Source organism: Manacus vitellinus, unplaced genomic scaffold (assembly GCF_001715985.3).
Source record: "Manacus vitellinus isolate BGI_N305 unplaced genomic scaffold, ASM171598v3 scaffold_3_pilon, whole genome shotgun sequence".
Taxonomy (NCBI): domain Eukaryota; kingdom Metazoa; phylum Chordata; class Aves; order Passeriformes; family Pipridae; genus Manacus; species Manacus vitellinus.
In genome coordinates, this window is record NW_021940535.1 from 40,767,072 (window position 1) to 40,911,250 (window position 144,179).

General features: G+C 40.2%; 1 protein-coding gene across 7 annotated transcripts; it reads left to right on the forward strand.

Moving 5' to 3' along the window:
• The first annotated feature begins 2,709 nt into the window (after positions 1-2,709).
• On the forward strand, positions 2,710-110,809 carry SVIL (supervillin). 7 transcript variants are annotated; one of them, XM_018075312.3, is made up of 41 exons: positions 2,710-2,794; positions 44,107-44,173; positions 49,314-49,405; positions 53,479-53,536; positions 53,655-53,806; positions 54,238-54,907; positions 59,244-59,327; positions 61,331-62,218; positions 62,551-62,715; positions 63,363-63,397; positions 64,466-64,527; positions 64,893-65,032; positions 65,774-65,869; positions 67,120-67,372; positions 68,891-68,914; positions 69,960-70,530; positions 71,993-72,212; positions 77,513-77,642; positions 81,696-81,773; positions 82,346-82,414; positions 88,100-88,250; positions 90,864-90,941; positions 91,024-91,110; positions 92,173-92,350; positions 92,585-92,757; positions 93,992-94,147; positions 94,903-95,039; positions 95,527-95,674; positions 95,791-95,936; positions 96,775-96,950; positions 97,051-97,195; positions 97,586-97,862; positions 99,520-99,671; positions 100,828-100,933; positions 101,731-101,938; positions 102,728-102,861; positions 103,533-103,688; positions 104,090-104,233; positions 108,314-108,435; positions 109,253-109,408; positions 109,534-110,809. In XM_018075312.3, the coding sequence occupies exons 4-41, from the start codon at positions 53,529-53,531 to the stop codon at positions 109,618-109,620; spliced, it is 6,762 nt and encodes a 2,253-aa protein (XP_017930801.2). In that variant the 5' UTR covers positions 2,710-2,794; positions 44,107-44,173; positions 49,314-49,405; positions 53,479-53,528; the 3' UTR covers positions 109,621-110,809. The 7 variants fall into 7 exon arrangements, with proteins under 7 accessions (XP_017930801.2, XP_017930800.2, XP_017930799.2 ...); XM_018075311.3 differs by lacking the exon at positions 2,710-2,794 and adding an exon at positions 10,063-10,663; XM_018075309.3 differs by lacking the exon at positions 2,710-2,794 and adding an exon at positions 41,151-41,290 and having other exon boundaries at positions 69,960-70,446.
• The last annotated feature ends 33,370 nt before the right edge of the window (positions 110,810-144,179 follow it).

Here is a 144,179-nt window from a genome sequence, read left to right on the forward strand (position 1 = left end):
TATTGATGTTTTCTGCATACAGAAGAATTTTTTATAGAAGAAATGTAAGTTTGATTATTCTCCTGGATCAAAAATGATAGACCTTTGTGGCTAAGCAGAGATGATTACCCATCTAGTTCCTCTTTCTAGTTCATAATATCAAGTATCCAAATGATATTTTGATGTCTGTCTTTCCTTCATGATGTACTGACTAATTCCAGGATCCATCTGTTGTGTAATAAAGCCGAGTCCATCAAAAAGGCAAAAATTAATATTTGGAGTGTCTTCTCCTGCTTTTGTTCTAAACTCTCAAAATGCAGGGGTTATCAGATATGCAGTTCAAGTGGCTTGCCAGGCCCTTCCCAGAGGAACTGCAGAGAGAGGGCAAAAAGTTGCAGCCAAGGTCAGTCTTTAAAAGGTTAGAATTCAATTGCCAGCTCTCACATTTTCATTTCAATCTCAAATGTTTCCTGGTAGGAGCTCTGTATTTCTTAGGTCTTATGTTTGTCTCATCATGAAGTTTCTTGCCAAAACTTCCGGTAAGACTCCTGACACTAACAGGGATGTGTAGAATATAGTGACATAGGCAAACATATCTAAAAAAACCCCAACAAACCAACTCTGTCAAGATAGTTCAACTCACACCAGATTTTAAGGTTCTTTTAAAAGGACAGACTTTGATGGGCTTCAAAGCTGCAGGCCTTCAAAACTACAGCACCATGGTCTTCTCTCTCTTGTTGTAATACATAAATGTAACATTTGCAAAAAAAAAATAATTAATGAAATGTACTGGTGGGACAGTGGCAGTGTGCACCAGGTTTAATGTGTGTTGTGCAGTAAAATGTCCCCTCTTCCCACAGCACAGTGTCTTCCAGGAAATCTGTGAAGTAGCTGACCTAAACTACAGCTGGATTTCAAATCCTTCCTTTTCTGTTTTCGTTTTTTTGCCTTTTTTTTTTTTTTAATATTGGTACATAAAGAGGAAGACAGTAGGAACAGCAGAAGTAATCAGGCAACCCTACAAGTCAAGTAGCAAGAAGGAATTTGGAAACTGAGCATTAGCTGATAGTGGAAAAACTATTTTATCTTTCTTCCAACTAACCCTTGACCATCTTTTTTTCTTCACCTTTCCTACCAGACTGAAGTGAGTGCCCACTCATTTACTCTTCCAAAGTGCAGGAATGCTTATTTGAGGTGAATGGAAATTGGGAATGTGAAAACAATAGCATGTCATTTACCATATTCTTGGAACTTTCCATTTCCTGCCTGAAATACAGAGATAAATATGGGTAGATCTTAAAAACTGGCTTAGTTCAAATGTGTGCACAGCTGTGTAATAGTAGGGAGAAGACTGAACTGCTGCCTTACCTGTTCTTGTGCACTCTAAGGTAGTCTATGTTTGCGGGTTTGCTTGTCTTCTAAAATAAGAATTTTTTCCAATTCAGGCAAAATTCCTGTCTTATCTGTCTATTCAATGAATTATTTTTGTTTTGACCTCTTCTCTAGATGCTGTTATTAGTGTCTGACATGTCCAGCAGCTGCAGTGGAAGCAGAGCAGTGACCTGACTGCTCTCAACAGTTGTTGCTCCAGTCACATAGGATATCATGACTTCATTTTGTACCTCCTAATAGATTAAAATAAGGAGTTGAATAAAGCAGTTATGAAAGTGAAAGCAGTGTATTTGGCACCCTAGACATATATGCAGGTGAGCTGAGCCTGAGGTGACCAGGAGTAAAAATGTTATTTTAGTTACCAGCTATAACAGAAGGGAGACAATAATCTGTGCAATAGCACAGGCTGCTTCACGTAGTTCAGGTCTGCATTGGAGAACTCCTCACTGCTCTTTGGGAAAAAACAACTACATGTGGTACAGAATAGAGTAACAAACCTGGAGTAGCTGATTACTGTAGGTTTTTATGAGTCCAGGAGATTGGCATCTCTAAGGACATTGTGGTGCTAGGATAATTCAGCCAGTTTGAAACAACCTAACTTGGATACTTCATCAACATGAGTATCCATGTGGGCTAAATCACCCTGCAATTAACGTTACAGGCACAACCAGAGATATTTTGTATTTGTCAAAAAGAAAATAAAACCAGCTGTGGTTCAAGGTGTGGGATCAGAAGTCAAGCCATGTGGCAGGTGTTGTCTGCAGAACTGGACTTGCTTTATAGGTCAACTCCACTAGGACAGGTCTGTCTCCTGATTGCTATGGTTCTAGGAAGAGAACTTTTTCAGTTGCATCCACTGATGCTTAAAATTAAAGATTTTGAAGGTATTTTAGTAGATGCTGCTAGTTTTGTTATTTTCTTTAGTGCTGCTTGACCTTACTGAAAGATGTAATACAGACTACTTCCTGTGAGATGGTTAAGGGAAAGTTCAGAATTTCCAAAGAAATTGGTAGTTCAAGAATGTCTTATGTTGAAGGGTCAGACTCTGGTAGCCGTGAGGGATCAAGTGCCTCATAGTTCCTAGGAAACCACAAGACTTCTCTTTCTCTGTGAGTATGGCTACAGTGCATCAATAGCTGGGCTTTGAAGAGTTCTGTTGCTTGTGGTGATGATCTTATCCATATGAGTGGGCAAGGTAGCAATATGGTCTAACCTGCTTCATTCCTGGCAGTCAATCACTTCATCCCCTTTGTGCCTGGTAGTTCTGTAGTTGTTGTCATATCCTGGGATGTGCATTTATGGTTCTTACCCATACTTTATTGTGTTTGTTTCTTGTAGGAAGACTGCCTTTGGATTGTGAGCCCCTTGGACATGGTGATGCAGATGTACCTACAGGGTCAGGCCTGGATGGCTGAGATTTAAGGTAAGCCTTTGCTGAAAAATAGATGCAAATGTGAACCAAGAACTAAAGGTTGTTGTTTTTCTTATTTTTCCTTTTTCTTTTCCTGGAGTTGTTTCTATCAAACATTTAAAGAAGAATCTGTGTGTGCCTCCTAGTGTGTATTTAGCTTTAATAAAATGCAGTGACATAATAGTTAAGATCCCAGAGTAGACTTTAGGACCTTCAGAAAAGCTGACTGGTATTTAAATACCTAGGAGATGCTCGTGCAGCTTTAGGAAGAAATGTTATGCAGTAAGAAAGTGACAATCCGAGTTCCTGAAACTTCATCTCAGTATTCATTGAGAGGTAGCAAGCAGCTGAGATGGACCCCCTGTTCCAGCCTTTCTATCATTCATTCTTCCAACTGTTGTATAACAAAATAGCTTCAACCATTCTAGACTATGTACAATTTCTTCAAATGTAACATTTTAATTAGTTACAGATCTGTACTCTCTTTCATGTTACCCACTCTTAAAGATTGATTAGATATTTGCAGTTTAGATTTGATTCAGTTTTTCTCAGTTCTTGGATAAGGGAGAGCATTTCCCTGTGTGAACACAAACCAAAAGCAAAAGGTACCTTTTTGTGTGTGTGTTTGTGTAGCAGATTCTGTCTGTTCCACAAAGGCAGAGCTCCCATAACTTGTGGGATTAATCTTGCTCTTGGAGAACTGTGTAATTTTTGTTACTGGAGAGATGTGATTTCTTGGACATGATCAGCAAGGTCTCGCTGGTTTGTATCAGCATGATAGTATACAGGTGATCTATCTTTTAACTTTCCTAAAAGAAAATTGATGTCTAATTCTGATCATACTGCCCAGCAAGAGCTGTCATCCTGTTAGTTCTCTTGCTACATGTAGCCTATGTTTTTTCACAGAGGTATGGTAGACACCTTTTCAGTTGTTGCTACAGAATTATGTGAGAGCTGTGTTCTTTGCAACTTGTCACAGGTCCTGAAAGCTGTGAGAACGTGGTGGAAAGAGTGGAAGTTTGAATAAAAACTTCTTTTGCTGGTTTTAACACATTAGAAGAAAAGTGGGGGACTGGGACAGTTCTCGTTCTTACATTCACTAGAGAGCTTTGAAAAGTTGGAAGGGATTGCAGTAGAAAAGCAAAACATAACCTTGATAACTTGGATTATGGCAAAAAGGGAATTGAATCTTGACAATTCAGAATTAAAGCATTTGTATAAAGTCTCCTCCAAAAATGTTAGAGCAAGCACATTCACATCACATTTACTGGCTGCATGGTTTCTATGCAGTGAATAATTTAATGAAGGTGAGCAGAAGTAGCCTGTTCTTGCAATACTAATGCAGATATGTGAACAGTCATGGGAATTTAATTTTTTAAGGGTAATATGTACTTAACTTCTTTCAACAAAGACTCAAGTAAGTCAAGCCTCCAGAGAATTTCTTGCTGAACTTGTTTCTTTGTATATACCATCATAAAATGGTTGTAACCTTCAGAAGATGATGCTATTAGACCATGTGAATGAATATTCTGGCTGTATTTAAAAAAGAATCAACAACTAAAATGAAGTTTATTTTAGCAGACAGTTTATACAACTAGAGTTTGCTAACTGTACACAATTTACACACTTAAAGTGACGTAACTGGACGAGGTGTGATAACTAAGCCATGTGCTCTTTGGATATATAGTCTTCAGATGAACATATTCAAGTTTTTCCACAGCATCTTGCAATACTGTGCAGTATTTACTGTATCTGTAACTAGCTTATAATGTATGTTCATTAAGCAATTACATGGACTTCAGATTATCAGACTGTAAAATGATGGAAGAAAATTGATGATCTCTGGAGGTCATGACCCAGCTTTCTACTTCGTTGCTGGAGTTGCATCTGAGTAAGACTGAACAGTTGACTTTGCAGGCTGGAAAATGTGCAGGGTGCAATCAGATGAGTCACTTATACTCTCTTTTCATGTCATTCCAGTAGACACAGTTTATGACCAGGTATTTTGTTTTTTTAATTTACAGTGTTGGCTTTGCTAGCAGCATATCATTTATCATGTACTACTTGTACTGTGTAACTTCCACAAAGACAGCAAAGGCAAGGCTTCATGTGCAAGTTCATGTGCTATCTTGCTGGACACTTAAGCAGCCCTGCTTATATATAAAGAAACATGAAGTGTTCCTTCTAATACTGGTGTATTTTTAATTGCATAAATAACTCTTGCTGGCTAGTGTAGCTTGCAAAAACAGTGAACTGTTTAATTTATGCCATCTGGGATGGAAATGGAACGCTGGGGATGCCCAGTTTTATAAATCCCCTGTCAGTGCAGCAGTCTCCTTCAGGTTAATGTTCTTGCTAACCCCCCTGGAAACTTCATCCTCTCCCTTCTCAGGCTATAGGCAAAAGGATTTACTTCCTATTTATTTTTTCCATAAGATTGTTTCCCCCTACTGTGGTTTCAATTCAGCTGTTTTTTTTAAATACTTTGTAAACTGAATTATTAATGCTTGCACCATTTTAAAAAATAATGCCATGCAGTACCTGACAATCTCTTGCTGACCCAGCAGGTAAGGCTTTTTTTTTCTGTTTTGAGAACAGTTTACTTGAACTTTTGCACTTTACTGATACAGAACAGTAGTACTAGACTTCTTGCAAAAGCCAAGCTTACAGGGAATGTCATCCTGTCGAAAGTGGTTTGCTCTTACACAATATGCTTTTGTTAAAGTGTGTGTGTTTGGTATGGTTCCTGTTGTGCCTGTTATTCTCTGGCAATGTTACTTGTGTTCAGTTTACCTGAGAGTGGAAGTGTTAGTGTTGGAATAGCCTGGTGTTTTGTGCGGAGGGTCCAGGTCTTCAGTTCTGTTTAAAAGTCTATCAACTCTCTACCTTCTACCTTGTTGATAAGGACTGATCTTATGCTATTTTCTCCATACTATTCCTCTCAGACTTTAGGACTGCATTACTTTAAGGCATCCTCAAAACTTTGATTTTGACCCATCCAGGTCTGACACTTCTTTCTGTAATAAAGCTTTTGAGGAGGAGCTTGTCCACCTGGGTAATTTCTTCCTAATTTCCATTCAGTGAAAGCTTTTGGATTTGTTTCTAGGATTTGAATTACTTATGCCTCTTCCCAAAGCTTTTATTGCGGTGCCCTACTGAAAACATCAGAAATTTTCAACTTTAGGAATATGTTTCCCCCAAAACTGTAATAACTCAAGAGTGTTGTTGTAAAGCCATGCAAAGCAAGAGAGGGTCAAAAAATCTGAGAAGCAATGAAGTTGTAATGCTTTTGCTCATTTCTTTGAATTGTGGATTCTAACCTCATTAGTGGCTTCTAAAAACCTTGGTGTTCATGACTTGCAACTGATACCTTTTCTAAAAACAGAGGGAGGGAGGAGAGGGAGTACTCTGTTTATTTCAACAACCACAAGCAACACTTCCAAAATACACTTGTGGTTGTATCGCAGAGTTATGAATCTTAGGTTATCTAGTGGTGACTAACATGGTGAGACAGTAGCCTAATATGTCCAGGCTTTATTTAGAAAAGGTAATTCCTGTCGAAGACAACACCAGTGTTTCATTCACTGTTTGCTGAGTCCATAAGTACAGGTATCAAGTCTGTTGACAGTTCACGATGCCAAGATACAGCAGCTCTCCTTTCAGGGTCTGACTACAAGTTTTAAAGGATTTTGCAATACAGAAAGAAACAAATTCCTCTCCCCCTCCAGCTTCTCTCCTTCCAAATGCACTTTTTAGGTTGTTCTATGGTTTGATCAAAGTTAACAAGGGGTCATGATATCTCTGGATCAGGTAGGTTTTTCTCTTACCTTGTGGTGATTTTTTTAAACACTATTATCTCATCAGAGAGGTGGTTCACAAATAGATTGTAACAGCTTTCTAAATTCTTCAGCCCAAGCCTGGATTATACCAGTTGCTACATTTAGAGAATCCTACAGGTTAAGAAAAAAATTACTTTTTTTTCCTCACTGCAAGTTAAACCTGTAGAGTCTGTGTGTGCATCTTCAGTAAGGCAGGAATCTTCTACTGTTCTGCCTGTTTAAAAATAAAATGGAAGAGCAAATCCTCTCTGGCAAACTGGGAGTTCCTCGGTTTTTGGGTTATATACAGTTTGCATTGAAGATAAGCTGGTTTGGGGGGCATAGGCTTTGACAAAGAACATGTGGCTTTATTCCCATGAACAGACAATGCAGCTGAACTGGGGATTACTGAATACTGGGGAGTCCTCCCTGACTTGCCACCTTCTCATTGATTCAGAGTGCAGGGAATTGTTTGCCCCTGTGGCAATAACATCATTTTAATATTTGTCTGGTAGTGAAAGAATGAATGATATCTTCTCCCAGAAAGACAGAAAGTGTTTGTGTTGGTTTGGGGTTTTCTTTTAAAGTGTTGTTGGTTTTGGTGTTGGTTTTTTTTTTAAGATAAATAAAAAAATCTTCTGTGGGTCATTTTAGACTCTCAGAAACTTGAATGTGCTAAATGAGTATGTTTCCCTAGCTGAGCCAATAGGGATAGCCAGGCACAGGCAACACTTTTATCCCACGAAAGGGAGGAGGGGTGAATGAGCCAGAAGATATAAGCTGAAACAAAGCCATGCTGTCCTTCTGAGTCATTCGCATACAGTGGATGGGTAAGGCTTCCTGCTTCCTGGGACACAGAAGTGGGGTCATGATTCTAACAATGGACGTTGGTAAGTCACCTTTTATTAAATTTGTCTGTGGTTTTTTTTCTGGGAAGTCTCTCCTTCCCCTTCCCTCCCTAGCTGAAAAGAAGATATCTGTAAACTGGGAGGCTGAATGGTTAAATAAAAGAATGCTTAATCCAGACTTCGCATGCTGTGTGCACTTCACTGTGTGTTACACTGGTGTTATTTCTTGACTGTTACTCATCGAAGCATATATCCTCTCTTGCAAAGCAAGACCTTGGTATCAAAAGTGTGTCTGTTAATTTGTACTTCTATCTTCATTGGGACAGAACCTGTGGCTTGAGAAGTACATGATGTCTCACTCTCTTTGATAATAGATGTGGATAGTGTCTGGAAGATACCTGCTAGATCTTAGGCTTGTTGAAAAGAGTTAGTGGTGAACTAATGTATTGGCTGTGGCTTCCTCTACTCTGTGTTTACAGAAATTTTGTACTGGGGAGGAAGAGGGAAAAATTACTGCATTTCTGTGGTAGGCAGCTCTGCTTTATGTGCTTATAGCCAAGAAGTGTACGTGAAAAAGCACACACAGGATTTGGGTTTTTTTAAATTAGATACGAAAGTGAAATCTTTAACAGAGTTCCCTGTGTGATAGGGAGAATGAACGTAGAGTGGTTTCTATAAAAGAAACAAGCAATCCCAGTCCTGCTTCTTGAGAGGGGGTGTGTTTCCATGTCATAACTTGCATCCTTCAAATTCCACTGTAATAAAAGACCTTGGATTTTAAATGGTTATGGATAGGACATAAAGCACCAGTGGTTGTGCTCTGGCAGCATGCTCTCGGCTGCTCCTTCCCTTTACCAGCTGCAAGCATGCCTGCTGCATTTTTAAGAGGTCTGTTGAACTTTTGTCAGCAGTTGGTTCGGCTACTTTTTTTTCACCACAGTGCAGAAGCATAATGTGACATGTTCTGCAAGCTCTGTTCAAAGTGATAAACTTAGTCGGGTAGATCTTGCCAGTCTGTTTTATCTACTTGTCACATGCTGGGTTTACTCCATGCTAATGAAAAGCTCACTGTTCAGTTGGGCATATGCTGGGCCCTAAAGGGAAAAACTCTCTGTGCCTTCTTATGGCTCTTTAACTTTACCGAGACTTCCAGAAGGTGACCCAGCTGGGTTCTTCATGCACAATTTAGAGGAGATAGCAAACCACTTCATTTAACCCACTCACACCTAATTAAAGTTGTTTTGTTATCATCTGTGTAGCCAGTGACTCTTTTTGTGTTCCAGGTATGTTACAAGCTTTGCAAATCACTTAAAACCCAGGCCTTTAACTGAGATGATGAAATTTAACACAAGCTCTAAGAGGAGTAAGATGGTGCATGGCTGACAATTTTCCATTAAATGGAAGATGATTTTTTTATTAAGTGATTTTTTGGCCCTTCCTTTAGAGTCGCTTCTAGAGGAGCCAAATTTCAGGCCCTTGAAGCAGTTTGAATACCAGGAATTGGTGATCCTCTTCTACCCTTGCTTGAATAAGGATTGATGCCTAGATTGTAGATGTCATGCCATGTATTTTAGGAGGATGCCCTGGCACTGTTCAGAATTTACATACTTGTGGGAGATAGAGATAACAGGTTTTGCTCACAAGACATTTCTTCCCCTTTGAAGTACCAGAGTTCCTGTACTGCCCTGGAGTAATTGAACTCTTTGTTTTGGAGAGACTGGGAGGATGTTAATAATATATGGTTGAAAAAATACCTTTTATTTGCCTATAATTACATACTTGCATTGTGTGCTGTTTCTTTGCACTGTGAGGTGAACCATAAAGATAATGCTGCTCACCTGTGTTTCATTGGATCCAAGCCTGATTTTTTTCCCAGAACCATGTCACTGTACTGGTTTCTCCGGAACTACTGTGCTCTTGTAGTCCTAGTGGTAATTTTCAGTTATAACAACTTGTATGGTTAGTAAACATATATTTTGGAAGATCTTAATTCTGTAAGAATTCTTAAATTATAGTTCTTAGCTTCTTTGTGGGAAAATGGTTCTAACTACCTGAAAGGAAACATTGTAATTCAAGGATTTATAACAGGGAATTCTAGTACTTCACAAGTGTATTTAGGTTACAGAAAAAAATATGCAAGCAATGCCTTATGCCTCAGTCTGGGACGTGGATGGTGCCCTATGAAGTTTATCTGCTTAGTTTCACCCACCTTTTAAAGCTGTCCTTGCTGTTCTTGGAACAGTTTGCTTATTTCAATTTGTATGTTTGCATTACAAGTCAGGGCTGATAACTTCTTTTATATGGGCATAAAATACTTAAGCTGGTTTTTACAGAATAAAACTTCTTTTCCTTAAGATAATTGTAAGAATAGTTGTGCATTTGTTTCAAATATGTATTTAATGCATTTAATGCTGCTGCATTTGTCTTAGCACCTTCTAATTTCTGTCAGGAGGAGGACTAAAAATGTTTTGGATGGGGGGAGTAAAAAGGAGGGCTGCAAGACAGAGTTGACAGTATAATTGGATTTGAAGCAGCTACAGGCTGGGCTGTTGCAACAGCTGATTTGATCCTTCTGAGTTTCAAGAGCTATTTATGGTAGATTAGCTGTATCAAAGCTCTACTGTTCCAACCATAAAAGGTTGGTCCTCTGTGAAGTTGCCACACTGCATTTGGCTTAGTCCTCTGAGGTCGGAGAGCCTATAGCTTTTTATGTGGATAAATCCAGTGATGGATGGAAATACTAAAGGCAGATCAAGGAATAACACTGTTGAGGACTTCAGATGGCAGCGAACTCTTAAAAGGAGATTTTCACTAATAAATTTTTTGCTCTGATGTTTGGAATCAGCACTTGGATATAGCTCCTGCATATTTACTGCATTTGGTGAACGCATGCTTTTAGGAAAGCGCTGTTCTAAATTTATCTGACTTATCTGAATCATCTTGACTGCACATGTACTTGCCAGCCATGCATGTTGATATTTGGTAACTTTTGTGAAGTCACTTTTCTGTTTTCTAAGCGGGTGAGTGTTAGGTCCTTTGGAAAGAAATCTTAGCTAAAGTGAGTAACTTCTTTAAAACAAGAATTATTAAATACTTGGCTAAAGAGAGCTTCAGGCGATATCTGTAACTATTTTGAGAAGACTTTGATTCCTTTTGCTACATCCTTCTGTCCTCTGTGTAAAGGCAGACAAGTGGATTTTTTACAGGACTCTGAAGTAAGTAGCACCTTGTCCGGAGAGCTTGCACGCAGTCGCTCGAGTCACTCGTTTGAGAATATTCACAGCATTGTCAGGTCGAAATGCAAGTGGGTTTATTCCAGCCTGTGCATGCCAGCCCTTCAGCCTTCCTTAAGGCATTTTGTGTTTTTATTTTCGAGTTTTGCTTAGACGATGAGTTCATTCTGCTATGAATGGAAAGTCCTGTCACTGGTTGGTTTGTGTGATGTGTCTATTCTTTTTCAGTTTTAATATGTGAACCTTAGCCACAGTACTTCAAACGGCTATAAGAGCACTTATATAGCAACAAAAGTTTTCAGTAGTAATTTTCTCTTGTGTTTAAGAAGTTCTATAAACACCTGTGAATACTGTTGCATTGGATAACTCTGTTGTATTTTGAGACTTGGAGTGTTCCGAAGAAAGCTTCCTCCAACTTTCCATTCTCTTATTTTTAAACATTATCAGAACACCACAGGTGGCAGTTACTGGCACTATTTTACCTTCCTCTCCTGCAGCAGTATCCTTGCAGGCAGTTACTCGAGCCAGTTGTTTGAGAATATTCACAGTGTTGTCAGGTTGAAATGCAAGTGGGTTTATTCCAGCCTGTTAAAGGGGGGGAGTATAAGGGACAGGGGGATGGGAAGAAAAGTTTCCTTGCTTCAAGGATATCCCAGGTGCTATATTTTAATCTCCAGAAACAAGAACGGTGTCCTTGCCAAAAAAAATCTCAATTTCCCTTTCAGGAACTAGCAATTTAAGGCCATCTTCCATTTTCTATCGATTACAAATCTATATTTCTCTGTCAAATGTATCCAGAATTTTTATTCTGAATTCTATAAGCCTTTGTTTTAGCCCAGGGAATACCAGAAGACAGAACATATCTGGAGCATTACTGTTTAAAAACAACTGTATCAGTTTAGGGATGGGAATATTTTATTGGAATAACCAATAAAATATATATATTAAATTTTTCTCACACAGACTTTGTTAGATATACATTTAAATACTCACTTCTATCTGTGTATTTTATAGGAGATAGAATCAGTCTACCTGCAGAAGCAGTGAGGATGTGGAAGAAACTGCCTGATCAATATACTCCTTCAGACAGCTTCTTAATTTTTGTGTTGGATTAACAGATGTGTGCTTCAGTTTGATACCTGACTTTAAAATGTTTTTACATCATTTCCAGTAAAATTAGTATTTTTAAGAAGCATCCTTTTTTATGTGATCTGATTTTGTTTTCCTTTGCTAATTACATTTTAAAAAGCATGTTGCTATAAATTACTCCACCATTTTAACATGCCTGTTTTGTACCTGTTAACCTGTTTGAAGGTGTCAATGCCTTAAAAGCCTTAAAACCACAGAACCATCAGATATGGAAGTTAAATACCCCAGAGTGTGCAGAAGAGCAGGAATACACTGGTAGAGATCTTAACTTGCACTAACAGTATAATACAGGAAATATTTTGATTGATGAAAAGTAACAATATCTGCTCCTCTTCATGCAGCAAAGGCTTAAATGTAATGGAATAGGTAAATTTTCTTCCCCAGCTCAATTTAAGTGTTAATTCTACCTCATCCTGTGCTGTTTTGTCTTGATTGAATTGCTGAATTACATTTTTGGCAAAAATTTCCAGTAAGAAGAATTTCAGATTTTTCTGGGTATTATTCTGCAGGACTTTAGCTTGGTAGTTGACATTTCTTTGCTAAATTCTTTGATAATTTATATGGGATAAAGGTAGTGGGGATATGCAAGCAGTATTAATCTGTCTTTGGATTATGCCATTTTTATGCAGAGAAGAGACATTATAACTGTACACAGAGCTCCCCAAAACCATCTAGTTGAGGAACAGTAAAATGATAGTGCAGATTCCTTCTTCACAGTGAGTCAAGGTAGACTCGAAGAGGGTAGAGTTGAGCCATTTGTGGCCAAGACATTTCCAGACAGGTCAGAGGAGTCTTTTGCCAGTTTTCTGTGTGGAAAGTATATGTGTCTTATACATACTAACACATTATGAGCTGAGGTTTCTCTTTTGTGTAGGTTTATGTTGATGAAGTGGTTTGAAAGCTTTATATAGTCTTACTACATTTGTTTATGTGAAAGGATATTGAGAGTGTGTAGAATTTGTGGTTTGTGGTTTTGGGTTTTTTTTAAGTGCAACATTGTCATTTTACTTGCTTAGAACATGTTCAGAAGATCAGCTCTTGTCTATGAAACCTTTAATATGATGAACAGGGGAGAAATTGCACAAGCTTATTTAGTTTAAATTGTCATTGTTTGAGTTCATGTTTGTTCCCCAATGTGTTGGCTGTTGTGCATGGCAATTTCACTGCAGTTTTCAGGAGGCAAAAGTTTGCAGTAATAGGATGGCTGAGATTATTCCCTTAGTAGAGGCATTGTGATTCACAGTGTGTTTTCTTGCTGGATGCAAAGGCTTCTGTTTGTCCATGGAAAAGCCTCCGTTTGGCATAATGGAGGAGAATAGTGATCTTGCAAAGGAATTAGTGTGCACAATGGTCTCACCTTATTAGTTCCCTGGTTTTGCTGCTTTCCCAATTAGACACTTTAGGGTTAACAGACACATTGGAAGGTCGTGATTTTTAATAAGCAAAACATGTCCTACTTGGAGTCTGCCTTAAGCAGATAAGAATGCATTGGGTAACTGGTGATAAAAATGCTTCTGATGTCACTTATTCACGTGGTGGTGTGTTGAAGGGAGTCTTTCATTAGAGCGGGTACAACAACTATGCACAACAAATCTTTGCTGATTTATTTGGATTCAGTTGATGGAATGGTCTCTCTTTGCTCTAATGATGCCAGTTTTCAAAGTTTTAAAAAAAAAAAAATCTTTCAAAGATTAAAATAGTTTGAATTTCCAGACACATCTCTCTTCAGGTATACAAAAAAGCATAATGAAAAACTCAGACATTAACTATCATGTGTTGTAATAACTAAGGCTAGCTACATTTCTAAAGCAACTTGAGGCTCCATCATACCATTACAGAGGAAGTGTGCAATTTCCCAAAAGAACTCAGCTGTCTGACACTAAAAGATGCCATGCTGTTACTAGTGGTCTGTTACAAAGGAACTGCATTTAGGTGTTACTGCCAAAGTACTGTAAGAAGTTAATAATACTTCCGTGGAGTTAATGACTGCCAAATGTGCTCCTCGTGGCTTATACCTGTAAGACTCTTGGCAGTCAGCAAAGACCCACAGGATTTCATTCTTGCTTTGTTATATCAGCCTCAGATTTAAACAAAAATAATGTCTATTCCCCAAAATAAAACAAAGGTAGCACTGTCTCCTATTAGCTCGCTGCAGAAGGATGAAGGAGTGTGGATTAATGTTTCAGAACAGTTGCACCAAGTGTTCTAGAGAATATGCAAGTCATATGTGCTTTACATGTGACTTTTTCAATCTTACCCTTTCTGACAAGAAGCCCAGTTAAGGCTCAGAGACAGCTACAATAACTCTTTAACTCTTAGAAAATAATTGCCCCAACTGTTTATATTACCATGAAAAACAGACAGTATTTCAATGTATTTTCCATTAAGAGCCAACTGGCCCTGAAAGCAAGGTGAGATCCTACTGAAAGCAGCATTTCGGGCAGCTGTTGGCATTCCAGCGGTGACTAGGGTTGGTCAGGCTAACCATGTAGCCACAAGTTAGGTCTGGGAGTTAAGACCTGGGTTCGCTTGGCTTCAGTGTCAGTCATCGTAACACCTGCCTGGCTTCAGTTACAATAAAAAAAACTTGCCAGATTTTTTAACACAGGCAACTGGAGCGGAACAACTGACACAGCTGTTGCTCCAGCAGCACTAGATTTCACTTTTTATTCCCTTTCATTGTGAAGACAAGTAGCTGTTTTTTGCAGTGAGTAAAGCTAACCTTGAATTACATATTTTTTATTGTAGTCAAACATCCAGAGCATATAATTCGTTTGAAAAACAGACTTAAGGCTTCAGTGTTGATAACTAAGCAACTTGAAGCTGAGGCAAATAAAAGCTTATTGCATGCCTTAAAAACTCCAGAGTTAGTTTTTACTAACCCATTTCAAACAAAAAAACATATGCTAACTCCCTGAGTTGAACTCAGCAAAACCTGTGTGAATTGTACAAGTTGACTTTGAAAACATAGCTCAACCCCTGCCTCTTAATTCTGATCAGGTAGTAGGGTGTGGCTTTGCAAGTAAGGAAACTTTGCGTTTAGAGGTTGTGGTTCAGAATAAGAAACTTCATTTTATACCAGTAAGATTAACTCTGGTCTTTAAAGGCTGCATTACAGATGCAATACTAAATTCTTGGGTTGAAGTTTCCCATCTTTCCTACTTCCATTCCTTAAGTTATACTTTATAAAATAGCACAGAATATGTTTTGATTATAGAGCTCTACATGCTAAAATATTCTCTTTATCAGCACACAGATATGTAAAAGTGTGTTACAAATGTAACTGTGGCAGATGCAGTTTCGATATTGTCAGAATGAAGTATCAGTTTATATGTGGAATTCTTGGAAATTATTACTGTAGCTCTGCAAAAAATAAAAGACATTGCATTCTCAGTCAACCAGCTGTCCTGAGAATGAACAAAACCATTAGAAGGTTTTTTGTGGTCAGTTCTGCTTATCAGAATCCTCTAGAATTGTGTTTCAAGTTGCTACAGTTGTTTTGTACCTGAAACATAGTGAATTAGAACACCTCTGGAAGAAATATCTTCTGTTTGCAAAAATTGTATTTGGTGTGTGGACAACTTTGATTTTTTTTTTCCTTGTTGAAATTTCTAGAAAGGATAAGGGTCTTTTGGCTTATTCAGAGCAAGAAAGACTAACTGAACTAACCACTTATGCTGACAAAGGTAAGGTCAGTAATTTTATGAAATGACATGCAAATCTACCCTTGACATCTCCCGAGGATTTCGGAGGAGTATGGATCAGGCAGGTAGATGTGTATGTGTACATGTGTCTGTAAAGGCCAAATAGACTTACACAAACATATTGCCACTTTCAGCAGCTGTGAGTCATGCAGTGAAGAGCCAGGCAGGCCAACAGTGCTGGTGCCAGGAGGATTGGCATGTAGGAATCTGTGCCAAGTCTTCATCAGGCTCCTGATTGCCATGTGTATTTGAAGAGTGACCTGTCCAGATGGAGGTCTTGCAGAGGTGGGAATAGCATGTTTAAGCTGTAGAAAACCTGGCTGGGTTAAGTGCTTTGAGAAAATAGCAAGGACTTGTTTGTCTTGAAGTACATCAGAGCTCAAAAGGACAGATTTGATGATCTTGTGCTCACTTATAGCACGGTATGACAGATAAGAGATAAGTGTTGAGATCAGAGGAACTCTGGTAACTGAAAGAGTTTTGAAGTTAAAAAAGCTCCTGTATATGCAAATAGTTGGCATTTCTCTTCTGACTAGAGGCTGGAAGCCTTTGCTGATCAGTCATTAGGTGAAGTCACAACCCTTTATGTGTAAGAGCTATGTTTACGTGGGCACAGGAAAAGTTACCCATCCTGGCACTTACTCAGAGTGAGCCATAGAGGCTTAGATTTTCTAGTATTAATTGTGTTTCTGGCTATTTGGACTATGTATGTTTTCAGAGTACAAGGATTCATAAGGGTTAAGTCAAAGGAGAAAATACAGTGTCAACACACTTCTGTCCCACATTTTATTCTCTGAGCAAGTAATGTGTTCCAGGCATATAAACTAGGATTTATAGCAATTCCTAATTGCAGAAAAAAACATGAAATCATTGATAAGACTTTGTGTTCTTCATAGCTGCCCTACTTTAAGCAAGGGAGGTCAAGAGCAGCCTTGCTATTCACTTGCTTGTAGACTGGTGCTTAGGGTTGTCTTGGAGTGGGTAAGTTTCAAAATGAGGTCTCCTCATTTCTTTTGGAAATACATAAGCAATTGGATGCCATTTGGTGAGGCCAGTCCCATTCTTTCCTACTATTGTCAGGAATGATGGTTGCTATCCACCTATGTTAGACATTGCAGCACACCTACTGTATTGTGTTCCTGCAAATAATCAAGGCCAGGGCTACCAAGCTTGTTCTTCTGACTGCTTTAGGCAGCTAATCATTTGGATTGGCAGGTAGGAATAGTGGAAGTTGCTAGCTTGCTTTAAAATACCAGTTTAGGAATCCTTCCCACTCCCCTCTCCATTCTCAGTTTGCTCCAGAACCACTCTCTCCAGTAGTGTCAGTTGGCTACATGGTCACACAAATCAGGGAGCTGCTCTGTAGGAACTTTTTTCCAGTGTGGGTGCTGATTTAGTGGCGGTGGGAGAGTCAAGTTTTGAAAAGACCTGAGAGTGTGGGAATAAGAATGAAGGATAGGTGAGTAGGGAACACTGTGTTGGCTCTGGTTAGATGGCAGGAGAAGAGACAAAAGCTGGGAGCCCTGTGAGCTCTATGAGGTACCTCAGTGCTTTGCTTTCACCACATCAAGTGGGATGTCAACATTTAAATGTTTGTGACATGAGTTCTATCATACTGTGTTCATGATAGCCTCAGTTTGCTTGACTTAGAGGCTTAAGCAAACCATGGTAAGGCAGGTAGGACAATGTGTTATGCAACTGTTGTGCTAATATTCTTATGCAAAAGAGAATTACTCTTTTATTTTAAGACACTACATTGAATTTTGGACCAAGTCTATTGCTGTGTCTTCTAACCCAGGGTTAAAATTTCCCAGTGGTTTACTTTCCTCTGTGTCATGCTTCTGAAAGAGTGCCACAGGGACTTAAATCTGAACAGTCTTCTACTTGAAATTAGTTAGTTCTGCACTTTTCATTTGAGATATAAGTAAGTGTTTGTCTTGAATTACAAAAGCTAATAGACTGCCTATGCTGGGTTGTTTGGACTTCAGTAAAAACAGGTATAAGTAAAACTTATAATATAAACCATATATAAATATATAATATAAACCATAATTTTGATGGGCAGCTATGAAAAACTTCTGTTTGATATCACAGGAACTTTACAGCTTGATTGAAGGCAGCACAAAAGTAGCACGTTTCTGCTGAAACACTAAATATTTCTGATTTAAACCTAGGGCTAGTAGTTGAGTAAACTTTTATGAGTGACTTCCAATGCCTGTGATGATGTGAGACTGAATGCAGACAATGAAATGTCATGACAGCACAACTCCACAGAAGTTAATTGTCAGGAAAAAACTGACTTCACACACATTCTTCTCAGCAAACACTTCAGATAAATCACGGACTATTAGGCTTAGTTGCCCTGGCTTGTTCTTCCTGGTATTGCAAGTAGCCTTCCACAGCAAGCCTCTTGTTCTTTATGCTAGACTTTGGAGAGACAGAGAGAAGGCAAGAGTTAAGAGAGATCAAGGTTTAGGGACCAGGCTTTGAGACAAAAAGGTAGAGGTATTTTAAAGGGAAGCACTTAAAGAAGAGGAGCTCTCCCATGCTTTTGTTTCTACTGTCTTGATTGGATAAATGAGCTAGTTTAAACAGGATCTTCGGTCACCTCTCTGCTGGGAACAGACAGGGTTGATATGCTGGGATAATAGTCTAAGATTTAATCTGAGTATTGCATCATGGGATTACACCCTAGGAGGTGTAAATGTCTAGTTCTCAACATGACTTCACTTACATGACCTATACCCTTACAATGCCTCATTTGGTACCTTGGGGTATTTTACTCCTTATTTATATTTTTTGCTCTGTCTATGAAGCACAACCTACTGCTCAACCTCAGAGTCTAATGAATGCATTGAGTTGAAATGAGCTTCAGACTGATTAACATTTCTGAATTGCTTCTTTCTTGTGACATGCAACAATTAGTTGAATTAGCATATAATTTTTTGGTGTCTGTTGCTTCCACAAACACGGATTTTTGTGTTAAACACTTTCACTGTTGGCAGGGGAGCAAACTTAAGTGTGGCCCTTGCATATTCCTAGACTGGTGGGCTGAAACCTAACCGTGAAAGCCAGTGGAGCAGGGATGTGCCCTTCTGCCTGTAAAGGGATGCTCTACTGCAGCTCCTGCTGGGCAGACGTGTGTGAATCTTCCTGATACAGAGGAGTAATTTTGTCAGTTCACTGGGCGTTAAGTGTATTCAGTAGAGTACAGTAAAAAACAATGCAGTTGGTGGTACTGTTCCCATGGCCATCAAGCTGTACTCCCTGTGGGTGGTCCAGCAAAGCAGACAAGCTCAAAACGTTTGGAAATATTTACATAATTCAGGACCCTGAAGCTGGCCAACATGGCTGTATATCCTACAAGAGTAGCAGGTGCCAGAAAAAATTGGGCATTCAGCTTTATCCAGCCTATCATGTTTTTCTTTGTAGCTAAAAGTCCTTCCTTCAACCACCTGCCAAGTGTTGTAGCTGTTTAGCTTTAAGGGTTGACAGCTACCCAAACCTGGTTTTGTTGCAGGCCAGAGATTTAACTTACAAACCACTAAAAATAAATATATAAGGGGGGGGGGGTGATGGTGGTAGTAGAGTTTTGCAGGGCAGACTTAGTTCAGATTTTTTTCACCTCCTTTTGGAGCGCTTAGCAAAGCAGAAATCAAGCTTTTGGCTCAGGGGTTCTTGAAATAAATTATTTTAACCTGTTGTTTTTTAAAATAATCATAATAATTAAAAGAACCATTCAGCTTCTAAAGGAGATCCCATAATAGTGAAAGGTCCCCCTTCCCCCTCCACCACAAAGAATCTCTCCTAGTTAGGGCAAACAGGCATCTTGTGACTTTTACAATAGGTCTATGTGTTCTGAAGACCTAGCATAAATAATTCCTCCTCAAAGAAGGCTGAGAAAGGAAAAAACAAGGCCAAATAGGCTGGTTTCTCCACAAAAACAAGGCAGAAATAGTGTAATTCCACCACAGTGATGTGTACTTGCTGTACCCTGACCAGTGAGTGTCCAGGACTGCCTGTAGTGCAAGGCTTTTCCCCAGGTTTTGATAAGAATTTACAATAGTCTTCCCAAACACCAGTCTCTGACCAAAGCTGTGACCTAAGAGCTAGAGGAAGCATCAAGTGAAAAATTGCAAGTGATGATGTTGTATAAAGCCATTTTATTTATGGTACTTCAGACTTGATGGACTGGCCAATAGGCCATTGTATCAGTCACAATTTTAGCCTTTCCTTTTTTAAAACAGGATCATGATTACAACCTTCAGGACTTCTGACCTTTCTTCTTCACTGTCTGAGTTGCTGGTCTCTAATTTCTCTTCCCTTTCCCTGCAAGGATTATACCCTTTTTATTACTTAAGTTATTCTTTATTTGCATTTCTCTCCTCCTTTATTCCTGCTGAGTAATCTACAGGTTCTCTTTGGAGACACCTCTTTAAATATTATGTGTGTCTAATGGTACTCTTGGTAATTACTTTTCCAAATATTTCCAAATATCAAGTTTTTCATTGCTTGGTAAATATTTAGAGCAGAAACAGAAACCAGAACCTTGGAATGCTCATTTATGACAGATAACTCTTATCTTGTTTGTTCTGAAGCAGTGGTGATGAGGGGAAAATCACACAATTGCATCAATTATTCTAAGGTAAGGTTTGACAATAACTTCAGAAAGTTCTATTTAAATTCATTTTGTTAGGAAATGACAAAAGTATTTCTGAGCTTTGTTGAGCTGCCTCTCTGCTGACAAAGGAGAAACATAGCTAAGGAATAGATAGGAGAAATGACACATACTATTTGACTTTCTAGTTTTGCTTTCCAGTTTGCATGAATATTAGGAGGAAGCTCGTTGCATAATACACACCTGTCTTAATACATTTAATGTAGCCTTAAATTTAATATTCCTTACAAACCGTGCTCTAAATATTTGTTGCCCAATTCAAGTTCGTAAGAGCTTTTGATCTACCTGCACTATGGACTTTACTGAGCTCTCCTTTGAGAACTGGAGATGCTTTATATCTGAAAAAGGTTGGGTCACATGTCTGTGACATACAGTAATGTCCAAACCAGTGGTCTAAAACTGCAGCATTGTCACAGTTCAAAAAAAAAAAAATAAACTGTCAAAGAAATTATACATTTTGGTACCGAAGAACTGTTTATGCCTCTTGGTAATGGAATAACATGTCACAAACTTTATTTAGGTGTTGCAGTGTGGCAGTTCAGTCTGACTTGTAGTACTTGATGGAGCAAGCTGACTGTGAGGAATAATTGTCTGTACCACTCTTTGTGGTTTGGGCAACTCTTCTCTTGCACAGGAGCAGTCTTTGAAGGGCTGGTTGTCGCGTGCTTGGCTTGTAATTGCAGTGGCATGTAGGAGGAGAGAAACAGGAGGAGATAAGGGAGAAACAAGTTTAGTAGCCTGGAACCAATGAGGCCTGTGAAGAAGCATCATGTCCAGCAGAGGGATTAATAGACATCCTTAGCACTTGGATGTCTGCTGTGTTAGGTAATCTCTATGAAATTACCTAGATGGTTGGATCAGCTGCAGGCTTGGTTCACTTCCTGACTTGTAATAAATATGCTAAGGAAGAAGCAGAAATAATGGAACCTGTTTGGGCACTGACATGCCACTGAGTTTTCATAAATCCCTGGAAGTATAATGCTGGCAAATGAATATTCATAAACCAGGCTATTAAAATTTTTAAGAAACCTTGAGGGGATGATGATGTTAGATTCCAGAGTTAATTACAGAGATGGTAAAATTCTTGGCTAACTAGGCCGAACATACCTCACAATAGTTTTTACACAACAGAACAATCAGAGGGAGCCACAGTGTTGGATATAGGTTCCGAATCTCTTAATATATTCCCTGAACTGAAAGTCTAGCAGTATAGAGAAGAGGAAGTATTTACATCCAGCTACTGTGGAAATAAATCACCTTCTAGTAGTTGAGTTGCCAGTCATTTCTTTTGAGCTTATTTTTGTCACTGAATTGGTTACAGTTTCTGGCTTACTTGTGGTAAAGTGCCCTGCTTGGCTGGGAAGCATGTGGTGGCTCTCTCAAAAATTGCCAGTTGTTAAATGCAATCTGTAGTGTTCACTAGACTTATTACAGGGAATACTAATACTTCTGTAACTTTACTTACTCAAGGTAGCAATCAGTTTTAAGGATTGTTGGTTTGTTTTAACAGTCTCTTTTCCTCTCAAAAGAGTTATGAAAAATGTCTGATTTCAGTTCTGTAGGATAGTGGTATTTTGTAATGTTTTCGGAACTGATGAGGGTTTGGAGAGAGCTACTGAGGTCACAGTTCTAATCCCACTTGGAAGAAACAAATTGAAAATTTTTAACTTTTGTTGATGGTCAGCATATTCTTATTTCTGCTATGCCATTTTTTCCACAGTATTGATTAAAACTTTGAGAGAAATGCCGAAGCCAACCTGTCATACATGTCCTTGTAGTGGCACAATGCGCAAAACTGCTGAACAGGATTATAGCTACCCTGGACTCAGGGGTAGTTAAAGTTCTAAATTATAGGATCTTAGTGAAATTAATGTTTCTGTTCCACCTCTAATAATATTTCCTTTCTTAAATATAAAGGGTTAAAAGGAAGAACACATTACTGTGTTTCTTGAATCGAAATCTGTACGACAGGACCCTTTTAATGGCACAATCCATAGGAGGAAGAGGAACAAAATAATATTTGTCATTTTTTTTAGATGTGATATGAAGTTAAAATCTAAACCAAACTAGTTATTTGTTTTGGTCATGGAACAGGAACAGCTGCTCACTCCCTTTATTATGCCAGAGCAAGGAACACAAATAGTATAAACACAGATGAAGCAGTTCTTGAATCCCAGCAAAAAGCCTGAAAACAACCACGAATGTCAAAACATGCTAAATAGGATTCTGAAGGTTTGGGAAGATTTAGAAAATCATTCCAACTTGCCTTGAAATTGAAATCTTTCTTCTTAAGAGGCAGCTCTTCAGCAGTCAGTAAGTCTAACAGAGATGCTATGTGACCATGAAAATGCAAAGTCTTAAATTTTGAAATATACTTTATCAGAAATAATACTTCCAAGAGCTCTCATCAGTTTGAGGAGTGCAACAGGAACTCACTACTGGTCAAGTGAGTTGTGCTGCAATTTTGAGAGAAGGAAAATCACTTATTAACCTCAGCTTTCAGCAGCCCTTGTTGTAGGGTGACTAAAGACGCAGTGTCTGCTTTTGGGGGTAAAACATAGGCTGCTCCTTTGACAGAGGTCTTCAGAGTCCTCTGAGAGGAAAGTATATTTATCACTTGCCTAGTCCTGAAGTTTGCATGATTAAGTAAGAATTCCACACTTACTGCTCAGTCTTGAGCCCTTTTACTACAAGAGGGACGTGTACCACAGAAACTCTCCTGCTCACCTTCTTCCTGCTGACCATGCTTTAACAGTGTGGCCTCTCTACATAAGATCAGGCAGGAAGAATAAAAATATACATCTGCAAGATATATTTTATGATGGAAAACAAAGTTTAAGACTGTTCTGGATGAGAGGCTTTTGAATGTTACTTGCAGGCAGCCAAAGTTGCATTGGTTGCATTTGTGCAGGAGACAGCAAAGTAATTTGCCACAGAGGAAGAACTGAACAGATGCCAAACCTTCATCACAAATCTGTCCACTGGAAAGAAGAACCTTGTTTGTTGGAAGCCCAGGCTTTTCCTTAGCAAACTAGTTTTTTTAGTAGGTATTTCCCTTTCTTTCTCAAATCAACCATCCATCAGAGGATGGATGCAAATGGTTTCTGTCACTGAAGCCAGGTGTCTCTGTGAACACTGTGTTCTAGAAAGGTTGGAAGTGAGAGACTGGCTTAGTGGTGACGTTCCACCCAGCACCAGTGCTAGGCATCGGCAATGAAGTGGACATTTTTTTCAACAGGACTGAGCCAATGCTCCAGAAGCATAGGGGATACTGCAAGCTAAAGATTATGTAGAATGTGAACTTTAACTTGTGGAATAAAAAGTTTTTTCTGAGGATGATGAAAGTACCTTTAAATAGATACCTCTTCTTTCTGTTTCGCTTTAATGCCTTTTTGAAGGATCCTATATTTGACCTTTACAATACCAGCGAGGAGGAAGATAGGGGAAAAAAACCTGAATGGAACTTGATGGAGTCTCTTTTTCCAAAAGAAAAAAGGAAAAATTGCTGAAGGTACATCAGCATTTCTATCTGGGAGTGTTTCTTGTTATGAGAGAAAGCAGGGTGGAGAAAGAAAATGCAAGTAGATCCTGATCTTTTGCTTGAGGTCAGGTTATTACTTCAAATTCTTGAAGTTTCCTCTTCTCACTTGGTCTCCTCTGCCGCTGATGTTCCTGAGACTCCCAGGAGATATCAGTAATATCAGGCCTCAAGTTTTAGTTCCACTTGTTTTTGTCAAAGTGGTCAGCAGCTGTGTAAAAATAGTCTCTTCTCCCTGTCTGTGGGAAGAAGGAGGATGTGATCACAAGGAGCCATCTTGCAGGTATTGCAGTGAACGGCCTGTGAGCTGCCTCCTGTTCCTGTGTTCTGGTACATTGATGGTGCCCAGTTTGAAGTTTTATATCAAGTCATTTGTCAGCACTTCAGTGAGCTCCCTGTCCCCCTCCCATTCATAGCCAGTGCTGCCTGTGCCTTGAATGTGACTATGCCCTCTTATCAGGAGCCTCTCCTTGCTCTCAAGAGCAGATACGCTGCAGTCCTCAAGATAGCACTGTGATACAGGCAGTAAGTGTCCGAAAGAGTGTAGTTGTGTGAGCTTCAAGCCTTGTGAGATTTCTATGGAGCTCTCATCTTCTCCTCTTTCCTTTAATGATTAATAAGCAATTACAAAGGGTTTTATTGTTTGTTTGCTTTTTCAAACAGTAAACTCCTCACTTGTTCTTTTTTTTTTGGTTCGAGGAGCATATGGCTGTATTGATTGTGCAGAGCTGCCACTCATTTTGCCAAGTTGTTGTTAGTTTGCATGTGGCCACGCAACATTTATGAAAAAGCCCTGCCCTGCCCCTGCCTGCTCCCTCATTGTTTCCAAATAAAGGCATGTCTGAAAGGGGAGCTAAGCCTCCAACTGCCAGACCTTAAAGAAAGGAACTTTTACCCATGGATTGAAAAGAGGTAATTTATCTGCAACAAACCATTCCTTTCCCACCCCCTTCCCTTTCTCAAATTAAGTGAAAAAGTTGCTTTAAAATTTAAATCACGCAAACTGCTTGTTTTACACTCATACTCTCTAGCAGACAGTTTAGGAACCTAACCATCAGGCCTGGAGTCACCTCAGACTTAATGAAACGTCCAATTGATATATTTCATTTTACCTTTAGAGCAGTTTAAACAGAAAATGCTCATGTTCCTGGAAGATACTTAATAAGTGACCCTTTGCTTGCATATAAACCCTCATCCATGTGATGAGTGGGGAAGGTGAATGGCTCCCTTTAATGCAAGGTAGTAGTTTGGGTGACCTTGTTTTTTTAAGACAGAAGTACTCTTTATCATGGTTTAATACAAGTTTGATGTGGCATAATGGTGGTTAGCTGTGTATGATCTAAGGACATAGCTAACATGAGGTTGTTAGGAAGCAGTAATTTATTAGACCAGCTGGTATAGGGGGAAAAAATGAGCCAAGCTTTCGGGCACACCAGCACTTCATCGAGTCTGAAATAGAAGCAGCAGATTTCAAGGTTAAACAGAAGTTATGAAAAACACTCTGTTTAATCACACATACATTGAACTGCCAAAAAGGAGCTTGCTGGTATGATATTCCTTCAGTGGAGGGGGGAGTGTGAGAAGATAATTGTTATACTGGAGAAAGAAATAAGGAGTTTAAAACCATTTAAACAGTGGAAGGCTATAAAAACAGTACCTGATGAGCTCATGGCTGTTCTCAGTATCTATAGGACAACTGGGAAATTTTAGTAGTGTGTCTTCTCTTTGGAGGTTTTATTTTTGTAGTATTTTTGAGAATCAAGATTGCCACATCAGTCATTTATGGACAAATTGTTGGGTTTAACAAAAGGAACTTTATCAGGCAAATCTAGTTTCAGGCATTTTTTGTCAGTTGGTTGTCATCCTTAGCCTACACTAACTTAAGAAGTTACCTAGTACTCAGCTAATATTTCTAAAGGTAATGGCAGAAAGAAAAAAAAAAACAAAAAACCAAAAAAACCCACAACCCTTTATTGTTTATTTGTTTTTAAAAACATAAAGTATTTACTTCTAAAGTATGATCAAATCTATTCTAACAAGAAGCCCTGAATGCTTTTTTTATCTATCTTTTTTCTAATACATTTTTTTATCTATTCTTTTCCTCAAGCAGAAGCCAAATTTGGAGTTGAAATATTTAAAAAAAAAGTTTCAGGGCTTTGTAGAATGATTGATGCTTTACTTGTGCTGCTAACAGAGTTGGCAATGTGCTGTTTCTAAGCTTTGAATTAGGCTGTGCTATCAATGTGGATTTGATGACACTCACTGACAACGTGTATTGGACTGTACACTGTGGACAGCAGAGGAGAACTGTTTGATGCTCTTTAGAAAATGTTTTTCATTATTTTTCTGTACTGCTGTATCCTAAATTGATTAATATGATAGTTAAAGCAATGTCAGATTAAACATGTTAAAGTAGAAATAATTATCTTCTAACTTGCTCATCTGGCTTCTTAGTTATGTTTGATGGGCTGTCTGTACAAATGCCCTCTAAATTAACCCCTTTGTATATTAGCAGTTGCTTTTACAGTTGTGGTATCTGCCTTTATCATGGAAAACTGACTTTCAGTATCAATTATAATGCTCAAAACGATTGATGCTGTTGCAGTGGTGTCAGGAGTCCGGGGAACCAGCCTGCTCGTTTTTCTGAGTCCCAACTGCTCTGTGTTAACAGGGCAGAGTTGTTTACTCAGCTGTGTCCTGTTAGTACTGAGGGGCTGGATAGGTAAGTCTTGCATTTAACCCGAGCTCTGGGTAGGTGGAGGAGGTCAGAAAAGCTTAATCTAATTCAGATAAATTACTTGCCAGGAAGGGGGGTAGCTGTGCTAGCATTTGTCTTCCTCTGCCAGAAGTCAGCTTCCTCCAACCTGCTGAACCAATAATTTGAAAAAAGTTATCATGTATTGGGAGGAATTACATAGCAAGTGGGATGGATTGAGAGACTGCAGCATCTTCTATGATCCTTGATGTTGTAGGATATGGCATATCTGTGTCTTGGCTTCCTTCAGGGTAGTTTTATGGAAACTTCCAAAGATTAATGTTAAAATATCTCTTTCACATGGTACTTGAGTCACATAAGTCTTCAGTCACATGGGTAGTATTGGAGCTAAGGTTTTTGTGTTTTGCTCTCAAATTCTTTGAGAATTTACCTGTAATTAATTGTGAATGCCCTTCATGACATTTCCCGAAAACCTAAGCTGGACACCAGGTCACCTTAAGACTGGTCTTGAGGCACTGGCTGTATTGAGTATGGCCTCTGTGTAGCAAGCTCATAGGGAAGGTAATATTAGAAGATAAAAATAATATATTGGTTTAGTATTTGACCAAAAAGTAGAAGCATTAGGCTGACATTTGGTGTGGAACAAGTTATAGAAAAACTTTAATCTAACTGGAGCTTAATGGAGTGAGATGTCTCAGTTCTAACAGATATGGGCTTTGTATATTGGCTGCCTGTTGTGTAAGTAGCTTTTATTTATGGCGGAGGTAGCCAGCATGTTCTAAAAAGTTGAAATAAGAGTATTTATAGGACTCCAACTGATTCATTTATACTACCAGTGCTTGGAAAGAGAAAGAATTAAATGGCATAACACTTGATGGGATTAAAAATAGGAAGGGGAAAAAACTTATTTGTAGCAAATTCAGAAGATGGAAATGGATTAACTATATATTATTCTGACAAAACTGGACCCCAAATCTGTTCTGAGTTCTTTTTCAACCCCTATCTCTTAGTTGGGGTAACTGAAAGGATGCAAAAGGCCTGCTGCATTCTCCAAACTTAAAAACTGATTATTATTGATTTTTCTCACAATATGAGATATTAAAGGGGAAAAAAGTGTATGAACTGAAACAATTAAGCCCTTTACATAAGGAAATAAAAGTAAAATGTTACTTTTATTTTTCTGTAGTGAGGGATAGATTTATTACAGTGTTTAACAATGTTCGTTATTGGATCTTCCTGTTAAGATATTTTCCACAAAGTAGTGGCTGTGGAACACCCTTGGTGTTCATCCATTCGAAAAAAAAAGCACTACAACTAACAATTTATGACTTATACAGAGAAACAATTGCTTGACTTTTGAAATAAAACAAGACAGTGCTCTACAGTAAATGTAGATTTCTGGAATTCCTGGCGCTGATTCATCTCCGTCTACTCCTTTCTCTTCCCTGCCTCTCTGTGTTTGGAAGTAATTTTTCAGGGTTACTTACCAGGCTGCCTGACTTTCACTTTTCTTTGCTTCCCAATTACAAGACAAAAAGATAGGATAGGTGAGTTGTGTGTTTATTCTGATATAGAATTTTCTTATAATCAATGGATTAAAAAAAACTAAAAAAACCCAAACAAACAAACAAACTTTTTTCCTCTGAAATCCAATTTCTATGCAGGTGTGTTTTACACACCCACAGACTCTTGAAATATTAGAAGCTGGATGGTCTCACACTGTTCTTCATAAAGACTGGCAAGAAATAATGGTAATACTTGGCCAAAAAAAAAGAAACTACTTGAGAACTTACACATGCCAAATTGTTTAATAGTTTACTTTCACACATATGCACACATACCTTTGAGTGAAGAAAGTGAGAATTTGACTATAAAAATTAAATTATGCTTTCCAAGTGAAATTCTTATATAGTGTCTTCACTAGGAACAAGCCTCCAGTTCAGCATTCATTAAATAGCATTCTAGTGCTCCAGATCTCCTTGGATAGGATTCCATTCTTTTACTCCATATTGTGAGCTAATGAAACTCCTGGACTTACTCCAGTCTGTGCTGACTTTACATCTAGACTTTGGGTATAAGCTGTTGATTACTTACTGAAGTTTCAAACTTCCCAGGAAATGAAAACAAAGAGCTCAAGAAAATGTTGCAGCTTTTCACAGTGATCACGGCCACATGCTTTTCACATGCACGGCCACATGCTGTCAGGATGTTTAAGTTTCTTGTGCTGAATTTTAATGCAGGCATACTTTCCATGGCAGTTTGAAATACTGCTGTAATTTGACTTACAACCACTGGCAAACAGTATACTTACAAAATAGTTCAAATGTCTTGAAATGTAGCCTTCGCTGAGCTTGGTTTTGGTTTTTTTTGTTTGTTTGTTTACTTGACTATTTATGAACTTGATTTTTTAAGTCAAAGCAAGCTATGTGTATGCTGAACTGCAATACAAATTGGTAAATCATGTATTTAGAGAAGCTGCTGGATTACTTAACTCTTCTACTGCTGTATTTTATTGAATTCTTCCATTAGCACTTAAAAATCAGGTCAAATATAGAAAAGCAGTGAGGCAAGCACACATCTTGCTTGGACTTCAACAACTTCCTGTGGAGTTTTGATATAAAACTTTATAGTAAATATGCCAGTAATGCTGATGTGCTGAAATGAAGTTCTCAAATGGCTCCCTGCTGTGGGAAGAAGGACTATTTTCATACCATAAGAATACCTTTCTGTAGACTCTGTGAGCAGAACACTGGTGCTAACAATAAACTAGGAATTTCTTGTGTATCTGTGCAGCACATGCTCTCTTAAGGTGCTGAAGCTCATGTGCACCTGCCGTGTATTGTTCACTTGCTTGGATCACAAACTGTGGTTCCACCCTTTACAGTGCCTGTGAGGATGATGGGGCATTTTAAAAATGAAGCTTCTTAGGGTCCAGGTACCCCCAAACTCCCCAAGGCTTGCAATATCTTCTTTCTCCTGAGAACTACAAGATCCTGGGTTTGGAGTCAATGCAGTGTGGATGGCAAAGAGAAGTCTTGCTGCAGAACTTATCCTGTTTCCCTCCTGGGTTTTGCAGCCCCTCCTGAGCTCTGTGCTCCCTGTGGCAGCTGAACATGCTGCTGCCTCATCAGAGCTTGCAGAATATCAGCTAAACACCAGGCTGTCTTCACACGTGACAGGGCCCTAAGGACTGAGCATTCTGGAGCATCACCTGGCACAGGGCCGTGTCCAGCTGTGCTCTGCTGGCTAAGAGCACTGTACTGTGCATGTCTGTGATTTTGAAGACCATGCACTATTTCTCAGCAGTGGTTTTGCCTTGCTCTTAGACAAATACCTTGCAAGGCAAGGTATTTTTTCCTTGCCTTGCAAGGACCTAGTCCAGCACCTTTTCTGTAACTGGTTGTTGGTGTATTACTGTAATAACAATGACCATGAAGACATCTAGGGAGTCTGTTCTTTCCAACTCTGATTTGTTGAAGCTGCCTGTCTTTTTTCTCTTTTAAGGGATGTCTCTTTCCATTACACATGCTTAATGCCTCTCTTCAGACAGCACAGCATTCCTTTGACGCTATTCATGGGACAAACAAGTTGACTGATGAAGGGAATTTACCTGCAAGAAAAAAATGTCCAAGACTATCAGCATGCTTTTACACTATGACCTTGTGGTTGTTGGCCTTCTCCAGTGTGCTGCTGAAGTTAAGCTTTGTGTGCTCCAGTTGGTTCAGCTCTCACAAATACACCTTCTTAGTTTCCCATGAGTGGTTCTCTCCTAGTAAAGGGGAGAGTAAGTATCAAGTCTGCTAGGTTGGACAGACCATTACCAAAATCTCCTAGAGAAGGAAAACAAAACTCTGCTAAAGAAGGTGGCCGGGTTTGTGGAGGGGATGGAGTGGAGTGGGTAAAGAGAGCCAGTGAGGAGACTGGGTCTCTAATGGGAGAATTTGCAGTTGGAGTTGGAGAAGAGCCAGGGGAGAAGTGGAGGTACCTTTGGAAACACTGAAGAACACAAACACAGTGGAATTACCCATAGGATGGGGGAGAGGAGGAAGATGGAAGTACATAAAAGGCATGAGAAATAAAATCAGAAGAGGGGGATTGGCAAGGATGAGAGCTGGGAGACTAAGAGGAGTAGAGCCGGCAGTTCTAGTCTTGGGAAGATGCATGAACTTTGGGACAAGTGCTGCTGAGCTCCTCCCATGTGTCAGTAAAAGCTGCAGTGTGGCTGAGCACTTCTTTCCAGCCATAACATGGGCATCAATATTGCACCAGCCTTGGGGGCTGTTCTCTGTATGTTGATAAGGTGGCTCGGGGAAGCTGGACTGTAACAAATCACTCAACTCCCCAAGCAACTGCCCTTGTTCTCTCATTTCTAGCCAGTTTGTTCACTACATTTCATTTCAACAAAGTTATGATATTTTGCTTTTGAGCTTGAGCTGACCATCTGTGGATCAGGGGAAGAACACCTCCCCATTACCTCACTGAGACCCCATCTGTCTTCTCAGTGAATGTGTGCCTGCAGCACGTAACTGGTGATTATGTGGTGGATGTGTTTCCTCTCGTGTGACCTAGGGCTGGGGTGGCAGTTGATTCTTGTAAGGTCACTGGAGGAGGTGGCCTGTGTGGGGGACTGAGTAAGGAAAACATTCTTCAGCCTTGATTTAAAGCAGAGGTTCAATGTGAGCTATGATTCTGTTCTTTCAGCATCACCTTTGATATGCATAGATTTTGATGAAATTATTTTTCTACCCTGTTCTTGAAGAATTCAGTGAGAACTTTATAGCTCTGCTAGTAACCGAGCTTTGTCCTGAACAATGAAAAAGCCATGCTTCTTTGTGAGGGTGATTTCCCTACCACTTAGGCATCCTTTTGCATTTAAGATATTCAGAATACAGATTAAAAAAAATGTTAATTCTACTTTTTTTCCCCCTCCTCCCATCTTTAGCACAGGAGGAGATACTGCTGTATTTCTAAACTGTTCCCAAAATTCCTTCCTGAAGACCATTTTAGGATTCTTAATGTCTCTGAGCAAAGATGGAAAATGACAGTGTTAGAATGGGGAAAAGTCAGCTGTAACATTAGCTCCTATTTAAAATTAAAACTGTGAAAGCATAAAAGCATTTGAAAGCATTTGCTAGTGTGCAGTTACTCCTACGGTCCTAAATTAACCAGTGTCAAATCAGCAGTCACCTGTGAGGGTGTCACAGTGTTTTTCTATGGATGTGCCTGAGTTTATTGAGGTTCTCCTTTTTAGCCAAGAGGAGAAAGTCTTCCCATGGTACTTTGTCCATGGGTACTCTGGGAGACTTGAAATGAATGGGTGAACCCATTTCCACTAGCAAGTAGTGCAAGTCCAGTAGGTTTTCTCTCGGCCCAGCCTGGATGTCTGTGAAATATGACTGACTTCCATAGTTCAGGGCTATCTTGACTTCTTCCTAAAACTCTTCACAGGTCTAATGCACATGCACCAGTCCGTCTCATTCCTAGTGTGTTGTTTTGTTTCCTACAATGTTCATTATTGATGTTCATAAGAGCATACTGTGCTGCTGATCTAAGCAAATTGGACACAAAGTGAGTTAGCTTATGTAGGACTTACCTGTGTGTAATTATGTCTGACTGGCCCTTTTTTGAACGTGTGTGCCCCATTTCTTTGTATTATATTGGGTGAGAATAGACTTTGAGCAGAAAGTCAGCAATTCTGTGTTTGCATCTGGGCAAAGCTTCAGCCCAAAATGATAACTGTTAAGCTTACAAACTGCCAGTGTGATTCCCAGCTGCATTTTTTAACATGAACTATTTTAAGAGTGAATTTGCTGTATATTCTATCTCTTTTAATTATAATAGTGTGAACCTCAGGTTCATTGCAGGAACAGGACATAACTGCAGTAGTTTCGTTATTTCAGTAGGGTGATAATCATAGTTTGGTTTTGGTCCCTGAGCTCAAGAGAGTTTTCTAGCTGTGAGAATCATGTAGTAAATACCTCATTATATCTGGTAGTATTAGGTAGGTATTTAAACCTTACTGGGTGGTGTCAAATGAAGGATGGACATTCATTGTCTGTACTGACCTGAAGGGAAAAGCCACTCTGAGTGGCCCCTTGGAGGGGTCTTGCAACAGCACTGTGGCAGGAGGCAGCCTGCACTGCTCTCCTCTGACAGCTCTAACCACAGAGCAGTCTCATGGCTTTCCTGGCAGACTCTGTGCTGGGAAAGAGGATAGGGTGGTATCCAAATCTAGCATCTTGAAGTTGCCTTAGGAGAGATGTGAAGCGGAAAATAGACTGAATCCCAGAAGATGCAGCAGAAGGAGGGGTTTTGTTCGTTTTTCTTTTTGCCAGATAGCTATTTCTGGGGAGAGTAAATCATTACTTTTGAAGCCATCTGTCTGAATTGCAGTGAATCTCACCATAGCTGATCAAGACTAATAAATAATTAAATAGCAGTGCTCAAATGAGTATCTGTACCTTGCTTTCATCTAGTTCTCTTGGTTCTGGTGTTTGACAAGTACCTGTCTGCTGCCTTGGAGCTGTGAAGGTGGCTGTTTTTATACCCACGCTGCTGCCCTACTTTCAAGCAATTCATGCAGTGAGAAACCTGATTATTTTTTCAGTCTAGTGGCCCTACAGTGTGCTGTGGTGGAAACTGCACCTGAACTCCCTGCAGTTTCGTGCTGCTTGTGGTAAAACTGAAGTGTCTTCCTCAGCTGTGAGTGTTGGCCGAGCGTAACCTCTGGCACAGGAGCGATGAGAGCCGCAGAGCAGCGCTGCGCTGCCGCGCGTCCCGTGGCTGTGCGAGCGCAGGGATGGCAGAGCCGCGGCCCGGAGCTGAGGAGGGCTGGGAGGCTCCGGCTGCTGCTGCGCTGCCGGCTTGCAAGGTAAACACTGGGTGACCTATAAGCCAGCCAGTCAACTCGCGCGTGGCCTTATTAGGCAAGCTGCAGAGCCCGTGTCTGGGGACAGAACATGCTGGATGGCGGCAGAGAGCGCACAGCCCAGAACGGATCCAGCCCAGACCCCGGGAGATACGACCCAGTACTGCGGCGCTGACAGCGAGCTGCTGCTGCCTGAGCCCAGCTGTCAGAGAGACTGAAACTCTGCCTGGCAAATATCAAGAATTGTGCTATTAAGAGATGGCTTTAAAAAGTAAAATGCTTTTTGTGTAAATGTTAGTAACTTGTAGTTCTCTTCCTGACGTATTTTTTGTGTGCTTGGTTATAACCTCAGGACACCAGTTCACGCCGTCAGTCTCTATACTGAAACACTTTGTGGTGGCCTTTGCTGGGAAGTGTGTGTTCATTCCTTGTGCTGCCTGCTTTCAGAGGCACACCTGAACTAAGGGGAATTAATTATTTTTTTTCCACGTCAGGACTTGTTTCTCCTCTCTTCTTATGAAGTTTTTTATGCCCTTTATTGGAAGACTGATTTTTACTGGCTAAAGCAATGGTCTTGCTCCCAGAAGAAGGGGAATATTGGCACCCACAGCCTGCGTGAAGACTAGCACTAGTCTAGGTTACTTCATACCCACCTCATAAAAACTGAGTTTCACATGGAAGAAGCCTTAAAAAACAAAAAAGTACTTCTGTTTTTCCTTTAGTAAAATCTCTGTAGATTTAGACAAGTGCATCACAAGCAGATGCTGTGCAGGCTTTCCTGGGCAGCTCTGGGAAGGCTCCTCAGTTCTGACTTGTGATTAATTTTCTGTTAGTGACTGGTGCCCCCCAAGCACTGGGCATGTTTGTGATTTTTGCAGGGGCTTTGGGAGTGAATGAGGGCAATACAGAGAAAAACACCATGGCTGCTATGAATTTAAACCTGCTCTCTAGAGAATAGGCTCCAGAACTGCAGCATCACTGTGTTAACCAGATTTTCTTTCCTCATTAATTTTTGCTTAGCCATGCTGGATGTAAATTAAGGTCTGGTACACGTGCCTTTTCATAGTGACACTATTTTCAGTGACAGTACTTGTAGCTGAGCTGTCCCGCCTTTACCATCAGCTTTTGAATAGAGCATACATTTTTTTCTTTATTTCTTTTACTAAATATTTAATTTTCTGAGAAAGCATTGAAACATGCTATAGAGAGGATGGGAGCTGGGCTCACAGATTTGTTGTCTGCAAGGCTGTTGTCTGCCTGAGGCTTGAAAAGTTATATTTCAAGGTAAGTATGCAGGGATATGATGTGGCCTGTGAAATGTCACATCACAGTGGTAAACAAAATTGATGTTTTCCTTAGATGACTACTATCACAAAGAGCCAAGGAACGTTGTTATAAATTCTTCCTTGGGGTGCGTGTGCCTGTCTCGACTCCCTTTTTGGGCTTTTACATGCATGTGGAGATAGCAGCGCAGAGGTGTACAAGAGCAGACAGGAGAAAACTCAGTAGTGTGGCTGGGCTTTTTGTGTCACTTAACTGCATGGGACCACTTGCTGCTCCGGGCAATGACACAGCCTTGTGCTGGTTGTAGACACCAGAAGTGTCAGAAGATGGGGAAACCCATCCTGAAAACCCTAGCTGTTTGTTTGCAGGACAGGCGTTTTACAACCAGTATCCCAACAACAGTTAAGGCCCTTGGTTATCCCAGCAGCAAAGCTCTTGTTCACTGCAATAGTAAAGAAGAAGCTGCTGCTGCTGGTGTGACTTCAGAGGATGTCCATGGAGCTGTGGCTAACCCTGTGCCTTTACAATCTGAGTTGCAGCTGCTTTACAATGAGCCATGGTGTGAAACGCTCTCAAATATTGTTTTGTTTGGTAAAAACCCATATCTCCTCAAAGTCCTTGAGCTGTTTAATCATTCAAATTGTACGTATTGCTGGGAGATGAGTTCCTGCCTTATCCTCATTTCCAGCCATTTGCTCAGTCCATCTAACCCTGGCCGTGTTCATGCCTGACATCATCTCTTACTCTTTCAGGCCCAGAGACAAATAGGTCTGACTGAATTTGGATAATGTGCCTCGCTGGCATATCTGATTACTATGTGTGAAAAGGGTATGTGGCCCTTGAACTTCCTTGAAGGAGCTACTCTAGACTGATCCTACTCCTAAAGAGGAAAACCTTGGACATCTTTTATGCTACAGTCTTGCCATACAGTTTTGCAAACAGTGATACAAGATGTAGGCATGTCAGGGAACATTAGACTCATGTTCCTTACTCTGAAAATGTGTTGCAAGATTGAAAGGTACCAAAATTTCCTTTTAGGAGCAGTCTACTGCTAAAATTAATGACTCAAATGATATTTCTTCAAATCTGAAAGAGTAATCTAGGGATTGGAAGGGGATTTTTTAGTGTGTGTGCCAAAATATGTTGTTCTCCCTTTTCCCTCAGCACATGACTAAATAGGCAGTACAAAAAGACCATCCATATTCTAAGACATCTGTCATCTTGTTCTAAAAAACTCAGTCCCCTTTATAAATCTTACTAATCAGCTTTTTTGATCTCTTTGCATATGACCTGTTTCAAAGTGCACCGCACAGACAATGCAGCGCTGAAATTTATCTGAAGACTTGTCCAAAACATACTCACTGACCAGACATAAATCTTCTTGCCAGGATCATTATTGAAAAGGATTACATTTGCTTTCCACTAGAGTGATGATACCATGTCAGAAAACTATCCTAGTTTTAAAGTTCATATAAATGGCCTCCATTTAAGAAATGAGAAATTATCACTTGCCCACATACATGAGGTTTGGATGGAGAAGACAAAACCAGAATACATACTGTGTTTACAAGCAAGGCTGTTTGGATATCACTCAAGATGGTAACTTTCTGTTAAGTGATTGCAGTATTGAAGTAATCTTCTGGTAGATTTTTGACCTGTATTTTAGCTTTGGGCTGACTTATTTCTTGAACATCTTGGCAGAAATTCCTGGAGAGTGGGAAAAAGGGGAAATAAGGAAAGGGAGTGCCTTGCCACTTTCCTTCAGAAAGACATGCCTGCATGCCAAAAACTGACAGGGATTGTGGGGTATGCAAGCAGCCCGCAGCCTGGGAGTGGAGGTCAGATGGAGGGATGGAAAAGAGTGATCTGGTTTAGCCCAATCTTCTGACCTTCATTCCTTCAATCATCTATAGCATCTCAGATCTTGGCACAGCTATTCCAAGGGTGCTTCTCTTGTCCAGAAGAAGAGCAGTGGAATAAAATTCATGAGCTTCTTTAAGTCTCTACCCATGAAGTGTGGATGAAAATGTGATTTCGTCATCTTGTTTATACAGCTCATCTCAGTTTTCTGTGCTGCTCAGATTCTTGCTTACCTAACTAGCATATTTGCTGAAAGTTTTTTTGCAGTCGCTGTGGGTTTTCTTTCCTCTGCATTGTTGATTTCTTTAAAATTTTATTTTTGGGTTTTCTTCAAACAGCTGTCATGGGCTTTTTTGATTTTTGCTTTTATGATAACTGCAAGTCACAACAAAGTATCTACTTCTCCTTATCACAGAGAAACACTTCTAAATATAAATTCATAAGTGATCAAAATTCAGGAAGGAAAAAGGCTTGATCTTGTTGGGACCTGATTCATGACTCCTCAGTGCTTTGGGACTGGCAGCCCTGTAAGTTGGGAACCGTTTTGCAAGCCGTTTAAACTCCAACTTTGATTAGAGCGATTAGTTTTGCCAGACAAAAGGAAGATATTTTCCTTCTCTTCCTGTGGGAAGCTTCAGAACAACGTTTAACTGCCAGCTGGTCTTTCATGAGCAGCCTCAGATTTGAAATGTATACATGCTTAACCTCGAGCTCTTTGCCCAGCTGACTGCAAACTTAGCTTCCCGCTGGGCTGCCCTCCCCTTTCTGACGGCTGAACTGTTGTTCTCTCTTTGTTTGCTTATGTTGGAGGCTGCTAATGCTCAAGAATTAATGATGGCAGAGGGGGACAAGAACATTACTACCGATTTGTAACGCAGCCTTGATAACATAGCTTGGCTGAACACACTTCTAGTTCCTGGAGACTGGATCTTTTTGAAGGACAAACCGCTCTTCCTCCTTTCCTCATCAAGTGTTTGGTGATGAATTTCTTTGCCTCTGAGAAAGATTTACTCTTAAATCTACTGTTTCCAAACAATCAGCACAATGCTAAATCCAAGGTTTCTTTTCTTCATACCACTGCTTGACTCTGCTGACTTACTCTTTTTACACCTTACTGTTTTTCTCCACTGCCAAAGCTGTTAAGGGACAGCACAGAGACTGCTTTTACAATAGGTGATCCCTTATTGATGGAAAGGAGGGAGGGAAGTGGTCAGTTACCGTGGTTAAATATTCCCAATGATCTGTGAAGTGCAGTACACTAAGTATACACTGTGAAGTGTAATATACTAAAGCTCCAGTATCTCACAGCTTTTAGAGTTTTAATATTGCAAGCAGTGTTAGCACATACCCCACATCTTGAATTGACACTGAGCAAACTCTGGGATCACAGATTCTGCACAGTAGCACAGTTTCAATATTAACAGCAGTGATATTAATGTTAATTCATAGATACTGTGCATACAGCAATGGCTGATTGCCTCACCTTCCAACCTAACATGAAGAGATCTTTAAGCCAAACTTTAGAGTATGGGTAGGTATTTTTGTGAAGACCTTGTTACAGATGTTGTTTTTATTGGATATTTTACTTTCCTCTGTAATAATTCTTTGATTCTACACCCTCTGTATTTTTGACTTGTCAGCTGTATATAGTAGGAAAAGGAGTCCTACTTGCACCAAAGCCTATCACAAATATTTCTTCCCAGGTAGTAGCCAGAGCTGTTGGAGAGACTGGCTTCTTACTGTGTTCTGTGGGTAGAATTTAAACAGCACAAGCAGAAACCTCTTTAAAAATCACACATTCTGAAAGGCACTCCAGAGGTTTTCCATCTTTCTTCAGCTCTATGCGCTTTACCTTCTGCACCTCATTCACCAGGAGGATGCTGAGGATAAAATGTTGGAGATGATGTATAGCAAAGGAATGTGGGAGCCTGACTCCTCCCTCCACAAATACAAACATATCCGTCCTCTGTTGTATGGGACATTGCCAGACATGGGGATGACATTTGAGCTGAGCTTACCTGCTTCGTTAGCCAGGAGGGTTGATCCTTGATCCCTTTCCTGGTCATAAGATCTTGTGCCTTTTTCTTTGTTCTGGAACATCCCGAAAAGCATACCCTGCAAAAAATAAAAGAGAATATTTGCTACCAGTTTAGTCATCAAACCGGGTCAATAGGGGAGCAGGACCTAGCAGAAGTCCTGCAGCAGAGGGAACGACAGGTAGGACAACTTGGCAGCCATGACCTATTCCATCTGCTCAACTGTCAAATCTAACTTATCCTTCCACCTTGCTTGAGACTGCAGACATGAAATTTATCAAATGAATGTTATTTATCTGCACTTTATATAAGAGAAACTTCCCTTACTGTGTATCAAATGAGTTGCAGGTGCTTAAAAGTGCTCCAGGTAATAATACATCTATTTACAAGACCAAGTAAACAGTCTTCACACAAGCAGGGTTGAGAAAGAAGGGATTTTTCAGCACAGAGCATCTCTTATTGATATACCAACACAGATACTGGTCCTGAATCTCTCCATTAGCTGTTACCAGCATCTTCTTTCTTAGTTCTGCACTGTCTTGGTTTTGTATTTTAATCACAGCTGCACTTACACTTAGGCCATAAAGCAGATTTTCAGGTTAATGGCAAATTTGGAATTTATGTCAACAGATTATGGTTTTTGTTACTGCTTTTTTTATATATTAGGCTCTAGTACATGGAGGCCTTCACAGCTAGTCAAGAGAGAACAGCAGTGTCCATTTGTGTTCTATTGGTAGTGCTGTGAAGTGGTTAGAATTAAACATGAGAGGTAGCAAGGTTACAGGCAAAGAAAAAAACATGGTGTGTACCACCAAATATTTCTGAACAGAGTATGTTACCTGGTGAGCCAGAGGCTTTGAGGTCATATTCCTTGTGTTGGGTGACTCTCATCCTAGAGAGCTCTTGACTCTTGAAAGATCAACTAATATAAGGTGCTTTGGTTAGGGTGACTCAAACATTATTCATGTTTAAAAATAAATAAATGAATACAAATAGCGGGGACATTAGACAAGATGAAGTGCATATTCTTTCTTCTATCCATTGTAATAACTTGTTAGCATGAAAAAGAGTGTTTTGATGACCTAAATAGGATAAATACAATTCATGGCAAGCCAACAACCATTAATAGGTTTTTGATAGATGATATATTTCACTTGTGGTTAAGCACTCTCTTTCACAGCATCATTGCTTATATATTTCCTTTACATAGAGGTTTCCAGCATAGATCTGGGTTCTGTTGTACCAGATATCATAAAAACAGGTGAGCAGAGTCAAGAACTTCAGTATTTTGTTTGTAGGCTATGTTTTCATGGTCCTGTCAACCCCAGTCTTGTGGTAAGTTTTCTCATGGAATTATAGAATTGTTTGGGATGGAAGGGACCTTAAAGATCATTTAGTTCCAACCCCCCTGCCATGAGCTGGGACACCTTCCACTAGACCAGGTTTGTCAAAGCCCCATCCAAACTGGCCTTCGACACTTCCAAGGATGGGGCATCTACAACTTCTCTGGGCAACCTGTTCCAATGCCTCACCATGCTTAAAGAATTCCTTCCTGATATCTAATCTAAACCTACCCTCATTCGTCTTAAAGCCATTACCCCTTGTCCTATTGCTACAGGTCCTTGTAAAAAGTCCCTTTCCAACTCTCTTGTAACCTTCTTTAGGTACTGGAAGGTGCTATAAGGTCTCCCTGGAGCCTTCTCTTCTCCAGGCTGAACCACCCCCACTCTCTTGGCCTGTAATACTAATACTAGTTGAAACCTTTTTGAAGGGGAGAAGTCTGTTGGAGGGAAGCTAATGGGTTTCCCTATTTGTTTGTGTGGGGTTAAGTGCATGGACCTGTTTAAGTCACATATTTAATGCTTCTTTGTGTATGTTAGACCATCAGGTAGTTCAGTGTGGGCGACTGAGCCAGGCTTATTGCACCATTTCAAATTATTATTTCCAGACTTTCAAAATTAAATATAAAGGGTTTCAACTCTTCAATCCAAAATCCATCAAATCTGTTTAATAATAAAAAAAAAGTAGCTAGACAGTACTTTTGTGCAATTTTGCACCTTCTGTCTCGAATTAAAATATTTGGAGCTGTGGTGTCTGTTCTTTAATCCCCACCCCCACCAGTAATTTTGCTCATATGTTATCCATAAATCTTGTCTGTTTTAAATGTTCCAACTAATAGTTAAGCAAAACATTTAAGCATAATGATATGATTAACAGAGTCCATTTTTTGGCAGCCTGAATGCTGTTTTTCTTAAGCTAGCACTGCAGTTTATCCTGATTAGAGATATGAAGGAATTATTCTTCTTCTTGGAGGTTTTTTCTGGTTTTGTTGTTGTTGGGGTTTTTTTGTTTGCTTGTTTTCATAATACGAGGATTTAGGGGTTCTGCATTCATTTTGCAGGGATATAGTGTGTGATTTGGCTGGATCTTTGAAGTGGTAATATTATAAATCTCCCAATCACCATTGCCCAATCTGTTTTAGCATTCATGTGCCTAATTTCTGTTTGTAATCTGATTACTGGCTTGAGCTGCTCCGGCTTGCAGCCTATTGCTATGCATTTACTGTACTCCCTGGGACGCGATAGCCTGACAGCTCCAGTCCTCTGCTATGAAAAATCTCTACACGATATTGCTAAGACAGGCCTAGGGCTGTGGCTGGTGGAGAATTAGCTGCTATTGTAGTTTCTCTTTGCCGAATCCTTTGTTTCTGCAACCATGTTCAGAAATCCTTGGATCTCCAGCTATTTGGGAAATGTTAAATACTCTGAGGAGCAAGGTAAGAGTTCCAAGTAGATAGAAGAAAATGCAGTTCATTTGTGTGTGTTTAATCTCTTGTATGTATGTATGCATGTGTAAATATTGTTTGACTGGATCTTCTGCAGCTGCATTAGGTACTTTAGCAATCAGTATGCAGTTAGTCAAATAGGCTATTTCATTATTTCCTAAAGGGCACTTTTGAAAGATCCGATTAGATGGATCTTTTAATTAGCTTAGCATGCCACCGACTTAGGGCCTTTAAATATACTAAGTAACACTGGAAGGTTGCATCTACTTTTTCTTTTTGAATTCAGCATTTGAAATTTCTTCTGTGTTAAATTATGGATAGTGGTTTTATCCGGTAGCTTGTACCTAAGAGGGAGGGGAACTAGACTGAACAAATGGTTAAACTTGTGAGCAAGTTTGATTTACACTTCAGTGAATATACTCTTAATTTTAAATGCAAATACCTAAAATTTCTTTAATGTGATTATGAACATGTTTAGAATTCTTCAACAAAAGAAAGAACAAAATGCTGTTGCAAATATTTTCCTTCTGTGTATCAGGTGCTGTGAGGGTGGGTTTTTATCTTTAAATTAACCATTGAATAAGACTCTACTAAACTGATGTTTCTTTGTCGAGCATATTTATTGTCTTCTGATGCACAGTTGTTTTACTTTTCCTCCTGTGTTTGTATTTAAGACTTCTGTATTGTGGTAAGTAAGTTTTATTGGACTTTAATCCCCCCCACATGGTGTTTAATTTGAACAGGAGGAAATACATAAAATATCAAAACTGTGTAACAGAATATAATTGCCTGCTAGGTTTTTCTGTGTTTAGGGTGTGGGGGAAAATTGGAGCTCACCCCTGTGAAATACAGCAAAGTTTTAAGATGTTTTTGAGGCAGCATAAATGTGGTGTGTATGATGTTACTGAATGTGTTTAATGAGTAGCAAGAGCCAAACCGGCTTATGTGCCCCGTCTTAGCAGCCCTTCTCCCTCCCTGCTCCCAGGGAAGCAATGCAGGCTACTTTCTTCCTTTCTCATATTCCCTCCCCCGTTTTGGCTAGGGTAGGCAGAATTTCTCTGTGGTCTGCTTGTGGTTTTCATGGTGGACAGCTGTTTCAGTGCCAAAAATTCTAGGATGGGTTGTATCCTGTAGAACAGCTATAAATTTAAGATATGCCTGGTTCTGATTAGCTAAGCTGATACTGAGCTGGGCTTTGAAAGTTAGTGCATAGTCTTCTCAAAATCATGTAAATCTGGCCTTTTTTAGAGGATGCTTATGGCATGGAGTATTTTTTTTAATGTTGTAGTGTAAAATATAATGATTTATATACCATTCACACTGTTTTTCTTATAATACTCTGTTTTGGTTTAGCAAGATGTTTCTGTGTAATCTATGTGCTTTATTCTCCATTTAATGGAAAGAGAAAATGAATGTTAACAAAAACAGGAAAAAGTTGCCTATTAAAGTTGAAGAATGCTATTAGCAGAGCTGCTTGAAATCTGCAGTGACTTATAGCAGATGCCTAAAAAATGCTTTTTTGCACAATTTAAGCTTCTTTATCAAGCTGTTGAAATTCTTTGTTACTTTTTTTTACCTTTTTTTTTAATCTTTATACCTGTAGAGATGGCAGAAAGAAGTAAAAGAGGATAAAAAGTTTTGAAAGATATAGACAAAATATACGTTCTCTAAATTAAGACCCATATTGTCAGCTATAACTTGCATTATACCCTTTCTGCAAAAATAAGGGACATTCTACCCTGACTTTAAAATATTCTGCATAAGCAAAAAATTTTTGTTGCCAGTTAGATCGTCTTTGAAATAGTTAAATGATTGCTGTATCAGTGACCAACTGTTTATTAATTTAAGGTCTTGAGGTAGTAGATTTAATACAGATGGGGACAGAAGACAATTTTCCATTGGGAGTAAGTTATTAGTAGCTTTATGTACTTTTCAACAGCAGTCACTGACCAGGTGCTCCCCTGCTTCCTGGCCAGCAGTTCTCTAAGGTCTCTTAATAGCATCCTCGTTGTTGAATGGATGGAGGTGGAGATGGTACTTGGAGCACTGGACCCTTTGCCACTGGTTATCATTTAGACCCTCTGGTGATGCACTTGATTGCAGAAATGAAAAAGCTAAATCTGGGAGAGAGTGGGGAGATTGCCCATTGCTTGTTATAGTTCACAAAGGTTTGGGAACCTAGAGACTTTGTAATACATACTTTTTGAAAATGAGGCTGCATCTGCTCTCAGTGTAAACACGTGTTCCCCTGTGAAAGTAAAGCTAAGGCTTTACTTCTAAGGCTTTTCAGAAAAAAACATGGGAGCTTCCAAACAGTAGACAGCAATTTCTGTCTGTCATGGATGGTGTAATGCTGTTGCAACATATCCTCAGCTGGACATCTCTTGACTTCTGCAGTGAATATGCAGTTTTTATATGCTAGGCTGCAGCCAAAAAGGCTCTTTCTGCTTGCAGCATTTCTCATTTGCAGAGTGCATCATAAACATGTCTACTGTCCATTTTATAAGCTGGGAAACTGAAGTTAAAATGATCATCCCAGACTGCAGTACTACACCACAGATACTAAGAGTAGAACATGGCAGTTCCATAAAGCATTGATGTTTTTAGGATGTCTACTGTCTGTACTCATTTTTGCAAGGCTTGGGTTTATCACCATCTTGGACATGCCAGATTGTGCTGTTTGCCTAGAGAAAAGGCACAGTCTTTTGCAGTGGAAAGGCTATGTTTGGAGGCTACAACCTAGTTTACCAAAAGTTCCCCGTTTATTACAGCATCTTCACAATGTTGTGTTTTTTTCTATTTTGCAGATTTTGCCAAGGGAAACTCAGTCAGATTTAAACCTTCACGATTGCTCCTACGGAAGAGAGCGTTAAGGTAAGGTGGAGCTCGTCTTGCCTGGTGAAGATCACTGGTTGCAGTAACTTAGTCATTGCTTGAATCTGCATTTATTCTTTTGTCAGGAAAAGTGATTATTGGTCCTCTCACAGGACCAAGCTCTGGCACAGAGCAGATGCTCTGAACGAGTATTGAAAAGACCAACTGTCTCCTAAGTAATGTTAAAATCTATAGCTGGAATTGCTCAGGGAAAAGTCCCACTCTGCACTGGGCCTCCTGCCACTGCAGTGCACATTTTTACTTGTGTGGCATGGACACAATACAGAGCAGTGAACCAGCTTGGAGTACTTACCTGTCTGTAAAAGAAGGTGGCTGAAGTGGATGAATTAATTATACATCCTTGCAGGGAGCTTTGTCAGCAATCTAGGGGAGAGAGATGAGGCAGGACACTGCAGAGATGAATGGACAGGTGGTGTTGCTGTTTCCTTGCAGGGCTGTGCTGCCTTGTGCCTGCATTCTTAGGACGTGGTTCCACGAGCCTGAATAAGGGGATACAGCTAAGCAAGATGGCAAATCATGTTCCCTCTCTCTTCCCATCCTTGCTCCAGCTGGTTTTGGTGTCCACATTTGTGCTTACTGGACCCATTCATAATGGCACAGAGAAGAGATCAGGGCGTTGGGAACTGACTCTTGCCCCAGCAACCAGCTGTGATGTTGGCTCAGCTGCACAGGAATCTGCCAGCACACAGCACACAGGCTCACTTTGCAAACTTCTTTTCAGTCAAGGCACACCACCTGGAGCACACCTGATTCCCTGTCACATTGTTTCTTATGTGCTGTAGAGAGATGGAGAGAATAGGTGTACAAGACACACTGTGTTATGAAAGCAGGTAGGGGAAAGTAGAAATAAGAGTAGCAGAGGAGGATATGACTGTAGAATGGACTTTTTACTCAAGGGTCCAGGGAAGAAAATTCTCCTGGAGGTAGGGAAAGAGGAGTGAACACCAAGAACCTAGCTGGCAGGTATCCAAGTGGATTTTGTATTTCAATCATAAAATCTCAGTATATCCTGTAGCTTTAAGTGGGATGGCAGGTCAGTGTTACCAAGTGGCATTTGGATCAAACTTCTGGTTGCTTTTGGGCATGTAACTAGGTTAGTGGGGCAGCTATTTAGAAACTGTATGCTGCTGCAGCAGCAGCAGATGAAGTTTGCAGCCTGGAATCCCTGATGTATAGAATACCACCCACACTTACTTTGGAAGTTGGCAGATCAGTATAACTACTGAGACTGTCAAGTACTCTACTAATGCTGCATTATACAATGTTTTTTAAGAAAAACTATTGAGATTGTGAAATATTGTTGCCTGTGTCTTAACAGGAATCATCTGAATTCCTGAACACTGGAGAGTATAATGAGTTTGTTGGGAACCTGAGGCCAAACCACACACAAATCCTGTGTGAAACAAACTGGTGGGACCTCTTGCTGTTGATTGCATTTCATGAACCATGGTCACAGGCTATGTTTCAGGCAAGGAAAGGAAGAGAAATTCCTCTTTCAGTTCCAGATTTAACAGGGACTTTAAGAAAGAAGTCTTGCAAATTTCTAATTTATTTTTTTTTTCATTTAGAGAACCTCTTGTATGCCTTAATTATTTTAATAATGAATGTGCAGAGCCTAGCTGGTAAGTGTGGAAATTCATGGTACTGAACATATCTGTTCAGATCTGCACCTAAATTTATAACATGACTAGATGTAGCTGTGATATTTCTAGAAGAGAGTTGTGGATGAGTTTGAAGGTACAATATATCTGGCAATTCAAGTCTGACTATCTGACTCTACTTAAGCAACTGAATTGATGCAACTCCTTCTTCAGCAGAGCAACTAATAAAGCAGGGAGCCATATGGATATTTCTCTTTGAGAAAAAAGGGAAAAAGGGAAGTCTTGGTGTGGAATTACTTATGAGTTTATTTTTTTAAAAAACACTTATGAGTAGTGTCCTGTAATTTTATTTTCGGAGGTTTTTTGGTTTTGGGTTTTTTTTACTATTTGGAATTGCTTTAATATTGTTCCAACTCAATTTGGATTCCTAATGAATGTTCTTACTGAATACTGTGACATGTCCTAAATATGCCTACTTTCATTTTTAGAACTAATTTGATATATGAGCCTATAAATACCCAATTGTTTGGCTTGACTCTGTCGCCTTCAGAGCAGTGCTCTGTCTCCGAATCCTCTGTGTGTGTGAAAGCAATGTTATTATATATTGGATTAAAACTTTTTGGTTTTTTCTTGTGCAAATACTTAAACCACGCAATGCCACCTGCAGCTTAGCTAGAGAGAGGAAAAAAAGCCTCTGAAGAGATAAAACTCCTCAACTGTGGATTAAATAGTATATGAAAATTGTTAATCCTTTAAAAAATAAACAAGTAAATAGATGTTGACAGTCTGTCCAGAGGGAAATGGAAAATGAGGGCATAGGGAAAACTATGAAGGGACTTTCACAAAGCAAATAACCTGTGATGCTGTGTAGCCCAGTGAGGGTTAAACTTAGGAAGTTTGTAGTTATTTAAAGAATTTTAGTGAAATCTACCAGTGAGCAAAGGTTGCAAGCCACCCTCTGTACAAAGGAGGAGGGAGCTCACATACAGGAAGAACTGGATGACCTTGAGGAGTAGTAGAAAAAGGATGTAATGTAATAACACTAAGTGCACAGTTGTGCATTGGGGGCTGATAAATTTTTCTGTCACTTGCAACTGATGAAAGCAAAACCTTGGCATATTAGTTTCTGACACAGGATTGAGCAGCCCATATAATATAGATATAAAAAGGCAAATGTGTTGTAGATCCCAGCATTCCTATTTTTGTAAGATACTGCTAAGACCCAGGTCTGGAATCAAGACTATCCAATTCTGGTCATGATATGCAGAAAAAGATGACTTAAAACTAGAATAAGCAGAGAACATTTTTACAGATAATCAATGAAACTGAGAACCTGTTTTGAGGAAGCTAAGTACATATGGGTAACTTCTGTTACAAAAAATAAGGAAGGTAAATAACAACACTGGCACGAGAATGAATGGATGGAAACCCAGTAAAAGACATTTAGACTGAGTTTTGATTATCTCTGGCTTCAGAGTCCCTGGAACTCCCTGGAGTGAACCTAACTAGTTTATAGTACTTAAGGATTGTTGAGGAATCCACAAGCAATCCAATAATCCTGTTCTTTTTAGAACCAGCAGGCTAGTGCCAGTCTTGATTCTGTATGATTTTACCCTTGGAAATTCATGTAGGAATGAGACATAGTGGTCGGTGTTAGTGCATAATTAATTTAAACAAGGCTTTTGCTGTATGAGTGAATGCTTTTCTGTACAGAGTCCCATGTTTATGGAAACTTAAGGTGCTGCACTGTCACAAGCATTATGGAAGCAAGTGGAGATGCTGCTAAATAAAGCACAGATATTCAAAAGTCATGAGCTGGGTCCCTCGACCCTTTTGTCTTAAGTAATCAAATTGATTTGACAAAATAAATTTGGGGTGGTTTATAGCCTTAGGCCAATATTATTTTCATTTTTCAAACTCATGCTCAGCCAAAAGGAGTAGAAACTGCTTTCAAGTGGGAACTGGGAATCTCTCCACCCAGGGTTCTCCAGAAGCTGTGTCTGTAAGAAAATGACATATTGTGAAACTAGTAAGAATCATGAGTATTGGCAGTGTGGGGTTAGGCATATACAAACGTGCTGTTAACTGTCTGAGTCTCTGCCCAGTGTCAGATGACACATGCACCCATTTTCTTGTGGCTGCTTTGTGCTATTTTTTTACTGTATTTTGGGTTTTGTTTAGTTCAATTACAGTGTTTTTGCCCAGTAAGGATACAGTTTTCTCTAATGGACAGCTTATTGCAGCTCTTCATCTTCTATTTGCAATTTTCTGTAGTGACTAACATTGCTTTTCTTGGCAGTACCTGGAATAATTTCTATAAGTGCAGTTGTTGGACACAATTTGCAGCAGGTGGCAGGGTGCCTGGATGTGACACAGCCCAGTTTCTTCATTGTCATTTCAAGGATCTTATTCTCTCCTCAATGTCCTACAAAGGAATATTATTTATAATCGATAAACCTACAAATAGTAATAGGAGTTAATGAAAAATGTTACTAGTCATTATATGTTAAAACTCTATCCAATGAGAAATGTTCTTTTGAAATAATGAGTACAGAATTCTTTTTTTCCTGTTTTTTTCTTTTCTAACCAAATAACTTTGGGGGAAAAGTGCTATTTAAAATCTGTCCTAGGAAGGATTTTCTAACAGTAAGACTGCATAGTTTTTCTTATCAGAATGACAGTAAATCATAGGGCACATCACTACCATGGCAAAATGAAGAGCCTAGGATCACTGTGAGGATTTTTATCTGTTACACCTGTCTACCCAATTTACTAAACGTTTTAAGACCAGTATAAATTTTCTTATACCCAGTTGAGATAGCTTAGAAGTCATAATGCCAGAATACAGCAGTTTGCTCTCTATTTTTCATAATCAGAGAAAAAAAATCTTGCTTACAAGGAGGAACACTTCCTCCCAAAAAATCTCTATAGACAGTTTAGTATCTACTTTAGACCATTATGACACCTACATTTTACAGTTAAAATGTGTATATTTAATGGACATATTTAAAGATATATTTTGTTTCACCTAAGTGAACATTTTTCTTGTTTTGAAAATACATAGTATAAAATTAAATTACCTGACTGATGCTCATATTAATGTATTATAAACCATGTAAAATCCAGAGAACAGTGCAGTAACAATAGGGCAGTCATGCAGAAGGCTGCTAGGTGGAGTGTACATACAGTACTGCATTTGATGACATATGTTTTAATATTTATGGAGAACCATTTGATACAGATTATTTCAAATGTAATTGCTTAGTATAGCATTTTGAAGGCAGTCTCCAGTCAGTAATTTAATGCAAAAATGTGTCACAGTCAGTTCCAAACAAGTTTCAAATTATGTTAGGTTTGGCTTTCTGATTTTCTTTGGGTTATTTCTTAGCTCATTCCTATGGAAAATATTTTCTTGCATATCTGTGTTAGGCTATCTTGCAGTAAATTGATTACATCTTGGCTTTACTTCATTTGTAGCAGAAATATCCACAGTTCTGTAAAACAGATGTTGCTTTCAGTTTTCAGAAGGAGTTCTCACTTGAAGATAAAGAAGAACTTGCAAACAGCACAAAGGATATTGATGCTAATCTCTTAGCAGTACTTCCGAAAGGTAAGTAAAGGAGATGCATTACTAACACAAGTGGTAATTTAACAGCATGTGAAGTTTAGTTTATGCAAGTACAAGGCACAGTTAAAATTACTCAGGCACAAATGTTTTGTAGATGAATTTTCTTTTTCATGTGAAGTATGCATAAGGGGTGAAGTAAGGGATGAACAACAGTGCTCTTTTATAAGGCCTTGCTATCTCTGCTTCATAAAGTTCAGCTTTGTTTACCTAGTTTTCAATAGGCTAAGAAGTAGTTGAAATTCAAAACTTCAGAGAGGCTTCTTTGTACAGTTAGATTAATCCTGAAATCAAAATATTAACTTGACTTGTAGTCATAGCTCTTTCCAGTCCCCTTGGTTGGTAGAATTATTGTGCTTGCATGACCAACTGACTACACTGAGTTTTTGTCTTACGTGCTAAAGGAGCTGCAGTAAGTACAGGCTTTGGTTTCGGTTTCTTTGTTCTTAAACTTCTGTCTTAATCTGAATAACTTCTGAAGAAAACAGCAGTTCCATATTTATCATTTGACACAGTTGAGGTAGAAACGAGAGTTAATTCTCTTGAATTATTTAGAGAAAATCACAGTATGCTTGAGTTTATATTCTGTAGCAAATGTTTTTGAAAGATTTCTGAATTCTATAAGAAATATTTCACCTTAATTTAAGGACTTTTTAAAACATTTTCATGAGGTGCACTCCAAATGTATTTGTTGGTTTTTATTCTGGGACAAGACATGGAACAATACTGCTTTTCCTGATTACTGGTGTTCTAAGGTAAATTTTGTTTGGAATATCTACACTTACCAGAATTAAGATGCCTCTTGGCAGTCTACCCTGGAGGGTATTCTACCATAGCATCCAGCTCAATAAAAATAAAATAAAGCCTCAGGTTTGGGGCTGTTTCTGAACTGTGGCTGTTCTTCCTCTTGCCCTTAAGTGACCACTGGTGCTTACAAATTGTGTTGCCATGAATTAATCTAGATAAGGAGCTTTTACTGTGAAATTAATTATTTTAAGCTTCTTAATCTTTTCCTGTGTGCTGAATCAGATCTTTGTATTACTTTTTAGGTAGAAGTGTTGTTACTGTTCTAACACTGCCATGGTGTAGTTTCTGATGGTCACATGGAAAAAACATCCCATGAACAGATGGAAATTGGTACCAACCTATTCAAATTGCAAATTAAAAAGGAGAAACCTGGTCACCTAAGTTTACCAGGGTCAACCAGTATCCTTGGGAGTGAAATGTCTCCAACTGGCTTTCATGTTTTGAAGTAAAATATTTTATTCATCAAAAAGAAATTATTAGAGTAGAAAAATTCCTGCATTTAATCTTTTTTTGGGTGGGAGGGGTTTGCTTCTTTTTCCTCACCTCATGAAAAGAAGAACTGCTTTTACAGAAAAACTCTGCAGATGTTGGCCAACTAAGCTGAAATTACTGTCTGTAATCCCAAGTGTTGAAAAAGTGTAAGGCAACATAGAGTAGTCCCATGCTATTTTTGTCCTATGTTGTTTGGGAAGGTGTTGGAGAGATTCTTCATGGGACCAGTGCTCTTTTTAGGACTGCAAAGTGGTAGTAGAATCTCTGGAACTTCAGCTAACATGTAGCCAAGAGGGTGTTGAGCTAATGCTTCTGGGAGTTCTTTGGATGTTCCACATTTCTTGTATGTAGACAACTTATGGTCACGTTTCCTTTTCTGGGGGTGGGGGGAAAGGGAAGAAGACTTTTGCTATTATATGAAGCTATGCTTTAGAACTTTACTAAAGTTGTATAAAAGATCTGTTATCTGATGATGGTTTTAATGACTGTATAAATTGGTGACTAGGGAAGAAAAATTATTATGATTTGGATGGAATGTCGTTTTAATAACCGTGAGCTTTAGAGGCCTATGTCTGAAGTGACAGAACAATTATGGGTTTTGTTTTGACCTTTTTATGTGTGTATAGCCAACAGATAGAACAGAAATACTCCAATAGCTAGAGGAGCACACTTAAACAGAAGTAGATTTGGGGAGGTTAGAGCAAAGTATTTATGAGAAATCATTTCCTTTGGTGTGAATCTGAAATGAAGGCTGGTTTCATAGGGGTGAGTTCTCTGTTCGTTACGGTTCCACTGCTAGCACAGCTTGAGTGGGCAGAGCAACAGTGGAAACTGCCCGTGCACTGAGTGAAAAGTCTGTGAAAACACAATGTAAGGGCTCATCTTTGCTTTGGTGTTGGTTCAGAATGCAAATTTTGCATTGCCCAAGTCCAGTTTCTATCCATGTCCAGAGATGTATGCTTGGAATTTACTGACTTTCAGTGGCTATCTTGCACTGTCAACTTGGTCAGTAGCATAAGCATAGACTTCAATCTGCTTTGCTGCAGATGCTGAACTGAGGCATGGAAGAGGTGTCCCCTGGGTTAGCTCAGGATGCCCTGTTAGCACTGTTAAGTATCTGCATCCTGAGCTACTCTGCATCAAATGTGTACATGTTAAATTTTTTCATGGTGTGATCACAATCTGAGCTAACCTGGCTTCAGAAATTAGGTTGGCTAGCTAAAGTTTGCTTTCTGTAGAAATACAGACTAAAGGAGTTGTTTTTGAGAGTGGTCATGTTCGTTTCTTTTCTCTGTTCATTACACATTCTCAGCAGGCATTCATCAGTAGCCTCAGACATTGTGTTCATATCTCATTCATTTGCATCTTTGAGTCACAATCAGAATATGTTCATTCTTGCTGATCCAAGACATTTTATCTGTAGTCCTAGTGGCTTTTCAGCACATAAGGCTGATATGACATCCAGTGTCAGTTGTATCTATGAGGTATGAGCACTGGTATTAACTACAGCAGACTTCCTGGATGTGTCAGCTGAGCTGAAACCCTGACCTAGCTATGCCTGTATGTTCTTGCAGTACAGGGAAGGGAGAGAAGGGAAGGTGCATCTGACCTTTAAAAGGGTGGTGTTTCAATAATGTTTATCTTGTAAGTATCTAGAGCAATGAACTCTGGTAGCAAAGAAGATAGATTTACTTCTGCAGTAGAGCAATGTCTGCCAGTCAGTCCTGACTCATCAGGCGTTTCTGATGGCAATCTCTGGCCAATTTAGCCGGCTGTAGATTTTAGCTTGCTTTGACTTTTTATCCCTGGGTCAACATGGTTAGAACCCCGGAGGTGCATTGCATCAGAATAGGTGCACAGAGCTTTTAGAACTACATATTTACCAAGGCAGTGATTCCAGGGGGTGGATGTATGTGCATGTGTGTGTGTTAGGTGCACACACACACTCATCCCCGTCCACTGCATCCTTTGACAACCTGGATGGTTTCTCTTCCTGGTGGTAAGAAGTCACACCACACTTGTTTACGTAGCAGTTACTGCTCCAGCGTGGTTTCCATGTGCACATACATGTCTATATATAGGGATTACTTCATCTATCATGCCTCCTCTTGGTTCACTACTGTTTGAACTGCAGCAGCTGTCTAGTAGCACATAACAGCGGCAAAAAGTTTAGAGGAAGTGAAGAAAAGTATGACCAATTTAAACTACAAGGGAAAGTTAGCAAAGTAGAAGGTAATTATCCATGCAGGAATATCATGACACTGTAATTTTCACTCTAGCAATGAGTCACTGGGATTCTTGGGATTTGCTCAATATAGGGGAGTGGAGGAAAGTAAGAATTAGGGGGGACACTGTTTCTCTTTAAACATAGTCAGTCCCTGACTTCTGTGTAGACAAGAAAAGCAGTAATTCCATACTACCTGATTTTGAAACAGGTTACCATGGCATGTGAGCTTGATCTCAGCTAACCAAAATACAACTTGTCCAGTATATGCTATGTCTTGAAAACTGCTAGGATACAATAGCAGATTCGAGTTCAGCTTGGAATAACCTGGAGGTGGTGATTACACCTGTGTGCCTAATGCACTTTTGACAACACAAGCTTAATAAACTAGGAAAACGAGGAAAATGCTCATTTCCTGATGAAAGCTATTTCAAAACTCTGAACTTTATTTTACTGTTCCTTCTTATTCTAAAGCATTTTAGCAAGTTTCTGAAACCTAGTAGCTTATGAACTACATAATCTTTTGTTGTCTCAGTTTCAGAATTAAGAAAACTGTTTGAACCAAACAACCGAGATTTTTTGGAAATGAAAAGGTAAAAAAGTCTTTGGCCTGTAAAACAAGACACGCAACTTGTTTTGTAACCTCCTCTTAGAAACTGTCCCTTCAAATTTTCAAGATGCCTGTTTTCACATTTTTCACATATTTTTCAGAAAAGAGAGAATAGCTAGACGCTTAGAGGGAATTGAAAATGATACACAACCTATGCTTCTACAAAACTGCCCAGGTTCAGTCACACACCGTTTACTAGAGGAAGATACACCAAGATATATGCGTGCGACTGATCCATACAGTCCCCACCTAGGTAAGCAGCATGTTGCACTCAGTCTTGCATTGCTGAATTACTTCATGTTTACTACCCTATCAGTTGTGCAGTCCAGTCCGTGGAAAAGAGTTCTACAGAAAAACTGTGTCAGGGTGGGGGTTTTTTTTGACTTGCCTTGTAAGTCTCCAGCTGTCTTATTTGAAAAAAGTTGATTATCCTTATTGTTTTAAAACAACAATGTGAGAACTATTAATTATTAAAGAGTTACTTCTTAAAGAAGTATTACTAATACACATTTCTTAATCATTTGTATGTGCTTTTGGAGACTAAAGTGCAAAAATATAATGTATCTATGCAGTCATTTTGATTTGTAAGAAAAGGGGAAGCTTTTAGTTCACTTGATTTGAGTGATGGGTGGGATACTTGGAGTTTTGGGATGGACTTGCTCATATATGTTGTACTTTTGACAGGAAGATCAAATGAAGAGGAGGAAACTTCAGATTCTTCTGTAGAAAAACAACCCAGATCATCCAGATACCGATCAGAAATCACAGGAGGTAACACAGAGCCCTTGTATAGTACAGGAAACATGGATGTCCAGGAACTAGAGTCAAAAGCAGAGAGAATAGCTAGGTACAAGGCAGAGAGGCGACGCCAGCTGGCAGAAAAGTATGGATTATCTCTTGATTCTGATTTGGATTCTGACTACTCATCCAGATATACGCGAGCAAGGAAAGATCCCGACAGTGGGGAAAGAAAGGGAGTGAAAAGTGAAAGGCAAGATGATGAAAACAAGGACTATGCCACCCTTTATTTGTCCAGGACTGAGACAAAGGGGTCAAAGAGTGTAATTTCTGATTCCAAAGAGTACTCCAGCCGTGAAGAAAAAGACGACCTCTCAAATGAAAAGAGTGCTAGAAAAGCAGATGATGACAGTGCCATTAGACAGGCTTCTGACCCTTCAGCAAACTTGGATAGTTCTGCCTCCCTTTCACTTTCTGTACGAGAATCTTCCTCCTATAACGAAGTGCCAATACCACCAAAGCAAACCCCCAGAGAGTCCCTTTCTTCACCAAAGCGGGCAGCCTCACCCATCCACTTGCAGAATGACCAGCCCTTGCACAGTAACAGCAGACAAAGGTAAGTATTATTTTTATTTTGTTTGTTTTACAGTGAATTCCTTTATCTTAATCACCTTCTGCAGCAAGGTCTACAGTACTCATGAGAATGTATATATTACCCCTGAAGAATGTATTTAGTGGCTGTATTGGCTCATAGTGTGCTTCTGATACAAGGAAGTGGATATATATTTCTCTGATTAGCTATGACCTTGGTTTCACTTTTCCTTTATAGAATTTTTGCTAAAATTAGGCCCTCTGGGGGAAGAAGTGGAATAACTGATGTTTAAGATATTTACACAAATTAGCAATTGAAGGAGTTATGTGGTTCTAAATCTGATTTTGTTTTTTTTTAATAACCTATTATAGCAAGCCTTTTAACTTTTTTTCATCTATATCCTGTGATTGTTTGGGTGGGGGCTTACAAGTAAAGGTAAGATGTTTCTCAGTGAAGATTTTAATATCTTCACGATGAGTCCTGCCAAAATAAACAGTTATCAGAGTTAAAAGCTGAACAGTGTCTTAGGTCAGTTGAAATAATAGTTGATTTCTTTTCATGATGTGAAAGCGTGAAAACCTTTTTTGAACTGTGATAGTCATTCTTTCAGATAATGTCAAGCATAGATGTGCATGAAGGGGCAGAGGGGAAAGTTAAAATTCCATGATGAATTGCTTCATATTTGACAAATTTACTACAGTAATAGGGTAACCAGATATTTCCAGAAGGACAAAAATTATTTTTCATTAATTTCACATTATAATTTCACAGTGTATTGTGAAAATGCTGTCAAATTCTTATGGTGACTGAAAACAATGCGTGAATAAGAACTTTTAAAAAGTATGATTTTCTCTATGTGTGATTCTTTAATTTCTAGGTAGATAGATGGATAGAAAATAAAAACCATAAAAACTTAAGTTAAAATGTTGCAATTAAAAATGATGTAAATTACAATGAGAACTTAATTGTAAACACATCTGCGTCATGCAGTGTTGACTGTTTCTAAGAAACTGAAACAACTGGTATAAACTAAACCATTTATGCTTTCCATAGAGCACAAGGGGACTCAATCCCCAGGTGTGAGAAATCAGGAAAAGAAGGCAAGAGACCAGCATGAATGAATTGATTTTAAAGGGCAGGAAGCAAATGCACAGGCAGTTGAAGCAGGGACAGGTATTATGGGAAGAGTATAGGGACACTGCCCGTTGTGTAGGGTTGGGCTTAGGAAGGCCAAGGCAAAGCTGAAGCTGAGCTTGGCAAGGATGCAAAGAATAAAAAGAAGGACTTCTACAGGTATGTTAGCCAGAAAAGGAAGGTCAAAGAAACCAAGACTGGCAGACTGGTAACAATGGACGAGCAGAAGGCTGAGATACTCAACTACTTTTTTGCCTCAGTCTCCAATGGCAACATCTCTTCCCACACTGAGCTCAGTGGTGCAGTTGACACTCCCAAAGGATGGGATATCATCCAGAGTGGTATGGACAAGCTCAAGAAGTGGGCCCACGGGAACCTCATAAGGGATTCAGTAAAGCCAAGTGCAAGGTCCTGCACCTGGGCCAGGCAAGCCCCAGTTCCAAATACAGTCTGTGGGATGAAGGGATTGAGAGCAGCCCTGACATGAAAAGCTTTGCAGAACTGGTGGATGAAAAGCTAGACATGAACTGGCAATGTTCACTTGCAGCCCAGAAAGCCAACCCTGTCCTGGGCTGCAAAAAAGGTGTGGCCAGCAGGTCAAGGGAGGTGATTCTGCCCTCCTACTCCACTCTCATGAGATCCCACCTGGAGTACTGCATCCACCTCTCGAGTCCTCAGCACAAGAAAGACATAGACCTGTTGGAATGAGTCCAGAGGAGGACCACAAAAATCATCAGAGGGATGGAGCACCCCTACTATGAGGAAAGGCTTGAGAGAGTTGGGGTTGTTCAGCCTGGACAAGAGCAAGCTCCTGGGAGACCTTATTGCAGCGTTTCAGTGCTTAACAGGGTCTTATAAGAAAGATGGGGACAGACTTTTTAACAGGGCCTGTTGCAATAGGACCGGGGGGAATGCTTTTGAACTAAAAAAGGGTATATTGAGACTAGATTTAAGAAAGAAATTTTTTACAAGAGAGATGATAAAACAGACAGACACTGTCCAGAGAGGAGGTAGACACCCTATCTCTGAAAACATTCAAGGTGATGTTTGATGAGACTCTGAGTAATGTGGACAAAATGACCTTTAAAGGTCCTGTCCAACCCAGACTATTCTGTGATTCTGTGAATAAGTAATAACTTAGTACAAATTGCTGACTCCATTATCTCTAATTTCAGATTCTTTCTGAGATGAGGCTTTGGACAGTATTTGCATAAAACAAGTTTCCCATAATTACTGTCATTTTTATCTTTTGAAGAAAATCATCTGCACCCATCAAGATAAGCAGCCAGGAGCTTAAACCTAGGATTTGGTCCCTTGTTTGGACACACATATAGGCAATAGGTGGTATTTTAAAGGTTGAGTTGCCAAGAGTTTGTTCTTTACTACCCTCAACACTTCCAGTGCCAGTGTGTACTCACTGGTGTGTTATTCAGAGATGTAACAATAACCTCTCAGAAACTCTTGTCCTTGTTTCTGCGTAGTAAAGAAGTCATCATCTGTTTCCATGCAGTCCATTTGAAGTTACTGTATGGTGCTGTTCTATAAGGCTATTTGCACAACAGAAATAAGGGCTAACTCCAGTTTTTCAGGTGACTGCTCTTCTGAAGTCAGTTCCATATTATATGGGCTGCAATTATTTTTTTTTTGTTAAATTTAAATTTCCTGAGTTCAAATTGAAAAACAAATGCAGCTTGCTTTGGAATACATCTGAAGGCTTTGTGCCTTCAGTCCTAAGAAGATTTAATAATTAATCCTGTTACCCATCACTGAGAAGACAACAAAGTGCTGAGAAGGTATCATTTGACATTGCCTGCATTTGGCTGCTGAAATGGCTGATTAACTGTAAATTCAAAATGTGGCTTGTGTTCTTCTGACTGCACTCTTCAAAGGATGAATGATCAAGTACAAATAATTGCTGCTTGGGCCATGCCCACTATAAAAATGTGCCAAAGTACACATTAAGAGAGGAGAAGGAAGTTCCCTCCCTTCAGAGCAACTACAGGTGCTGAGGCAGCTTCTGTGAAAGGGTTTTATCTTCTATTTGGTCAGTTCCATTAGGGATTCAAAAACATTTGGAAAAACAAAAGATGTTTCAACACTTGGTGTTTGTCTTTGTTCTAAGATTGATTTGGATACAGTGACAACTGTAGGTGAGTTCTCAAATTTAAACTTATTTGCAGCAAATACGCTGTTATCTTAAGAACAGTTGTTGATTTGACCTTTTTCAGTTATTTTTCTTTAAAGACCAACTAACAAAAATTGAAGTAGATTATCTGGAGCTTGATTTGGGATTTTAATCCCAAATGGCTCTACTGCAATGCGAAAAGTTCTTTCAGATGTACCTCCAGGTAATGGAAAGCATCCTGGACTCTTGTCACCCTAGGGGAGTAAGTTTGTAAACGTTAATGTGGCAGGACAGCCTGTGCTTGCAACGTTAAAAGTATTTGATGTGATCTACTGTTGCTGAGGAATTTTAGGTGAAGGGGGGGCATTAGGAAAGGATTTGAGAAACTGTATATAGGAAGTCTGTGAGCACCCTTTCCTGCAGAGCTTTTTGAGGTTTGTAGTGTCTTGTTTCTTTTTATGCTTTCAATGCCAGAACGGAAACTGAATAAAGTCAGGATTAAATTAGGGGTCACTTTTTTCTTAAACTTTTCCTTTCCCAAGTCACCTAGTGATGCAGCATGTTTTACTTGTGCTAAGTAAAGCTTTTGTGAGTAGGATTACAAGAGGAGGGAGGAGTTCCAAATGCTCCCTAGAATTTCTTAGGAAGTATGATGTAGCCATCTGAATTTTTAGCTTCATTGAATTCCTGTTACTACTTTGTTTTGGATGCAGCAGTCTTTACCACTTTAACCACAAATTAAATTAATGGTTTTAACACCTTTTTCAGATGTCTTTGCACAAACTGACCTGCAATGGCAAAGGGCAAAAATAAGGTGTAGTTGCTTTCACTTCTGAAGTTTTGGACAATGTACACTTGGTAAAGTTACTTTTGCAGAATCTTTACCATTTAGAACACTTTCTAGATCTCTGTGGAATTAATATGATAGTTTGTTTCACAGTTTACCGCCTTTGAATTTGATTAGTGTGCATTGCTTTTGTTTTCTTGAGCAGTCCTCTGCAATTGAGTAGATAGCAATAAAAAGCAGTGGGAGGGAGGATCAGGAGAAATGGGAATATGTGTTGAGTTCTCAAAGTTACCTGAAGTTCTGTTTTTCTGTAGTAGTGCAGGGAAAGCAAAACCTGAATGGTTTCTTCAGAAAGATTCGGAAGGGGACACACCTTCACTTATCAGCTGGCCCTCCAGGTATCATAAAACATAGCTGTGTGGCTAACAATCAGATTACAAACCTCCCCTTTATTTCCCTTTACTCTGTATTCATTTAACACTTGTCTTTAATTTTCCTTTAACAGCAGCAAGTTAGAAAGTGTTATTTCATGTGGATAAAGAGCTGTTGAAATTTTTTGAAGCATCTACTTTTATTCTAACTTATGACCAGTTGGTATTTTGATGGAGTACAAATGCCCCGAGCTTCTTCCACAGCTACTATCATTCTGGCTTCCACTAAATTTTATAACTTCTTATTTGATCCCACTTTGTACTCTGCAAACAGCAGATTTGTATAACATACACCAATCCATCTTAGCATTCCCTACAACTAATTCCTTCAATTCCAAAAGAGATGGTACAAGAGAGGTAAAAAAAAAAAAGAACTATAACTGGAAAAGTAAAGCAAGATCTTGATCAAAGCTACAGGCAGCTGCTTTCTTCCGATTTGGTAACACATACAGTGATCCCACCATGAAAAACATTGTAGGAAGACTCTTTTTCATGTTTCTGATTAAAGTAATTCTTATAACCCAGTACTAATACCAGCATGGATGTTCTGGGGAATGCTTGGTACATGTAGTTAAAAAAATACTTTTTCAGACTTATACTCTTCCTGTGCTTAAGTAACTTTGAGGAGTTTCCCTGATAAGTGCATCAATCCTCAGAGGTAAGAAGCACCAAAATATTACAAAGATTGGTGTTTAAGATAACTTTGGGTATCCTCAATTATCCTCTTAGATAATTTACCTCCTTTTTTTCCTAACTTTTCTTTTTTCATAACTCAAACTCCAAAAAGTCTGTTGGTAGCAAGCCTGGAATTGCACATACTTCGAGCTGGATTACTTACTTTCAATTAGGGAGCTAGTATCCCATTTTATTTGAGTTTCTCTCCTTCCTCAGAATTAAAATAATTTTTTATACCCGTTTGGGAGGGGAGGAAGTACAGGGCTTTCATTTTTAATACTGTGTGTGTGTTATCTACGAACGCCCTGTAAGCTGTCTGAGCTCTTGGCGAGGCTGTAAAACTGCTGGAGAGCTGCCCTGCAGTGACAGTCACAGAGCAAAGGCTACCTCTGGCTGCACGTGCTTACCTTCCCTTGTGCTGTTGCAGTCATTTTCTAAAGGTGAAATATGACTGTTTTGCATGGATATTACACAAGTCCAGAGGTGTTTCTAGAAAACACACTGAAGGTAACTTTTGGGAACATTCCTGTAAGTTTTTGCATGTTAGAATGTAATGAAACCTTTTAAAATAGAAAGCCTGTTTTGGTTTCTAAATCCCTTTCTTCTCTGCAAGGTCTCTGAAGAGCAACAGCCATGCCATAGTTTCACTTTGGACTTTAAGGCTTGCCCTTTCAACATTTTTTCTCGCTACTGAAATAGGTTACACTACATATAACATTTTGGGTGTCTTATATGATACACAAAAGCACAGGTAAACCAGTCTCTGGCAAACCATCTGAAAGATTGGATGGAGATAAGATATTTTTCATCTCTTTTTCCAATGCAGCAACGTCTTGATATGACATAAGCTGCCCAGTGTTTAGACATCTTCAAAAATCTGACTTCATACATGATTGCCAGCAGAATTTGCAATTTCAGGCTGAACCACACACTTTGATAATATAAAATGCGGTTTTGATCATCTTGTTTGTTTGAGACTATGGGTATGTGCTATTTGACAGACACAGTTGTGATCTCATGGGAACATGCTGTATGTTTTCAGAGCTTGCACAGTTACCTTCTCAGGAGTCATGCATGTTCGAGGGCCTGTGAATCCCTGAAGTGTTTATGAGCAATATTACTGCTAAGATTTGTGGGGAGGAAGGGGTTGCATCATAAGATTGCTTTCTTTTATGTGTTGATTTTTTTTTTTTATTTTAATACAATGTTGCTGTCTGTACCCTCAGTAGGTATCTGTGTTCCTTTCCAGATTGGGTATTGCTGTTCACAGCTTTAATCCTTTTTCTTTCTTAAAGAGTAAAAGTTAGAGAGAAATTGGTGAAAGAGGAAAGTGCTCGTGGAAGCCCTGAACTTGTCACAGACACAGTATCTCAGAGAAAATCCCATCCAGTTCCAGCCCACTACATGCCTCTTCAGACAGAAACGTCTGCCTTTGATAGGGTCATAAATCAACCCGTCAGTTCCGTCCGCCAACCAATACATGGCTATATTCAGCCTGCTGGCATTGCTCACACAGCTCAGCTGATGGCAGCAGAAGAACCAGAAAACATCCCTGCTGGCAGCCTCCTCCCACCAGACAGTGTTAGCCTCATAACAAAATCGTCAGCAGCCACTGCATCAGAGGGTGAAAAGAAAGAAGCACCCTGTTATGGAACAAAACCTGATGAAGAAGATTCCTTGGAGGGTGATCAGGCTTCCAAAGGCAGAAGACCAATTTTGCCATCTGAGATTCGCAAGCAAGGGAAGAACCATGAGGGCCTCTTCGGAGGAGGAGAATTAGATACCCCTGTGGGGAGTTCCTCATTCGCAAGCAAGCCGAAAGTTAACTCAGAAGTTCAGAGAGAGTTGGAGTGCAATAAGAGGCAGGCCCCCGAGCAGCAGTTTAAGCCCCCTGAGAACATAGAAAGGAGCGAAGCTGTTATGTACATACAGAGTGGATCTGTATTGCAGCCTGCCAAGGCAAAGGCTCCTGTTTGGAAAGTGTCAACAACAAAGCACAAGGTCCTGACTCGCTCAATGTCTGACTATACTGTGACTCCTAAGCTAGAAGCTTTTAAAAATAAGGACAGCATGGAAGCAAATCCACCAAATGGTGAGATTGGCATGGTTGACACGAAAGTCTCTGTTGCCCAGCTCCGTAATGTCTTTCTGGAGAGTGCTAATGCCAACAAGAAAACGGAACTGTAGGTGACATTTCAGTTGTATTTTCGTGTGAAACTTGCACGTCCTTGGCAAAAATTACACACACTCAACAGCAGTTGTGTTCAGCACTTAAAGCACACAGCTTAGCTCTCACCAGTGTGTATTGGAGGCTGAGATGGTTTGGATCCCGCTTTTGTGCTTCTGCTTGCTGGTGCAAGTTGTGATGTGGGGTAGCTGGAATGTGTACGTCCATGCATGTTACCGGAGGAGCATGCAGAGTGGTCTCCAGTGAATTGTTGAGATGCTTACATCTATGCTTTACTTCTCTCTCCTGTTTTCTTTCCTATGCGCTCTCTGTCGTGCGATCTGAAAGTGAATCTCGGTCTGAGATGTCAACGGCAGGTAGTACTGTGTCTGCCAATGGTGACCGTGGGCCACGAAAGGCGAGGCGCTATTTTACTCCTGGTGAAAATAGAAAGACTTCTGAGAGGTTTAAAACTCAACCTATAACATCAGCAGAACGAAAGGAGACAGATAGGTAGGCACGTATGTAGCTCTGTGTAGCATTCTAGTGCAGGTAGACATGAACAAGCTTGTGAAAAGATTTGTTCATTTATTAGCACAAACATTTTGCAAGGTTATTGTTTCTCTTTAAAAACAACCCAGTATTTGTTATAGCTCCTTAGAAAATGAAACCCAAAACACCCCTGACAAAACCAATTTGTTGCAAATTCCTTCCGTGTGAAATGGTGAACAGTGAATCATCATAATGGTGAACAGTGAATCATCATAAAGTACTGTAGCTGTCTGGTTCTGTCTAATAAATGCTTTTGGTTTTATATAAAGAGTTTCCATCTATTCTGCTTTATCATTTACCCTTTTTGTAAACTACCAAAGCAACCTATTTTATGTTAAAAGAGCTGGCAGCAAATCTTAGACTTTTATCTTCTGCAAAATGAACTAGAAATCATTTTCCTTCACTGTATTTAGGTTTGCTTGCAGTTGCTTGCCTTTATGCTTTACTAAAGGATGTTCCCAAGTGGACACTGTTGAAACTTGAAAAATAGATTAATTCTTGCCATTCTTAAGACTTTTGAGGTCCTGCTACTTCAGACTGAATTTGAATTTCATTTTTGATGTCTTGTTTCAAGCTAACTTTTTTTCTGTTTGATAATTTTTCACTAGGTCAATTTTCAGTGCAGAAATACCAACTGCTGAAGGTAGGTTACTGTACTGTTTTCTAAGGAAGAAATGGGAGCAAATGTATTTTTTGTTTTAACTGAAGAACTGTTTGATAATGCAAACAAAATACACTTGAAAATAACTATCTTTAATGTGAAGTACCAATTTTCTTTGGACCATGTCTACTACAGACTTGATTTCAAATTCATTTAGGGCCACAAGTCTGTCTATGGATCCCAAATTTCATATGGGAGTTGGAGCAGGAATGGCTTGACACTTTTCAACATAGTGGGGGTTGGTTTTTTTCCTAATTTAGACAATAAATAACCTAGTTGTTGGGAAAAAAATTTTAATCATCAGTCAATTTTAATCAGTGGTCTAGGACTAATAGCTAAAAAAAAGCCTTTAGTATAAAGAGGAACTAATGTTGCTAACTTGTTTTCTGGCTCAGGAAGTTGCCAAATGCAGGTTAGTAAATTATAGAATTCGGTCTGCCATCTTGCTTCCCTTTCCCTCTTGTCACCCTTGGCAAGTCTGGCATAAATTAGGTAGGTAATCTCATGAGTAGCTAAATTTAGATTTAATGCCTTATGCTATTTGAAAGCTGATATTCTCTGCAGCTTTGAGATGCTGGCTCTTGGATCCTGGAGGATGCTGATTTCAGCTCCTGAGGATACCAATTGAGCCTCTGAGAAATGGGGACATGAGGTGGTAATCAGAATGGTCAGTTAGTATAAAATAAATGTTCAATACTGTTCACTGACCCTTAAGGCAGTCTTTAAGTATAATTATTTTCTTAGTCCATGTGTTATTGTAGACTGATACAATAAGTTTGATTATTCATAGAAGTTTGTTTGGTTGACTTGAAAGGACGTGAACTGTCCTGAAGACAACTCTTTTGCAAATCATTTCAAGAATTTTCCTCTAATGCAGTACATGTAAAAACAGATAAAGTTTACACAGCTGAGTTCATGATAAGTCTTTTGTTAAATGGGAGGAACAGCCAGCTTATTTGCTGGTTTGCAATCATTTATTAAAAAAAAATGTATTTAATATGAGCTTGATTCACTATGTTCAACATCTTTTTTTTTTCTTCCTTTGTGTAGATGAAGAAAAATTGGATGACCGAGCCAAACTAAGCGTGGCTGCAAAGAGACTGCTTTTTAGAGTAAGTATTGCATTTTCTAAATAAAAGACTGAATTAAACATCTCATATACAAGATGCTGAAGGAACCCAAAGTGCATTAAAATGAAGTATAATGCAGTTAACCACGCCCAAGCTACATAACTTTTTTTTTCTTACTTTATTCCCTGCCTACACAGTAGACCTGTTGCTCTAAAGCCTTCTTGTCATTTAGAGAGAGGTGTGTAGTTAGTCTTAATTCCGTGATGCATACTGTGCAATTGCATCCTGCTTTTAATTCAGAGATGGGCACTTGGGAACTTTACTGCTCTGCATGCAAGAAAGCTGAAAAGAAAGTACTGTTTTAGAACTTTTCATCCGTGGCTTAAATGTAACATATATCCTCTTAGGAAATGGAAAAATCATTTGAAATGAAAAATATTCCTAAACCACCTACAAGAAGTTCAGCGGTAGAGAGAAGGCTGCGGCGTTTGCAGGACAGATCTCACACACAACCAATCACCAGTGAGGAGGTGGTCATTGCAGCTACGTAAGTGTGTTGGCTCTAACTCTGGCTCCTGCTTTCAAATCTGGGAATAAGTTCCATGTCTGTGGTGCTTATAACTTTGTAGCAAGGAAAACATTTATTGTTAAGGGCCTTGACAACCACAGGGGAAACTATATTGAAATTCCTTTTTAAATGTAGAGGGACTAGTAAAGCATAAGTTATATGAACTGTAATTTGGCAGAAAGTTTAAGAACCTGTGGATTAGGTAAACGAGATTAATCATAGCATTGTTTCATAACTCAAATGAAAAAGATACTTTGCACTGAGGGAAATCTGCTCAATTTCTTATGGAATGTATATGTATTGGGGAAAACCTTTCACATTCTGAAATCTCAAATGTACTTTTTGGAAATGCATTTCTTCCACTCCCGTCATATATCATGACGTTTTCCTGAATAAGGGAAAATCATTTTTGGGGAAAATTAAACAAAGGTGAATGGATGTTCACCTAATGGTCTACTAAAAGGTAGCTTACATTATGGGTAATGAATAAGTTCAAGAGACAGCATGTTTGCTCTTCTAGGCTTTTGGTTCTTTCAAAGTATTTGAAACTATTTTGAAAATGTCGCAGCAGATAGTTAATTAAAAATCACTGCTGTTTGGTTTTTTTCTGTTTTGTTTTGTTTTGGTCTTTTCTGTAGTTAACACTTTATGTATTGCTTTTCTTAATGCTTTTTTCTTCTCTCTCCCTGTGAATTTTCCCTCCTTGGCAATTCTTTAAAGTGAAACTACCCCTGCTTCACGTTCTGTGAATACCCACACAGTAGTGACAAGAGTACCTAGTCCCACTGTAGTTAAGAGCACTGTACAACCTACCAGGTACTGGGGGGGTAAACATGCATGTTACATGGAGCACAAGATTCTTCAATAGCAGATGCATCTTTAAGTCTTGAATGCCTTTTCAATGTGTCAAGTCAATACTCATTTCAAGAATATTTAAAACATTGGTCATTTATATTTGCATGATAAAGCAATGCAGCTTTTTTTTGGTCAAGCATCTGTTTTTAGGACCCTTCTAACCACACTTACCCACTCTAGAAGCATATTCGTCTTTGTGAAAGAAATTAATTTGCATGTGAGCAAACCCAGCAGAACTCTCTATGCTCTTGTAATTTTTTTTTTATGGTAATGTCATCCTCAGATGAAAATAACAAAGCTGAGTGCTTGATTTCACAAGGAGTACATGTCCTTTGTCTGTCTCTACATATATATTTTTTTAACTTGCAAAATTAAAGGAAATATAAGAAATTGCACCACCTATAGGTAAAGTTGCAGAATACTGTTGCCTTTCTTAATGAGAGAATTTTAGCAGAGAGTATGACAGGAAAAAAAGTTAGAGAATACTGCTAATTCCATAAATGTGGCCGAAGATGAACAATAAAATATTTTATTGTAAAGGTGAATAAAATACATTATTGTAGAGACAAATGCAATTACAGCTTTTATGAATGAACTTCTCTGCCTTCAGCATTGGTCAAACAATCTACAAAGTCAAACTATGTTCCAAAACTATTTTTTGTTGTTGAGTTACCCCTGATAACTCAAAACAAAAGACAGTCTGAATTCTGTTCCACTTCAAATTATAAGAGGCATTGCAATTTATGCTAACCTAAAAGCAGCACTAACTTGGAGTTTAAGTCTGTCCTTTAAATGTTTTGATCATATATGGTCCACAAGTTACTTTCAATAAAATTGAACTTTACATAAATTGCACTGTAGGACCTGTGTTTGTTCTACAGCAGGCATCTTAAATGTCTCTCCATAGCTCCATATTCTGTATAAAGAGATTGTCTGAAAAATCTCTCTTCAGTCTTGAAGTTCCCCCTTTAAAAAAAAATGTTGTGTCCTAATCAAATGAATTTGTGAATGAAAATTTAACTTTTTTTTTAAATCTCCAGCTGTTGAATTAGAATTCATCATGCCAATGTTGAACCACTGCATACCCACTTAGGCTGCTATATTACATTGGCTATTGTGCTTCACGTGCAGTTCTTCTGCTTCTATCAGGTTGAGATTTTAAAACTGCATAGCGGCTTCTTCAAAACTAATTTCTAGTTCTGTTTCTTCAGCTTGCAGGCATCAGCACAACAAAAAATTTTAGCTAAAGAGGAGATAAGAGCAGCCAAAGAGGCAATGGGGCAAGATCAGTCTGATGAACCAGATTCTTCCACCTTAAGTTTGGCAGAAAAGATGGCTTTGTTTAATAAACTGTCTCAACCAGTATCCAGGGCCATCTCCACAAGGAATCGAGGAGATCTGAGGCACAGGAGAATGAATGCTCGTTACCAGACTCAGCCAGTCACTCTTGGAGAAGTTGAGCAGGTAGGTGACCTCTTAGCTCTTTTGCATTTGTTTTTTATTTTGTTTTGGGTTTGTTTGTTTGTTGGTTGGTTTTTTTGTTTTGTTTTGTTTTTTGAGAAAACAGCTTCAGTGTGAGATGCTGTAACAGCTGGCCTTTCCTTTGCTTTGAGCTACACACTGAAGAAAGAGCTTGTCAGGAAGCAGACTTCTGACATTGAGGAACAACATCCCCTAACTGTTTAACTTTGTTGGAGTGGTTTTCTTCTTTTTTAAAGTAATTCAAGTGTATATCATCTTTCTGTTTGGTGCATGCTGTACCTTTCACAGTGTGTGTCTTTTCTGGTAGATATTACTTGTCTTCTAAAAGTAAATTCCTGATCAAAGGGGTAAAAACTGTGACACACATCATTGTGTATTTTCAGCGAATTTTGGAGCTTTGTAATGTGCAGCTTTCAGGCCTATTCCTGAAAGCACTATATATTTCTGTTATTAGTCAGGACATATTCTGTCATTTTCCTCTGGGAGGGGGCCCTGATTATTATCCTAATTTTTTTCTCTAAAAGCTGAATACTTTTGAAATTCAAAAAGTCATGGTCAAAAAGAAATTTTTTAATGTGTGCAATGGAATTGGGCTTCTTGTTCTGGAATCCTTCATATAATTGGAACTGCAAAGGAATGCCTTTTTAGTGAAGCCTGAGCATAAGGTGGCCCAGCAGTGGTCTTTCAGAGCTGATGACAATAGCAGAAACATCAGTCTCTTAGCATTACAGCTTCAAAAGAAATCACTTTAACAGTAAAGCACAACTCCTATGCATGTCGTATTTCTAGGGATTTGGATCAATCCGAGTTCTCTTTCTATATGCTTCATCCATGATTATATGTTTTCCATATTATAATAATAGAATAGTGGGAAGGGAGGATTCCTCTAGACTGATTGGTGCAAATCTGTACAGATACATAATTGTACTTTACACCTATTTTGCTCACACTTAAAGTAGTAATAAGTGTTTTGACAGATTTATTTTAGCAAGATTTCCAGACCATATATAGTCCTTTTTCCATCCACTTTCTATGTGCCAATCACTGTCACAGCCTGGCCTCTTTAATGACTGTGTCACTAACTTCTTTGGGGCCCAGGAAGGTGATCAACAGAAAAGGGCTGAAGCAGATGGGAAAGAAGTGACAGTCACATTACTTTGTCAGACTTTCAAAGAAAAAAACTTGCTCTGCAAGCAAGGAAACTCAGAGGAAGCATGTTTTGTCATCTCTTTCTGAACCTAGCAAAAGAAACCAGAGTTGACTCTGGAACAAGTTCAATGAGAGTGTATTTTCAAAAAGACTTCCTATAGTGAACTGTTCATTTGGAGTGTTGGGATGTTTTGAGATGCAGGTATGGTTTTTCTAGGAAGAAACAAAAGAGAGCTATCAAAATAGGTTACTAGAGGTTACTTTCCCAAAATGCATAATTAAAAATGTAGATATCTTGTAATTAAAGCTGAAGTACTTTTCTGATCTCCTCTAAATTTCTAATTCTGATAGATGCAATGGAAAAAAAATAAACTGGTAACTATTTTCTTAATCTTTCTTTGGACTCTTTGACCTAACATAGTTGTCTTTGCTCTGCTTTCCAATTTGCTTAATTAATGATTGTGTTGTCCACGCTTTATGGAATCTGCATGCACATTTTACACTCTGAGCTGATTTCCTCCTGCTGGTGTGATCTTGTCTATAACTTTTGCATGCTGTTCACTAGCTTTGCAGTTTAAGAAAACAATAAAAAAAATAAATCTCCTGATGTGTATGAGGCATGTTTGTTACTCTCTTTCGTAGTTTTTGTATCCTTTGAAGAAGACAAAGCTAAGCTCTGCATTTCAGAAAAAAAATCCATCTTAACTGTATCTAGGAAAACTTTATAAAATTATTGTGCTAAAGAGTAGAAAAGATTATTTTTCCACTGTGGAGACTGGCAAAGCAAATTTGGAGGCATTTTTAATATACTTCTTAGGTTCAAATACTTTGCTCATGACAGCCAATATTTATACTTGAAAAAGTCCTTCTTGAGGATGATTTTATGTGGCTGAAGCATCAGGAATGTCTGCCCTGTGTGGGACAGCACGGAGCAGTCTGTCTCTGGCGCTGAGCAGGCTCTAGAGCTGGAAGATGCAGAACTGTGTAAGAGCAGAGCTGTGCCAAAGCTAATTAGTCCTGCTGAGATGCTGAGTTGATTAGCCTGGGCACATGGCATGTCATCCAGCATCTGGAACCTGAACTAATTTTTCTCCCCAGTCCCGTGCCAGTGTGAGCCTTTCCATGGAGCGCTGACACAACGTTATGTTGCATGCTACACATACACCCCTTATTACTAAAGATGTTGCTGTTCACATGCAGTCATTTTTGACTTGGGGGGAATTATCCATCTGCAGCCAAATTATAGGGGCATTGCTGTTTTCCTTATCTGTTTCTAGTCCATCTTGATAGAGCACTATATTTATATGGAATAATACCTCTGAAGAACTGACATGATTAGACTGGTTTTTTTTGGAATTGATAATTTCAAAGCTTTTAAGTCCTATTTGTGTTCTTTGGTTGTTTTTTTTTTTCCTCATAGGTACAAAATGAAAGTGGAAAAATCACTCCCCTGTCAACTGCAGTTGCAACATCAGTTTCAACGATGGCATCTGCCCTCGCTCCATTGTTTGCTGGAGACCTGCACATGAAGCCAGCTAGTGATGGGAGCGTGAGTGCTGCTGCTAGAGCTGATTTGAGGTTCCACTCTTCAGCAGAAAACTTGGACTCATCAGGAAAACGCACACAGAAGTCAGAACAGTGGCAGCCCTCAGTGGAAGCACTAGAAAGCAGAAGAGCATCAAAGAAACATGAAGAAGAGAGGAAGAGGTTTCTAGCACATGAAGCTAATGAAATTACAAAATACAGTTCCTTTGAGGAAGAAACCACACATCCTGTTCCTGAAAAAACAGGAGACCGCCATAAAGAGACAACATACAGCTTCCTGAGGAAGGGCAGCTTGGAACTGTTTAGTTCACAAGGACTTTTTCAGCCTCTTGAACAGAAGGAAATTAATACTGGCATGCAAGGTAAATGGGAAGTCAAAGAAGGCCAGTCCTTTGAAGAAAAGATGGATTTTGAAAGTGTTATGAAAAGCAAGACTTGGCAAAGAGGTGCAGTATATACTTGCTGTTGGTGTAGTCTCATTCAGCAAATGGTGTTTCAAGCTTTATCAATGCTGGTTATGTTTTCTTTTTTTAACACTGCTTAAAAGCAGAGAAATACCTGTGAAGTCTTAAATTTTGCAAATACAGTTTTTTATTTTTTTATTCTTTCACTTCTTCAGTCTTTAAAGATGGCTCAATTTTATTCAGATTTTCTTACTTTGAAAGAAGCGGTATTATATGCTGAAGCTAAGATTTATCCTTTCTTTTGCCCTTGCCCCTGCACTTCAAAATGCTGAACAAACTAAACTTGCTGCTCTAGATCAAGCGCTTGCCCTTAATTTTTGCCTTATTGTGCATATATAGTTATGAATTCACTACATATATGCATACATAGCTAGTAGCAGATAATTTTCAGAGAATTAATTTTGCAAAATTAATATTCTTTTCCTTTTATTGTGGTGACAAATACAAACCAAGAAATTCTATATGCATAGCATAATTTAAACTTAAAAAGTAAGCTTGCCCATCTTTAAATAAAGGATTTCAGAAATAATCGGTGGATTTGATCATTGCTCGAAGTCTTCTATTCTGTTGAATTTAGAAGGATGTTGTATTGGGTTTGTGGTTTATTATGATGGGTGACAGGACCACAGTACCCTGTAGCACTGAAAGCATTTTTGTCTTTGTTTTGTGAAGTTAATTTATTTTAAATTTAATGGTCCTCACACAGGCATGGAGTGGATGGTATAGTTCTGCCTGTATTCCTCAAAAGCAGTATCCATTCTATCCAGTTAGCTTTTGATGACTGCAGGGGAGATGGAGACTGGGATAAAACAGGAGTAGTCATGTATCAGAGAGATGCTGTGCTTATAAAATTTCAAGAAGAAAAATGAAGATTGCTTATATTTCTTTAAGGATAACTGTAATGGTGCATTTATCTTTCATTAAGATGTTTTTTCCTGTGGTTTAATTGCTACTTGAAGAAACAAACCCAAAAAACCCCCCAACACCCTCCCAGAAAATAATGCCTCTATTTATTGAATGTCCTCCTAGTAGGCTACTTATTATGCATTAAACTGCTTTACCAATAAGTTAATTTCTTGTTTAAATTCTGTCTGCTTCTCTTCCCTTGCTCTTTGTTCCCTCTCACTTTTATTTCTCCATTTGTTTTCCTGCTGGTGTGATAATGGGAGCAGCAGTTTGTACCTCATCCATATGAAGTTCAGAACTGTGTGTTGAACATGATATTCTGTGGCTTCATGTGAACATTAGTCAGAAACAGCCAGTCTCTGCAGCAAATAATACTTCACGATTAATCTTTTTAATTTAGCTCAGCCAGAATTTTTTCCCTGTTAATAGAGTATGTGATATGAACATTTAAAAAAAGTCTGCTGCTTCAGTGTTAGTAATGTGAAGTATCTGAGTATAGAACTAAGTCTAATGCAGCACTTCTCTTTTGAATGGGCAGACCCCGCTGAGCCTGCTTCTGAACTCACCAGCACATCAGCAATGAGGACGGTTTCACAAACTGCAGCTGCGGCATCCTGTAGACTGCAGGAACTCTCTGAGCAATTGGAAGGCAAATTTTATAAGAATTCCTGTGAGATGTTTTCCATTGGAGAGAGCAAAGCACAAACAACTGAGGATGTCCTTGATAATTCCGGCAAAACTATGTCAATTAAGGAAAGGTACTTAAATTCCATTTTTTTTTTAATGATCTCTGTAAATACAGTTATTAGACTGATGATGGTATAAAAAGAAGCTTTAAAACTGTTTCTGAAAAACCTAAGTAGTGATTATTAGGCTTTATTATTACTAACAGCAGAAACATGCAGCTAATCTGCCTGACATCCTTATAAAGCAGATGATGGTGAATGAGAATTACCATTTAAGAGAACATAAAAACCTGATTTTGAAAGAGCTACCTGAATAACCAATAACTATTTCAGAAAATTAAAGTTGTAAAAAATACATTTATACTCATACACTTAATTTACTTCCCCAGGTTCTGCTTTCAGTTACAACACCTATAATGTGTTTGTGGTTTTTTAAATAACCATTTCTTTTTGGTCTATGTGGGTCTCCTAACTAAGCTGAGTACAGGGAGTTAGGGACAGACTCTCTGATATTGCCCCCTCTTCTTCAGAAATACATGGTTGCCATTTTGACTTCCAAGAACTTACTGTAGGGATTTTTAAAAGGATAGTAATTTAGACAGGTTTGTAGGAATATTAGAAATACTTTTTCCAACCCCAGATCATTCTGATCTGAAACAAAATGTTAAATGTCCTGTGCTTGTGCAGACAGTAGGAGTTCAGGGCTGGACCTTAAATAGCTGCTGTAGTACTTCTAAAAGTTTTTCTGATTTAGTTAAAACTTTGAGAATATAAATTCAATCCCAAATTTGTAGCAGTCCAGTGAGTAAAATTATGACTGTTTGCTTCAGGTTGACAGATAGGCCTATTTGTACTTCAGTTTTTCTGCAGTGAAAGCAGAACCAATAAATAAAAATAGCTGCTTGATTAAACTTTCAGTCTGTAAAAATATTCCCTCACTTGGTGAGGTGGGTATGATATTAGGAACTCAACCATTTTTTTAAATTTTACACATGATTCCAAAGTACACTTCTTAAATTCATATATTTCCAGGAGGTGAGTCATCCACATTTAAAAAGCATCCCCACTCCCTGTTTTCCCCTTTACACAAAGGTGGTGCAGGGGCAGCTACAGCAGCTGTGTAGTCTTAGCGCCCTTCTGAAGGATGTACTTACCTTTTTCAGTTTACTGTTGTTTTGTTTAAAGCAACTTTCACCCCTCTTCCCATACTCCTAATGTAAACATGTCAATTGTCTGGGCAGACAAGGTTCAAGATCCATAACTTCTGGTTTATAGGTTGTAAATGATCTCCCTTCCCTGATCCTGGTGTGGAAAAAGAGGTTGGAGGAAGATCCAAGTATTAGTAGCTGCTTTCGTCCTAGCTTTAATGCCTCAGCTGAGTTGATCTCTTGAGGAAAGAAAGTAGAAGGCTGTCAGTCACACTCACAACCAGGAATTGCTTTTGTTAGGACTACGAGACTGTCTAGTCAGTCCCAGAGCTGACAGAAGAAAATACCTGCTGTCTTGTCAGGAATTTGTATATCGTGATTCCACAATACCTGTAAATGACTGAGATGGTATCAAAATGTTTTAGACTTCCAAAATGCCACAGTAGTCTGCTTCTTGTCCCAGAATTTAAAAACTACAACCCGTCATTTTCTTTTTCTTGGCTGTAGGTGATGCCAAGTATTCATAAACATCAAAGAACATTTTTGCTAAGGATAAACTTTTTTTTTTTCCCCCTTTTACATTTACTAACTTCATCTTCCCATCCAGCGGATTTTTCTGGCTGTGTCAGACATTCTTTCACCTTTTGGAAGAACAACTTTTCCACACATGTAATGGTATTTGGGCAGGATGCATGAATGCTGGTCTGGATGAAAGTGATTTCTCAAAGACTTGCTTCACTGAACTAATATTATCCTTGTGGAGTGAGTGCATGCCTGGCATTTTCAGAATTATGTATATTATATGGAAGAATGAAAATCATGATTTTTCAAGGAAGAAAGATGCCTCTCTTCTCCTGTCTTTGTGCATTTATGGAGACCAAAGTTGCTAGAAGGCCCATCCTATCAGCTCCGCTTTAGAAGTCAACTGCATGCCATAATCACCATTTAAAAAAGTTACAGATAACTAATTTCTGGTGGTCCTCTTACCATCATTCACACCTTCTGAGAAGGAATCTTAACTTAATTTTCAACCTTTTTTGATGTATGGATGCCAGAGCAATACTTTCTTATGAAGTTTGGTCCTCACTATATTGAATTTATGCACTCTTTTAACAGTCAACTTCCTTTTTGTAGTTATGTATCTCACATTGCCCTCCAGGATTTATGATTTATCTGAAAAGTGTTAGTCAAGTGCAGCCAACAGAGTACATGTGAAAGACAAGCCTATGTCCAGTTTGCTCTATCTCAAGGGTAACACTAGCAGCTAAGATACTAAAATATTGTCACAGAAGAAAGATGTGTCATTTTGGACATTTTTTGCCAAGACTTTTACCAAGGCCTTTCATGCAACACTCTTTTTTAAGGCAAAACCATTGTTCAAATCTTGTTTCGGTTTCCCTTCAGTATTAATCCAATGTTTTGCCTTCAGCTCTGGAAGCTTTTGCTTTGAAGCCATCCTGGCACCTCTGGGAAGATGATCATTCAATCTTGATGTCACATATTCTATCTCAATAGCAGGGGAAAGAAGGATACAGAGCAAGCTGTCAAAGATGGGCAGACATACAAAAGCTTTTTTCTTCAAGAGAAGAGTAAAACTTTTTTTTTCGGAATGGAAAAGGAACTTTTGTAGGCAAAAGCAGTATAACTGAACAGTTAAAATAATGAATACTTGATTATTCATTATTTATTGAAAGTGGAAAACTAGAGGTATGCAATGAAACTAGTAAGAAGCAGGTCTTAAACAAATCTAAGCATTATACCTAATAATTGACTTATTTTTGAAGACTTTCCAAAGAATCAACTTTTGTCTACTTTGAGTTAAGCTACTGAGCTGGTGGACTTGCTTGTATGAACCAATTCAGTAGTTCTTGCATCTTTATTCATACGAAAGGGCACCCTCCACCCAATTGTTGCTGAGTCAGGGCAGTCTGACTTTATTGCCACTTCCATTGTTTGAAAGAAGTGCATGGCTTTTGGTTTTGCACAGCAGTGAAGTTTTCATTGGCATACAGAGCATACACATTTCTTTAAGTGGTGATTTCATTGCTCAAAACAGACAAATGTGTGTTCTCACTTGTAGGGTGAGTTGTTTTATTACACATACCATTGGAGAGTGGAGGGCTGGTATGAATCCATCCTCATGGCAGAGAAGAAAACAAAGTCTCCAGAGACACAAGTATTCTTAGAATTATAGATTTTTCTCTCCCTGATCAACCAGGCTATTTGGGTCAAAGGTGAGATACCCTGCAGTAAAGCCAGCTTAGAAAAAAAAAAAAGACTTTTTTTCCCCTGCCTGCTAAAGACATTTTTAAAAACAAACCCATCTTAGGCCAAAGCTGACCAATATACCTTCCAGTTTCAATTATCACAGATCGTATCTAAGCAAAACTGACATGAGAGAACATAGCTACTGAAGATAATTAATTGCATGGTGGCAATTCAGTCCCATCTCGGTCTCCTCCACAGTTTCACACATGCATGGATGCACTCCAGAAGATTAGTTCTGGGCAGTGAATTCTTGTATCCCTTCTGGAAACAATGGCCATGACCTCAACTCCTTATTGTGAGTCCTTCTCACCCCTACTCATCCCATGCTGTGAGGTATGAAGCAATCAGGCAATGTGAAGCCTGCCAGCACTGCCTGCCTGGGCAGGAAGAGAGGAAATAACTGCTTTCTTGAATACTAACATTTTTACTGCCATTGTATTCTGTGGATTACTGTTCTCTGCATTCTTAGTTTTTCTCAAATGCCCGCCTTAGGCCCAATTGATCATCCTCGATAGGTCAGTAGCATAGTTGCACCCCTTGGATTTTTGCAGGAAGCAGCTGCCTGAAACTTGGTTTCTGGCTAAACATATTCAGCTCTTTCCTCCTCCTCAGAGTTTCAAGACAAGACTTACTGTGAGGGTAACAGTAATCACATCTCTAAAAAAGGATTTCCATATCTTGTGGTCAGAATAGGTTTAACTGCTGAACCTGTTCAAATATTAATAGTGTTAAGGGTTTTGTATAATACTTACTGAAATACTTACTTAATGAAATTTTAAAAAGGTATGTAGTAAGACTTAATTCAACTAAAATAAAAATTATGTAGGGGACCGATACAACTGTTTGCACAAGTGCTGCAGATACATGTGTTATGGATACTCAGAATGATTTCTAGAATGTAGAAAATTCATACAGATGTTAATTTCTGAGAAAGGTAAGCTGAAGACCATGCCTGAGTAGACCTCGTATTCCTGTCTGTCTTACCCTACCCTACTAATCACCTCAAGGTTTGTATGGACAAATAGATTCTAATTCTAGCAAGATAAATCTACATGTTGTCCCCACCAGAGCCAGTCAGTGTCTTTTTGAGCTATGTTCAGAATTTTGCTCAAGATTAGGAAACAGCACTTGGAAAAGATCCTACTTACTGAGATTAATGGTAATCCACATTATAAATATGAGGCATCCTTTAAATGAGTTGAATCTTGCTAATAGATTTCACAGCTGTAGTGTAGTTAGCACCAAGTTATTAGAGCACTGGTGCTGCTGATCTGTGTCACAGCAACGCCTGAACTAAGCAAGGAGATACTAAGTGATCCAGGGGAGTCTGATAGTAACCTCAGTCCCTGGAGTTGTAGTGAAGGTAGTAACTGTAGAGTTGTCCTTTGATGTGCCTGTTGAGACCTAATTGGTGTGTGCCTGCTGAACAGACCTCTTTCTTCTTGCGTTTTGAAGAAAATAATTTTTAATTTTTTTTTTATGAGTACAAAGAAGACTAAAGGTAGGATGCGTATTTGTAACTTTGTCATCCACAGGATAAGTATCCATAGCCAAGCTAGTCCATCTCTGTGCCTTATCAACAGAAGGGAGGGGAAAAAAAGCAGTTACTAATCTAACCTATTTATATGTCTACTTTAGGGCGATCTGCGTTGTACCTTGGTCTCCTTGACTGTATTGGCAATTTCCGCTGATTATACAAATTAACTGGGGTGCCTATGTCAAATCTAGATGTCTGTGTTTTGACAGATGATTCCCGTTCAACATGTACAGTAAAGGCTTTGTGTTCGTTTGTGAGCCTTGTATATGTGTATGAAATGTAAATAACTATAGTTAATGTTAGAAAACCTAATTTCAAATTATCTTGAATGCAGCATTAATGCAACAGTAAGATTATCTTTTGAGGATAATGGGAAGTACAGTGTTTAAAGCTACCTGTTGACATGGTTTTCCTTCTAGGTTGGCATTGCTGAAGAAGAGTGGTGAAGAAGATTGGAAGAGCAGGCTCAGCAAAAAGCAGGAGTATGCAAAAGTCCCTGCTGCTGATCGTAGTATGCAGATGCAAGAAGTTGAGCAGCTGTTGAAGAAGGTAGCTGTCCTTGTTTGGAAAAAACATCTTGCTTGAAATGCTTTTGCTTTTTGAAGACGCATCCAACTAGACAGGCATGCCTAATATTAGCTACTAGCTCCCGTTATTCCTCTTATTGTCGGGCTTGTTTAGAAAACAATTCTCCCAACATAAGAGATCATTAAATGAGAATAGCTTCACTGTCTTGGGACATATAATATTGGTTACAATGTCTTCACATCAGGAGATTATGAACTAGTAAATGGGTCTGTAAGGCTTCTGGAACATGTATAATGATTTAAGCCCTTTCCCCTTACCCTCCACCCACACCCCTCCCACAATGAAATTGCCTTAAGACTTCATTCAGGTGTTTTCTTATTTATGGGTGGGCTTGTAAAAATTTCACATTCCTAAAGCTGTGTCATCTCTATGCAAACACTGGGGTTTTGACCAGTAATTTTGGATCCTAGAACCACTGAGGAAATGCAGGTACCAGAGCCATTTGGCTTTTGGTTATCTTGCATGATCTTTTCAGGTTTTGGATAGCCAAAACTGTCAGGACAGGGATTTTCTGTCTTATCGGTGTTAATGAATAGAGAGAGAGATGGATAGAAAGATGTAGAGAGGAAAGGGAGGTCCACATTGTTAGCACACTCTGGTTATGTCTATACATGAGTAAGTTATGTTGGCCAGCAGAATTGAATCTGTAAATCAGAATGATTACTACTGAGGACCTACTATCTATGCTATACTTGCTTCTTTTGGTTAGCCTGAAGCAAAACTTCAGACTAAATTTAGTCTGGTCCTGTGACCTGACTGCCTTTACCAGCATTAGTGTTACATGGGAATCTGGGAGGGCACTTGGGGGCTTAGTTTCATGCAAAAGTCTGTGCATTCTGCAGTGTGAACCAAAGCACAGAAAGTGAGCATGACTGGGAGATTTGCTTCAAAATGGACTGACTGCTGCCTCAAAATATGGGGCCAATGTGGACTTGTTTCCCTTCTGAGTCTAGTATTTTGAAAATGACAATGTCAGATGAAATAGGCCGTTTCCAACGCCTTTACTATTTGAAGGAGTATTTCCCAGATGACAGTGAAAATAAAATTTGTGTTACAAATTTTACTAATGGTGACAGTAATCTTTGGATCCAATTATTTGTGAAAGTCCTGCTTCTATTAAATAGTATAGACAAACAGTAACAAAAAGTCTCCTGTTCCATCACTATATTACAAGTAAGGTCATGATCTGTCATTACTGAAGGTAAATCTGTGCCTGAACATATGGTTCATCAATTGTTGCATTAACTGGATAGAAAACAAAAAAGCTGATTTTTGCAGTTTGGTTTATATAGTTTGATTTGGTTTTGCCCTGCAGACTTGTTCAAAAATCCAGTTGCTAGTTTGAAACATATCTTAAAGTAAAAATAGTTTCAGCAAAGGAAGCAAAATTTTGGTCACATTTTTAACAGGCTAGTCTCCAAAATGACAACTGTTGAAATCAGATAACAAATGTACTCCAGCTAGAGACAATGGGGTTGAGAAAAAGCTTTTAACAGCTGCCAAGTTTTAGTCAGAGGCAAATCCTTTGTTCTCTCTTCTCAGTCCTCAGCACCCATATCCTCCCTGCTGTGTTTCCATGTGCAGCAACTTCACTCAGTATAGCACGAGTTAGGCTTTTAAAGCGAGTAAGGGAGCATGAAGTGCTTGAAGGACACAAGCTTTGAAGTGACAGTGCTAGCAGTGGGAGTTTCTGTGACACTGGGTCACCCACTCTAATAGCTCATATTAGCTCTTGGCTGTTTAGAGCCAAAATCAAAGTATTTGCATGTCTGCCAATGGTTGAAAATTTGGGTATGTAAGATACACAACTCCTTGAACTGTATTGATATTTGTGATGCTGATTCATTATGTGATATATGAGAGATAATGTAAACCTTTAATAAGTTGACCACACTGTTTACAAGACACCATGTCAGCTGCCCTTAAATCTAGAAATACTCGTTTTGATAATTAGTCAATGTGATGGCTGTTATCCTTTGAGAACCATGAAGCAGTGTGCCACTGAATTCTGTCTGTAGAACTTTGAGACTGTGGTGTACTTGAGAATCTTGGTTCTTTCTGTTGCTGGATTGCAAAAAAAAAATGCAGAAATTGTATTGATTACTGCATTTTGAGCTAGTTATACAATTTCCACACATGGCAGCTGTGCATCGACAGCAAGGCTATGTAAACTTCTGTCGTGCCCTGGTGGTTCAAAGCAATGCCTGACATTTTTAATTGCAGTATGGCGCTCCTGGTAATGTAGCCAGACACCTTTTTGGGTTTTCTTTTGTGTGTGTGTCCCTCCCTTAAAAGGTTATCTAACCTGCTCTGGAGATTTGATTACTGAAGTATGGCTGTATAAATTAGAAGTTATTAAAGTACATTTAGATTTCATATAAACAACGAAAGTGGAAAGATTCATACTCTTTATAAAATAGTTATATTAAATAGTGCTGTTTCAACACTTCTAGTTGAAAGACTTCTGCACAGTTCTCTGCATGGTGAGATATTTCTCCAAATGTGTTATAGTAATTTATATGTAGACTAAACTGTAGAAAAACCCCATAAAATTCATGAAAAAGCTGACAGAGCAACCTCAAATGGGGAAAAAAAGAAGGGACTAAGGAATTAACTAAAGGCAGTACAAATGAGGGGGGGAAGTGGAGATTTACTTGGAGGTCCAGCATCTGTTTTGATGATTGCTGCACACAGGAGGAAAGTTTTTTGGAAGCTATGAGCCTTCTTAAGTTATTTATATATATTGTAAAACATACTTGGACAATTCAAAGAATAGCTCTAACATCAGGGGAACAACTGTACACTGATGAATGTCTTAATGGAAAAAAGATCCCTTTTATTTGGGAAAAATATTTTGGATTTAGTATATTTGTGTTCATCAGTTTAGGATGGATGGAAGATTTCCAGTTTGTTGGGCTTTCTTCATGAGTAGAAAAATTTACTAACTTTAAAATCTTCCCCTGGTATCAAAATAGCAAGATTTACGGGAATGAAAATTTCTTATTTTATAGTCAGCCATTTTTAAGAGAGTCCCTGATTAATGTGGTTACCAGATGCATTGCAATTGCATTGGTGACTGACATTTGAAACACTTAATTCTTACATTAAGTTTAAATTGCAGCTCAGGACTGATGTTAAAGGCTAGGGCTGAGCAGTCATTTCAAAATTATTCAGAGGTGAAGTGTGTAAAAACCTTAAAGGGGGTGAACCCTTAAAAAGTGACTTTTAGGCAAAATATTAGTCTCTTGCTTTGGTAGTAGTTTTATCCATTTCAAATATGGCATCCACTAAGTGCTTGTATCTCATTCTCATCAAAGCTGAAACTAATGATTAGGCTTCATTTTGAGCCACTCTAATGAGCTGTGTTTACCAATATTCTTTGCCATGTTCCACACTTGCTTTAACCTATAGAAAGGAAGAAGAATTATAGATGATAAAGCCATGTCTAATCAGCTTTGGGTAAGCCCAGCTCTGGGGCAGGGCTTATTTATAGGCTTTGTTTAGAATGGTGAACTCACCTTCACTGAGTAGTACTATGGGCTTAGCAATTCCTTCCAGATGGCATTTGGGTCTCCCAGTTTTAGTAAGCATTCTTTCCTTTCATCCAGAAAATAGATGGCTTGTTATTTAGCAGGGTCTGATTAAACTTCCAGCAGAATTATTCACATTGTTGTTGACATGGTTCATCCATTTAATGATGCATGAAAACATAGACATATAAAAATTATCAGCATATGAAAAGTGTATCTTCCAGCTGTACTGTTTCGTTCTGTGTTGAGTTGTAGTAATATTGTTACTAACTTGGATAATTCCTGCATGGAATGGTTTTGGTAAGTGTGCTGTTGTATTATGACAACATTTTTTATCTCTGGCTTTCCAATAGGGAAAACATTTCTAGAAGATTAAAAGATTAAGTAAGAAATTAGGGAAAGAGGAGTTATTTCTTCCCTATCTCCATTTCTGGTAGTTCAGTTCTTTTCTAATTCCTTTGCTTTGCTTCTGTCCTTGTCATAGGAACCTGTATATGCTTCTACTTACTCTCCTGTTATACCCGCTCTCCATAAATTTCATCCTTTTCTACCTATTAATCAGGTGAGCAAAAGTCTGCACAATTTAAATGCTCAACAATTTCAAGTAAGCACATTTTGAGTGTTTTCTTACATAGACAATTAATAATCCTCTTAACTCGTTAACCAGCTTAGTAAATGCAGCTTTAAAGAAACGTAGTGTTATGCCACTATGTTGTGTACTCTTCTTCAATATACATTCTACTGTTTCTCTAATGGTTGCTTTTCTAAAAATTCTATATCTATGTTAGACAATATTTGAGAAAGTAATAGAAGGAAACATTATTATATTTGTTATGATACTGAAAACTTGCAAGTTGTTAAAAAGGGTATATAAAAGGAGTAGTATGTAACTGCACAGCATTTATTTTAGAATAAAATGCTGTGTACTCTGACTTCCCTGTAAGTAATGTGCATATACAGTGTAAGACATAACATAATTTATTGACTGTAAAAAAACAAGCTACTTTTGTTCAGAGGTGACTTTCCTATAGTGTTTTTCCCTAGTCCCTGTGTAAAGGATTTTTGCCTTGGCACATCCTGCTTCTATTCTCTGACTGTCCCATCTTCCTGCTTCTCTCTCTTTCTTCCTTTAAGGTCTGTAGTACTAGTTTGAAAGAATCAAGCTCTCTGATTTCTGATGAACGTCATCCTTGGAGATGGAAGGTGAAATGCTCTATAAACTTTGTATTTAATTATTGGAGGGAGGAGTAAGACAGAAAATTACATTCAGGTCGAAGATACATATTTCCAAAGCAACTTGTGGCAGTAGAGTTAACTTTGTATTTACTTGGGAATAGAGTTCTGCTGCTGTTCAAGTAAATGTTAGAGAAGCTTCATGTGAAGTCTTCCTCAAAATCATGTCCATACCTCTGCAATTCCATCATAGACAATTTGAAGAACTTACGAAGAATTAATAGATAACGAGAAATATAAACTTTCTACATAACAAATTTGTCTCTGAGCAGAAGTACAATAGTAGATCTTGATCTGAGCAAACAGTACCTGATTCACATGATCAGAGGTAAAAATTGCAAAGGCAGGAGTGGGCAAAGAAACAAGCTGAAGAAAAACTCAAGAAAACAAGGAGAGTTCAGAGGAAGTTCTCAATAGATCTATGCAAATCTAATTCTGCTATATTACACCTCCTTGTCCCTTGCCTCCCAGCTCACATCTGTGGTTGTAGTACTACTAGGAATCCATTGGGTTCTTCATTCCCACACATACACAGTCTGTGTCACATGTGGGGAGCATTCTGACCAGTGTGTGTATAATGGCAGTGAATTCAAGGAGCAGATACTCACTGCTGGAATAGAGGATGGTGAGTACGGAAGGGGCTACTGGATATGCTATAAACATTTAGATGACTGATATTTACCATTTCCACATTCACTTTCATAGCTGTTTTTGAGTATGATCTTTTACTACAATTTTTTAAATTAAATATTAAATTTTGGACGAGTAACTGAAATGTGTTAGTATTACCTCTTCTCCATAAACTCTGGATTTAATATAGCTTATTATTTTTTTACTTCAGATCACCTGTTAATTTTGGTGTGACAGAGTTCACCAGCTTTATGTATCTAGAAGATAAACATATAGTCTAACTTAATGTCCCTCCAGTAATTAGGGGAGGTCCTTCAATGGGCTGTTCATTCCATCTGTCTTAAAAGGAAAACAGCCAAAAAGTGTTCATCTTTCCATTGACTGTGGTGAGATACATCCTGCCCCTTTACCAAGCTGCTTTCTTCTAGCACAGGGTGAAGGTACATGCAGATTTGTGTGGTTGTTTGGTTTTTTTCCTGGCACAATGAATCATTTTGTTATTTGTACCAAATATGAGTTGAGTGTGTTCTGTTTTGAACACACTTTTGAACAGAAAAGCACGTGTTTGCATTGGAGTTTTCTCCCCATGTTTGTCTTATAACAAGACCCATATAAAGTTGTGGAGGAAAACAATTCAGAGACTTTACGCTACTCATACAACTGCTGCAGTCTTCTGGTGCGTTTTTTTTTTGTCTTAGGAGCTTAAACTAGAGAAGTTACTTGTATCAAAAAGGAAATAGATGCTTTTTGGATTCTTCTTTTATATAATTTAAAAGATCGATTTAAAATGGAACCCTCTTTTGAAAAATACATTTTTTGTATTCATTCTTGGTTTGGACTCCCCCGGGTAGGAGCAGTCTTGATCTTCTACACAGAAAACCATGAATTATCTTAGTTCTTGTATTAAAAACCAAAACCAAACCCCTAAAGAGCACACTAGCATGCTAACAAACCACTTGCTCAGTTGTGTTCTTGTGACCTAAAAGGAACATGCTTGGACTAGAAGATTGTAGGGTACAAAATGGAGCATTGCCTAGATGTGGCCCCTTCCTTAGAATGAACTGACGTTGCAGAAGCAGTGCAGTGCCTGTGCATGCCCTCAAGAAATGTGTTGCAATGCTAGAAAAGACCAATATTATCATCCAACCTAACCAAGTAGTGGGAGAAAAGTAATCCCAGTTTCTAACTTTTCTTGCATTGAGTCTATAAATCCTTCTCAGACTTAAAACAGGAACTTTTAGAAAAATATGCAGTCTTTATTCTTAACTGTCAGCATAGAGAAAACTCCCTGCAATATTCAGTGATTTTTCATATGTAATTATTCTTGCTATGTAAAATGTAACTTTTAACCCTCTCTTCAGTGAAAATATATACTCATCTGATTTAATCTGAAGTAATTTTTTTTTTTTAATCTTGAAAAAATATTTCAGCCCTTTCCTGAAACCCTTCAAAATTGTCACGATCCTGGGCAGAAGCATGGAGGCTGGAAATGGATGAGCTATTGCAGTACAGATTATCTATTCAAAACAACTGTTCCATGGGACTTTTTCTCTCTCTTTTTCTGTCTTCATAATTTTCTGGGGTTTGCCTGTTTCCCTTTTCAAATAACATTTCTCTTAAAATCCTGATTTACCAGATTTTTCAGATACCCTTTTTTTCACCCATCTATATGATTATCTCTTCTTCATCTTCATCACTTTGTGTACGTTGGTGTCCTCATGAGGGTCTTCTCAGCAGAACTGCATCTCTTTTTTTCCCATGTTCATGAAAACATTTTAATCAAAGTTGGGATGAATCAGATCAGTGCATGGGTACTTTCTGTTCAGAAATAATTTTTCAGTCAGTTATCTAGTTTGCAGCCTGTAAGCTGCTCTGATATTTTTATATTGCTCAAAAAAACCCACCTCAGAATGTCATCTGTGATTAAGTCAAATATATTAAAGAAATCAGAGGTAACTGTGTTAATATATTTAATCACACTTGAGCTCATCAAACTTACCATTTTGATTAAACCTTTTTTCCATAATGCCATGTGGAATGGCATTAATTACGTGCCTGTGATTTGATTCTTCATTGATTGTCTTTGCAGCAGTCTTTTAGTGGATCTCTGGAACAACACAGCTTGTGTGACCTGTACCTACATACTTTAGTTTTACTTCTTCTAAATATTTTTTCCATCTAAGCTTTTGTCAGTCCTGTATATTTTCCCATTTTCAAAGGCTTTTTTAAAAATTCACTGCTTGTGTTTGTATTCCAATTATTTCACCTGAGACATCAATGAACACATGTATGTATTTTACATGATGAATTAGAATATTTCATTGAAAGTAACTACCTTTTTAATGAAAAAAAAAAACCACATTGAAGCTGTTTTATTCCTAAGTTTTATTTATTATTTTTATTCATTCTTTACATACTAATTCTTGTTTTTACTTTTTTACATTTGCAAATTTGAGATTCTCCTTTCATGTCTTACTTTTTTTTCCACTTGAAAATAAAATTTATACTTAAAAACTTCTTGAGTTTTAACTTTCTTGACATACTTTCTCCCAACTGGAATGTCCTTCAACCTATTCATTCCTTCACAAATGCTGCATGTGGTAATTGTGGAAGCTTTCTAAACTGCTCCCAACTAACTACCAGGTGTATTTTTGCTGAAGTTTCTTTTGACAGTTGCATTGGCTCATGTTAGCTTTCCAGCTATAGAAAAATCATTTTTTTATTTGACCATGACATATACCTCTGTTTTTCACCAGGATTGTTATGGGAAATTAAATGGGTTGGGGATTGCTTGGTATCTATTCACTTTACAATTTTTTAGTTCGTTTATTTATTTGTAGATTAAAGTGGGAGTCTTCATACATTAGGAAGAGATCTAATATGGAATTTCTCTGAATTGTGTAACATACACGTACAATCTGAGATTTTATTTTTTAAGAACTCCAAAGATGCTTTGCCCAATGGAACAGCTTGAAATCTTCCATTAAAAAAAAAAAAAAAGTTTGTTTTTGCTGTCAGACAGCTGCTCTCTTTTGTCCTTTGACACAGCTCCAGAATTACTCACAGTCTTTCTTGCAATTCAAGTGTGTAGTGATTAATACACACACTTTCCAGGTCTGCTTCTCCAGAATTTTCAGTAGCTCTGCAGACTCTGAGGATTCAGGTATTCACTGAAGACAAAATCCAAAATTAAACCCCTTGTAAGTTTAAAAAAAACCAAACCAAACAAAAAACAAAACCAAAACAAAACCAAATACATATGATTCTACTTCTTTCTCCCTCTCCCTCACTTCCCTTCGTATTGTAATGGAAGTCAGCACCCTTACTAAGTTAAAAGTATTAGTTTTGTGTATGAAATTTCCCTTGTGGTTTCATTAGGTATTTATTAATTTCCTGCCCAAGTCTCCTTTAGTATGTTGCTGTGGTTTTTTTCTGCCAACTGTTCATCCCAGAGGTGGCTGTGCTGACACTGGAATGGGTATAGACTTGGGGAAATGAAGATAAATACTTCAGTGTTTTTCTTTAAAGCATTCTGAGCCTTTGACAGATGAGGAAATGACACTGAAGAGACTTCCATGTTGTCATTTCTGTTGAACGTTTCCGAGTTCTAGGGAAAAATCACAGTTTTTAATCTTGATTATCATGGCTTGCAGTCATATTGTCTGGCTGCCCAGCGCTCTTTCCTGATAAATTGCAAGGAAGTTTTACTGCAGGAGGATGCAGAGATGTATGGAACTAGAGGGAAAGAGTGGAGACTCTCATGGTCCTAGTCCTTGTACAAGCTATTTTCTGGCTTGTCTTCACTCTTCTGGCTGATGGCTACTGATCCTGGTAAATGCTGAAAGCTATGAAATTCTATTTTAGTGTGTCCTCTGCAGTCACAATAGCTTTTATATAAAGTGACTTATTTATTTAGTCTATTTGATTTTTACGAAAATAAAAAATAAGTGGGTTTATATCTCTTTCTTGTATCTTGAAAGAAGAAGAATGTTTATGTTCACAAGCTTTTGTATACTTTTGTATTTTCCCTCTGTGGTTCCATGAGTTAGAGGTGTGTTAAAGCTTGAGATTTTAATTTTTTTTTTCAATTCTAGCAGCAAGGTTGTGAAGAAAAATGACGAATAACATACAATTTGAAAATAATTCTAGCGTTGATAGTCACTTGCACTAAAAATACTTTTACATCTGATTTCTATGCAGTGTAATCCCTAAAATGTTGCTACTTTTTTAAGATAAGTGCATTAAAGTAATATTTCTTTGGCCTGACATAGCTACAACAGAGTGTGTAAGTTCAGTTTCTTTCCTATTTAATGTACCATCATCAATCCTTTGAGTTAGGAGGGCACTAAGATAATTCACCTTCTGCTTCTGATCACTTAAGCTGTTGGCTGATAACCTCTAAAGCAAGCAAGGAAAGCTGAGGGTCACCTGGAAAAAAAAAAGGGTGCTGGTGATGATCACAGTCATTGGAAAAATATTTAGTAGAGCAAGCTGACATAGGAACTAAAGTGAGCAGCCTCTGGAGAGATAAAGCTGCTAATCCTGCCAGGAGAATTGAGTTACTGTGAGAGACTGATTCAGAAGTCACGCACTGAAGTTACACCATTTCATTGCTGTTCCCTGTGCCACCTGCAGATTTGCACACTCAAAAACATCTGCTCAGTGTCAGTTTAGTGATCTCACCTGTGTAGCGAGTCATGCTTCAAAAGAACGAGGTCTGAAAAATTCTATCATTTGCAGAGTGAATGGTTTGTTTTGCTTAGAGGGGGACCATTTGCCCTGGCTGGTAGGTTCAAGAAAAGGTCAAAGAGCACAGACCAAAACCTCATAGTCACATTGTGATGGGGCAGCAAGACAGTAAAGCATCTGAGGGTCACTAAGATGTGTCTGTGACTTCACTTCAGTAGCTTGTTCTCCTTCTCCTTCCCTCTGCATCTGGCAGTTGAAATGTTCAGCCAGTCTTTAGCTGTATCCTGGTTATTTATCTTATTTTTAAACACCTGTTTCTCTCTTTCCCCAAAAAAGCAAAGAATGGCAGATAACCAGGAGAGTCAAATGACCATTGAGGAAAGGAAACACCTGATTACAGCTCGAGAAGAAGCCTGGAAGTCCAAGGGTAAAGGAGCAGCCAATGACTCCACACAGTTCACTGTAGCTGGCCGAATGGTAAAAAAAGGTCAGTGATGAAATGATCCCAGTATAAATAAGACACCTCTTATCTGTCTAGTCAAAATAAAGTCAGGCTAAAGCTATGCAGAAACAGTATCTGTGTTTAGCAAGAGGAGGATTGTTTGTCTTCAGCTGAATATCATGTCATGAGGCTGTTCACTTTAGTTTCTTGTGGCCCTCATATTGATCTATTTTGTTCTGCACTATTACACTGCCATCCAGTTATTATGGGGCTCTGACTGGTGGAAGTCTATCACTTGAACAGGGATATATGTTTTGTTTCTCCTTCTAATACAACCCAGATGGCATAGTTGGATTATTCTTTCTTATTTATCCTTCCTTTGAAAACCCAGCTGCACTGCCTAGAGAATAATTGTGAAATCTAGTTGTTGCTATTGCTGGCACTTCCCCCACTCTTAGGAACACTGGGAATATTTAGCAAACGAGTGTTATTTTTATGGATGCTGTCTTGTACAACAACTTGCAGTGCTGTGTTTGGCTGAAGAAATCACTGAACAGATTCTCTGGTTCTACATAGAACCAGGAAATAGAAATGGCAAGGGAGCAGTGTTGACTTTTTTTTTAATCGGTTGAATTCAGTCACTTTTTCAAGACCTAATCGTTCTTCTGAATTGGGCAGGAGTCTCTGAAGGCTGCACATGGTAGAAATGTAGCTGTTCTCACAGTGCTCTTGGGAAGATGATAGGTTTGGGAAGAAGGCACTTAAACTGACCTCTTGTGCTTAATGAATACTAGATTTTGTTTTGTTACAAAACAAACATTGGTTATTAAACACAACAACAATGAACCTTGAGTTAAATGACAACCATCAAAAAAAAAAATCATTGTAGAGCGAAGGCAATATTGCAACAGGAGTAACTGTTTGCAATCCAAGCCACATTCTGTTGGCAGATAAACAAGTACACAGTATTAGGAATTACATCTATTAGTAATCTTTTAGCTGCTGCTTACATTGTTTTGCTGCTAGAAACACCAGTATTCAGTGTGTAAAGAGTAACCTACTTTGGAGGGTCACTAAGAAAAACTGTTCAGTTGTCCACAGACTTGCTTTTTGAGATTTTTTTCTTTTTTTTTTCCCCAAATATATTGGTCTTTGGAAAGGAATAGAAGGTGATAGCATTGTTCTTCTTAATGGGAAAAAAATTACCTTGCAAGGGTCTCTTTAGGTGCTATGATCATTCTTTTGAGGAAGCAAAGTAACACAATGACAGTGGCATTAAAAAAAGTACCCCAAGTGGGATTTTAGTTACAAGTGTGTTGTTTTTAGAGCCTGAAAGAATAAATTATCATGATGAGTTTTTAATTTAAGAGGCTATGAGAAAGAAATGCAAAATTACATATTCGTTATATGCATGTGCACAGATGCTGTATTTTAATTGCTTCTTATGGCTGAAAATTTTTCAGTCCTAATTGGAAGGTCATCCTTTACTAAGCAGTTCTCCATGTGGTTGTTGTGGATTAAGTCCTGGTAGAGCTGCTTAAGAGCTGTGTCCTCTCAAGTATGTCTTGATGGAGGCTTTACCCATTGACTTAAAACCTGCTGGAACTTTAAAAATCTTAGGTAGAAGGGAGAAAAATTGCTTGTGGAAAAGCTACCCAGTTATATTCTAAATCTATCTTAGTGTTTGACAAGTAGGACTTGCAGTAAAGATAGTGGAAACATGGTTAGTATATGTTGTCCCAGCACAACACTGGTTTAATCTGATCAAAATAACTAAAGGCTTAAACTTACATGGCTCAGTAATTAGTAAGTTATAGCTAAGTGGAAAACAGATATTAGAGAAAGGTGTAAATGTCTGTTCCCCCATTTACTGAAAGTCTAGGCAACAAGAGTTAATAGATGCAATTCGTTCCTTTGGTATGCTTTTCTACCTAATAAAATCCATGAATCCTATAGAGTGCCATTTCTATTACTAGAGCAACATAGATTCACATGAAAAGAACTAAACAAAAATCATCGTATTTTATCCACTGGGTCCAGGATTAATTGCTTTATGATAGTTACTGAAAAGGGTGGAGGAGAGTCCAACAAAAGGAGTGCTTAATATGATGGGAACTCTGACTTCCATTTCTGCTTCCATTTCCATGTTTTCTCAAAACTGCATCCTGCCACATGTATTAATAGGGATGCATTGAAATTTAAAAAAGGTGGTGAGGACACAGTGGAGGTGAAGGTGCCAAACAAGATCTTGGTAGTTTCCTTGCTAACCATATCTTTTTGTTCAGAACACTTGCATGTTTTTAAAATGTGGCTTGTGGTAGAACTGGAATCCAAGATGTAGACCAAGTGAACTGCTAATATCTTGAAAAGGTTAAAATTACTGTATTCAAGAGAATGCTTCTATTTTGTGGACACTTGGAATTGAAACTTTGTTCTTGTGAATGGGGTGGTTTCTGAGGCTGCTGTTGACTAAAGGAGCAGGTAGGGCAGTGCACTCTACCATCTCTAATACAGTGATTAGGGAGGCTGGGGAAATATTCCAGACTATAGGAAGTGTCCAGGCTCATCTGCTTTCCCTAAATAGCTTCCCTGTCATCACTGCTGAGAACATGGGCTGAAGTCACAACTGCATTTCTTATGTTCTCTGTTCCTACACAGGCCTGGCTTCTCCAAGTGCTCTAACATCAGTAGCATCCCCATACAGTAACCGGCAGAAGTCTACAAAGCCCTTGGAAGGTAAGGAATAAAAATGACTGAGATAAGTCCAGGCTTTTTTACTTTCTGTCAATTAACAGGTTTTACTTTCTGGTTTGCTTAGAAATTGAAGCCAGGCCTGATATGCAATTGGAATCAGATATGAAGCTTGACAAGTTGGAATCGTTCTTGGGAAGGCTGAATAACAAAGGTTGGTAGAGTTATCAAAGGTGGCAGTGTATCCACTCTGACTTCAGTAAATGGATTAAAGTACCTCTTAGTTAAAATATCTGGTAACAGAAACTGAATATTTCTTTTTTCAGACTACACTTACTGATCACTTGCTTTATTTTTGTGATTCAGTCTTTACTAAATTTTAAGAAGAAAAGCGTTTCTCTATTGTATTACAAATGTACAATAGAGTAAATCACAAATGCCAGAATAACTTTCTTATTTCTCTACATGTGATGTACACATCCTTCTTGAGAGCAAAATTTCTTAAAGCCACACAGCCAGTCTAAACCATATTGCCATATAGTGAAACAGCTTTAAATGTAGTTTAGTGTTATTAAAATCAAGATAGGACACTAAGCTGCTCCAAGCACAATTCATTCACCTTCCTGCTTTTTTGAAAACTGACTTCTATAGCAGTTCTTCAGCTTCCTTGTACAGCTTGTTTGCTATTTATGAAGCTGTCTAGAGTTCTCCAGTGTTTCTATTTCATATGTCTGTCCTCCATTTGTAAGACAAAAAACCTTTTGTAATTCGTAATGTGTCAGATACCATAAACAAATGCGTTCACATTTCAGCAGAGGAGGCACTAGTGTAGAATAATGACTCTGCCATACTCACTAGTCTGAAGTAGTGACTTTTCCACTTGTAGTTCTAGTAGATCTTTTCAAAGGAAGGAATCATATGGTTGGATGCAAGATGGAATATAGAAGAAGTTAAAATGCTTATATCATCCTACCAAAACAACTCATTTTTTATAGTGCCCAAATTTTTCATTAAGCCATATTTCCCAAGCATTTTTGTATAATGATTATTGCATATGAGTAGCAGTTACACTGTTTTGATATTCTTTACCAACACTTTTCTACCATGAGTTAAAAAAAAAACACACACACACACAAAAAAACCAACAAAAACCAAAACACCACGACCCCTTCAAAAAAATCCCCACTCCAACACTACCAAACAAGGTATGTTTACCTTTCCTAGAGTTAGAAACTCTAGTATGATTATTACTGGGTAAGGTGTTTCTTTCCTGCAGTTGCTGGGATGCAAGAGACAGTGCTGACAGTTACAGGAAGATCCGTGAAAGAGGTGATGAAGCTGGATGATGATGAAACATTTTCCAAATTCTATCGCCATGTGGATTTCCCTTCTTCCTCAGTGCCTTTGGACCTTGATGAGGACTTTGATGCCATCTTTGATCCTTATGCACCAAAGTAAGAACTACTTTTTTCCCCATTGTTTTGAATGCAGACATAGGACCAGTGCTCAATGTTCAGCTCTAAGCCATCATGTAGGTAGGTGTCTTAGTACTGGGCATGGCCATTTCTTCTGCATATTCCTGAAATCACGCTCCCACATGAACTGAGGAACTGATCCTGATGTCTTGTCATTAGATGATTCTCCCTAGAAAAATTACCTGATGGTTATAAACACTGCTTGTTTTTCAGGTTGATATCTTCTGTAGCAGAGCACAAACGTGCAGTTAGGCCTACACGCAGAGTCCAGTCCTCAAGAAACCCACTGAAAATGCTGGCAGCAAGACAAGATATTCTTCATGAATACACTGAACAAAGACTGAATGTTGCCTTCATGGAGTCAAAGAGAATGAAAGTAGAAAAAAGTAAGCTAGAAGGGTGATTTGTACAAAACACCATCTTGCTATTTTAATTAAAAGTGAACCAAAATATCCCAACACAAAAGCCAGAAATGAAGGAATGGAACGTACTCTCTGAGTGGCAATAAACTGATTGAAGTCCAAGGTTGAATGTAGACGGTCTAGGAGGTCTGCAGAGAAGGGTCTGTGTGACTTCCTCAGGGAAAGCTACCTACAACCCCCTCCTGCGTGTAGGTTTAATTATTTATTTTTAGCACAGTCACCTTGTGCAGAGAGAGAGAGAGAGTGTGCCACAGTGCCTGCAGGGTGAGGACAGGAGATCAAGGAAAGCAGATCCAATGTTACGTTATGCTGGGGCAAGAGCTGGCAAGAATAGATGAACTTTTGTTCAGGTACACTGGCCTCAATTTTGGGTCCTAATTTTCTCTCAGAAACTAGAATTAGCCTTCTTGACTCCTAAAGAGTAATTTCCATAGAGGATCAGGGCTTTGTGTTTTACTTGTGACATTGCTTTCTCCTGACAACCAGGAAGACAGCAAAAGACATTATTGTAAGATTTATTCAAAGGTTTGTCAAGCCACTCTTACCATTTGGGGTACAAGTTTTCCTTATTACATTTGAATAAAGAAAGATCATCTTTAAACATTGACTGTATTGATGAAAATGCTAATTATGTGTGTAATACTTTCTTGCCATCTCATGAGAACCATTTCCCTGAGTTATAAATTCATGAAGTGCTTTGTCTTTGGTTGAGCAACAAGCAGAAGTAGCCAAGAATTTGGGCTTTACGTTTACAGTAAAACATGACTAAGACTTTGAACTGCAAATGGCTCTTGCATCACACTGTCTGAGCCAAATTTTAAGGGAATATCAGTTAATTAGCCTTGAATCTCTGCTGTCTTTTATTATTAATGACTTATAAGGCATTGAAGATCTACACAGTACTTCACAAAACATTGGGTAAGACATGTTTCCTAACAGAGTTGGTGTTTCTGCCAAATAACATAATTCCGATGCCAACTCTTGGATGATATCTAGAAACTTAGGTAATCCTAAACCCATAAACCTTTTGGGCTAGTGGTTAATCTGAGTTCAACTTGGTTTTGCTGTTTCTATTGATAAGAAGAAAAGCTGGAAATAATGGACAGAAATTATTTTCTTAATGCAACACCCAATTTTTTAATATAATTTTGTCCTTTTTGTGTGTGTGTCTTTCCTCCAACTTCTTTTTATGTACAAGTGTCTACAAACTCAAATTTCTCAGAAGTAGCACTTGCTGGCCTGGCAAGCAAAGAGAACTTCAGCAACATTAGCCTGCGGAGTGTTAATCTAACAGAGCAAAACTCTAACAACAGTGCTGTGCCATACAAGAAGCTAATGCTCCTGCAAATTAAAGGTACGCTGCAACTGCTTTTACTTTCCATAAATAATAGACTGAATGTAACATGTGGGAGTTGCTACCACAGTTGGATGTTTAGCTTGCTCTAGATCTTCAGCTCAAGATTTCTGTCCAAAACTTAAAAGAATAAGTGACAACTGCGTGACTGAAGTTAAACCTTACAAATAAGTTTGCTTTGTGCCACTGGTGTGTGTCTTCCAGGGAGAAAAACACAGTATTTCAGAAATTCTAGCCATCTCCTATGGAAATTTTTTAACTGTCCCACTCTTCCAGTGCTCAGTATAACTCGGAAGTGACATGACAGTGTTCTTGCTCCACTTCCCCTTACAGTGCGTAGTAATGTATCTGATTCTGCAGAAATAATAGCTACTATTTTGGCAAAGTAAAATTCCTAACACCTTTTACTGCCTACGGATACTCTGTCATAGCCTCACTTAAGCAAATGTAAAGGGTTCTGGAATTTTGCTGCTGTCTGCCATTTACTTAATTCATTTCTTTCCAGAAGGACACAGAGTTGTTAAACCAAGAACAGGAAATAATAGAAATATTAGTTGATAGGAGACAAATTATTTTGTTTTCTATGAGTAAACTCTTTTTTCACAGTAGTAGTCTTTTAATTCTTCTTTAACAGTCTGTTTCCATATATTTTGCTAAATGTGCTGGGGTTGTTTGTATTTCATTGAAAACAAATTAGATCTTGGCACCAGATAGTAGTAGTTGAAGGAATAAAATTAACTTTATTTTCTCTTTAGGAAGAAGACATGTTCAAACAAGATTAGTTGAACCTAGAGCCTCATCACTGAACAGTGGAGACTGTTTCCTGTTGTTAACTCCACATTTATGTTTCTTATGGGTAGGAGAGTTTGCAAATGTCATAGAAAAAGCAAAGGTCAGTACTATTTTGGGGGTTTATTATTTATTTTTAGAACTCTTGCAGTATATTTCTCTTTGATCAATCCTTGGTGGCAGTTCTCTCAAAAAGTGGCATGTAACTGATAGTCCATGACAGGTAGATATGCAGGATTTCTGAAAATATGTTTTAGCCCATGCACTGAATGAAAGCTGATGTAGGAGCATGTAGGTTGTGAAGCTGCAAGAGAAAAGAGGATATCCTCAGGATACAGATTTGGACTCAAACAAAAATAGTCTGAATTGCAGGATGTCCTTTTTATTCCCATGTTCATTGAGATCAGGTCTTGTTTTAAGGTAAATGGAAGAATGAATGCATTTCTGTAACTTTTTTTCCAGTGTCTGTTTATTTAGTGCAACAAATAATAACCATTTCTTCTGTTATTTGCTCTATTATATCCCATTTGTACTGCACAAGAATTCTAAAGACTTAAGCAATCCTCTTCAGATAATTGTTAATCTCTTAGGCTTCAGAACTTGCAACTTTAATTCAGACAAAGAGGGAACTTGGCTGTAGAGCTTCTTATATACAAACTATAGAAGAAGGAATAAATACCCATACCCATGCAGCCAAAGACTTCTGGAAACTCCTTGGTGGACAGACAAATTACCAGTGTAAGCATTCTTATAGTTACAATATCTGATGTTCTATCACAGTAAAACAGTTGAGTCAGTTCTGTTTAGTAAAAGATGTTAATTCTTTTATTATTTTTGACAATCTTTTCCTTAAGCTGCTGGAAGTCCTGAAGAAGATGAAATGTATGAAGCTGCAATAATAGAAACAAATTGCATTTACCGCCTTGTAGAAGATAAGCTCATTCCTGAGGATGACTACTGGGGAAAGGTGCCAAAATGCACCCTGCTACAACCAAAAGAGGTATTGTGCCACTTACTGCTCCTGTGGTAAGTGCAGGAACATGTAGCTGATAATGACTTTCAGTAACTGCAAATGTTCATGGAGAGGATCACTGAAAATTGGGTCCTCCGTACTTCTGAAAGGCTTCTGAACACTTTGCTGTCTAGAGTGTGCTACAGGTTTCAAGAAATTTGATCATGTTATCTTTAAAGTGAAATACCATTTTAGGAGGTGTAAACATTTTTGTCAACAGTGGCTCACTCCAGAATCATGAAGTGCAAAACAGGTAGCACTTCAGAAAAACAAAACAAAATAAAACCCTGTTTTTATTTCTATCCTTAGCAGACTTTTCCCTTTCAAACAACCATTTCACCCATCTAAGTCAGAATCAGAGCAGATTTCTAAACTAAAGACACAATGCATTTTCTTGAAAGTATTGAGTCACTGCCTGTTTGCTGAGCCAGTTACCCATGTTGTGCTCTGTCAGCCTTTCCTGGCTGCAGGACAAGGCATAGGTCAAAATGTCAGGGAAAGCTGCTGTAACCAGACAGCAATCAGTCATGCAATGGAATCAGGTTTTTAGCAATAAGAGCTCTCTGATCTGCTAGTGACTTAGCTGCCACCTAAAGATACACCTCACAGCATTCCCCATACTTGCTTCCAATCATCCTCAGCAATTAGACATCACCGTACAGACCACTGCCCTGTCCATACTTGCAGTGCAGTGCTACTTGTTAGTGTCCTGCAGAAACTCACATATTTGGAGGAATTTGTGTTCAGCACAAGGAAACTGGACGATCAGGGTATCACCTAACCTAATGGTAGGTTGTTGGTGTTTTATATTTGGTTTGGTTTTTAGGTGCTGGTGTTTGATTTTGGCAGTGAAGTATATGTATGGCATGGAAAGGAAGTTACTTTAGCACAGAGAAAAGTGGCATTCCAGCTGGCAAAACACTTGTGGAATGGCACCTTTGACTACTCCAATTGTGACATAAATCCTCTGGATCCAGGAGAATGCAATCCCCTTATACCCAGGTATTGTAACTTAAATTTATTCTCATTGCAGATACCTAGTTTTCTTGTCCTTTTTTCACAGTGTTTAATTTGATTCTATGTCTTTTGTTCCCTTGTACAGAAAGGGACAAGGACGCCCAGACTGGGCTGTGTTTGGCAGACTCACAGAACATAACGAGACCATACTGTTCAAAGAAAAATTTCTTGACTGGACAGAACTGAAGAAACTCAATGAGAAGAATTCTAGTGAATCCCTTCACCAGAAGGTGCATATAATAAACATGCTAGGTATTTCAAACTAGGTGACTTAGCTGGGATAAAAGCCAGGGAAGCTTGTTCTCAAGGAATCCAGAGCACATTTATTATCTTGTGAGCTTTGACCTAGGGGTCAGAGCATCACCTCCTACAGTGAACCCCTAGAGTTGCTTTATATTATTATTATTTATATAGTATTATATATATAAATATATATATATAAAAAACAATTAATTAATTAATTCTATATGAGCCAGGCAGTTCAATGAATGCTGCCAAGGTGGCTTTGACAAGATACTAAAGTACTGAAATATTCAGAAGTCAAACTGGTTGACTGGAACGGTGGGGTAAGAAGAAAAAAAGCTATGTTCAAAGAAATCTCTCCTTTGTGTTTTTGACAGGAAGAATCCAGATCTGACTCTAAACCATATGATGTCATGTTAATGGTACCTGTGCCTCAAACAACTGTAGGCACTGTCTTGGATGGAATGAATATTGGCCGGGGCTATGGACTTGTAGAAGGAGAAGATGGGAGGCAGTTTGAAATTATCACTGCATCTGTGGATGTCTGGCACATTCTGGAATTTGACTACAGTAGACTACCTAAGCAAAGCATAGGGCAATTCCATGAGGGAGACACATATGTGGTGAAGTGGAAGTACATGGTGAGCACTACAGGTTAGTGAACAATTCCATTTCATCCTGCTGAAACATGGAGAAGTGCAACTAAAACTGCTGCTCCTAGTGGTGAAATCCAGACCTAGACTTCTTTGGATAAGAGGCTGTTTTAAAGGTTGGGGCTGATAATTTAGCCTTCCTAGGCCATAAGAAGTGGAACTTCTTATTTTATTTTGTTAAAAGAAAGCAATAGAAAAAAAAAGTAGTTGTTTTTCATACATCAGATGTAATGCTGTCCATCTCTGCTTTTGCCCAGCATTGTGGTGTACACATTCACAGGACAGCTTATTAAGCCAGAATTGTGTCCACAGCTTAACACCAAAATAACAAGGCAGCTGGACTAATGACAGTGGTCTGAATGTCTTGCAAGAGACATAGGCTTAGTAACAAGGAACGCCTTTGCTGGATAGTTGAGATAGGTAACAATGACAGGAAAAGCTCTTGCCAACCCATTGCCCTTGCTGTCCCTTTTGCTGTTGCTGGAAACCTTTTGCTGTGGGTTTCAGGCTCAGCAGTGTTCTGACAAAGAGCCTGAGTGCAGCAGGTAAAGGCTGAGAATCAGTCAGCTCAGGAAGCCCGTTGGAACTTGCCCTTCTGACAGTAAACTAAGAATAGGTGGCTTTTGTGGTAAATTAAATAGAAATAGTCTAAAAATGATTGTTGGAAATAGAAGTATATTAAAATCAATTGAAAGCAGTGTAACAGTTATACAGCTTCAGGCTTTTAGCCAAAAACCGTAGGTAGGTCTTAGTCAAGATCGTTGAGTTCAGATACTGGCAAATCCAAGAAAAACATGAAAGCTTGTAAGTCTTGGGAGAAGTTCACTAATACTGAACTGTAAACAGACTTCTAAGCCAAATGGATGAAAACATATTCCATCACTCCAAAACAGAATAAATTTTTATGTAGGAGGCAGTACTTTTATGAGCTGAATGTACAGATAGGAGTGAAAACCGTAAATTTTAGAAGTGAGTAGTGGTTTGAATATTCTCAACTTGAAAAAAACAGGATACTTTCTCCTAAGTGTTTCAGTTGGATGCTGCTCAGCACTGCTGGAATCAAGACAGAAGTTTTAATACTTTTTTAAGAATCTGTTTTAAAACTCTTAGCTTTTCTTAAAGCTTTGGTTTAGTTATATCCGTTTATTCCTTATTCACTGGAAAGAGTGAAATATTCCATAATTGGTTGTATTGTTGAACTTCATTTACTGTAAACATTATTTGTTTATCATAATAACTAAATACTGATCTTTAAAAAAAAAAAAAAGTTGCTGTTTTCCTGCTGCCAAGGAACAGTGTGTAATGTGGAAAATGAGCCATAATGCACTCTTCTGGTAATATAACTGGACATACCATTTCACATGCAAATTGGCTCAAGTGCTGTCAGTTATTTTTCTCCAGATAGTACCAATCTTTCTATATCTCTTTCTCCTGCCAACAGAGGCTTCTCTGCCTGGGGGGCTCACATCCACCTGAGGAGACAATGCCAACTCTGCATGGGGACACACTGGCTTGGAGGCTTAATGTTCCTCCAACTGGACATTTTATCTTCCCTGTTCTGGATGGGATAGTGCTGAGCTGGCAGATGAGATTAAACCATGTGCTGTTTAAACCTATAGCCAGCATACTTTCTTCAGCATGTGCTTTCTGTTTCACAGTTGGAAGCAGACAAAAAGGAGAGCAACAAGTAAGGGCTGTTGGAAAAGAGAAATGTGTATATTTCTTTTGGCAAGGAAGGCACTCCACAGTGAGTGAAAAAGGAACATCGGCACTGATGACAGTGGAACTCGATGAAGAGAGAGGAGCACAGGTGAGCTTTCTAGGTGGCAGAACTGGTAAGATTTGCCTTCCCAGGTAGCCACTAATGGTAAATGGAAATTGTCTTTTTTGGCGTCCTCCCTTTCTGTAAAGGTGTTCTTGCCATTACAAATAGTCAGACCTCAGAATTACTTTTGGCGTTACTCCAACTGCCAGAGACATGTAAGCTCCTTTATGGATTGTCATTCCCAAATCTCACTTCTAAAGATTATACTTCTGAGAAAGGCTGAAGGAGGTCTTCTCTCCTTTCAGGAATATGTGAAGCACATATTCATGCCTTCAGTTCAAGTACATGTTCAGATAACAGAACTGTCTTCCTAGTGCTGAGAGGAAGCACTTTCTGCAGGCCAAGACCAAAAAATTAATTTGAAATTTTTAATTTGTTTACTCTGTAATTAGACATAAATGGCCTTGTTTTTTATAGATTCTAACAAATGCAGATGCAGCTAGTTTGAAGCCAAGAGGACAGGCTAGCTTTCTTTGTCTTTAGGCAGACTTGGGCTATACTGTGGCTTCACCATTACCAGCATCCGAGGTGGGAGGTTTAAAGTTAGTTCCTATACCTTGATCATGCTGTAATTACTTTTTTTAACAGCAGTGTAGACATGACCAGCAAGACAGGAGTTCATAGAATAGAAATGTAAATGCCCTTGTTCAAGAGCGAGTCTCTGCAACAAAGCTGATGGAGCAATTTGCCATGTCAGTGTCATACTCAAAATACAACATTTAGTGAGCAGATAACGTGCACGTTGTCACAGGAACCAGTTTTACAGCAAATTTTGAACCCATTTCAGTTCCTCAGTTACCTCTGTAATGGTTTCAAAGAACATCAGTGAAGGTGGACCAGTTCTATAAAGAGTTCAAATAATGGTTGGAGTTTAAACCAATCTAAATCAAAGTTTAGTTGGTATTCCTTATCCTCTGAAACTCTTGATTGTTGGATTCTAGCTAGAAGTTTCTTTTAATATGCAGGTCACATATGAAACCCATTGCATGCTGATATATGGTAATTTAAACAATAGTCAGCAGTTTTAAAGCAAAAGGAAAGCCATAACTATATAATTTTTAATAATCCATAGAGTCTAGTTTTTCTGAGTCTGTATACTTGCTTCATTTTTCTAATGAAAAGTGGTGCTTTCAATTTCCAGGTACAAGTGCTTCAAGGGAAAGAACCCCCATGCTTCCTGCAGTGCTTCCAAGGAGGGATGATTGTGCATGCTGGAAGAAGGGAAGAGGAAGAAGAAAATGCACAAAGTAAATTATTGTTAGTTAAGAGCTTCTGCCCCAAAATCCTTTTTTAGATATTGTGGAGGGCTTTGAATTCAGTCTCAACTACCATACCCTGTAGAAAGAGGAAATTAATGCCATGAAACTCCTAAGACAGCTTTGCAATGCTTTGTTTCAAGGTAGTCTGTTTCTTCTTTGAACATAGAAAGATTGTATTGGTGCACATATAAATTGTTCTAGTTGGTTTCTAATTAAGCTAAGTACCTGTTTGCTTTAAAATGTATTCTTTTTTACATAGTCTGGGGGGGAAAAAAGGTGTTTTTATGAGCAGTTCTTCTACTCCAAGGAAAGCTCTAAGCTTTTGTTACCCAGTCACTCCTTTTTGTAACATATTCCTTGAATGCTATAGTTGAGGTAGGAGAATTTCAATGCAAGTGTAGCTTGGACATGTTCCAGTTTGCACCTGAATGTGACCTTCTGTGCCTAAGGTGCAGAGGGGAAGAGGAGCTGATAGGAATACTGTATTTGTCTTCCTTTTCCCCCCTTATGAAACAGCAGAACTTGACTGTATTGCTCTGTTAAGCTCTTCAGCTCTCATTACTTGTACTCTTGTAGCAAGGTTTCAGAAGGCATCTTTTCTGTACTGGGGTTTCTCAAGTAGTGTTAGCCAAACCTGGTGCTTAGCTAGTTTGTTCTGTGACCATGTAGGTAATGCAGTAGGTGAAATTCATCCAGTGTGAGAACAGCTGTTCCAGAGGAGAGGGTTTGAATTTTCAATGCCATGTGACTGTGTAATGCTGCTGCACTGTTCCTGTCTGCTCCAGGTGACTGGAGGCTATATTGCGTGCGAGGAGAAGTTCCCAATGAAGGAAACTTACTTGAAGTAGCATGTCACTGCAGCAGCCTGCGCTCCCGGACATCCATGATTGTCCTCAATATAAATAAAGCTCTTATCTACCTGTGGCATGGCTGCAAAGCTCAATCTCACACCAAGGATGTAGGAAGAACAGCAGCCAATAAAATAAAAGAACAGTGAGTGTCTGACCTATATTTTGGAGATGGTTATATAGGCTATCAATTTACTTAAAATAGTCTGACTCAAAGAAAATTTGAAATAAATAAATCTGTCTTCTGAGTACAAATGCAACTTGTGCATGCTTGGTGAGGAGGACAAGCTGGTTTGGTAGAGGGGAGAAAATGTTCTGTAATCACTTTCACTGAAGGTCGAATGCTTTTATTAATAGACTCATAGAATGGTTTGAATTGGAAGGGACCTTCAAGATCACCTAGTTCCAACCCCCTTGCCAGGAGAGACACCTTCCATTAGACCAGGTTGCTCAAAGCACCTTGAAAACTTTCAGGAATGGGGCATCCACATTCTTCTACTGTACTAATTACAGTTGCAAAAAAACCCAGACACTTTCTATTTGGAGGGCTCAATATCTGAATACCAAATTAAATTACAGTTGATAAGAGGATTAGAGTCTACTCTTGTGAATAAGGATGAGGAAATTATTTTGGGAAAGCATGCAAGGAGGCCATCAGCAGTTACAAAAGCAGGTAGTGAAAATCCCTACTTGAGAGTTCACGTAAGCATCTCTTCCACTCTGGGAATGGGATCAGAAATGGTATGAGAATGGTTGTTGAAATTCCCCATCTTGTTTTTTGATAATTTTTCAAAGTGCTTGTGTTGACATGAAGTGTACAACAAGCCTAGAGGGTACTTTTGGGTTCTAATAATGCAAATGGCCAACAGGTTTGTGTTAGCTGTGTTTGGGGCAGGAACACTGGGTTCACTCTCTCTCTCTTTGTGTTTTGTAGATGCCCACTGGAGGCAGGGCTGCACAGCAGCAGCAAGGTGACAATTCATGAATGTGATGAAGGGTCAGAGCCCTTGGGATTCTGGGACGCGTTAGGAAGGAGAGATCGAAAGGCCTATGATTGCATGTTGCAAGGTAGATCTGCCTTCCTGGATTTGGCACTCACATTTGACTTTACTGGTCTATGGTATTGTAAGATTTAATGTAAAGTTTGTGAAGAACTTCTTGATAGTTGAGATGATCCCTTCAGAGAGATGCTTCCAAAAATCTACTGAGTTAAGTCATACTTTTCTAGAATGAAAGTGCTGGAAAACCAAGTGTTTCATTTTGTTCTTCCCCCTTCTGCTGCCATCTGTATTCAGGCAGCTCAGAGCAAGAGTTAACACTGTTACCAGTACACTTTGCTTCTCTTCTGAAGGGATTTAGGAGGCACTTCTGCACACATTCCCATCCAGTCTTTGCATTGAAACTGCCCACAAAGGTAGCAGGGGAGTGGATTTACCAAGTGGAAAATTTGTTAGCTAACTCTGAGTGAGCTTGCTTCAATTAAGCTGCAAAACAGCCAGTTATGAAATGGCTGATAGTAACTAGCTAGGATCAGATTCAAACTGATGGCAGCCAGCCGTTTAGCTCAACTTCTTCACAGCTGTTGCTAGTCCGCCAAGACATCTGGTTGTCTTTCCTGATTTTTCAAAAACCAGAGAATTTACAGTCACTGTAAAAGTGACTGTAAATTATGTTTTTATTTTTCACAATCATCTCTGACATTTTCTGTTGCAAATCTTCTTAAATTTTGTTCTTTTAAGATCCTGGAAAGTTTAATTTCACCCCCCGACTGTTCAGCCTCAGTAGTTCATCAGGAGAATTCTCAGCCACTGAGTATGTTTACCCTTCAAGAGACCCTGCTGTCATCAATTCCATGCCATTCTTGCAAGAGGATCTTTACACTGCCCCACAACCAGGTATATGCTTTAAAATACTTAAGTAACAGGAAAACAGATAACTGTATCCTGCAGCAGACAGTGCTTCAGTAGCTGTAAGCACTTTTAACTTGATTTATTGCAGGAAAATGTGTGCACGTGATGCTTATACAGCATTAAGAAATAACTAATTTTTCCCTTACAAAGATGCTGAGAACTAATCGAATGTATATGTATCCTAAAAGCTTGCTGTAGAAATACATTGTTTATGTCAGATAATCAGAGTCCATCTGAGGTTTAGCTGGATGATTAACAAAAGGGATTGGTAAACTGTGAAAGGATCCTGTTGTCATGCTGACAAGCATGTGAGACTGGGGTTGTTTAGAGGATTATAAGAACTAATAAGTGGCTGATGATGGGTTTGTTATTTTCTGACTCCTTAGCACTGTTCCTTGTTGACAATCACCATGAAGTGTACCTGTGGCAAGGCTGGTGGCCTGTGGAAAACAAAATCACTGGATCAGCTCGAATCAGGTGGGCTACAGACAGGAAATGCGCCATGGAGACAGTGCTCCAGTACTGCAAAGGTAACAGATTGCTGTGCCTGACTGCTTTGAGAGTGTCATACCTTTACATGCCTTGCCGTCTTGAGCTGAAAGGTGCTCCCCCTATTTTATCAATAAACATCAGCTTATTTGAAGATACATTCTCAACTCTTTCTTAGCAAAGAATTTGCCTAGTAATAGCATTGTTCCCAAATTGCCAAGATACTTTGCTGACTTAATTCTCAGAGGAAAGGTTTTATTTTTTTTCTGTGCCCCTAGTGGAGGAGAATAGCTCAGACATCAGATCTCTAAAAGTGAATACTGAGAACACAGCCTCGTAAACCTGAATGCTTTCTGTATAGCTCCTCTTAAATTTCATAAGCTTCTGTGTATCAAAAAGACTGAATGAAGATACTGTTGGCTGATGTAACTGGGTGTTGATTTAGTGGGAGAGGTGGAAAGACTTTGAAAATCAAGAGCAAGTCTCACATGGAAACTGGTGGCTATTGGAAATTCCGGAGGACAGAGCCTCAGCTCTGTCCTCATTTCTGCAAGATAGTTGTTGCCACTCAGTGTGCAGTGATTCAAGCTGCATTTGATGATCATGTAAGAGTACAGTGCCTAGAGATTATTTTCTGCACTAGTAGAGGTTCTTTGAGACACCATAATGCTTGCCTTCTCACTTCATCTACTATTATGTGAGGCTGAGAACAGTCCTTGCATCTTCTGACAGAAGATGAATAAAGAAAGGTGCGAAGTTACCATGCAGGAGAGAGGGCATAAATAACAGCCTTGTTCGTTAATTCAGAGCAGTTTCCCACTGTGAACAAGTCGCTGGGCTTAATTGGTGCAAACTGTGTCCTCTTGCAAGGAAATCCTAATTGCTTATAGACCTTGAGACCTCATTATGCCACTGATTTCTTCTGTAGCAAATAAACTTCATAACTTGTGACACAGTGAATGGTAATGCATTGTCTCCCATGGACATTTGTATATTTGAAGAGGGAAAGTGATATCCTGGTTGGATTCCATCCTTATGCCGATAAGCCAGTCTTTGCAATGTTTAGGTCAAATAGGAGTAACAACAAGTGTTGTGTTTCAGTTGTCTTGTGTCACTGAGTGGAGTTGGTAACACCTGGCAGGAGACAGCTGAAAACCCGTACTCCAGACATTGAAATGTGACCTTTACTGGACTGCATTATGGCTCAGTGTGGTTCATCAGGTGTCTCTGGCACTGCCCTGCAAAACAGCAGCATTTGTTTAGGAATGGGGGGCTAAAGACAGGGCAGTTATTGGAAGAGTCTTTGGCTTTGACTGCAGAATTCCTAAAGAAGAGGCCAGTTGCTTGTTCACCACCACCCCCAGTTTTTGCAAGTCAAAGATTCATTTCTTTGAAGCCATGTCACACAGCGTGCTTCACAGCAGCAGTGAAGGTCAGCACAGAGGAACAGAGTCCCATGCAATGAAGTGCCCAGAGCTGCTCAGCAGGCTAGGGAGAGATGAAGGTAAGATCCCAGTCTCATGCACTCCCTGATGCAGTGCTATAATCTTCTGGTAATGAAAGTCATGTTTTCTGGTCCCAGCCAGAGATTGAATCAGATGCACATGCTGAGGTTTGGATACTTTTCCAGATTTCTTGAACTTTGAGTTTGATGATGGGAAAAGGGATTAATGCCTTCTGCACTAGATTGAATTTGCTGCATTCAAGTTTTATGCACAGTGGGAAGTTCTTCAGTGATTCTTCAGGGGTCTGAAGTTTAACTCGTGTATCATAGGACAAGTTATTTTGCTGGGTGCTCACTTTGCAGCACTTGTGGGTTTTAATTTCTTTACCATGGGTATTTCTCAAGAGTTTCAGGCTGTGTGGTAGGATAGATACAGAACAAGTTTGTTACTGTTAAAAGACCAATTCTGCTCATACTATTTCTATGCTAAAGATGATGCACACTTCTGTAGCAGTTTTTTTCCATTCAAACTATGCTGTTCTGGTGGTGTGTTGCTTTCATGATCTGGAATTTTGTCAAGCACTTCAAAATTTCACTGCATCAAGCTGTCAGGGTTGTCTAGCTCTTATGTGGTCTTACTTATCAAGGTGTAGAAATTTAATTTCAGGAGTTATTAAGGCTGCTGTAATTATTTTGACTACCAGAATGTAGTTGAGTGATCAGAAGCATTAAAATAATTTTTTCTTATTTTTCCTCTCCATTTCTTTCCTCATCTATGTCCCCCTTTTCCTGCCCCTCCCCTTTTTCTTTTCCTGGCTTGCAGTGTTTGACTACATGATGGCATGAAAGGGACTGATTAGCAGCTCTGGATATCCCTTGAATATATGTATCAGTTTCCCTTGTGCATAAATCTCCTTTAACTTGTCAAAATATCTTGAAATTTTTTCTGTAGTTTTATTTGCTAAATCAGCAGTCTGGAGAGTCAAGCTCCAGATTGCCAGGAGAGGGAAGAATCTGGTTTGCCCTTCAGTGATACTTACTGAGGAGATCAGCTTGTGCTGAGGACAGAATTCATGGAATGAAAATATTTCTCCACTTATATATAAATTCATCTTACCTATACTGGAACATTGCAAACACCACTCTCTTTTTATTCTTGGCTGAATTATTGAGAGCAGCACAACTAGAACAGATTCACATGGTTTTTTAAATGCACATATTTTTAAGTATTTTTTTAATAGTTCATGGTAGAATGAACAAATAAACCACAGTGAAAATATGTGAAAGAGAAGGTTTAAAATCAAGTACTCAAATGATAAATCCTCTGTCTAAATTCTAATTCACATTCTAATACATTTGTTAGACTGCTCCACAGAGCTTTTACCTCTAATATGCAGTTTCATATGAACATATTCTCTCAACATCTGAGGTAAGGCCAAACCTGTAGCATTCAGATTTTGCAAACCTAAAGGAACTCCCACGTCCAACCAGACCCTCTGTTTGCATTCAGCAAAGGTGTTGCATGAGTTCCCTAGGGTGCTCCTTAGCAATGGGGAGGAGCTGTGTTCTTTTAGACCCTCCTGCCCGACAGCCCACAGGCATCAAGGGCAGGTAGGGACTACAGTAAAAACCAGGGCCTTCTGCAATGGAGGAAGTCTTAGGGCGTTAAAGATGCTCTGAGACTGAATGTAAGGAATAACAGAATTTTTTAATAAGCAGTTCTTACAGAAGCTACAGCTCTCAGAAGCGAGGTCATGTCATGTTACTCTGTTACTTTCACCTGTGAGCTTTGCACCATCTTCGGCTTTTCCATTGCCCATCTGGAAAAAAGATTTGTTTAGACTGAGTTGTTTGAATCTGAGTAAGATGAAGGTCAAATATATTTTTTGAATTATAGTTTCTCTCAGTCCCTGGCTGCCTGTCTACCTCTTTTCAATAATACTTGGAGTTTATCAGGGCTTTCGAATCCCTGGGGAATGAAATCATTCCCTTTGTTCACTAGGACGTGGCATCACTGCTGGGCAGGGTTATGTCCATGTCCTGCTACTGTGTGCACAAATACATGTTTTAAAGAAGCAGGACTCTCTTGGAAAATCATCAGTAAATACTATCCAGCTATTGCAATACCTCTGTTAACTTTCAGATCCAATTCCTTTGAATTCATAATAACAAAATTATTGTGTTACACTTCAGTATCCCAAGAACAGTTTAAACATTCTCACTTAAGCCTCCAAGCTTAAGCTTTGTCGGCTGCTGGCAGGACACTTCTGCTGAGCATGCCAGAAGGTTTCATTTACCTGAATTTGGCTGATTTCAGACCATTACACTCTGCTTACTCTATTCAAACACTGTTTTTGTAAGACAAGAAAGGCACTGGGTTAGGAGTAGCTTTTGGAGATTTTCAGCATACATGTTTTGATCTTTGTGGTGAGATACAGTAAACTGCAGGTCTAAGAATACTGAAGAACATGTTAGAAGGTCCCATGCTAATTTTCAAGAAAAAAAAACCTGTTGAAATTTATTCTTACTGCCTTAAATTACTTCAGCTTTTCAGGAAAGAATTAAACATTCTAAGGAGGTAGCTTTGGATAGTGGGTTGCATTGCAAAATATGGTACCATTTGTAATTTCTCATTTATCCTTTTTTTTCTTTTTTTTTGGATTTTGACTGTTTTTAGGAAAAAATGTAAAGAAGCCCCCAAAATCCTATCTAATTCATGCTGGCCTAGAGCCTCTGACGTTCACTAATATGTTCCCAAGTTGGGAACACAGGGAAGACATCGCGGAGATCACAGAAATGGTAAATCTTTTCATTGCACTGGCTGTTTCCTATTGCTAGTAACTGTGTCTTATGTTGTCAGTAACATTTGTTTGTGCTGTTTATGACAGCTTGTTTGTGCTGTCAAGCCCCCCAAGATCCAGAGAATGAACTTAGAAAGCACAGTTCAGGAGTCTGCGCAGGAAAAAAAAACAACAACATAGCTGAAGTCTGACTGGGAGCATGAATATCAGAGGCATTCCTTGTTGCTTTTTCATGTAACTTTTCATATTCTCTTTTTGTTAAAAACAGGAAGAAAGTGTTACCTGAATCATCTCTTAGAAAGAGATGTGCTAGAGTTTAGCAGAACAGCTGTTTCAATCATGCAACAACATGCAGTTCTGGTCTGTCCACTAGATTTAAAGTGCAGGGGAGCAAAACACCCTGCAAAGGAGCAGCTGGCTCTAAAGGCTCCAGTACTGACTTCCTCACCTGGGATGTAGAGTCACAGCCAAATTACGTGTGGCTGCTTTAAAAGCTTCCAGTCAAGAGGCATCTCAAGGCAAATGACATTTTCTGTTTTGTAAGTCTTCTGCAGCCATCTTTAGTGCAAAACACTGGCTTCATGACTAAACGCAGATTTCAGCCTCAAACTGAGTACAGGACATCCTTCTGCTAAGTGCAGACGTGTTTTTAGCTGTGAAATTGTTGTAGGGCAGGGCTTTTGGCCTCTGTGCACAGCTCTGTGCTCCATGGCCCAGGCAGAGCAGGTTATCCCATGCTATCTGCAGGATTCCATGAGCACAGTTGGTGGTTTCAGCATTGTGATCCTGTTCTCCATTTTCCTTTTCTCTTCCAGGATGCGGACGTTTCTAATCAGATAATACTTGTAGAGGATGTGCTAGCCAAGCTGTGTAAAACCGTGTATCCATTAGCAGATCTTTTAGCTAGGCCTCTGCCTGAGGGAGTTGATCCACTGAAGCTTGAAATTTATCTTTCAGATGAGGACTTTGAGGTAAGAAGAGAATAGGTGCATTGTTACTCTCTGCATCTGTGTCTAACCATGCAGTAAAGCCATTTGCCGGTTATGCTACTTAAAAGTGGTTTTGCTAATGGCATATCCTCTTGTTTTAAATGCAGGTTGCATTAGAGATGACAAGAGAGGAGTACAATGCACTGCCATCTTGGAAGCAGGTTAACCTGAAGAAGGCAAAAGGACTTTTCTAAGCTGTGTTTATGGGAGTGAGCACTAAAGGGATGTCCGTTCTCACTTTCTATGTCCTTTAGAAGAATTGTACCCTATATTTACAGAACAAATAGAAATAATCTGAAGTTATTAGTGACTACCTATCTGGAGGTGTGTAATATTATAAAAGGCCAAGAGAACTCTTTGAAAATGGAATTCAGTTTTGACTTTTAAAGGCAACATGTTTAAGCTCGGCTCTCCTATGCACTTAAACAGTAGTTTCTTGAACTACTGCTTCAGGTGTCCTTTGGCTATATACAATACTTGCCATTTTTGTTTTTAAAGAAGTTCTCTTTGTAAAGTGTTATTTTGTTAGTTTGTGGATTACAAAGAATTTATATTTATATAAACACATAGAACAAGTATGTATTTAACAATGCAATATATATTCACTTTCGAGACTTTCATGTCAAAACTACAGAAAAGTAGCTGGATGGCAGTTGCTTGTACTGAATTAGCTATACCACCAATATGTATCTCCTACGCATTCTGAAAAGTTTCTCTTTGCAATAGTTTAAGAATTGTTCTCAGTGCTGCTTCAGGTGCTAAACCGAACAAAGCGTTTGTATTTATAGCATGGATTTCTTGAGAAACTATGCGAATCAACCTTTATACTTTATTATCCAAAAATGTATAGTGCCTTGTTTTTTGTGTACAGTTTATATACAAAAAAAAAAGATTGGTCTGCATTTTGAAGATGGCTTAGAACAGTCTCCCATGTTACTTTTATAATAGTAGAAATAAAAACATCTCAGTTTCTAATACTTGTTGTAAACATTAAAAATGTCTTTTGTGATATAAGAACTGAAAGTAAAAGCTTCTGAATAAACTCCTAGCGATGCTCTGGCTTGTCATTATCTTGTACTGCTAAGTAATTGGAACCTTCCATAACATGGTATTTTCTCAAAATATTTTAACTTTAGATGTCTGCAGGTATTGTACAGAGTTATAATTTGAGAAGCAGATAATGTAGAAAATAATCAAGGTATGAGATAAAATTATGTTGGGCAACACTTTAATGCTGAATGTTGGAACAGTCACACAACTCCTGTATCTTTTGGGTTTCCCTGTTTTATATATGAAACCAAAATTGTTATGCTGATTTTCAAACTTTGAAAAAATCTTTTCAACCTTTGTGCAATTGGGAGTAAAACTTGAGCTGCAAATGAACATTGTGTCCATTCTTTCAATAAGCACTAAAGTCAAAATCATTTTCATTCAGCTAATTACGACATTGAATAGAATCATCAAATCATCAAATATTTGCTATTGTTTGAAATGGTTTTTTAGGCATTTGAAATTTCTATAACAAGTTGTGTGGTTCCCCTCTGGTAGATTAGTGGGTTTCACATTTTCATTCTTGCCAGCATAAGTTTCCTTCTGCCCCATAGCTGTTCAGAGCTGCTCCTGGCCTGCAGAGGTGCTGTTGCTGCTCTTATCATTCTCCTAGGCCCAAGGAATTGAAGTAAGACCTTTGAACGTGTGAGGTCCAGATTTCCTCAAGATCTGCAGGAAGTATTGCTCCACAGTTAATCTTGCTTTGACAGATGGGTTAATAAGTTGTAAGCAAGCCTTATAAGGAAATTAATTAAAAACTTAGAAATAAAAAACTTAGAAATACACAAGTACAATTCCCCTGACCTATTACAGGTGAATTTTCAGCACTGGAATATTTCCTTTCATGTATGTGGTTTCTGTCAAGAACTGAAATGAAATAACCCAAGAAAATCACAGCAACAGTATTCAGATGCTTCTTACACAGCCTCCAGCAAAAAGGTGTTTAGATGCCAGTTCCTCAGAGGTCCTCATCTGCCTTCTGCACGGGATACACTATTAGTTTGAAAATGCAGGTCTTTATAGTGACAAGTTTATTTTTCAAGCACTGAGAGGTTTCCAAAGTCACTGCTGTATTCGTCTAAAAGTATTTTTGCACCCATATATTTTCCTCTTTCACCTTCTCTGGTGATAAAATCAAGCAGGAATTAGGTTTTGATTATTCATGTTCAGTCTGTTCCATGGGGGTAGCAGGTTTCTCTGTTTTGATTTTTCTACTCAACAGACAACAACTGATTTGCATAGCATGATTGACCTTGTTTTTCCCTCTGGCAGGGTAGTATCATTTGCTTTTGTGTTTTGAAAACACCATCAGTCCTTCAAGTGCTGCTGAAGGGCAACATTCACCCACCTTTAAAGCCTTTAGAATCTCAGCTAAAAGGCAAGATGAGCCAGCATGGGACCCACAGGCAGTGAAACAATTCACTGTTGTCAGTTCCTGTAAATTTTACACAATTTGGTATCTAATGTCCCAGTTCCAGGAACCACTACACAAAACCCAACTTTTTACTCAGGTGCTTTGCTCATAACTTTGCCCAGGGAAGCTTCAAGGTTTTGCAGAAAATATTTTATTATCCATAATATACTTGTTACTTATCAAAATGCTTTTCTGAAATGTGAAGCTGGCAACAGAAAGCAAGTCAGTGTAAGGACTCAGACAGAACTAATTTCCTGCTACCTTTCCACTCCACTATGGGGATGCCATTTATGGTTGGAAATTAGAATCACAGAATATGCCGAGTTAGAAGGGACCCACGAGGATCATGGTGTCCAACTCCTGGCCCTGCACAGGACTATCCCCAAGAGTCACACCGTGTGCCTGAGAGCATTGTCCAAACGCTTCTTGAGCTCTGTCAGGCTTGGTGCTGTGACCACTTCTCTGGGGAGCCTGTTCCAGTGCCCAACCACCCTCTGGGTGAAAAACCTTTTTCTGATATCCAACCTAAACCTCCCCTGGCACAGCTTCAGGCCATTCCCTTGGGTTCTGTTACTGTTCACCACAGGAAAGGCCATTAAAATCTTCTCGAACTGTGTTTACACCCCTGCACCGGAAACGGAGCTGAAACAGATCTTGTCTGGGTAGGGGGAGTGGGTTAGTTTGTTTGCTTGCATGGGTTACCTGGTGTTATCTCCTTGTTTCAAATAGACCCCTAAGAACACTATGTCTAGGGTGAACTTGAAGGCAAAGTTTCTGGTGTAGGGAGTCTGTGCATGAAAAAGGCAGTTCTATCGACCCCACAGCTTCCAGGCCTTGAGCCATGATTTTTATCTCCTATAGTTTTGAACTGCCCCATCCTTACCCTTAAAAATGCAGTTCTTTGACTGCACAATCATTCCAGCACAAATAAGGATTTTTTTTAGCAGTGAAATGGGCTGGAAACATGGATACATCAGTATGCCCCAAAACAGCAATTAAAACATTATGTCTGAAAAATCTGCTGCCTGTATGATTCAGCCAGAAGAGGAGGGAAACTGGGAGGTGGGTAAAAGGAAAAAAACCTAATCTTTAATTGGTTGGGAGAGTTTGTTTCTGTCTATCACCATCCCACCTGTCTCCCAAACAGATACTTGGCTGAGGAGGAGTTGTGGACCCACATGCACAACTGGTGAAAGCTGATTCTGAGCTTCTCTCAAAGCCTGTGGTGATTTCACGGATAGGGCAGTGGCAGGTTGGTGCAGTGAGTCCAAGTGTTTCACGGCCCACTGGCGTAGAGCATTAACCCTGCTTGACTGCAGTGGCAGCAAGAACAATTTGACCAGTCTCTGCTACTAACTCCCAGTCTTTGTTTCCATTTTGAATTGAGTAGTAGATGAGGAGAAATAGCTTAAGTATTGATATACTCCAAAGTGCCTGCTTTCCACTGAGGCCCCAGTTGACCTGATGCACTCTCCCAGTATGATGCTGGCAGCCAACAGCTGATGCTGCAGGGAATTCCCTTTTGGGCACCGGGTGAGGATCGTGCTCAGCCAGGCTGTACTGGCTCTGGGGACACATGGTCCCCTTTGCTTCTCACAGGGAGAATCATGGGGTTAATCATACAAGCATGACACGCTGCCACTGAAAGAACACTTTTAACCTTCCTCCTGAGATTGAATTTGTGAATTGATCTCCAATGGTGATGAAGGAGTTTGGAGTGCAGTGCTTGAAAGGCCAGGTTTGTTCTCCCTTCTCTGCTCTCATATTTATATGCCCTGTAGGATTAATGCTGATTCTGTGTTGTTTTCATGCAATTTGATCATAGAGTAAGAGGAGCAACTGGAAGAACAGATAACTGTGAGTAACTCACAGCTAACAGTAATACCTGCTGCTATGCAGGTGAGAGAGTAGCTAAAACAGCCCAAAGAACAGCCTGAAGAGTCAGTGCAGTTTCCTCACTCATGCTAGCTCTGTGGGTAAGTTTTGTTGAAACCTGTGACTGTGAGGTAGTGCTGTCGCAGTGTTAGCTTTTCTCTGTCTAAACAACTATCCCGGTCCTATAATAATAATAATACCAAAAAAAAGCCATCTAAAATAATGATATTTTTCCCTTCATGTTAAGCCTTAGCATGTGTGCTGTACTGGTATCTTGCTTGCAGTATTTTTCTGGGCTCTGACTTCTGAATTTGGAGATGAACAAGTGCAAAACCTCTCTACAGACAGAGACACGGTCCAAATACACGAGTGGTAAGTATGACCAATCCCAGAACAAAAAGGATGAAGCAGCAGCTCTTCCTGCCAGCAGGCAGGAGGGCAATCCCAAGGACCATGCTGGTCAGCTGCAGCCCTACCTGTGAGAGAATGGGCTGCTCACAAATGTGGTACCTGTCCAAAGGGTGATAACTTCTCCTCTTCAAAAACAGTGTCTCTGTTTAACAAAGATGCTGGCTGCAAAGCAGTCACTTGCTCTGTGACTCACAGGTGGTCTTAAACTCTCTGTTTGGCAGCCCCAAGATCTGGTCTGTATCAAGAATATTTCACGTGGGATTTTCCGGTTTGTGAGACTCAGCGGTAGATGTGGGGAATACACAGCCATATGGGAGCATTTCACCAGCCATGCAGCTGGCAGCCCTCTCTCATGGGGAGAACAGGCCTCTTCCATGTTTCTCTGTGCTCTGAGGTTACCAAGAGCAGTGTGGGCTGGGAGCCAGTCATGTGGAAACTATTCCAAAAACTGGAGAGCCACTGAAGGAGCAACCCCAACCAGCCTGTAACGCTGCATGCTCTGGAGATGAAGCTAAGTAAATCATCATCTGTGATTGTGCTTCTCCTGAAGTGTAGCCTATTTCAGAGGAATGGTGAAAAAGAGGGAGTGCCATATGCTGTACGCACCATCATCTTTCCTGAAGCTGGGCTACTTTGCCTTTGAATTCTCCCTGCCCTTTATTCTTTAGGGAATTGGTGCAATGTGCCCAGGAGCCAAGGCAGTAGGCCATGAGATCTGCAGCAGGGACTGCATCTTCACATTTTCATGTCAAATCTTGTGCTCTCCACAAGGATGTACAACCCAAGGGGCAAAGATGGGCCTATTCTATTTCTACGGCCATAGTTATATAAGGGCAGCCCCATGACAAGGTCCACATACAGTCCTGATCCACTGACAGTTGTGCTCTTGGCAACAGAGTACCACTTTTATAAAGCTTTGTAAATCACTCCTGCTCATGTAGCCCTTGAACTAGCACAGAATATATTCTCACAGCAAGACCAGACTCTGGGCAAATTTCTTACATTCTGTTGCTAAAAGATATATTTATGTAAAAGAAACAGCTTCATTTTCTGCTCTCTCATTGCAGTAAGGAACTGGGGTATGTGAAGAAAGCTTTCCTTTATCTATTCAGTTGTGGAGATTCACAGTAAAAGCTACTGATGGTGAACCTGGGGTCCCTGGCTCTGCTGCACCTGTCTGCATGCACACAGTCCGGGCCCTGCGCTGGCAAACCCTTGCAGTCGTGCTTTTCTAGATGTTTGTCTCTACCAATCCAACGAAGCTGAAAGGGGCCTTGAGGGACTGCTAAAAATGTTACCTAAACCACCCCAAACTGTGCTAACCCCTACATTCATTTTTCAGTGGCAATTGCTCGGTAACACTTGTGCTTGGTACTTGTGCTTGGTAACAGAACACTGACATTTAATTCCTTTAATTCAGAAATGTGCTGTATAAACTGGTAACTGTTTGCATGTGTGGCTTTTAATTTTCTTTATGCAGCCAGTAAACATATCATAGCCTCAATATGATCGCTACTCTATGTCGTGGTGATTGGCTGTGAAGAAAGGCATCTGCTTCCTAGGTCCCAAAATTGGATGCTGTATATAATAACGTTGTTGAAGTGGTAACACTTTATTATTAGTGCCTCTGTTAGTTCACTCAATACTTTATAAAGTGCTCACAACTTACAGACAGAAGAGTAATTGATTTGGCTTGGTTTATCTACAGGGGTCCAGGCAGTATTTTATCATTTCACTTCTAAAGTTGTTTTTGAACTTTGGTCATTTATGTAAGTAGTAAAATCTCTGCTGGTTCTAATGCTTGTTTTTTCCCCAACTCTGACTGCTACCCTCATTTCACTGAAGTCTTACAACTTAAATACGTGCGTGTTTTTTTAAACAATTCTAACTTCTGTATTTGAGGAATATGATTGATGGTGCCTTGCTGCACAGTTGTAGAGGGTGTATTCCCTTACACACCACACTCCCCACCCCACCCCCAGTTCTCTTCAAGTGGTTTGTTAGTGACCTGGGAAATATGATTTTCTATTTCAAAAAAGATTTTCAGAATTTGGCTGCAAACCAGAAGCAGAACCATTCTGCACCATACCACACCACACCAGTGGAACAAATACTAAGAAAGGCTGAACATTTCACAAAAGGAAAACTACCAGAAACAGTCTGAGGTTTTAACTTTCTCCAGAAGCCTCTGGCTTACTCAGTATCAAAATTCCCAGCAAAACAGACTTAATTTTTGCAATGCTTTTTGTTTTAGATAGAGTCGTGCATTCTGCCAACACATGACTGCTGGATGAGCAGCCTTGCAAGACAGACTCTGCAGTAACAGATGCAGCACTGAGGGCTGGAACTAACATGAAGCATAGAAGGACTGACCAAAATTACAGAGAGCGTCAACATGAATGAATTTTGAGAGCCCTGCATCTGAGCAACAGATGGACAAGTTGGAGTCCCTCAGGAATGACCTGTGAAAACGAGACCCTCTGGAATCACCACTGGTCTTGGTACCAGTTTGGACAGACACCACAGTAGCAGATCCACAGTTTGCACTTAAAATATGTGTAGAGACTCCATAAGGTGAGGTTTATGAGAAGCCCGTATTGGTTGGACAAATAAGATACCACCTGCCCCAACACACCTCATTTGTTAATGTTCATACACCATAAAACCAAGTGCTAGAAGAGTATGTGTTTTTGTATTTTGAGTATCTTACCACATTTGCCTCATTTCTGATGAACCAGAACAGGCAGCGGTCTGTGAGAGCCTGGTAGCCATATATTTGCTTAGAGGTTTTAGTTTTATCTCTAGAATGAGATGGTCCTTATCAGACACAACCGAGTGTGGAAGTGGAGCTTCTGGAAGCACACGCGTGTGCAGCCTCCTCGCTCTGTCACGGGAGGGATCTAACCCTAACCCTATACCAAACCTTCCCTATTTTAGCCAAACTCATCGAGTTAGAAAACCCTTAAAGCAGCGTTTTCCAAAGAAGAGGGCTGAGCCGTGCATGGGAAGGCAGACAGAGCCCAGGAAAAGCTGACTGAGGATGTGTGCTAATAAGAAAACGGTCCTGGGTAGATGGGGTATGATTGAGCCTTCTTGAGAGGGAAGAGACGAGGAAAAACCACTGGAAAAACGTCGGCACAGAGGGATTAAATGGGGAAAAGTCACGGCTACAGGAGAACGCACCTGCGGGCCGGGGAGGGCGGGAGCGCGGCTGCCCAGCCGGGCCCTCGCAGTGCCTCCAAGTCCTCGTGTCTGTGCCGAGTTCGCTGCCGCTGCCCGGCGCCTCAGGCCGGGCTGCCTATGGCCGCCGGCCAGGGGAGCCTCCGGGGCCTCTCGGCAGCTCCTCAGCCCCACCTCGGCGCCCGCTCCATCCCTCCTTCCCTCCTTCCCTCCCGCGGCCGCACTGTGGGGACGGGCCATGGCGCCCTCGGGGCAGGGGGCCGCCGTCCGCCGCGCCCGCGGAGCGCGCCCGAGGCGGGGCCGGGCAGGCCTCGCTCCGCCGTGCCCGGGGAAAGCCGGCTCCGTCCGCCCCACGGGGGCTCGGATCGGTTTGGTGTGCATCTCCTCACAAGGCGGTGAGAGAGTGCCGGAAGGTGTTACGGTGCTGCCGGCTGCCACTGCCTTTCCAAAGGATACTCCTCCATCCCAGCTCATGGCTGCGGGCACTGGGCTCCGTGCCTGGCACCCCAGTCCGGCGGGGTTGCAGAGGAGTCCCACAGCCCGGCACAGGCCGCGTGTGCCCCTGGCGCTCCACCATGAAGGGCCATTGCCCCGCTACACAAGCCCCCTCACCTTCTGGCGAGGCTGCCTTTAGCAGCCGCATTTCCCCCCCTGACATCCCACCGGGGTTTCAGGCCTGTCCTGACCCCTCTCCCTGTGCAGGCAGCAGTGATCCCAGCCTGGGAACAGGAGCTGTGGTTGGAATGAACCACAATCCTCCATCCAGAAGCACATGGAAAGGGAAAAACTACTTTGGCCATGAGAACTGAAGTGGTCCCTTGGGGACCATGGCCCCGGGCACAGAGGAGAGGGAGAGGACTGACTCCCTGCTGATGCTGGCACTTCAGCAGGGGCAGTTTTGAGGCTGAACATTTTCACTGACAGCTGAGTATCTGGTAGCCTGTCTAAGCAAGCCTGAGTGCTGAGGTCCTGTTTCACGTGGCAGCTCTGGGAATGACTTCCTGGCAGACACGGGGGTTTTTCGCATTCCCTGCTCCGGAATAAGTGTGGGGCCACCTTTTCCCTCTCCCTTAGGACCCAGTAGTTTGGGCCAGCCTGGCTGCAGTTGTGCACGGAGCACATGTCAAATGCCAAGTGCCAGGGAGTTTGTGATGGCTGCGTCTCAGTGGGTATGGGTAAGGTAGATCTACACCGCCCTCCTCCAGCCCCATCAGCACACACACGTCTAGTGGCTCTTTCTTCCCTACTCCACCAAAGTAATTGGCACGTTGACTAGAAGAAGTGGCTCGCAGCTGGCACGAATCAGCCGCGGCTCGCTGGCGCCAGCCGCTTCACTTTGAATTCGCTCGCTTGCTGTCGCCTCTTCCTTCCCCCCTTTCTTCCCAGAGCCACACAAAGAGCTGGCAGGGCCACTCGCCAACTCGGCGGGCACTGCTCACCTTGCCAAGCAGGGCCCTCTTCGTGCCCCCTCCCTGCCGCCCCCCCAGCTGCTTCACCCCCACTACCATTGTGTTCACTTGCCTTTGAAATTGGCAGGAGACATCAGCCGTGCTCAGATGATGAAAAGAGAGGAGAAGCACCTGCTCATGTTTGGAGCTTGGGTTTAAAGAAGTGCTTGGACTGAATACATACACCCTTATTTGTGTGCTTGGGGGCAGAAGAGCTGGAGAGGGACTTTATTCTGCTGCTGAAATATTCAGCCAGGTCACAGTGCGGCAGTTTGCAGAGAAACCACCTCTTCCACCCCCTCAACCCTCCTCCACAACTAATTTTTTAAATCACTTTATGTGCTGAATACTGAAGTGTTTTTTATCTTACAACAGGAACACTGTTTGGACAGGCTGAATGGACTAACCAACAGCAGTCTTCTTGCCCCTTTACACAGTGACAGTGTGTGTTGTCACCTTCATACATCATGTCTTTTGAAAGCATTTTGGTACCACACAATTTCAACTTGTAAGATGCATTTGAATGCCCAGGAGGAGACAGACAGTCTCTAACATCAAGTGAGAAGTGAAGGACATTTTTCCAGGGCATGGGAACTAACAGAGTGAGGGTGATGGAGTCATGGAGTATTGTGGGCAGTTTGCTCACTTCCAAAGCATAGATCCAAATGGATGACCAAAACCAGCTTGGATTTTCTTCTCTCACTTGCTATGACTTTTTCATGGGGTTTATTACTTTATATGTAGAAAGGGGAGGGAGGTGGGTCTAGCACATTTTCCCTGAAGCAAAGTACTGGTTATGAGCCCTGTACACCCCAAACCAGGCAGCAGCCCAGGGCTGCCCATACACAGAGAGTTGGTAACAAGACGAGGTGCAGCCTGGTGTCCCACAGACGTAGCAGTGGGTCTGACAGCAGTACTGATGTGTTCACCTGGCAGTTCATTCAGCCACTGCACCTGAGCTAATAAGCTCTGGATTTGTTAGCTTGGGCACAGCATTGCACTGACATCAGGGTACCTGCACTGGTTCCCAGCCCACCAACTGGGATGCCTCTGGGCTGTTTTCCCTGATTCTGGTGCTGGGTAAGCACAGGCAATTTGAAAGCCAGGAGCTACGTCATTCAAAGTCCCCCTTTCTCACTTTCTGTAGCACTTACTAAAACTGAAGCCCTCGTAGATCCTCAGCCTTTGCTCCTGCCTCCATCTCAAGAGGAGATGGCCAGGAACTGACAAAATAAGGGAAGGCATGGAAGCAGCTATAAATGGCTTTGTCACTGTGACCACTGCAGTGCCCTGCCTGCCCACGCTTCCTTTTATCCATATTCAGCCATCAGATTGCAGAGCATCTTGCACCTGAATCTACTTCATGGCTCCACACAGGGGCTAAGGTGAGGTTTGGGGAAGCAATCACCACGACTCAGATCTATAGTCAGCAGAGCTCTACTTGTTTCAGCTGCTGGATTCCATGATGAAAGTCACCTCATTCAAAAGGAGGCAGGCATATCATCAAGTGGATTGTATCCAAAAGGTTTTTCCCTCACCCCACTGACTGTAAAGTAGCCCGGGGTGTATGGCTGCACTATCCAGTGAGGGGAGAGGAATCTCACCATTGGAATCTAGAAGCATTTAAGTTTTCTCTGTAACCCAGGGCTCTGCACAGCATGTCTGCCCTGAACCCTTACCATTGCATTGGGACTCCTCAGATTCCTGCCTAGAGCTGTGCAGGAGCTCAGGGTCCTCCTCCCCTCTCTGAGGGACCCCAAGGCACAGGGGTCTCTGCACAAGACACACCACACCTGGCTGCGATTAGGCTGGCAGAGGCAGCACAAGCTTGTATTTGCCCCATAACACTGTAATTGGAAATGTGGAGAGACTTGGGGTTGATGTCTGGCCTGAGGGGCTACAGAGTCCTTACCTTCCAGATGATCTCCCTGATCATCTGATGTCAGTCTGGAGGGGCAGGGGGAGAGAAGTGGGGGAAGTTGGGCAAACGACTACTGTGTCATCTACCAGGCACTTCAGTGCTGGGTATTGAGGTTCTGGAGGTCACGTAACATCGGCTGCTCCATGGGGCTGGCCCTGCTTGCCTGGGTATCAGGCAGCTGGGTACCACGAATGCTGCATGGGTTGAGTCTGACTTAGTAAATACGGTTTGCAGAATTGTGTGCAGTCTGGTGAAACCTAAGCCATTTCCTGCTAAAGAGCCTTTTTTCAAAAAGCTGGATCAGTGAAGTTAGGAACACTCACATCAGCAGACATGATGCCTCAGTCATTGAGCAGGAAAAAGCCCTGAGGAATTGAAAAGTGCAATGATGAAAGGCCACGAACAGCTGCTGAAAGTGTTCATGAACCACGAGTAACTTAACATAAAGAACTGAAACAGAAATAAAGCCTGGTTTGATTAAATGGTTGGATTCAGGAAAGCAAGTCACATCCTGGAAAGCAGCTTATGTAGGTGTGTGATGATTCAGGCTATTTCTGGAGAGGGAAAATATGCAACACCTTGCTGCCTAAAGCACAGGCCACCCCACTCCCAAGTAAGGCCACAGACTTCCACTGACCCTTGTCATCACTCCTTCAGTCCCTGTGCTCTCAGGGAGTATTAATATTCCTCTGCCTATTCTTTGCCTCCAAAACTAAAATACACATGCACACACACATGTAACAATTCCCACATTGCTAAAATTCATTCACGTACCCAAAAGCAATTTCAAAGGTGAAATTCAAAGGTGATGAACCTTTCCACTCTAGATCAGATCATGCCCAGAGCTCCATTCTTAAGGGTAGCACAGTGGCCAAAATCCCTGATGGAAACTATAAGCATTTGGCATCTGAAAGAACATGTCCATTTTTGTGTCTAACCTCAAATACCTGCTTGGACATAATACCTGATTATCTTCCCTGAGAACCCAAGGGAACTTTGCAAGTCACCTTAGGAGATGGTCCTGTGACCACGTGGGTCAGCTGGGGACTGCTACTGATCTTGCCCATATAATCAGGTAGGCTGGAAAAACAAAAGCCATTTGCTAACTCACAGTTTGTCACTACTACTTGTGAGAGGTGGAATCCTGTGGCCCGAGTGATTTCTTTGCAAAATGGTGGGCAGAAAGCATGGTTACACATTCTGGTTCATATCTGCTTTCTCTGTAATTTGGCCCAAGCAGTCAAAAGCAAATGAGGGAGGATGTAGCAATAATATGGGGGAAGTTGAGAGGTTGAAAATATGAGCAGGAAACAACGAAATTAGACTGCGCTTGAGAAAACCAAAGTTAATACATTTGGGGGGAATAGTCTGACAAACTACTGGTTAATAGGACAGAAAAACCTGGAAAGCAGTCACATCAGTTAGCAGCCACTGCTGCATGGTGGGCCAGGACAAGCCCATGTGATTTGGGGCTGTCCACTGAGGTACCACATCGCAGAGTGGGGTGTGCTGGGGCTGCAGCAGGGCTGTTGAAATCATTCCTGTGCACCTCAGCCCAGGGGTGATGTAGACAGGCTGGAGGCTTTCAGAGAGCACCACCACAGATGAGAGGTGGGAGGGAACAGCTGGATGAGGAAAGCCTGAAAGAATTCAGCATAAACAACTTTTCCAAATGATGACTAAAGGAGGAGGATATGATAACCCTCTGTAAGTATTTGAAGGCTATAAACACCAAGGGTGGCTCATGTGGGATAAGAGTAGATGTAACGGGATAAATGCATGGGTAGTAAAAATATGTTTTATGGAGGACACAGGTACAAAGTAACAGAAGGTGGTAGAGTTTCCCAAACTAGGGGTGGAAGTCCAATCGTTAAACTGCTCCAGGTAGGAGAAGAAAACAAGGCCATGTGCTATTGGAGCAGTCCAGCAAAGGAGAAGTAGATAAGGCAGGTCCTTTACCTTCAGGTCTTTTGCTGTGAGACTTGCTGTTCCATGGAAAAGAAAAACTTATACTCATCGCCTTGCTTAAAATCCCCACCAGAATCAACCTGAGAACAAAATTAGGCAACAAGACTCTTTTTCCACAGCGGTGAAGAACGTTGCTTATCATAGCCTGGAATTTTCCCTGCTTGTGCAATGAAGGAGGTGCGACATTCTGCTCTATGTAGGTTTTGTTGAGGATGGTCCAGAGGACATAAAAACGGATAGTTGGCTGCAGCCACCTATCACCTGTGTCACTGGCAGCATGCCAGCAGTGGTGAGGTGACTTCATCTCACACTGCCTTCTTCCTGGAAGTTAACTTCAAACTAAGTCCAGGTGATAAGTGACAAAATGTTCCTCCTATCCCATGGCAGTTGATTTCCCTCTGGGAAATTAGGTGAATAGGCTTTGCACATTTCCAAAACAAATTTCCATACCGTGGTCAGTGGCATAAAAATTGAGTTTGCAGTCTTGTTCCTGCAGAGAGAAAGGTCTGGTTGGACCCCTTTTCATCCTTGGAGGGAAAGAGATCCTTATAATGAGGCTTTTCCCAGTATAGCCAGGCCATTTTATAGAAGCAGGAGATACAGATACCACTCTATTGACAAGTCCAGTCTACATGGCTCTTAGCACACCTTGGACTCTGCTGTCAGATGTAAGATGTTTCGGCGCTGCAGGCCCCTCTGGACAGCACAGTGAACAGAAAAAGCAAAAATAAAAAGGAAAAAAAAACATTTCAGGGAAAACTTATTAATCTTAGAAACAGTGAGGGGACTTACGAGAGGAGCACAAGGGAGCATCCCTTCACCTCCCATTTGAATTGATACAGAATGTGAAGTCACGTATCCTGCCTTTCAACACCTGTCTTGGATGTCCTAGGTTACCCTTTGGGTATCATGTGTGGTCCTGTGGCCACAAACACAACTCAGGTGCTCAGTTTCACATGCCCTGAGCTGTACTGCAACGCATCTGTGTAACAGATATTGTACAAACTTCCACTGTATTTATTTACTTTCCAAATAAAGCCAATGGCCAGACACTCTGTGATTTGCATTAAGCAAGTGCTTTTGTTAGGAAAAGACATTTTGAGACAGTTAAACAAATCTAGAAATAAATTTTCCATACAACATATTGTTGTCATGGGAACGTTTGTTGACCAGGTATCCAGTGGCCAAGCTGTAATTAATTCCTGGGATTGCAGCAACAATCAAACTAGGGAAGGGGCGCTCCTGTTCCACCACTAATTTCTCTTCACAGTAAAAGTAAGGCACAATTTTTTACCTCATGTTTATTCTGACCCTTTGCAGGCTCTAGCTTGTACAGGCATTTTAAAGGAAAAAACCAGGTCTTGGATGCAATCCTGTCACCTGCCAATTGCTCTCATCACTTCAGTCAGTGTAAAACTAGACAGAAAAGGGCTTTTTTTTTCCCACTCTGTCTCTCTCTTCCTCTCTCACTCCCCTAAATCTGTGTAATCTAAAGAGGCTGAGGTATTCAGTGCTGCTCATACTCTGTAGTGTGTCTCATTAAAATGTCAGACTCAGCACTGCACACCCAGGATGCTCATTCCTATTGACATCAATGGACAATGAAGTCAGTGGGAGCTGGGAAGTAGAAAAAGCCCCCAAACTTCTTTATGATGAGACTAGTGATCAGAGTAGCTTTAAATTCTGTTAAATTCCTCTCTTGTCATTAAGCAGAGTTGTCAGGCTGTCCGGTCCAACATAAGCACGCAAACATTTCAACAAGTTTTCCCTTTTTGTGGGACTTGGGAAAGAAACGTGTGTCTGACACTCACCCGTGCTCCGCTGACAGGCTGTGCCAAGGCTTTCATGTCACTGGAGATCGGCAGAGCATGAGGAAAACGGATTTTGCTGCTGTGTTTCCAGGTTTTATAATGCATCACACAAACCATTTAATAAACACACAGTAAAGTGGAAAATAAATCATTCTAAGAGAAGCCCAAAGTGATCTGAAAGCCAAGCACAAAGCTGTCACTCAGCTTCTATGGGACAAAACCCTTCTTTCCCTTGTTTTCAGATTGCAGACTTGAGTTAGCAACTACTGCAAACTCAGTTGTTCTTCACATACTTGCTTCCAAACCCCAATATATTTTTTAATGGGAAAAACAAGACTGCTCACAGAAATAATGTGCAACCTGAAATAAAGCTTTGATCAGAGCTAAAATTACAGCTTGCAAAACTGTACTATTATTGTCTGTCACCGTCCTCACATTTAAAAGGATCCTTGTACTTTCACATTTGGCAAATACATGCCTTGCCCATGGATGAGACTTTTATATCCCCGAATATGTCCAATAATGTTTCTAGTTTAATTCTGGAAATTATTTTAATGAGGACTGTCTCTCCTCTAATAAACCGATATAATGGAAGCCCATTAAATATAATCTAAAGGTTTCTCATGTCATAAATCATCATAATATTTTATCACGTATGAAAGAGCTGTTCAGCATTTTTAAGTATCCCATACATGAACTACTTTTCAAGGATACCACCGAGGAATTGTTTTTACACTCTGTTTTCCCCAAAGAAAAGCAAAGTGTTAAAGTTTCTACTTCGGTTCTCATTTCTGCTGCACCAGATATATTTGTTAGGGAAGTCGAGGGGACCTGGTGGCAACAGGGTCCACATGGGCAGCAGTGCTGCTGCGCTGCAGACACGGGCACCAACTCCTTGAAGAATTCTAAAGGAAGTGCTAAAAGGAGGCAGTATGGCATGAGGCATTTAATTAGCATGTTAAATACTCACATATATTTTTAAAAACAGTGCCAGCTGAGCAGGAAAGCAGCATAACACACAGTTTGAAGGAAACAATCATATTTGCAAACTTTTTTTCTTCATATGTTGATTGTTGCCTTTTGAATAGTAAAGAGAAATCTGGTGTTTTTGGAAGCAGAACATACATTGAAGTCCTTTATTAAATCAGCTGGCTGAACTGCAACTGCTGAAGGCAATGGTGAGAACTCACTTCTTCTTTTGAAAAGAATCTTCTTGTTCTGGACATGATTTGGGCTATATGAGTTTATTACAGATGCTGAACTCTGCCCTGGAGGGTAGGGGGACACACTTCAGCATACATCATTGCAGATTTCTGGGACACTGAAAGGCTGCCAGAACAAGTTATCTTGCTTCACCTGGAACCAAGTGAAAAGGAGATTTCTCTCTTTGATTCCTCAGTGTCTCAGCCAGATGAACTTGGAAACTCAACCTACCAAATTCACACAACTTGAGAAGGTTCAGATTAAACCTATGGGACCAGACTGTGCTTTCCAGAGCCTTCTCCTGGCATTCTTCCTCTAGCAATCCCTTCCAGTTCCATTGGCCCGAGGACCAGACACAAAAAAATTAAGGAAAATGCCTCAGTTCCAGCCCTTTAGCTACCGCCTGGTGTGAAGCTGGCCAAGCACATACACATGCATTTCTCCTGTTTGGGCCATCCTCACTTGAGGACCAAGTGGCAGTGTCCTGCACAGGCAGTGTCCTGCACAGGCAGTATCCTACAGAGGCAGCAGGAGGCAAGCAGGTATCTCACCTGACATTGGCTGTAAACAGGCATGGTCCTACTGCAGCCTCTGCTGCCCTGCAAACATTTGTACCTGAGACATAAAGGGCTCACACTTTAAAAAAAAATCAAGAAAGCCAACAAAAAAAAAGCCATCACTCCATCAAGTCTGCTTTTAGAGACACTAGGAGTTGTTTTAAATGTATGGACTAACACTGACATCCAAAGCACAGGTGTAGGAACTTTAAAGAGCTCCTCCCCCAGCCCTGCTCTAGTCAGAGAATCACTGCTCAGGGGAGCAGGAGGCCAGCCTCATTGGTAGGTGTTCTGGAGGCCCATGGGAAGGGAATTAATGCTTCTTTGGGCATTATGTTCTGCTGTGCTCCCTTTCCTAGCATTATGGAGGGGCAGCCAAAAGCAAAGCTGCTGCCAGCGGAGAATAGAGGCCTGTAGTGACTGAACAAGGGGCAACAGTTTTAAACATAGACCTAGACTGGACATAAGGGTGAAACTTTTGATGATGAGGGTGATGAGACACTGGAACAGGCTGTCTAGAGAAGTTATAGATGTGCCATCCCTGGAAGTGTTCAAGGTCAGGTTTGTGAGCCTTTGAGCAACATGATCTAGTGAAAGATGTCCTTGCCCATGGCAGGAGGGTGGGACTAGCTGATCTTCAAAGGTCCTTTCAACCCAAACCATGCTGTGATTCAAAGAGACACCTGCAGCTGAGTACCAGTGAGGGGGGAGCTAAGAATGCCGGGCACATTGCAGGATTGGGCCAGGCATATAGACAAGACAGGGCAAGGCAATCTTGACCAGGCATGTTTTGGTTATTGAGAACTGGTCATTTGTAATGAATGCACTCTAAAAACATATTAGATGTCAAGGTCCTGGCAGCTGGAAGCTGATGAAATGAGAAGGCACCTGGGAAAATCTGGGAGCAGCAAGTAAACAGGAGATTGGAGACAAAACTGAAATTTTTAAATCCTTTTCTTTTCTAGAGTTTCACAGTCTACTAGATTTGGCCTAAGCTGACATGAAAGATCTGGTGTGTTTCCTGTTACACATGAAAAATGGCATACACACCAGTAACATCAATGTTATTATAATTTTTTTAAAATTGGACTTCACACATAATTTTTACTAAAAATACATATTTTGCAATTTATAGTTCATCTTAGCCTGGCTTTCCTCATTGAGCATGACCAGAGTTTTGGGAAGAGTGATGAGATGTTGTGCCTCCCAGGCAATGCCCATTGCTGTCCAGAGCTAAGTCAGTAGTGCCAATGTGCCACCTGCATCTTTAATAATGTCAAAGAACTTCAAAACACTGACATCTGTTCATGAAGTTTGAAGTTTAAGTGATTTCTCAGATATGCAAGTCAACACTCTCTACCTGGAACCTTGCTTGGAAAATCTTTGACATTTCTATAGCAGGCATTTGCTCACTTAGGAAAAAATTATCCAGAGAAAATAAGGGCTTTGCTGCTCAGCCAATTCTTATGCACACCACAAGTGAGCTCCCCTATCCTCTCTTTTCTCTACATTGTCATATTTCTACAAGAGAGAAATGCACCACGGCCATCAGTCTGGTTGTGGACTTTTCCCTCCTGCAGGAACTCTGCTTCACTGTTCATACATTGGCATATTCTGTTTTATTTTTGCTTGACAACTCACTATCAGACCGGTTTGGTTTTTTTCTTTATTTAACTAAGGATACTTCTAATTGCTCAATAATGTAACAAATCTTGTAATGGGATTTGAATTTTTGCTCAAATACCAAAATCCCTGGCAGAAGTTCAGTATTTCTTACAATTTAAGCAGGCCTTTTTACAGTATTTTAAAGTGTCTCATCTTTTTTTAATAGCTTTGTGTACACACTGTAGGGATTTGGCCATATAATCACATGACAACTTGGATGAAATCCAACCCAGATCAGCTGCTCTTACAAGAACAAGTCAAACAGGGCTGGGTTTTTTTTCCCTTTACTCAAAACAAGAACGAGGGCTAGAGCTGCGTCGGCTGCGAGTTGGAGGTTAACCCCAACACGCTGAATCTGTGGCTGGGCTCATCTTTCACCATGAGGTTCATCTTTCACCACGAGCAAGAAGGGCATGTGTGTTTCAGTCATGCACACTCACACATACATGGAGAGAGCATGATGGCCGTGCATGGCTGCATAACAAAATAAACACAAACCTGCCCCATACACCAAAACAGGGCTGTTTGGTGCCATGGTGGTTATGAAGCCAGACTGGAGATAGTGCCCTGCTCACTTAGCAATTCCAGATGTATTCAGCAACCTGTCAAATCAGGCCCTCTTGTTTAACTAAATCTCAGCAGCAGCAGCACTGGCAACCCCCGTTCAGGTCTGGGGGGAGCTCCTGTCCCTGTTCTCCCCAGCACGGCTTTCCCAGCTTCAGTCCCCGTGCATCAGCACTGGGGAGCAGAGCCCAGTGACACAGCATGGTCCAAACACATATTTCTTCCTTATAAAACCACGGAACAAGACATTTGGCTTCTGTTACCAGAGTCCTAGGGCATAATTAATCCACCCTATCTTGCATTTTTAATTACATCTGCACTCAAGGATCCAAGTCTTCCACAACCCCAATAATTTTAAGATGTAGGGAAAATATTACAGCCATTTTCACAGAGAGAGAGGCTGCAGGATAGAGCCTCTGAGTAAGTAGGGCAAACTTCAGAGAAAATCTTGAGCATGACTGAGAACAGAACCCAGATGTACCCAGGCTCATGCTTCATTTTAATACAGCACTAGAATCCCTCTCACTCATGATGCCAGTATAATGGTATTTCCTCTCCTGGAATGGTGTGTTCAGCTTTGGCCAGCATCTCTCTCTCTGCAAAGTCAGATGGAGAGAGGGAGAAAAAGGACAGAGAAGCACAACCAAGACAAGTTCCATTGTGCAGAGGACCTCCATACAAGGCAAAGAAGAGACACAGGACCCTGCAGAGGAACGTGAGGTGCTCTGTGCCTGGCAGAGCAGCAGGCACACCAGCAAGCTGGCAGCACAGGGCTGGGCTTCGCCCAATTGCAGGGTATGAGGGCTTGGCAACAGGGAGTTTGGGCTCAGCCTGGGACTGCTTCTAATTTCTCTCTGTTCTGCAATGAACCGTTTAACACTTTAAGGCTTGTCTACCGCGTAAGGGGGCACTTTGGCAGGGTGTTTTAAAGTGCAAGTTTAACATGTGCCAGCTATCTTGAGCTAACTCCTCATGTCAGTCCAAGTGCAAGACAGATCACTGCGCTTGTGAGTGACTGCTCCCAAATGTGCTTTTAGATCTCTTGCAAAACAGGAAGTTTGTGCACAGTGCCATGGGTATATAGAATCATGGGGTGGTTTGGGTTGAAAGGGGTCTTAGAGATCATCTAGCTCCAACCCCCTGCCACTGGCAGAGGTGCCACTCACTATTATCAGGTTGCTCAGGGCCCCATCCAACATGACTTGAAACACTTTCAGGGATGGGGCATCCACAATCTCTCTGGGTAACCTGTTCCAGTGCTTCCTCAACCTCCCAGTAAAGAATTTCTTTCTAACATCTAGTCTAAACCTGCCCTCTTTCAGTTTAAAACCATTGCCCCTTGTCCTGGCACTATCTGCCCATATAAAAAGTCCTTCTCTCTCCTTTTCATAAGCCTTCTTTAGGTACTGGCAGTTGATATAAGGTCTCCCCAAAGCCTTCCCTTCTTCAGTCTGAACAGCCCCAACTTTCTCAGCCTATCTTCATAGGAGAGGTGCTCCAGCCCTCTGATCATCTTCATGGCCCTCCTCTGGACCCGCTTAAATAGTCCACGTCTTTCTTTTGTTGGGGACCCCAGACCTGGTTGCAGTATTCCAGGTACTCCAGTACCTTCAAGTACACAAGGGCAGAGTAGAGGGGTAGAATCACTTCCCTTGACCTATTGGCCATGCTTCTTTTGATGCAACCCAGGTTTGACTTTCTGGGCCCATGTCCAGCTTTTCATTCATATGTGTCATGATGAATATGCTGTGAAGTCCCACCTTAGTACTGTATAAAATGGTCCTGGCAGATGTAAGCCCTTAGGCAAGAAGAGCAAAGCTCAGCTTTATCACACCTGAAGACCCTCACATGCAGCATGGTGCTAGAAGTGCAAAGTATTCTTTTTTCAAGCCTTTATACAGGCATGATCTGTGTCAAGTACCCTGGGCCTTAACTATGCAATGGTAAAATGGCATTTACTCATAGAAACAATTCGAAAACTTCAAAGACTTGAAAAATAGATAAAAAAATAGACCCATTAAGTGTGTTAGGGAAACACCACCCAGGAAGATTTGAATTGAATTAACAGAGCTTTTGAACCTGTATAAATACATCCTGGAACTCTTTCAGTTCATGCTTGCAACTTACAGAAAAGGGCATCTTGTTTAGCAAAAATCTTGGTTTTTAGAAAGCCACTTGGCTCAATATTAGAGTTGGGAAGATGCATGGTTTTACTGAGGACATTATTTTTTGATTCCAGGCCTGTCTAAGAATCACTAAAAGCAAGTACACTGTGCACTGTGCTGTAAGGTATCTGAGCAAGGCTCACATCCCAGGCTTGGAGGGTGACTGCCTCCACAGTGCAGGGGAGGACCTGCAGGGCCCCTTGCCCAAACTGGCTGCAGGGCTGTATCCTCTAGCCAGCAGTGAACCCGTGGAGCAGCAGGCAGCATACAGTCCATGCCACAACTGATTCATGAACAGTGTGTGTGACACCCTGCTCTTCTTCCTGCCTGCCTTGCAAAGTGTTGTGACTGCTGCCTTCAGCCACACATGAGGAATTAAATGAAGAAGCCATGCCTGACATCCCAGTGGAGGCCATGGCATGCTCTGTGCAGAGCTGTCAGACAGACTATGGTGTGATGGTGACATTTTAAAAAGCCAGCCTTTATCTAGCAGGCACAGAAACAGGCACTGCTGAAGATGTGCTGTGGCCATCAACTGGCGAACTCTTGGACGATGGCAGACAAAACTTAAGAAATGAATGTCTTTTCAGGGCATTCCTCATTCCTTCCAAATACAAACCATGAAATGTAATCCATCAGTTCCCAGGTACTTTTTCTAAGCAGGTTTTCATTGCACCTGTGCTACTCCATTAGGATCAAATGAACTTGACAATGGGGACAGTCACTAGACAATGGACGGGATAAGTGCCTTAGGCATAAGGTCATCAGAAAGAGATGGTTCAGCCCTCCAGCAGCAGGGCAGTTCAGGATTATCAGCACCGGACTCTACATTTGGAGGTGGGGGAGGACAGAAGATGCATCAGAGCCCAGGGCTGCTTCAGCTCTTTCATCCCAAACACCACAAATTCCAAAGACATCCTCTCCTCTACCACATCCAGATTCTTCATTGCCTCAGGAGGCCCAGGTGACCTTGCCTGACACCAGAGCCCTTTGACTTATGCCTTCCTCTCCAAGAAGTCCTGTTTTCCACCTGGGCATGCACAGTGGTCTTAGCAATTTTTTCTCCTTAAAGCCAGAGGCCATCTGTGAGAAAGCATCTCTTCCCACATGTGCAGGTTTTGTACTCACTTTGAAACCTGAGATATACTTAGGGTTCTGTTCCACTGCTTTGTGCACATGTTAATGTGAATGTGGGATTTCCATGCAACTTGAGATGGAGATTTTCTTTGGTAACCACATCCATGATCTGCCTTAACCCTGTAGTTTAGGGATCTCTTGGCAGCCTCTATCACCCATTTTTAGATTGCACAGCTCTCTCCTCACCCATTTACACTATTGTCCTTGGGACAATAAACATTTTCCAATTGTCTATAAAAACTCTTCTGTCATGATGTCTAGGAAAAGCTTTCTGAAAACCAGTGTTTGTTGTTAAAGATGCTAGTTCTGTATCCCTGTTCCCTCAGACCTGGGCCTGCCTGTGTTGTAAACTGCCTGTGTTGTAAACTGCCTGGGCAAGACAAACACTTGTCCTTTCTTTGCCACAAGGAGGTGATGGTCTGGAATGAATGATGCTCTGTGAGACAATAATAAAAGTGATAAACAAATAATCAGACTAATGCTGGGGAAAGTGCTTACTAGAACACTGGTAGAAAAGGTGAAGCAACTCCTCTAAAAGGCAAGTTATTCCAAATACCATCTTCCTTCACCCAAATCAAGTCACCAGAACTTGCACTGGTTTGACTGACCATGTTTTCTTTCATCAGAACCTCCTTCCCCTCTACCTCTTCAACTTCTGATTCCCTTCAATTCAGAGCCCACAAAAATAAATCAGTTAGAAATAAAATTTAATTTACAACATCAAAACCAGTCACATTTAGAAACAGTCCAGTTCCCTGATGCTCAAAAGCACATCACATTATAATTTATCAACCATCATATTTTTAACTACATCAGACATTTGTCATAAAATCACCATTAAATTGGTATCTAATGGCTTCTAATAAATGTCAAAATGAACTTGCAGATGCCTATTTGAAATATATTAGGAGCCATTAAACAGCAATTAATAGGAAGTTTCACAAATAATATTTTATATTAGATATGTTGTAGAGCCATGCAAGGAAGGGACAGTGACATTTTGAGTAGCTTCTGGAAATGCTCCCTTGTGCCACATATTTCTGCAATTACGGACTGCATACCTCCCTGGAGAGCAACCCCATGCTTCCTGGACATCTAGAGCCCTCCCTGCAGGATGAGGCCCTGGGCGCTCACAATGTGGACACTGTAAGTCACAGCTTTAAGGCACAGCATGGATGATATGTGAGGTAATGGCATTATTCCCACTCTCCCTTGTCCCCTTCTGCTCCAGAGGCAGAAAGGTGTCCCAGTCCCTTTCCAAGTTTTGCCCTCCAGGGTTCTGTGAGGTGCTGTGGTGGGTAGGGACATGGGGCAGGAGGGGAGAGCTGCCAGTGTGGGGAGAGATAAACAGGCAGTGTCATTTGCTGGAGTTTGGAGAGGATGGGTAAGGGAAGATCTCCAAGTGGGGCGGCAGAAGATTTTGGGGAGGATGAATGGGGAAGGGGATATGAACAACCATTCTGCCTCTGGAAATGTACGGTGAGTGAGAGTGTTACAAAACTGGGTAGAGGGACAGCCCGAGGCCACTTAGTGTGCACAGTTTACTACTGACTTCAAGGAAAGAGCTCACACCACTGGCACTCCCCACCCTACCATCTTTTTCTCTAGTCCACACGTTAACAAAACTCACCCTGTGTGGCTGGTGCAGTCCTGGGCTTTCTCAGAAGGGCACTCAAAGTCACCTTTGCCTTCTGGCTCAAAGCTCCAGAAGCAGCTGTGCTCTGAGAGGAACTGATGGTCCATGTTTTTCTCATGTGTCCATGCTTCTTCTGTTCTGGAGCTGTGGTTTAAAAGGTGCATATTAAGTACATATGCACATGTAAATACAATTTATATAAAATATACAGGTTGTTAAAGTTATGCCTGGGTATGAGGCCCTTAGTTTCTCTTGCAGCACGAAGATTACTTTCATTTCTATAGAATCATAGAATCATTTTGGTTGGAAAAGACCTCTAAGATCACTGAGTCCAACTGTTAATCCAGCACTGCTAAATCCACCACTAAGTGGACTGCTAAGTCTCTGTACCTTGAAAATGACTAACAGATATGTAATCTCTAAAATTAACAAGAATTTCATAGTATTCACATTCCTATATCAGTTTAGAAATAGTTTAAAAAAATTAACTTAATCCCATTCCAATGTCAGGTTCTCTTTAAAGGAGCAGCTTACTTTCTCCCTGTTCTTTTTTTACTTTTTTTCTTTTTTTTCATATTACCCCTCACAAACAAGAGGAAGGGAAGGATGGGACTAGATGTGAGCATTAGTCCTGCTGGGGCTCAGGCCAGTGCAGTGAGAATTAGGTAAGCGAGAGGCTGCAGAGCCCAGTGGGGACAGCACACTGGGGCAGGGTCAGGAGCACAAGCAACAAACCAGTGCCTTACACAAGGAGGTATCAGGGGCCAATAACAGATCCATTGTGTCAGCACACAAATATGTTGTTATGCTCCACCTTCTGCCCTGTTTGTTTCTTACAGTACTATGGCTACTTTCCTCTCCCATTTATGTAGCTGAAAATTGGTCCTGACACCAAAAACCAAGAAGATACTCCCATTCCCTCCACCCTTCCCATCACTCACGCTGTAAAGGACCTGTTTATAAAACTGTGGAAGAGGGTGTGTATTTGCATATTAAATGAGATCAAGAAAATATGTAACATATGTTGCAAACAGAACTGATGTCTAAACACATACATAAACCTGGGCTAACAGGTCCTGCCAAAATATTTTAACCATCTGTTTTTACTTAGCTGCTTTTGAACAAATTATATTTATTATGTTAATTTATTTTACTGTCAACAACACCAAATGACAGAGTTGCCTCTGAACAGCATCATTATATATCACATTCTGGCATAATACCAGCAGGGTTTTTTAATGCAACAGGAATAAATGCATATTAAAATGTCAATTTGTTTAAAATCTAGTTCCGGATGGTAAATACATCTCACAAATTCATCATGTTCCAACAGAAACTGTGTGCATGCAGACTATTTAAAGATAAGGTGCTTCGGCAGGACCTGGAAAAAGAGGCAGCACAGGGGTCCTGTCTGAAGTCCCAGGTCCAGCTTTCAGGTTGATTCCAAGAGGAGGAGAAGGGAGGAACAAGGTGAGGGCTAATTCATATTTTTAGAAGTTGTGATTAAACTTCCCCACAAGTCTATCTCGCAGCATCCAGGAGATCTCCCTTAGATGAAGAAAAACTGAAACTCAGATCAACAACAAAACAATATTGATCCTCATCCCAGGTCCATGTCCTATTTTCCAGAATACACCGCTCATGCCTGGGCAGGAGACTCTGTCCCCTGGCTCTTCACTGGGTTGTTGCAAGGCAGGAGCACCCAGTGCCACAGGTAGCTGCTGCTGCAAGCCCATATCCAGCACGTGAGTTCAGTGACAGATGCTCTGAAGGCCCCAGCATCTTCACAAAAATCCCCCAGCAGTTAAGTTACGTGATATTTTATGGATCAGCTCCTCTCTCTTGTTTAAATAATTTTCTGCTTGTTGTCCAAAAGCAAATCCTTATTTCAGTAGGATTTTTTTGCTGACTCTCCTTCTCTGGAAGGGGCAGGGGGGTCCATCGCCCTCCTGGCTGCCTCCCTTTACCATCCATGAGTTCAAAATCATTCCTCTCCTGAATTCCAAAGTCAGTACCTGTTCTCCTAAATCAGTTTGCTCCCCAAGACCTTTTCCCATGTAGACAGTTGCTTACATCTTCCTGATGAAAACAACCTTTTCTCCAAATGACTGATGCTGAATCCCATATTCTTCTCCCATGCAGGCAGTGTGATCTCTCCTCTGGCAACCTTTCCCTTTCAGCATAATTCATGGGATGGTGTAGGCTGCTTTTGTTGCCTCATTCCTCTCTCAGAACCATGCTTGCTGGTCTGACCTTCCCTCACACAGTGAGAGAATCCTGCTTCTCCCAGCTCTGGGCTGTGCACGCTTTTACACCACTCAGCAGGCAGGCCAGGGAAGTGGCCAGAAAACCCCAACCTATCCTAATTCATCCTTCACAGCCATGGGAAAATAGCCTATGGCCTCATACAGCTGGAAGCAAAGATTTTTATGTGCTCCAGAAGGCAACTAGAAAAATTGGAGAACTGGAGAGTCTTCTGGGTTTTAAGCCAAAAACCATAAAGAAAATGGTTCCTAAAGACTGATTTTCCTTCTTTCTCTCTTCTGACCACATTTGACACATTGGATCATAGAATTGTTAAGGTTGGAAAAGACCTTTAAGATCATCAAGTCCAGCCATCAACCTGGTGCCACCAATCATGTTCAATATTGAACCATGTCCTGAAGTGCCATATCCACACATTTTTTGAACACTGTCATGGATGATGACTCCACCACTTTCCTGGGCAGTCTGTTCCAATGCATTACAGCAATTCCTGTGAAAAAAAAATATCCTAATATGTAATCTAAACCTCCCCTGGGACAACTTGAGGCCATTTCTTCTCATTCACTTGTTACCTAGGAGAAGAGACTGACCCCACCTCACTACAACCCCACCCTGCACCATCCTCACCTCCATCTGGTGCAGACCTTTGGAGCTGTCGTGATGATGGCAAGTAGTATAAATGCAGCAACTGGGACAATGTGGGACAGGCTATGGAATTTTCCCTGCTGTTTTTATGTGGATCTCAGAGAGGAGAAAAGAGAGCAAAATGACCCAGAAGCCTTCAGAAATACTGAAGAACCAGAATAGAGCAAGATTCAAGTGGAACAAGTGGAAAAGTCCAAAATGAGATCATGAGCACAAATAATGCTCTCTGGCCATCCTGAACCATCCTGTTTGCAACAGTTTGCTCCAGGAGCTGAAGGAACTTGTGACATGTAAGCCAGGGACAATGGGACATTGTCCCTGGACATATTCAGGATATGGTGCAACATAAAATACAATCAGACCATGGTCCTGCAAAGATCCATGTGTATGCAAAACTATGCACATGAACAGTTCTGCTGAGACCTGAGAAATTACTCTGGCACAGATGGTTGAACACACACACAAAACCTTGCAAAGCCAGAGCCTGGGAGAGGTATGGTCAAGGAGGAACTTTTCTGCCCTGAGAAGTCCTAATGCAGCATAACATTGCCTATGAGGTTGAATTAGCTGAGAAGCAACCAGTAAGGAAATACGATATTGCTTTCTGTGGTTTAAGGAGCAGACATCTTGGGATAAGATTTTGCTTAAGACAAGGAACAGGCTCCTTTTGCTTAACCTCAGCCTTTTGAGAAGTATAGCAAAGAAATACTGTGCACATAAATGTTTTGATGTCTTGCTAACAAATATTATAAGCCATGTCACCTTTGTTTAAATGCCCTTCACTGTCATGACAAGGGCTGTTCATGCAGGATGGTAAAGGAATCCTTGTTTATAGTGTCCACAATAACACTAGATTTTGTCAAGTGCAGTAACATGTGAGGCAATGCCACGCAGTGCAAAGCTTGGAAGAATTCCCCCTCCCCTCTCTAAATTCTGCTTTTATGAGGAGAAAGGTTACGTGGTATATATTTCAGGAGTTGAAGTCCTGAGAAAATAAACCTCAGTCCAAGTACTCGTCCAGCATACAACAGATATTCCATAAAATGTATGGGCTGATTTCACACATATGGCTGCTCGTTTTACAAGGGGATGATTAAGATGGTCATGGTTATGTTGGCTTTTAGTCCACAAATGCCTCAGCTGTTCTGGATTCATTTAAAATCATAATGTACCTCTGTGTGTAAAAAGCAAGCAGCCAGCACTCCTCTGCTCTCACCATCCTGTAAATCCAGCCCTTTGCCTGTGACAGTGTTTCCAACATGGTTCATTAGTCGCTATTGACTTACACGGTCCATCTCTTTCTTCTCACAGTTTACCATCTCCCTCTGCTCTGGCACCAAAGAGACCCATGGAGTGGACAGGGCTGCCTGGAAGAGATGAATTTTTATTGCACTTTGCTGGCTTCCACCCCCCTTCCTGCTGCTTTTCTTGCTCTGTGATATCTCCCAGCTGGCATTTCACAGCCTGCCTCCTGAGGGATGTCAGCCCACCCTGTCCTGGCATTCTAGCCAGAGCATACTGCACTGTTCTGCTGGCACTTTCAGAGGAGTAGTTTATTAAGAAGTGCTACCAATGGGAATGTGGTTCAAAAGGGCTTTTCCCCTTCCAAGACTGAAAAGTCAGCATTTGCACCTGAACCCAAAAGAGAAACGGGTCTGGCACTGTTGGGAGAACCAACTTTTCACCCCTGCAAATGGACAAGGCTTTTGTGGCATGGTCTGGGTGGTGCAGCGTTATCCCCTCCCCAGGAGTCACACAGAGAGTGATTAAACTGGCAGGCTGTGACTCATGGAACATAACCACCTTTTTCCACTTTAATCTGTTTTGGTCATCTCAGGCTTTTCAAGCACATTCTATTTGATACTTCCTGCTTCAGAGGTTTTTCTTGCTGCAGCTGCCTAGCATCCCTTCCTCTCACCCTCCTCCACATCTTGTCCTGCATTTGGTTTATCTCTTCACTTTAAAAAGAAAAGGCATTTATTGCTTCATTCACATTAAGTGATTATCATGTAACAGAAATAAACTTCTTGTTCCTATATAATCATATATCACTCTGCAGAAGGCAGCCTTCAAACAACAGAGGTAGAAGTCTGCAATGTTTTCATCTGAAGCAATCTTTGTTTCTTAAAAAAAACCAAAAAACAAACCCTAAAACCCCTAAGTCAGTATCTTCCCGCAACTGCAGCTGATTTCCTGTGTAAACTTAAACCATGTGATATTCCATAAAAGCTTCCAGCTCTAAATTACAGGAAATGAAAACCATCATGGAAAAGGAAAGCTTTGGACTAAATTCCCAGATCAGATATCGTTGCAACTCTATTTCAGTCTGATTACAATTTGGATGCTTTCTAACATACCTGTTAGTCATTAAAGGAGCTGATAACAGCTGTTGAGCACAATGTCACCCAGGGCCTCTCTGCAGGACAGAGACGTCTTCCATGCCCAGGGCACTGCCCCAGAGGTGCCACAGATGAAATCACGAGCTGAGGTTGATCAAGGGAAGCATTTTCACATAGCCATTGTGAACTGAACTTTCAACTGTACCATATCGTGTGTCCTGTACACAGTAACAGTTTGCAGTTTGCTGGCCACACACCCACGCCTGCACATGTACGTGCTGATTCACCAGCAAAGGCTTGGTGCTGCAGTTCTTTATTGCTCAGTAACATTTTCTGCAATAAGAAGGAAAGAGTTGTGCAAGGGAGTATGAGCTGATGCTGGTACAAAGTATATACATGGCATAAGAAAAGAGAGGAACTGATGTCATCCCATCCCACCTGAATTTGGAATATATGCGTGGTCCTTTGGGAGTGATGCTGTCTACTGCTTCTTAGAGCCCAAGTGCTGCTCTAATTCCACGGAAAGCTGAGATTACACCATGTCATCATACTATTGTGATATGCACCATGCAGTGTGAATGTTCAGATCTCCGTGTTTTCCCCAGAGGTCCGTTGACAGAAAGCACCCACAGCCCCTCATAGCTGAGACAAGCACACCACACAGTTAACAGCCTGCTACCTTCAGGTAGACTCTCTGTAGCTCTCATTTGCTGACAAGTGGCCAAACTGAGATTTATGGGTACTTGTCCCAGTGTTCTCATCTCACAAATGACTGAAGAAAGGGGAATTCCATTCCTTCGACCAGCACATTCTCTTCATTTCTGCAGTGTCTGTGTCCTTCAAGGCACTAAATCAGCCTGGCATTGCTAAGAAATAGGGACTTCAATTAAATAAATTAATTGCAATGTACTGTACAATCACTTAATTGATATGATAGGGGATTTTTTAGTTTGTTCAGCCAAGATCGTAATTTTCCTTTTCAACTGATGCAGTGAATACTTATCAGACTGAAAGGAAGTTGAGGTAAAATACGAATTTTAAGGATAGTTCTTGGATACACTCTCACTCATTTCTGATCTCAAATGTCACAGGAGCAAAGCATCACTTTTACTGTGGAAGGGAGTCTTACTGGGTGCCAGATCAGTGCCTGTACCCCAGTCACCATTTCAGATGTTTTAACTTTTGCTGTCACTTCCTCACACAGAGTGGCAGTCCCTAGCGCCTCTGGGTGTTAAATTCTAGCTGTCCTGTTCCTAGTATTATGAAAGCATTTTTATAAACAGGAGTATCTCAGCAACCATCAATATTTAGGCCTGCATTGATTTCTGTCTTGTTACCAGAATGAGGCAGATGCTCCAGCAGGGCAGAGGGTCACATATCCAGTGCCAAAGGCACCAAGACAATTTGCACAAATCGAGGACTTCAGCCAACACTTTTTATAAGCTGTTCTTGCTGAATGTCCCAAATGAGAGGCTTCAGTGCCAGCAAAATCATTAAAGTGAACAGCTTTGCCTTGTTCCCTACCCAGCAGACATTTCTGTTAGGGTAGGTCATTAGTTATTCCTGAGGTTGTTAGGTTATCGCATTGAATCTTAATCCACCTAATTCATCCCAGTGCACTCCTATTTGTTTCTAGTGCTTGCCTTTTAAAATACCATTAAATCATGTCACAGGCCGCCTCTGCACCTGCCAAGAAAGCTGCATGCGTTCTCTGATTTTCTTTGCCAGGTGAACTCTATTTAGTATATTCCTGGAGAAGACAGCTCATTGCAAATCCTCTTTCTCCTTCTCCTATTTCTCCTTCCCAAGCACACTTGCTCACACACTCTGGGGATTTTAACTTTTACATACCTAGCTCAGCTGGGCTCAAGTCAATCAGTGCTGTCCTGAGCAGATGCTGGTGGGTTTCCATTGCCTCGAGCTAGCCTGGGTGTCCCACTTTCTCTTGATAAGTTATTAGGGCAAAGAAAGAGGGAACTGTTTGCCTTTGATAGTGTAATGCAAAAATAAGGAAATCCCAGCAAAATCTGCCCTTCTTGTGCATAAAACCCTTGGTTAAAAATTCTTAGCAGGATACTAAAAATAGAGAAACTCTGCTGAGATCAGTGCACAGCTTTAAACCAAACATGTAAATTAATAAAGAAATGGCATTCTCAGTCCTATATAGCTTGTACTGAATTAGACCAGGGCTTTTACAGAACAAAGGAACCTAAAAAAACCCCTAATCTCACTTCGATGGAAAAAGGTCTCTGATCACTCCACCTGCCACTTCTCTCTGTGCCAAGAAAAACTCAAGTGTACACCAAAAATGCTGAAGGAGAGTAGAGTGTTGCATTAAATTTATGTACCACTAGAGACTAGGGTTGAATGTGCTGACTGAACTTATTGTAATAACTTAGATGAGAAAAATCCATACTGCAAATCACCTTACTTAGTTTGGTTTAGCAAGAACTATTTACTCAAGAAAGAAAAAAACATGAGTGCTGATTGCTTTATCTCTCACCCAAGAAATATACATGGCCAGCTCCTGATAATGTTTTCTAGCTGAAAAATACCACAGAAGCAGAAGGGGAGTAAGCTGTTAGACGGGACTAAAGATTTGCCACAGAAAACAAGCGTGTTTGTTCATGTGACAAATGTTTACCATTGGTACAAGATTTGAAAGCATACAGGGAACCTGGACATCCTGGGGTTGTGCTAATGTTGTCTCAGGCATCATGGTGAACCTTACAGAGTGTGTTGAACCTTGTGCTTCTGAGTCCACATCATTGGGCCAGACCTCCATGCTCTTGGGCCATACTGTATGTCCTAGTTTCAGCCAGGACCCTAATGTTGTTCAATACCAGCTCACATCATTGCCAGGGGCAGGTGAAAGGGAGTCTCTCTGGCTTCTAAGAAGAAGGGCACAGCTTCGATCATAAAAATGTGTGGCATTGTCCAGCATTGTTCAAGTCGCCAGTGAGCATTTTTGCATGTGAAATCACCCTCTCTTTTGTAGATTTTTTTTATTTCTATTGTTGCTGTTATGGTGTGTTTTCTGATATCATTGCTGTTTCCAGCTACTTCTCAAACCATGATCTCTGCCTTTTGTGCCTCCCATTGGAGGGGGGGAGGAGAGTGGTTCTCAGTCTTTTTAGTGGGAGAACTAAATTGGGGAATACCATTCCTAAACCATGACACTGTGCCTATTACCTTATGGCAAATTCTTGTTTGCAATTCTCACCTCATGTATACACTTATGTGAAACTTGGTTTGTGGGAGTGGGCGAGGAGCACAGTTGGGATGTGGATGAAGTACGCAAAGACAGGGGGTCAATGGGTTGCTCCAGTCACATTAATTGCCAGTGACTATAGGGTAAAAGTCACCTCCACCCTAAATTACATTAGCTGAAAAGAGCAGACCCTGATCTCACAGGGCCAGATCTTGTCCCCACACTTTGTCCAGTGAGACCCACATGTGTGGGTCTGGTGTGACCTGTGAGGTGGAAAATGAGGAGTTAGGGAACACCCTTGGCAGGACTTGGGGAATGTGGGGAAGAGAGAGAGTGAAGGGACTAAAGGTACAGCAGGTGCTCAGTACTAAAGATGGGCAAAGCTGCTTTAATTAAAAATTCAGAACTTCCAAACCTTGCTGGGAAGCTGGAGTGTCTGTGAGCAGCCTTTGCTGCAGCCGTGGTCTGTAGCAGCTTGTTTAGTGTATGTGCCCATGCAGGGGTCCCTGCTGAAATTACCAGGGAGGTTTCCAATTAGCACCAAATCAGGCAAGTTACTGGGGGGTTTTCATGCTGCAGACACACCTCCCCTGGGACGCAGCATGAGACCACCCGCTCACATTGCATAAACCACAAAAAAACATTAAACTTATAGGAACTGTTCTTAGTCACTACCAACCCATACTAGATTTGAACCATCCACTGAAAGGTGAAAGGTTAATGTGAGCTAATTTTTTAAATCATTGCTGTAACATTAGGAAGAAGCTCTGGTAACCTTTGGGGGCTCCTGACTTACTGCCTGGTGTTCATTTGGCTGATCCTACAGGCTACAATCATGATAGGATAGTGTCTCAAGAGAGCAAATAAAATTCAAGAGGTACATTTTTCTTCTCAGTGCTTGCCTGCCATAACACTGAACCCTTCATTAAAAATGTGATAAGCCATGCAATATATTTTCCTGTATATTATAGCCTTTAATCTTTAATGTTAATGACAGAAATTTTACCATTAGCAGGACTGTATTTTGCTCCACACTTTAGACATTCTTTTGTAACCATGAATTCTTGCCCTCTTTCAGACAGATGGTAACTATTTCAGCTTGAATTCCTTTTTATAGTAACTTAAAGGGAATTTGAAAAAACAACTAAGCTATAACCAAAACAGAAGTTACAGCATTGCAATGTCAAACCCTTTTTTCCCAGCCATGACCACCTTTTGACTTTGCTGTTACTAGGTGTGTCCCCTGAAACTGAAGTCATTTTTGTAAATACTGCTGACGAGGAAGAATCAATCCGCCTCAATCCCCAAGTCATGTTGCCTTGATTTGTGCACGACTTAGAGGACAAATTATTGGCTGATCAGTTGGAAAATTCGAGTGTTTATGAAACACGTAAAGCCATGTTGGAGAGTGGGGCTTGGTCCAACAATTAATAATAAGGCTGGTAAAGAAGGAATCCCTGAAGTTTAATCCCTTTTACATGTTTCTCCATGTCCTTCATACACACCTTTCTAGCTTCTCTTGTAGCTTTGACCTTTGTAGCTGTTAAATGCAGATAATAGCACTGACACCTGCATGTTGCACCAGCTTTCCAAGGAGTCCTTCAGTGTGATGCATCTACTTACAAGGTTAGTATCACATTTCACATAAAGTCAACATCCAAAAAGCGCTATGGGATTGACCACATCTCTTTTCAAGATAGCAAAGCAGTCATGAAGAAATCTGTCAAATCTGAGATGGGGATCAGGGATTGGGGGCACAAGGAACATATCTATCTTTAGGTGCAGGGTGCCAAGCATAATGGGGTCCAGTCTGCTGGCATGAGATTCCTGCGCCCATAATGATATGGGAGGAACAATGAAAGAGTTCAGTCCTCACCTTGATTCAGAAGGAGTTTCCTTTAAAAACAATCTTCCAAGCGCAAGGCTTGGGCGAGTGTGATACCCTCCCTCCGTCACCAACCCTTTCTGTAGGCTGGTCCTCGGTCCTTGGCAGTAGCCAAAGTACCTGAGGTGCCAGGGTGTGTGCTGGCCAGGATTTGAACAGCCAGTCTGGGGAATGGCCAGGGAAAAGTGATCTGCATGACAGGCAGTGGTCTTCACAGCTCATGAGCTTCCTAGAGGTGTCCAAGCAGAGACAGTTTTTAAGGAAGAAAAAGGACATTTGGGTGCTACGGCCTCCAGTGACTTCTGTTCCTTCATTAAGGGTGAGAGAGGGGATGGAGCACCCATGCAATGACAAACATTACTGATACTATTGCAAGCAAGGACAAGAGATAAACCACTGATAG

Excerpts from the sequence above, each read along its gene's own strand:
- SVIL (XM_018075309.3), top strand. The coding sequence starts at position 41,230 with ATGTTCAGAAATCCTTGGATCTCCAGCTATTTGGGAAATGTTAAATAC. Across the intron at positions 41,291-44,106 it reads TAAATACTCTGAGGAGCAAG|ATTTTGCCAAGGGAAACTCA; the intron begins GTAAGAGTTCCA and ends TCTATTTTGCAG. Across the intron at positions 102,862-103,532 it reads CTATGATTGCATGTTGCAAG|ATCCTGGAAAGTTTAATTTC; the intron begins GTAGATCTGCCT and ends TGTTCTTTTAAG.